Source organism: Eptesicus fuscus, chromosome 22 (genome assembly GCF_027574615.1).
Source record: "Eptesicus fuscus isolate TK198812 chromosome 22, DD_ASM_mEF_20220401, whole genome shotgun sequence".
In the NCBI taxonomy this organism is placed as follows: domain Eukaryota; kingdom Metazoa; phylum Chordata; class Mammalia; order Chiroptera; family Vespertilionidae; genus Eptesicus; species Eptesicus fuscus.
The window spans coordinates 5,975,399-6,110,983 of NC_072494.1; the positions used below are offsets into that span (position 1 = coordinate 5,975,399).

At 54.5% G+C, this 135,585-nt stretch overlaps 9 protein-coding genes and 1 pseudogene across 11 annotated transcripts; 5 read left to right on the top strand and 5 right to left on the bottom strand.

Annotated features, from left to right (window-relative positions):
- The first annotated feature begins 9,660 nt into the window (after positions 1 to 9,660).
- GPR61 (G protein-coupled receptor 61) lies at positions 9,661 to 11,107 on the top strand. The gene has a single exon (XM_008147120.3). The coding sequence runs from the start codon at positions 9,752 to 9,754 to the stop codon at positions 11,105 to 11,107; it is 1,356 nt and encodes a 451-aa protein (XP_008145342.2). The 5' UTR covers positions 9,661 to 9,751.
- Positions 11,108 to 15,412: 4,305 nt separating this feature from the next.
- GNAI3 (G protein subunit alpha i3) lies at positions 15,413 to 48,827 on the top strand. Its single transcript, XM_008147121.3, has 9 exons — positions 15,413 to 15,663; positions 35,181 to 35,223; positions 35,338 to 35,479; positions 36,663 to 36,820; positions 39,178 to 39,306; positions 42,815 to 42,944; positions 43,344 to 43,497; positions 47,791 to 48,002; positions 48,092 to 48,827. The coding sequence occupies exons 1-8, from the start codon at positions 15,546 to 15,548 to the stop codon at positions 47,979 to 47,981; spliced, it is 1,065 nt and encodes a 354-aa protein (XP_008145343.2). The 5' UTR covers positions 15,413 to 15,545; the 3' UTR covers positions 47,982 to 48,002; positions 48,092 to 48,827.
- A 6,776-nt stretch (positions 48,828 to 55,603) lies between these two features.
- Positions 55,604 to 63,213, bottom strand: GNAT2 (G protein subunit alpha transducin 2). Of its 2 annotated transcripts, none has more exons than XM_054712235.1 (8): positions 63,096 to 63,213; positions 61,661 to 61,703; positions 60,796 to 60,919; positions 59,462 to 59,634; positions 58,050 to 58,178; positions 57,732 to 57,861; positions 56,703 to 56,856; positions 55,604 to 55,794 (listed from the first exon to the last, which is right to left on the bottom strand). In XM_054712235.1, the coding sequence occupies exons 1-8, from the start codon at positions 63,211 to 63,213 to the stop codon at positions 55,604 to 55,606; spliced, it is 1,062 nt and encodes a 353-aa protein (XP_054568210.1). The 2 variants fall into 2 exon arrangements, with proteins under 2 accessions (XP_054568210.1, XP_054568209.1); XM_054712234.1 differs by having other exon boundaries at positions 59,462 to 59,619; positions 60,778 to 60,919.
- A 12,406-nt stretch (positions 63,214 to 75,619) lies between these two features.
- Positions 75,620 to 90,099, top strand: AMPD2 (adenosine monophosphate deaminase 2). Of its 2 annotated transcripts, none has more exons than XM_028154018.2 (18): positions 75,620 to 76,038; positions 80,931 to 81,061; positions 81,237 to 81,367; positions 82,439 to 82,507; positions 82,598 to 82,709; positions 82,926 to 83,112; positions 83,348 to 83,489; positions 83,594 to 83,683; positions 83,889 to 84,018; positions 84,171 to 84,365; positions 84,441 to 84,572; positions 84,776 to 84,939; positions 85,213 to 85,339; positions 85,426 to 85,589; positions 85,836 to 85,956; positions 86,163 to 86,336; positions 86,493 to 86,603; positions 86,700 to 90,097. In XM_028154018.2, exons 1-18 carry the CDS (start codon positions 76,029 to 76,031, stop codon positions 86,907 to 86,909), a joined length of 2,400 nt encoding a protein of 799 aa, XP_028009819.2. In that variant the 5' UTR covers positions 75,620 to 76,028; the 3' UTR covers positions 86,910 to 90,097. The 2 variants fall into 2 exon arrangements, with proteins under 2 accessions (XP_028009819.2, XP_008145346.2); XM_008147124.3 differs by lacking the exon at positions 75,620 to 76,038 and adding an exon at positions 76,907 to 77,042 and having other exon boundaries at positions 86,700 to 90,099.
- Positions 90,100 to 91,917: 1,818 nt separating this feature from the next.
- LOC103291331 (glutathione S-transferase Mu 4) lies at positions 91,918 to 98,300 on the top strand. The gene is made up of 8 exons (XM_054712064.1): positions 91,918 to 92,019; positions 92,327 to 92,402; positions 92,874 to 92,938; positions 93,259 to 93,340; positions 93,438 to 93,538; positions 94,307 to 94,402; positions 94,486 to 94,596; positions 97,182 to 98,300. Exons 1-8 carry the CDS (start codon positions 91,984 to 91,986, stop codon positions 97,269 to 97,271), a joined length of 657 nt encoding a protein of 218 aa, XP_054568039.1. The 5' UTR covers positions 91,918 to 91,983; the 3' UTR covers positions 97,272 to 98,300.
- Positions 98,301 to 99,060: 760 nt separating this feature from the next.
- On the top strand, positions 99,061 to 105,013 carry LOC114233596 (glutathione S-transferase Mu 1-like). Its single transcript, XM_054712049.1, has 8 exons — positions 99,061 to 99,172; positions 99,422 to 99,500; positions 99,982 to 100,046; positions 100,370 to 100,451; positions 100,549 to 100,649; positions 101,714 to 101,809; positions 101,894 to 102,004; positions 104,304 to 105,013. The coding sequence occupies exons 1-8, from the start codon at positions 99,137 to 99,139 to the stop codon at positions 104,391 to 104,393; spliced, it is 660 nt and encodes a 219-aa protein (XP_054568024.1). The 5' UTR covers positions 99,061 to 99,136; the 3' UTR covers positions 104,394 to 105,013.
- Positions 105,014 to 112,039: 7,026 nt separating this feature from the next.
- On the bottom strand, positions 112,040 to 112,764 carry LOC103291332 (cyclin-dependent kinase 11B-like; annotated as a pseudogene).
- Positions 112,765 to 113,017: 253 nt separating this feature from the next.
- Positions 113,018 to 114,781, bottom strand: LOC103291334 (U4/U6 small nuclear ribonucleoprotein Prp3-like). The gene has a single exon (XM_054712000.1). The coding sequence runs from the start codon at positions 114,685 to 114,687 to the stop codon at positions 113,032 to 113,034; it is 1,656 nt and encodes a 551-aa protein (XP_054567975.1). The 5' UTR covers positions 114,688 to 114,781; the 3' UTR covers positions 113,018 to 113,031.
- Positions 114,782 to 119,271: 4,490 nt separating this feature from the next.
- Positions 119,272 to 122,156, bottom strand: LOC103291336 (glutathione S-transferase Mu 5). The gene is made up of 8 exons (XM_054711524.1): positions 122,023 to 122,156; positions 121,575 to 121,650; positions 121,228 to 121,292; positions 120,512 to 120,593; positions 120,320 to 120,420; positions 119,941 to 120,036; positions 119,745 to 119,855; positions 119,272 to 119,475 (listed from the first exon to the last, which is right to left on the bottom strand). Exons 1-8 carry the CDS (start codon positions 122,068 to 122,070, stop codon positions 119,377 to 119,379), a joined length of 678 nt encoding a protein of 225 aa, XP_054567499.1. The 5' UTR covers positions 122,071 to 122,156; the 3' UTR covers positions 119,272 to 119,376.
- A 2,029-nt stretch (positions 122,157 to 124,185) lies between these two features.
- EPS8L3 (EPS8 like 3) lies at positions 124,186 to 134,082 on the bottom strand. The gene is made up of 17 exons (XM_054711715.1): positions 134,041 to 134,082; positions 132,353 to 132,511; positions 131,937 to 132,086; positions 131,727 to 131,782; positions 131,234 to 131,373; positions 131,028 to 131,143; positions 130,690 to 130,813; positions 130,542 to 130,603; positions 130,237 to 130,311; positions 129,782 to 129,930; positions 126,925 to 127,006; positions 126,658 to 126,692; positions 125,986 to 126,079; positions 125,708 to 125,833; positions 125,354 to 125,427; positions 124,742 to 124,874; positions 124,186 to 124,490 (listed from the first exon to the last, which is right to left on the bottom strand). Exons 2-17 carry the CDS (start codon positions 132,503 to 132,505, stop codon positions 124,479 to 124,481), a joined length of 1,581 nt encoding a protein of 526 aa, XP_054567690.1. The 5' UTR covers positions 132,506 to 132,511; positions 134,041 to 134,082; the 3' UTR covers positions 124,186 to 124,478.
- Positions 134,083 to 135,585: the final 1,503 nt, after the last annotated feature.

Sequence of the window (135,585 nt, forward strand, 5' to 3'; positions counted from 1 at the left end):
CCCCCGGAGGGCGCCGCCCGGGGAGCGTGAGCATCCTTTGGTCTCTGTGTTCTTCATCGCTGGCCTCCCCTCGCCTCCGAGGCCCTCCGACGGGCGCGTGTTCAGAGGCACCGTCTCCGGGGTGGCTCGTGTTTGCTCCCCTCGCTCTGGGCCTGGGGGACAGGAGCATCCCCAGCCTCGCGTTCACCCCCGCACTCTGCAGCCTGTGGGCTCAGAAAATGCTTACTGACGGACTCGCTAAAAGACAGGAGGCGGACACATCTGTGGCCTGCATGTCCCTGCTCAGAACACGGCACCGTGCGCCCTTGCAGCCTGGCTTACCAGCCAGTCTACCTCTCCGTTCTCGTGTCGGCCCTACACACAGAGAATTTCCCAGTCACCCTGGACAGCGCACGGTGCCCTGATGTTCCGTGAACCTGCCTGTCTGTCTGTCTCCACGTTTTTGCCAGGCCTGCTCCTTCCACCTGGGCCACTCTCCTTCAAAGTCCCGCTTACAACCCTGCCCTTCCTTTAAGACCTAGGACGCCTCCTTCATGAAGCCTCCCCAGATTTCCCGAGGGGGTGGGTCCGCTTTTTCCTTTGAATCTCCCGAGCACTTGGACTCTCCTTGGAAGATCATAACCCACCTCGTCTCTCTTCTAGGTTATACGCACCAGAAGGGCAAGATTTGCCTTTGTTTCATCTACGTATCCCGCCCCCTTACCCCCGGTGCAGAGCTTTGCATATGGTAGGTGCTCCATACACATATCTGGGATGGAGTGGCGTGGGGCCTGCCGTTGGGGCTGCTGGGAGCTGAGGAAGGTGGGAAGGGGGTGCCCCGAGGAGTGTGCTCGGAACGGGGAGGGAAGTCACGTTCAGGGAGGTGAGCAGGGAGTCTGGGCAGGAGGAGGAGCCCTTTGCTGAAGAGAAGAGGCAGCTGGGAGGGCCTTGGGGATGTGGGGGTTAAGGAAGGGCACCAGGTGTTGGGGGACTACAGGTCGGCTTCAGTGTCAGGTAGGATGGACCCCAACTGCCTGCACCCTTCGTGACAGGCAAAAAAATGGGTCGGGATCCGGAAGCGTGGATCCTGGTCACATCTGCCCCCCCCCTCCAGCTGTGTAGCCTTGGGCCAGTTACCCCCCCCCCCCTTCTGGGCCTCTGACCTCCTATGACCCTTGCAGCTCTGCTCTTCTGACTCCGTTTTGAGGTTCAGACGTAGAGGGGTAAAGCTCACTGGGGAGTTGACCCCCCCGCCCCAGGCCTGAGCACCCGGAATGACCCCACCTAGGTCCTGGAGGCGACAGAGTTCAAGGCCACGATGAGGCACGTGGCTGAGTCCGCTGCGTCTTGGCTCAGAGGATGTGGAGGGGGCTGGCAGCGGGAGACAGCACCTCTAACTCAGAGCAAGTTAAGCGCCCAGTTCTCAGGCTCCAGGGAAGGGTTTCTGGGGACCCCCTTTCTTTTGCCGTCTCTTGTCCTCTTCCTTTGTCCCACTCCCAGACTCAGTAACTATAGACCCGGGACTTGATCCCCGCTGGTCAACTGTGTGTCTCTGAGAAAGTCACTTAACCTCTCTGAGCCTCAGCTGTGAATGGAGTTACTGAAATGAACTCCGAAGGCCCTTATAAAACTACTCATGTGAACGTGCCCAGTCCCAGGCCTGCGGCTAGATCTCCCTGCTGCGTGGGGAGGGAGACGGTTGGGACAGACCGCCTGGCAGGCCGCAGGACACGTGGCTCCTGGTGCCCTGGAGGTGGGGTGGGCATCAGAAGGGCAGGCCGATGGGGGGGAGGTTGGATGGGCAGATGGGCAGAGGGCATTGTCCCAGCAGCCCCTGCCCGCCAGGGAGGAGGGTCCACTCCGCTGCAGGCCTCTCTCCTCTGTAGTTCTCCAGGACCCAGGAGCTCTCTGGGAATTTTTCTTTGGGGTCCAGCCTTGAGCCCCCGCGGATGGATGGGGGCGGGCGGGCAGGCTGGGGCAGGCTCCCTGGTCTCACAGCGGCCTGGCCTGCACACGCACTGTGGGTGTTCCTGCCACTCTGTGGAGCCCGGTTCATCTGAGGCCCCCAGTTTCTAATCTGGTTGGGAAGCGTTTATTTTTGGGTCCCTGTAACCTAGCAATGGGCTCACATGACCAGTGGCAGCTGCAGGCTGAATATACCGTTGGATCTTGGCTCCTGGCAGGGGGTGTCGGCCAGACTGTGGGGGAATAACGGGAAAGAAAAGGCTCTCACCTCTGCTTTCCTCATCTCCCCCTCATCCTCAGCCCGGCCCCCAGATGGCGGGCGGCGGGGTGGGGCCGGGGCAGCTGGGAGCTGAGCTGCAGGGGGCGGTCCCAGCTGGGAGCCTGCTCTCAGCGGGCCGGGGAGGGCTGGGTGTCCGTGGGGATGGAGTGGGTGCAGGGAGGAGCCGACGTGGGCATCCTGGGGGGAGGCCGGGCTGGCGAGGAGGCGTTTGAACAGACAGTCTGGGCCGTGGAATCTCAGGGACACCCTGGTCGGGGCCGGGATCCCAGCATTCGCTCCTCCCCTCTGCCCCCTGAGAAATGGTTGATATTAAATTGTTAATGTTCCTGGGAGAGAGGACACCTCAGGCGGCTCCATGTGAACGGATGTGTCAGCCTCCTTCCTGGAAGCAGGCTCGGACCGAGGCCGAGAGAGCGGAGGCGGGCGTGGGGGCCACCAACTCGTGAGGGCTGGAGGGTGGGGCTCTGGGCACATGAAGGGCACTCGATGGATATTTCCTGAGCAAATGGACGCTGAAGGATGAACTTGGTCCACTTCAGGGTCTCATCTGAGGGGACCGGGAAGGGTGGGGTGCGGGGGGCGGGGTGGACGTAGCCCTGCCAGGAGGTGCTGGTGGGCAGGGGCGGGCAGGGCTGGCCAGGAGGAAGTCTGGGTGGAGAGAGCAGACCTCAGCCGAGGGCTGCCACCGCCCTGGCCTGTGACGGGCGCCCACTCCCGGGCCAGCATGCGGCCCGGGCCATGGGTCTCTGGGTGGTTCTCCGTCTTAGTCCTTCCCCCTCCTCCCTGTTCAGGGCTCGGAAAGGACCGGCGGGATGTAATGTCAATAGCTCCCCAGGCTGAGGTCATTGAATGAGATACAGTAGGAGGGCCTCCCCAGATTGGGCCTTCAATAACACGTGTCGCCATCATTATTGTTAGCGTCATCGTGATCATCCTCATCCTCATCCTCATCCTGATCGTCATCAGCTGCCTCCTGGCCAGGATGGGCAGTGTTTCCTCCCCCCACCCCCACTCTTGAGCCCCCGAGAGGACCCTCTAGGTGGCCTCCTGGAGCCGCCTTCCCGAAGGCTCGCTGGGCGGGGCCTCAGGACCTGGCTTTGGCTGGCCAGATTGCCTGTCCCCGCCCCCCAAGGCCACCTTTGTATCGCAGGCTCCGCATCCCTATTAGAGGAGCTGGAGAGCGAAGACCTCTGCCCATTTTACAGACAGAAAAACTAAGGCACAGAGGGCCACCCACCGATAGAGGAGAGCGCAATCAGAACCCAGGTGTTTTTGTTTGTTGGTTTACTTTTTAAAAACATTTTTATTGATTTCAGAGAAGAAGGGAGAGTGATGAGAGAGAATCATTGATCAGCTGCCCCCTACTGGGGATCAAGCCCACAACCCGGGCATGTGCCCTGTCCAGAATTGAACCATGACCTCCAGGTTCACAGGTCAACACTCAACCACTGAGCCACGCCGGCCGGGTCAGAAGCAAGACGTTCTGACCGGCCCAGTGCTCTTCCTCTAACCCTGTTCCGACGAGCCTGAGCCCACGCTGGTTCTGTTGGACCCTTGGGAGGGGCCCTGCCAGTCCGGCTGGGCCCTGGGGCGGGCGGTGCTGACCGGTGACAGGCTTCCCGTGACCCAGAGGGTTTGATTGGCCCCGAGATGATCTAGCCAACACGACAGCCCGGGTTTGACCAGAGTCTCTCTGCAGTCTGCCGGGTGCAACCGGACATTTCGATGGGGTTTCCCCGCACCCAGGCGTCTCCGGTTCTGGTGGAGGCTGTGCCCTGGACGGCAGCGGCCACCTCAGGGCTTCAGCCGGAGCCTCACGCCAGGCCCCCCGAGAGGTCTGGGGCGCGGGGGAAGGAGCAAATGCTTTGGCTTCAAACAGACCTGGGTTCAAATCCTGGCTCTGGCATCTACCCGCTGTGTGATGCTGGGAGGGGGGGGGCGGTGAGTCTCGTAACCTCAGGCACCTGAGTCGTCATCTGGAAAACAAGGCGAGAAACGGCCGCCTCATGGAACCGCGTGATCATGGAACCGCGTGATCATGGAACCGCGTGATCATGGAACCGCGTGATCACTGGGCGGACCGCAGGGCAAGGGCCTGGCGCTCTAAGGGGTCCAGGAAGGGCGGCCGGGCGGCTGGGCAAGAAGAGATCCCGGGTCCAGTTGGGCCGGTCAGCAGCTGCTTTGCTGTTGGCCGGGAGCCTGGGCCACCGCCTGCCCCCGCCACCCCCCGCAGTGAGCGCCCTGAGGGTCCGTTGTTCTCTGGCTCCTCGGGTTGGTCCGAGAAGTGATGCCGACTCCCCGCCTTTTCTGTTGGAGACAGAGGCGGCTCCGGATGGCGCTCTGAGGGCAGGGGGCTCCGGAGTGGGCATCGGGCCCGAACGCCCGTCTCCGCTCACGGCTCGGCCCTGTGTGGCTCTGGGCCGTCCCCTCACCGCTCTGGGCCCCAGAGACACGGCCGCCGTGGCCGGAGGGTGTCGGGCCTGTACTAGGGGCGCTGACCCTTCTCTTCACAGCTGGGGGAGCCACACCCCTTCCTCTCGCCTCCAGAGGCTCCTCCCTGGGCCTGGGACCCTCCAGGCCTACAGACCTGGACCCATGGGAGCCTCCTGCGAGCCTGACTCCGCCCTCAGGGAGCGGCCCCCCGGAATGGCAGATCCCCCCTCCATCCGCTCTCACAGCCCCGCACGAAGTAAGCGTACATCCCTAGAAGGCGATGGTAACACGCTGGTGAGGGGCAAGCGCCGAGCGAGGACCAGGCCTTGACGCCCCCCCCCCCCCCAAGCTGCCCGCCACGCAGACCCCTGCCCGCTCCACCTGTTCCGCAGCTTCCGAAGGAGCCAGCCCGGGCCGCCCCTGGAGCCTGGGCCCTGCCAGGCCCGAGCCGGGCCCTGCGCCCTGCGCCCTGCGCCCGCACTGACCGGCTGGCTCACTCAGAACCACGCCAGCCCCGGGCTGCCAGGCGCCTGGGGAGCACCCTCCTGCGTCCCCTTGAGCAGGCAGGAACCGCGGCCAGCAGTGGGAAATGACTTGCCCAAGGTCACCGCGCCGGTCAGTGCCGGCGCCGGGCCTTCCGCGTGGCTTTTCGGAGGCCAAGTCCTCTCTCCACCTCGCCTGGCTGGCCAGGGCGGTCTCCCCTGCCTCCCACCACGCGCCCCCCTGGGCTTTGGAGGGGCCACCCCAGCAGCCCGAGAGAGGCGGGCAGGGCAGGGCCTGCTCCTGGGTGCCCTGCCCGGGGGCACTGGCGCCTGAGTGGCTCTGAGGGGCTGGGCGGGAAGTGGGAGGCCATTAGGACCCAGAAGCTCTGGGAGCATCCTCCCTGCCGCTGCCTCTCACGCTCACTGCAGTGGCTCGGGCAGCAGCAGCCTTGGAGCAGCAGCCGGAGGAGCTATCACATGGGACCTGGGGCTGCTGGGCAGAGGTAGGAGTTGCCGACTAGGCCAGGAGCAGGGGCCGCCGGGCCTGGGGCTGGGTGCCGAGGGGTCCTACGGGAGGGTGGCTCTGTGTCCCGGGGACCAGCCCACCCTACCTTATGCCGGGGATGGCTCCCAGGTATCCCGAAGGCAGTATTGGGGTGTGGGCATCTCCGAAGCCTGGCGATGGGGCTGACCTCCTGCCAACAGGGGTGCCCACATTCCGCAGGCAGAGAGGGCTCCCCATCTATCTCCTCCCGTGTCAGAGAGACGGGTCCCCACGTCCCAGGGATGGGTCCCTCGGCATCCAGGCCGATGGGCAACTCTGCATCCTGGGTGTGGGCAGCTCTGCCAGGGAGAGGGGCTGCAGGTCCCCAGGAACCCCCGTGGCCCAGGCGGGCGTGCTCCGTCTGAAGGCCGGCCGGGCTCGGTGCCGGGGAGGGCAGCTCCGGGTCTGGAGCCAGGTGCATGGGGAGCCCACGGTGCCCTGTGGCCTCGGGCTGGCACTGCTGGGCATCCTGCACCCTGAGATGAGGATGTTTGTGACTTGGCCATGTCCTTGCTCGAGGCCCAGACCTCGGGCCCTGGGGTGGCAAAGCCTTCAGGTCCCAAGGTGAGGGCGGGGGCGGGCAGGGAGCGGTGGATGAGGGCGTCTGAGAGGCAGAAGGATGGGAGCTGGGAGGGGATGGAGGCCGGCTTGCCTCCCACACCGGTGCCCCAAGCCCTCTGCTCCCGTCCGCAAGGGAGTGCCGGGCAGGTCCATGGCTCCATCTGTCAGGAGGGGGGCTCCTGGGGCTTCGGAGTCAGTGTGGAGACCCTGGCGAGGCCGAGGGCGCTGTGGCAGAGAGAGATGCCCACAGCTTTCTTGTCTAGGGCTCCATTATGTCTGCACAGCGCCCACCCCCTGCCCCCGTCTCCACGTGGCAACCCTGTCTGCTTCCCTCCGTCCGGGACCCAGGGGGGCCCTGCTGGCAGACCCGACGCCCCTCGGCCCCGGGGGGGCCTCTGCCCTCCGGCTCCCAGGGCCTCGGAGCCACGGCTCCTGGGCCCTCTCCCGGGTGGAAGGGCTGGGGAGCCATGGCCTGGGGAGGAAGGGCGAGGATGCCCCCTATCTTTCCTTCTGCATTTTCCCTGGGAGACTGTCTCGTGAGAGAAGCTGATGCCTCCACGTCGGGGCTCTCTCTCCCCCTTCTCTGCAGCCTCGGAATCTCTGTGGCCATTTTAGCTGTGAGATGGGCTTTGGAGGCCCCGGGGCCGGGCGCATCTCCAGGCAGTTGTCCAAAGCCGGGGCTGCCTTGCGTCCAGGAGCCCAGGGCAGCCTTTCCAGGAGAGGCTCCTGGCTTCCACACAGCGGCTGAGCCTCCTTGGAGGAGGTGCTGGCGGCAGGGATTCAAATGCTCGACTTGAGTTTGATCCCATTCACAAGATTGTCCGGAGCCCCCGGTGCCTGCACGGTGTGCTAGACGTGGAAGGGGGGCAAGGTTGGTGGTGCTGCCCCGAACCAAGGGTGGAGTTGGCTGTCACCATGCAGGGGGATTGGGGCCCATCTGGTCCTCTTTCCTGCAGTCAGAGAAATGGTGGTGGTAGGGGGTGTTTTTAAAAAATTTTTTAATCCTCACCTGAGGTTATGTTTTTATTGATGTTAGAGAGAGAAAGGGAGAGGGAGGGAGATGGAGACACATGGATGTGAGAGAGAAACATTGATCAGTTGCCTCCCGTACATGCCCCGAACCAGAGACCTGGGTACATGCCCTGACCTGGAATCGAACCTGCAGCCCTCCAATGTACGGGACATACTCCCACCAACCGAGCCACCGGCCAGGGCCCAAATGGTGGTGTTTTAACACTGAGCAACCACCAGGCCCTCGGTGGCCCAGGAGCTCACAGAGTCATTGAAAGTTATCACATAGAGCAGTGGTCGGCAAACTGCGGCTCGCGAGCCACACTCGGCTCTTTGGCCCCTTGAGTGAGGCTCTTCCACAAAATACCACGTGCGGGCGCGCACGTACAGTGCGATGGAAACTTCGTGGCCCATGCGCAGAAGTCGGTTTCCGGCTCTCAAAAGAAATTTCAATCGATGTGCTGTTGATATTTGGCTCTGCTGACTAATGAGTTTGCCGACCACTGACACAGGGAAACCTTGGAGATGGGCTAGTCCAGTCCTCGCTTTTCACAGACGAGGAAACCGGGACCCGGGCCACTTGTGACGTGTCCACAGAAAGCCCCTCCGCCTGGCATGCGCGCCGTCCGCCTCTCAGTTGCATACCTCAGCACACTAGACGGGGCGATCTGGGCTGCAGGAATGGTATCTGGGGGTGAAAACAATGAAACTTACGTCGGGCACCTATTCCAATTGTCTGCAAACTCAGCGTGGCTCAGGAGCACAGGGAGCAGAGCTGAGCTGCCATTTGATCAGGAGGCAGGAGAGACGCGGGGACCCCAGACGCCCTCTCCCAGTTTCTTCTCTGCTTCATGCTCACCGACCTTCACGATCTAGGTCATCTCCCCACTCTCGCACCTACCCCCTTACCCAGATGCCTGTCCCCCCCGCTCCCCCCCCCCCCGTTCTGTGATGTGGTAACAGTCCCGGAACAAGAGGGCTTTGGGCCTGGGGTCCTCTGGTGGTCACCTCCAGTGACCAGAGATCTGGGGCCCCGGGGGTTGGGAGGTTCGGGACAGCTCCCCTCCCACCTGCAGGGACACTGTGGCCTCGGGAAGTGATGGAGTGGGTGCGGGGGGACAGCTTCCTAGTGACTTCTGCCCTTCCAGCTTTGGGGGTAGTGGAAGCTCAAAGAGCTAAACTCCAAGCTTCCTTTTTTTTTTTAATGTATTGATTTTAGACAGAGAATAAGAGAGGGAGGGGAGAGAGAGAGAGAGAGAGAGAGAGAGAGAGAGGGAGAGGTTTGTTGCTCCACGATTTCTGCATTCTCTGGTTGACTCTTGCATGTGCCCTGAGTGGAGATCAAACCTGCAGCCTTGGCGTAGTGGGACGATGCTCCAACCAGCTGAGCTCCCCGGCCAGGGCCTGCCCGTTCCCTCTTACCCCTCCCCCCGAAAGGATCAGCCCTTGGTCTCGGGGACGGTGTGTTAGAGCCGCCCGTCCGCTTTCAGGGATCTCCTTCCAGCGTAGCCCCAGCGCAGGGAGAGACGTTTTTAGAGCCGGTTCACACTCGACAGCTCCTCCCTGCACGCCGAGACGCTCCGGCCGCTGTGGAGGCACCACTGAACGCGGCGTGGCAGCCGACCTTGCCACGTACTCGCCGTGTGACCTTCGGTAAGTCGCCCTCTCCAGGCCTCAATGTCATTGGCTGCAAAACGGAAGTCAGGGTGCTACCTCCCGGACGGGGCTGCCTGCGGGTCACTCTGCAGAGTGCTCAGCACAGGGCCTGGCCGGCGGAAGGCCTCTTAGCAGGTCCCTGCTCGTCACTGGTCTTCCTATTACGGAACCTCAGGGTGCTCCGACACGGCTGTGAGGTCGGCATTGTTCCCTTCGTTTACAGATGCCTTGATGAGGAAGCTGAAGTTCGGCAGCGTCACTGCGTTGGTAATTCCCAGGCCTCGTGTTCTCTCTGCCCCCACCTGCACCTGCCGCCGTGAGGAGACGAGAAACCGGGAAACGTACATGAACAGCCTTACGCCCGGGGCGCTGTCCCGGAGCTCAGCGGGACCCTGGGCCAGGGGAGCGGAGTTAGCCTCTCTGGATAAGGCGTCCCTGCCAGGGGAGAAGGGCGTGGACCACGGAGGAAAGGAAGTGGTGAAGAAGGAGCCGGAGACCAGTCGGCAGGAGGAGTGTTGAGTGGGCGAGGCTCCCCCATCCCTCACGTCTGTCTCCTCCAAGGTCATGGTCACCACGGCAGACCCTGAGCTACCTCCTGGCGGAGAGATGATGAGCTCCTGAGCCCGTTACTGGCCGGGGGCTCCGTCCAGCCGCCCCGCCTCCCTCCAAGGCTGGCCCCCAGAGCGTGTCTGAGAGACTCCCGCAGGAGGTGCCCGCTCCCGCCACCCCCACACCCCGCGCTGGGAAGCCTGGGCCTGGGCTCGCCATCCCAGGGTCACTGGACTAGGATGGGGGATGGGCCTGTGACAGGAGGTGCCCTGGGCGTCCTCTTCCGGCCCCATGGAGTCCTCACCCATCCCCCAGTCCTCAGGGAACTCTTCCGCTCTGGGGAGGGCTCCCCAAACCCCGGGTCCCTCGACGGCCAGCGGGGCCCCGGAGGTGGGGCTGCGGGACGTGGCCTCGGAGTCCGTGGCCCTCTTCTTCATGCTCCTGCTGGACTTGACCGCCGTGGCCGGCAATGCCGCGGTGATGGCCGTCATCGCCAAGACCCCCGCCCTCCGGAAATTCGTCTTCGTCTTCCACCTCTGCCTGGTGGACCTGCTGGCCGCCCTGACCCTCATGCCCCTGGCCATGCTCTCCAGCTCCGCCCTCTTTGACCACGACCTCTTCGGGGAGGTCGCCTGCCGCCTCTACGTGTTCCTGAGCGTGTGCTTCGTCAGCCTGGCCATCCTGTCCGTGTCGGCCATCAACGTGGAGCGCTACTACTACGTGGTCCACCCCATGCGCTACGAGGTGCGCATGACGCTGGGGCTGGTGGCCTCCGTGCTGGTGGGGGTGTGGGTGAAGGCCTTGGCCATGGCCGCCGTGCCGGTGCTGGGGCGGGTCTCCCGGGAGGAGGGCGTGCCCAGCATCCCCCCAGGCTGCTCCCTCCAGTGGAGCCGCAGTGCCTACTGCCAGCTGTTCGTGGTGGTCTTCGCCGTCCTCTACTTCCTGCTGCCCCTGCTGCTCATCCTGGTGGTCTACTGCAGCATGTTCCGGGTGGCCCGCGTGGCCGCCATGCAGCGCGGGCCGCTGCCCACGTGGATGGAGACGCCCCGGCAGCGCTCGGAGTCGCTCAGCAGCCGCTCCACCATGGTCACCAGCTCGGGGGCCCACCAGACCACCCCGCACCGGACGTTCGGCGGCGGGAAGGCGGCCGTGGTCCTCCTGGCCGTCGGGGGGCAGTTCCTGCTCTGCTGGCTGCCCTACTTCTCTTTCCACCTCTACGCGGCCCTGGGCGCCCAGCCCACGTCCACGCGGCAGGTGGAGAACGTGGTGACGTGGATCGGCTACTTCTGCTTCACGTCCAACCCCTTCTTCTACGGGTGCCTCAACCGGCAGATCCGGGGGGAGCTCAGCAAGCAGTTCGTCTGCTTCTTCAAGCAGGCCCCCGAGCAGGAGCTGCGGCTGCCCAGCCGGGAGGGCTCCATCGAGGAGAACTTCCTGCAGTTCCTGCAGGGGACCGGCTGCTCCACGGAGTCCTGGGCGGCCCGGCCCCTCCCCAGCCCCAAGCAGGAGCCCGCCGCCGTGGACTTCCGGATCCCAGGCCAGATCGCCGAGGAGACCTCCGAGTTCCTGGAGCAGCAACTCACCAGCGACATCATCATGTCAGACAGCTACCTCCGTCCGGCCCCCTCGCCTCGGCCTGAATCGTGATGGGCGGCTGGACTCGCGGAGGGAGGGGGGCCGGGCCGGTCAGGACCGCGAGGAGCGCCGCGTGGCTCACCTTTCCCAGCCAGCGGGGCGGCGGGGCCTCTGCACGCGGCCCCTGCTTAGTGTTTTCTGGGCCGGGAACAGAGCCGACAGGATGGACACGTGGCGATCGCCGTGGACATGGCTGTGATCCTTGACTACTGGGGGAGGGGACCTGGTGAGATGGTGACGGGAGTCAAGGGTCTCGAAGGTGAGAAGATGGATGTCTTTCCACTAGTGAACGTTCCCCGCCGGGAAGCGGGGACGCTCGTGAGGGTAGGAGCTGGAGGAGGCAGGGCGGCAGGCCGGGATTGGAGTCGTCCTGGGGACCCTTCAGGATATTTCGATTTTTCAGGGTAATTTGTCCAGGGCAGTAACTGCCTCCAAGCAAGGTAAGAAAATGACCCACGTGGTCTCCTCTCCTGGCCAGGTTTAAAAAGAACTATTCCAGCCACGTGTTTCGATGTGAGTACATAGACCAGGGGTCCTCAAACTTTTTAAACAGGGGGCCAGTTCACTGTCCCTCAGACCGTTGGAGGGCCGGACTATAGTTTAAAAAAAAACTATGAACAAATTCCTATGCACACTGCACATACCTTATTTTGAAGTAAAAAAACAAAACGGCAAAAACACCCGCATGTGGCCCGCGGGCCGTAGTTTGAGGACGCCTGACATAGACCTTTCCTAGGCTTAGGCCTGCGGTTTCCTTAAAGGGAGAGGGCCAGCGGGGCATGATCCTCTCCCGAGTTCGGCCAGAAGCAAAGGGAAACAGCAGTCAGGGAGCGGCTCCCTCCTGCCCTCTGTTCTGGGAACAGCCCTTCTGTTCCATGGCTCTGTCTCTCTCCCGCACATGGGGCATCAAGCTGGGGGTCCCTCTCCGCAGAGGCAAGAATAGGACAGGAAGGCTCTTCCTCCTTGTCTTTTAGGACAAAGAAGTGGAAAGGTTGGGGGTTGGATGGCTGTAGGAGTTGAATTGTTAAGGTGGTGGGGTACAGAGAAGCTAGGTGATCGCCGTTACCAATAACACCATGAATCTTTTCTTTCCCCCCCCTAGGACTGGCCTCCCTGACCTCTCTCCTCACGGCCGTGACCCACCTCCAGCCCCTGGACCATCGGGTACAGAGACTAAGGTTGGGAATGGGTTGGTCGGGTGGGGTTCCCATGGTCCATTTAAATGCCTCCCTGCTCCCATTCATCGCTCTCAAAATTAGCTTCAGTGACAAAGACTTACATCTCTCTCCTATCGGCAGCCCTGGGTTGGAGAGAGGGCACAGGAGCGGGGCTCAGCTGCGCACTGGTTGATACTGTAGGAACTGTGTTGGCTGGCATCGGTGGTGGTCTTCTCACGGGAGGGGGGATCATTGCAGATTGGACAGGACATCCACCTGGGACTACTTGTCCACCCACTCCCCTCAGCTGAATCAGGTGACAGTACAGGGTTGAGGCAGGGCCAAGGCGGTGGTGTGGTCTGTATTTGAACCAATTCCTGGCTCACTGAGCACCCAAGGGGAAGACGGCCCGGTGGGAGTGGGATAGTTTCCCCTTTGAACAGCCAATAAATACTTTTTGTTACAAAAGTTATACTGATATCAACATTGACGCCTCCAGTTCAATGCAGTGCATCATAGTTGAATACCCACACACAGGATGTGACGTCACTGTCTTCAAGGAGTTCAGAGTCTAATCTGACCAAGTCCCTTGTATTTTTCACAGACCGTTTACATCTGGTAAAGCCTTAGAGAGTTCTGTGAAAAAAATAACCTGGAGAATATAGGAACATGGTTCTAACTTCTGAGAGTTCAGTCCGTGGCCGCAAGATACTTACCACGGAGGTTTCCTGCCGATTATGGAAAGTGTGTGGGTTGTAAACGAAAACTTAGTTGAGGGAAAAAAAATAATTTATTAAATGAAAATGGGCCAACAGCTTTCCCCCTTTAGATCTAGGGAAATGTCCAGGTTTTTGTATTCCTCATCCAGCGCTTATTACATTGAAGGAGTCCCTTAGCTACTACATACACCCAGGAGTCTTTTGTGACTGCAAAACATATTCTCCTCTCTCTTCCCTTTTAAGATAAACTCCTAACGGTGGACTCGCCTTCCTAGGTGAGGGAAAACCTCTTTCAACATCACTGATCTGCGAGTAGGCCCTAACTCTGCCAGCAGGTGGCAGTGTGAGCCAGTGGAAATAGGAAAGGTGCCTCTGTGTGTGGGTGGGGGGCGGGGTGCAGGGCGGAGGAGGGGGGCATTAAACATTGTCTGGGAGCCATTTTGTTAATTTCTTTTGCCTTTTTTCTTTGACTTTGCCCAGCAACCCTTCCTCCCCATACATCAAAGGAGAAAATTTTAAGTGCAAGGATAACTCTAATTCAGGCTGAAATTTCCTGACACCTGTGATCTCAACTGGCGTTTATTACAGACTTTGACATACGCTGGTTCGTTTGCCTTTTATTCCCCCCCTTCACCCCCCTCCCCCAAGTGAATCATGAAGGAAATAAACATTCCTCTTCTCTTATGCTAAGAACTTTCCCAACAGTTTCTGCCATGACCACCTTCCAGGAGTTTTCTAGTCGGCTGGTCAAGTTCGATAGGTAATCCTTAGCTGTGAAAGTTGTTCCTGGAAACATTTGGGCCCCTAATCCCCTGAGGAACCAGCAGGCTGAGACAAGCGTCCTGTCTGGCTTTTTCCTGCACCCTGATGGTGTTGGGGTAACTCTCAATCCTAGAGGAAGACCTTCTGGTGTCAGGTCTCCCCAGGGAACACCTTACAGCGGCGTGATAGAAAAAGGGGCGAATTTGGGAGTCACACAGACCTACTTACTCACGGTGTGAACTTGGGAAAGATGCTTCACTGCTCTGAGCCTATTTCCTCATCTGCGAAAGTGGGGATAACATTACCTACCTCGCAGGGTTGTTGTGAGGATTAAAGGAGATGACGTGTGGAAGCACCTAGCCATACCTGGCAAGTAGGTGCTCAATAAATACTGGGTTTTCTTCCCTTTCCTCTTGCCCTTTCCCTCCCCATTAGTATTGATTATGGGAAAACATGTCCCTTTTATTCTAACAGTCATTAGGGAATGAATAGGAGTCTTGTCAAACTTCGAAAAAAGCTGGTATGAAGTTACGGGGGTGGAGGCTGTTGAAGGTGGCTCTCATGGAACCTTTCTTAGGGTATATTAGGGAAATAATTTTTAATCACAGGGAAAAGTTTTTGGGGCTACAAGAGTTCCCCTCCCTAGACTGTTTGGTGGAGAGTTCGTGTGGGGCTATTGGGAGAAAAGGTAATGTAGGGTCACCTTCACGGTAGCACCCAGGATTATGAGTGGAGAGGCTATCAGTCTGGGACTTTCATAGGGGACTTATTACTTTCCAAGTGCTGCTAGCACTGAAAGGCCAGTTTCACCAGAACTTCCCTTTTTGTGTGGCACCGCAACAGGAAACTTTAGGAGATTCACAGGGTGCACTGGTTTGTTTCGGGGTGTGGGGCTGAGGCTGGCGAGTCCTGGTAGAAGTCCTGAGGCCCTTGGGCAGAATGAGCTGCTGAGCGCGAACGGGCTTGTCCTGGGAAAGGCAGCGTGGGAATTCTATGGAGGAACTTACACGCTTACCTTTCAGGGAGAGTCTGCTAGCGATTCCAAGTAGCCCTGTGCCAACAGCGCAGGAGCTGGACAATTCTCAGACCCACACAAATTTGCACGTAACGGCACGAGGACCAGCGAGCAGGAGGCAGAGGGACAGAGGTGGGAGGAAGGGATCGCCCCAGTCCCGGGCACGGTCGGTCTCACGGATCTCAGCGGTGGAGCGGGGCCAGGACCCGGCTCTGAGGTCTGCTCCCATCCCATAGATCTGGATGGGTAGGCCCGGGCGGAGAACGTGTCCTGCACTTGGCCAGGGACCCCGGGTTTGGCCGGAGAGAAATTCCCGGCAGCAATTCCCAGGCGGGTTGTGGGTTCTTAACAGGAATCCTCCCCCTCCCCTCAACCCTCATCCAAAGCGGGGCTGTGCCCTGGGGAAGGCGCCATGATCTGAAGCCAGTCCCTGTTTTTTTTTGCATTTATTTAAATATGACAGCCGAAAACACGCAAAGGGATTAAGGCGAGTTCCACGGGTCCTGGAACCGCCCGCAGAACCACCGCCGGGATTCGCCAACTCCCCCTCCCTCACCTCCCGTACTTCCGCTTCCGGTTGCATCTCCAGTTCCCCCAGCTGAAACAGCTCTAGCCGTACCGGCCGCGGGGCGTTTCCGGAAGTGGCGTAAACACCGGATATCCGGTTTCTCCGGGCGCTCCGGGAGCTGACCGAGAGGGCCTCCGCCCAGCAGCAGACGCCGTCTCGGCCGGCCGACCCGCACAGTCTCCGCGGTGCGTGAGTGAGCCCGGGCCTGGTCCCCTCTCCCGCCGCCGCCATGGGCTGCACGCTGAGCGCCGAGGACAAGGCGGCGGTGGAGCGGAGCAAGATGATCGACCGCAACTTGCGCGAGGACGGGGAGAAAGCGGCGAAAGAAGTGAAGCTGCTGCTCCTCGGTGAGGGCCTGTGGGCGGGGCCGGCGGGGCTTTCGGGGCGGCCTGGGCGCTTGCGGGGGGCCGTGAGGGGCGTCCGGCCGGGCTGGCGGGGAGGATCCCGAAGCGGGTGGAGGGCGTGACGGGCAAGGGGTTCGGGTGTGGGGTCGGCGGCCGAGTCTCCGCAGGGCGGGATGCGGGAGAGGGGTTCTCAGGTGGGGGGAGTTAGGGAGAGGGTGTGCCTCCGAGTGGACTTGCCTTTAGCGAGGGGAGTTGGGAGTGCGGGGAGACGGGACTGTGGGGTGTATAGGAAAGGCTCCCGAAGGAAGGGAAGGGGATTAAAAACCTAGGGAAGGTTTTTCGAGGGGAGTTGGAGTGGTGGGTAGCCAGGAGGACGGGGTAGAGTGTGTGGGGCTTGTATGATGGCCTGAGAGTTCGGAGCGAGGTGATGCTTGATGGCAGGGCCGAGCCGGGTGGCTCAGCGGTTAATACACACAGAGGGGCTGGGCCAGAGGGGTCCCGGAAGGCCCCGGCATGTGTTCGAGGGGGGGCATTTTGCACAGGAGGGAAGGTGGAAGAACCCTGGCTTGCCCAGGCACACGAAGGTGTGTGGTCGAGCTAAAAAAGTGACAAGTTCCCGGGTATAAAGGAAAAGAGTTCGGTTGCAGAGGCTGTGTCTGTTTTTCCACCTTTTTCTATCCTTTTTATCCCCTTAAGGTTTTATCACCCCTGCCCTTGGTTTTGAAAAGGGGAGATGGTGTGAGCCGAGGAAAGTTAAGGACGGCCTTGCTTGAGGTTTGTGTCCGAAGACGTAGTGGACAGTCCAGTCCGCATTGGCAGTTGGTAGGGATGATGGGCAGTGGGAGTGGAGTTACCTTAGGATGAGTTAAGGAGTCAGACATTTACTGTAAAGACTGGGACAGACTTCTGGTGAGCCGTTTTCTTTTCTTTTTTTTTTTTTTTTGGTCCCTTCGAACTAAGAGCATTGACTTCAGGAATTGCTGCTTATTTTACCCCACATTCGTTTTAAGTGGCTTTTAGGTAAAGTCAGATGCATTTTACTCAGCGTGATTAGTTTTAAAAGTGTTTGAGAGGCTGGCTTCTAGAGGCTCAGTAAGCCCTATGAAGAACTCTAGCATCAGCTTGTCACTAAATCAAGCCAATTGTTTCATTGTAAGTAATTTCTAGGGATCTGTTGGAGAAGAAGTAGGAGTCATGGTTTCTGTAAGCAGTAGAACTTTATTTTTTAAAACAATTGATTTTTGAGGAAAAGAAGTTGCTTTGAGAGAGGTGCCACCCTCACCTGCTTTTGTGCTCCAGGATGTGCTGGGCGCCTGTCACTCCTCCTGTTAACCTGCTTGGTGGTTTGTAGATTGCAGACGCCCTGGTAACAGCTTTCTGGATGGAGGGGGCAAGTTACACGTTCGAGCTTGAGCTTCCAGATTGAACACCTGATCTTTCAGAAAGCATGAACTCACACTGTAGCTCTAGACAGCCGCTCTCTGTGAAACAAGTACCGTTTGTGAATGAGCATGCCCTTTGGCACATGCTCTTTAAATACTATTAATATTGGACAGACATTGCTCCGTGGGGCTTTTCAGGTGTTTGATATAAATCACAATGCTCAGGGCATTAGCATCGTCTGTATTGATCAGCTGGTTGTAAAATTAAAGGTGTCTCTCACCTTCTGTGCGTGTTTTGATTTATATTGCCCGTCAGAGGTCCCCTCAGGGCATTAGCCGATGGTAATACAGTTGCAAACTGGGAGGCTTTCTTCCAAGTGGCAGGATTTGGCAGGCGGAACTTGTCCAAATGTCTACAGAAATCTTTATTCAGGACTTTTAAATAGTGCATTTAATTAAAAACAAATGAAACATATGATGACTTAGGAAACCTCAAAAGCTGTAAGTAAAAATCGAAGCACTAAAGCATTTGCTTTTAATTTTTTTCAATTTCATTGTTTAAAGTAAGATTTTTTAATATGCTTGAGCAAGTTTAATCAGCCACTTCAAGTAGGTTATGGATACAGATGCTCTTGCTGGAACCATATCATAACGCACATATGAAATGCAAGTTTTCTCCCTTGCTGTTTCTTTAAGCAAAACGCACCCATCACCGTATACAAAGAATTTTCTTTTTGCTGTGGAATACCTCCTGGATGTACATGTAAGTCGTTTTTACTTCATCACTGTGAAGCTGACAAGTGTAGACTAAGTTGAGCTCTATTTACTTGCCCTTGTCTCTCCTGGCACATAATAGGTGTTCATTAAATATTACTGTATTTTCTTCCTCGCAGGGATGTAGGTTAGCACAGTGATTAACAACATGGGCTCTGCAGTCAGACTGTTTCACATTCTAATTCTCATTCACCAGCTCTAACCTTGGGAAAGTTATTTACACAATTCTCTCTCAGCTTCCTCATCTTTTAAAATGGAGAAAATAGAGGTATTTCATAGTATTGCTGTGAGGATTAAATATGGTAATAATGTGAAGTAGAACACAGCGTGGTACACTGTATTAGCTCGGTGAATATTAGTTATTTTTGTTATTAAATCAAAATGAATGTTACAGATTACAGGTACTATGAAATTCAGATTAAGAAACTAGTGTGGGCTGAATTAGTTAAGGAACACTTCCATGTTATAATTGTTTTATTACCTTTTATTTGAATTTTCTTTAGGTCTATTATTGGAAGGATCTTGATATGCCAGATTAGTGTTTTAATCATAATTTTCTATAGAAAGACAAAATTATATTTTGCAAAGCTTTCCAATCAGAGTGCAGTGCATAGGATGGCATACAGGTGTGCTGCTTGCAGACTTTTAAAATAGTTTTGAAATTTTAAATCATTTTTATAATTTTTCATTACAACAGTTGAAATGATAATTTTGGTATGATTTCCTCTGTAAAATTTCTGAATTTGGTATTGAAAATATTTCATTTGGAAGATTTATACTAATTAGTATTTAATATCATCTGTAATACTTTGTGTTTGATTTTTCATGTCATAATTTTATGATATGTGAAAGACATATCCAGCTTACCTCAATAAGCTGCACAAATATTATCCTTTTCAGTGTGTGCCATGATGTAGCAAAGTTGGGACGCGCTGGTATAACGGACAATAGCACTGCTTTTGAGAAAAAGAAGTGTCACATAAAACCAAATTCAGTTCCACCTCCATTGATTAACTGTGAGACCCAGAGCATGTAACAACCATATGAGTTTTAATTTTCACACATACAAAGTGGGAATGATGATGCCTGTTTGATCATATGAAATGAGATGGTGCATGTAAAATGCTCAGCAAACAAATATTCAGTAAATGGTGACCTCTGTTATTACAATGTTTGTGAAGCTTATCATTTTAGCTACTTTTTTCAAAGGTGTTTCAGGCAGATATCTAATTATTTTTCAAATATTAATATACTCTTTTTAAAGATCTTCAAGGAAGTTTAGTAAATATCAATCCTTTATGGTGAAGAAATTAAATATTATCACTTAGTTTTGTAAGTTCTTTCGTGATCTACTCCTGTGCTATCTCCAGATTTTCATTTCTTGTAGTTCCTCTTAGCAGATCTTGCGCAAACATTATACAAAATGAGGGTGATGCTTTGTTCTTTAGGATTCTGCCAGTGGCGGCATGGCAGAAACTAAGTTACGTGCAGATAGTTGGAATCATCTAATTCACTTAAACCCTGTGTGAATTAGATGCAGATAGTTGGAATCATCTAATTCACTTAAACCCTGTGAATTTCTCTGCTCACTTATGACTTCTTTGGCCCTGCCCCCACCCCCACCCCCATGATTCACATTTAAATATTTGTGTATCACTGGCTGAATCTGCTCATTGAAAATTAGGCAGTCCCTTGATAAGTACCATATACATTATGTCCTCATAGGATGATATCCTTTGCAATGTTTGCCATTTTTTGGCATAAGATTCATAGACAGTTGTTAAATTTCTTGTGAGGATGCATCTTGTTTCTGAGGGGGAAAAAACTGGCATAAAAAGTAGAAATTCTCATTATAAAAATAGGTTTGTTTTTTATAAGCACTTACTGTTCTTTGTGTCTTTTATTTAAATGCACTCATCATTCTGCAGTCTGACAATGTGGTCCTTTTTAGGAATTATAAGATTGTAATCTTCCCCGAATAGGCTAATTCTGTAGGGATGACAGAGAGTAGGGTGCTTAGTGCTTATTAGAATTTATAGGGTATGGAACCTTTTAACCAGGGCTGCATCTGTGTTGTTTTAAAAATAATTTTTAGCCTATTAAACTTATTTGCAATATTACCAAAAAGTCCTTTAGTTCTGTGCCAGTTGTCTCTATGAAAGTGGTTCCTCTTTTGGCGAAACCCGAAGACCTGTGTTCCTTACTCAGTTCCTCCCCTGGTGCTGAGCCTCATCCCCAGTTGCTGGGAAAGGAAAAGGGAGTGGGTGGGTCTTGGCAGGTACTTCCTCTTTCCCCCCAACCCTCTCTCTTCCTTTCTGGTTTCTTCCATGGCATGCTTTAACAAACAAACCTGGGGTGTGTGTGTGGGGGGTGTACCCCTTAGGGCTTCAGAAGATCCATGGCTTTTTATAAATTGCTAGCAAAATTTGTGGTTATAGCATTTTCCTGGGGAGAGGAGCCATAGATTCGCTCACGTTCTTTTCCCACAATACTGTCTGCCCTCCATTCTTTTAAAGTCCCTCATTGGGACCAGGAGAGTCAGTAGCTGCGCAAAAATGGAAAGTTCCAAATGCAAAAGAAAAAACCTAGACACTGGGAAGAGTGGTTAGTTCCTCTTTTAGAGGACAGTTTTTACTTGGAATTTTGAGAAACCTATTTCCAGTGCTTCAGATGGCTTGTCTTTCTCCTGTTTCCCCAATGAATTCATTACCTGCCGGCCACCTCTTACCTCAGGCTGATAAACCTAACATAGAACTTCCCTCCCCACGTCCCTTCTCTCCCCCATGTCCACCTGTCGGGAACTGGCCTGTTCTGGCATCATCATTCTCAAGTCTTCTTGACTGAAAACAAAGCTAGATTTTTAATTCTTCTCTTGCTCTCATCCTTACAACTAGTCAATCACCAAGTCCTATGAATCATTTGTTACCAGATATTGGCGTTATTGGACCTGTAAAATTTTGTTGTTATTGACTGACTTAGGGTCCCATCATTTTCTTTCTCTTAGTAAATGCATTTTAAAAATATCCCGAAGTTCCATCTGTTATGATTACTGTGCAGTTCCCTTTCCTCCGTGAAACCTTTTTGATGTTCTGTCCCTTTCTTTGAAATCTCATAGTACTTTTGATGTCTCCTATAGTCTGTCTACCTTATATTATGATTATTTTTATACTTACCTGCTCCTAGCTACATGGTTCTTGAGGACCGAGAGGACTCGCTATTTCTCATCTTTATATTATAAATAATGCTAAGGTGTTTGGCCTGTAGGGAACAGGAACTCTCTCCCACTTGTCCCAATCAAGGAGGAGTTTACTGAAAGGATACAGTGGGCAGCTTCATAAGCATCAGACATCCAGAGATAGACAAGAGAGGAACAGAGCCGGGCCCCGTGTGTAAGGATTGTGATGCGTGCTATCTCCACCATTCCTCCCAGGACAGAATAGTCACTTGTTCTGTTTTGTTGGTAAGCCACCTCTTCAGATCAGCTTTCTCTGCTCACTGATGACTTCTTTGGCCCTGCCCCCACCCCCACCCCCAATTTTCAGCTTTGGCTTACTCTGACAACTCTGGCTCCCACACTGTTTGACCAGGTAGTTCAAGTGCTTCATGTCCTCGGAGTCAGGTTCCCAGGATCCGCATTTCAGGTTCCTGGGAAAGAATGTCAGATTGGCTCAGCCATGTCAGGTGCCCACCACTATCTAGCAGCGGCGGTGGGAATATGGCAGGGTTGATGAAGTATTATGAGTTCCGTTAGTCTGACCCTTTCAAAGATGGGGGGTCAAGTTCTCTATTAAGGCTAATGGAGCCCAGCGCGCAAAATCGTGTGAGACCCAGGACCCAGAGTCCCGTGGCTTGGAGGACCCAGAAAGAGTCCCGCAGCTGCCGCCACTGCTGTTGCTACGGCAGGCAGGACCCACAAACCCACCCGCGCCTCCGGTCAAGTCCCCCAGAGTCAAGTCCCTGCCCACCGCATGCACCTCACTGCACACGCAGCCCCGCCCACCTCGCATGCGCATCCTCCTGCTGAGCGGTGGTTCGGTGTGATGGCCACAGGCTTTATATAACAGGTGGATAGAGTTAGTGATTAATAGATGACAATCCTGCAATGTGGTCGACACTCATTAAATACAAGTTGGAATGAGGTGAAATATTGAAGAACTAACTATCCCTGCTTTAGCCCTAGCTGGGTTGCTCAGTGGTTAGAGCATCGGCCCACAGACTAAAGGGTCGTGAGTTTGATTCTGGTCAAGGGCACATACCTCAATTGCAGGCTTGATCCCTAGCCTTGGTCGGGGTGTGTCCAGGAGGCAACCAATTGATGTTTCTATCTCTACTCCTCCCTTCCACTCTCTCCCAAATATTCTCAGCTGAGGATTAACAAAAAACAACAACGCTTTAGTTTTTCATTAATTCACAAGAACATGCCTGCTAATTCTCAATATTAAGTTGTCATTTTGTATGGTTGGCAGATGTAATTAAATTCAACTTGAGGTAGGGTGCAGGATTTTAAACTCCCATTATCAACACATCCAACTCAGAAGAGTTATTTAATTACTATTAAATAACCGAATTCACCTGAATTTAATTACTTTCTATTTTAATTCAGGAGCTAATTTTTTAATGCGTATAATCAGTACATGATCTGTGCTTCACCATCCCAGCTTTTTCCTGACTTTTTTCCCCTACTATTTTTATGAGCACCAGAAAATTGTCCAAAACTAAGGGAAGAGGTAAAACAGACTATTTTGCTCCTTGTTGATAATCTTGCTTATTTGTTTGTTTGTTTAGTGAGTAGGTAAAAACATGGCAAAGCAGATAGCTCATAGATTTGAGCCATCATGCTCTGTCTTATGTTTTGTTGGCTTAGTGTAGTTTTGTTTTATTAGGGATTGGGACTTGTCAGGGAGGGTGGGGAAGGGAAGAAGAGATGCTCTGAGTACCCAGGAGCGAGAATGTTAGCCACAAAGACAAAGGTCTAGAGCAATGGACTCCAAATTTGTTCAGATTACTGGAGCTTGTTTTAAAATTTAAACAGAATACAGAAATAAAGAGACTGAAAATTGGGAGATCAGTCCTAATCGCTGAGCTTCATTTTCCTTGTTCTGCATGAGGCCTGATCTCAGGGTCCTTTGTGGAGTTAATATTATCAACCAGATGGAGTATTTTAGCAAATTATAAAGAGGGCTGTTTTTTTGTTGCTAGTTCTCTTATTCTTGAGTTTGATTGAACTTAGTTTAACATAAAGATGTTTAGGAAGATAGTTAAAAACTGAGGTTAAAAACCTGAAAGACATAAATTACATAAAGTGCCCATAGTGTAAATGTTCAAGAGAATGTAAAGAAAATAAATTGTTCTAGTATTTGATTTTAACCTCCAGTTTTTAAACTGTCTTACTTTTTGGTATATTTCTTTTTCAGTGTTTAGCAAGTTAGAGTTATCTTTAAGCCTTTATCTATCCAGGCTATCCTGTTACCTGCTTAGCAATCATCTGTATCATTTCTGTAATTCAAGCTACTTGAACTGAGTAACATTGTGTTAGGATCCCTGTTTAATCATTCTAGTTTTGATACAGTCCTCTGTGTAAATGAAATATCCTATTTTCCATGATTTGCTATTAAGTTGTAACAGAAATGAATATAGCTAATATGAACTAAGCAAAGAAGGATTCCCAAAAGACCAAATTTGTTTGACATGTATCTGAAAAATGGCCTAATGATCTTAGACAAGTTTCAGGAGGATGTAGACTTCAGACATGAATTCCCTTTGATTTCCAAGTTAGACTCAGGAGGTACTTAAAAGTTTAAGGAAGATTGTTGAAGGTTAGCTGAGATATTAGTGTTCATTGTTTGCTTCTTTTTGTCACCAAGTCTACTCAAATGGTTAATGTTTTTAATATTCATAACAAAAGTCTTAGTTTGTTTTTTTTTTAAGTGATAGTATTTTACATCTCAGAATTGCTTAACATAAAAGTAGACAGTGCTCTAAATTTTTTCTAGCTGCTCAGGGAAATCTCCAGCTGTAGAGTCAGGCATGTCTCACCATGATCAAAACATACACTCTATTTATGTATTTAAATTGTGCTTGTATCTTCTGCTTTGTTTAGGTGGCCTGAGGTTAACACTTACTATACTGGTGATATAGGGACCTTTAAATCAGACTTCTTTACAATTAGCGGGGTAGCTTGATTCTTGTCATCTTACAATTAACCTTTCTGTAAAGGTTGGGTTTTAAAATTAAAACAGTATTCCATTGAATTCCAAAAACTTATTATGGAAATGTTGCACTGTCCATGGCTTTCTGTTTTAGTCATGTATTGATATCCCTAGTTTTTAAAACTTTTTCTTATTAAATGGATAGTGTTGTATGGAAATGGATTTTGCCTGGGACCTTGGGAATTACCTTTTACAAATTACTGTAAGTTATAGAAAGATTGTTTCAGAGTAACATACTTTTAGTAGAGCATGGCCCCTCTGTTCCCTGAAGTTAGGACATGGGAATCATTAACTTCAAAACAGGGCTCTGTTTGAGGCAATGCTGTAATTACTACCGTGATTTACATAGTTAATGTAGTTCTGATGTCTGTGATGTGATAGTGCAGCCTTAAACGCTCTATGGAAGTGATTTCAATGTTGAGTTATGCATTTCGGGAAATAACAAATTGAACTCCTTCCTTATGATGGAAATCTCTTTTACCATTTTGCAGCATTAATACATCCTCACATATTTTAGTTCATTTCGGGTTGTTAAAAAATAATTTCGTTCCTTCTTCTACTTCTAAGAAGAGAAGTATATTTCTTTTATTTGTGTTATTATGGTTGTAATGAAAATTCACATTCATGTCCTCATCAGTATTTGTAGTTCTTTCAACTTTTTCTAGACTACTTAAAAGTTTTTTTAATACACTTTTTATTTTGGAATAATTTTAGATTTACAGAAAAGCCACAAGATAGTGCATAGAGTTCCCATGTACTGTTCACCTGGTTTCTCTTAATGTAGACATCTTACACAGCAACGGTACATTTGTCAACACTAAACTTCACACTTCATTGGGACTTGAGCAGTTTTCCACTCGTGTTCTTTTTCTGCGCCAGGATCCAGTCTAGGGCACCGCATGGCGCTTGTCAGGCTGCTCTCAGTTGAGCTTTTTGGCTTTCGGTGTGGCAGTCCAAAGGAGCCTCGTTTATTAAGCTGCTTATGATCAGCTATCTCTGATCGTCTTATATGTGCTCAGGTGCTTTCCTGGCCTGGAGATTACAAATAGCTGAGAATAGAGCTCTGAAGCAATTCGAGCTGTGCAGATACACAAGTAAACAGTGATAATGTATGTGGAATGTGGTTACAGAAGGAGTAGCCAAGTTCTGGAAGGAGGTGGGGAAGGGACATATCAGGGAAGTCCTCCCAGGGGAGGCGATGTTGGAGATGGACCTTGAAGGATAAATAGGAGCTCTTAAGGCAGAGACTGGAGAGAAGTGCACCCAGACAGAGGGGGTACTGGTGCGTACAAAAGCTCAGTGATATCTGTGAGCCAATGACCAGGTTTGCCTGCAATGAAGGGTTGGTGTAGGAATGGAGGAGGTGAGGCTGGGGAGGTATACAGGGATTAGAAGAGTGCTCATATGAGTATTTTACTTTTCTATCTCACAAGAAAATTTTGAGGTGGGGCTAGTAAGAAATGTACCTTCGTAAAATTAGTCTTCAGTGATGGATGTGTACAAACCCTATAATTTAGGGTTAACATCAAATGGCTTTTTGTTGACCTGCTTTCAAAGAAGTGAAAGGAAACTTACTCACCAGAAGCCAAAATTAGAATACTGAGGCAGCCAGAGGCGAATCCCCCTCCTTGCTCACAAGTGCCCGCTCCCTCAGGCATTCTCTCTATTCCGCAGAAGTGAGGAGGAACCCACTCTTGTCCCACGTACATGGCCAGTTGCCCAAAGAGAACACCGGCTCTTGAGCAGCACTCAAGTTACTTGTTCATATTCTCAAGTGATAGCGTTTTGAGGAGAGCTATCGGCTAAGCGAGCTGTCTCTTTTTCTCTCTTAATCAAACCAACATCTTCCTTAGGTGATTTATGAACGTTAAAGTGGCTGTTAGCTTCCTGCTTTATAGTTTACTAGTGACCCGGTGCACAGATTCGTGCACATTGAAAGGAAATTAATTAGAAGGTGGCCGGCAGGGCAGGACTGGGCAAGACGGGGCCAGACACGCCCTGGAGCCAACCCCCCACAGTCCCTCCCCCACCAGATTCGGGGCGACAGTGCCCAGCAACATAATCCATGGCCGAAGGTGGAATCGCGTGGCCCCGTGAGGAATCGGGGTCCCTCCTCTCTGGTTCCGGGGTGCGTCACCACCACCGCTGCCAAGTCACCGCAGCTCGGCAGCTCCTGCGTTGAGCGTCTGCCCCCTGGTGGTCAGTGTGCGTCATACCTACCCGCCGGTCGGACAGTTGGACAGTCGCTTAGCCTTTTATATATAGAGAGAAGGCTTGTAAAATGATAGGATTGCCCATGTAATTGGAGAAAGATGTGAAACTACAAACCGTATACTGTTGTGTAAGGCAGACATATTTTGGTAGTTAGGATTTGGGGTTTTTTTAATGCCTTCCCCTGCCCTATTGCATATTCACCTTCTAGAAATATTTCATGGAAAAGTAATTGATGTTAGGAAGAGACACAGGTGACTTCAGAGATGACTGGGCATCTTTAATGTTTTATGCTGGGTGATAGGCACACAGATGTTTGTTTTGTTACACATGTCACAATTATTCCCTCTTATGTATTCAATATTTAATCAAACCAACTTAAGATTTTTTAAAGGCCAAAAAGAAAGGTAATTGATTCTAATGAACTTAAAGTTACTTCCATTCAGTTTTTATTTATTTTTATGTTTTGATTTGCTCACAAGGAATGGAAAACTGATTCAAGCCAGCTCAGGAGTTGGGCGGGAACTGTTGTTAGCCTGGAGAGAGGTTTTCCGGGAAAGCAGGAGGAACGGAAGAGTCGGGCCATGGGAACTGAGGCAGCGCTGCATTGGCCAGGCTCCTGTTGTCTTCCCTCTTCCGGCTTCTTTTTGCTTTCTTGTCTTCCTCTCCCTCTGTCTCCTTGGCCCATCCATTCTCTTTCCCCGCCTTCTGTCTCTTCTCTTGTGTGCTCTCTCCTCTCTCGTGGCGTCTGGCCGGCTCTCTGCACGGCTGTCTTCGCTTTTCCCTAGGCCAGCTTCCCCGGGGCCCTTCCCTCTCTGACATGGATGTGCATGAAGGCCCCATAATGGCAGCCTGGGCTCTCACACATCGCAGCCTGGTAGTTCAGGATTCCTGTTTCTCCACTTCCTGTGCAGCTTCCTCAGTGAGTCTGATGGGTCCTGCTCATCTTTGGGAGCGAGGTCGAGCAGGGTGCAGGTCCTTTGTCAGCCGGGCCTGGGTGACTCCTGCTTCAGGTATTCACTTCCTGATCAGTCACGGGGAGGGAGTGGCCCAGATCATGTAGGCCATGGCAGGTTTTATCAGAAATGTTTTATATGCCCTTTAAGCCTTTTTGGCAATGGCTTCCTAGAAGAACCTTTTCGGAGAAGAGACCGGTTCCTCTGTCCCAGTCGCACTCACTGCCATCTTTCACCCTTAGGTATTCATTCATTTACTCCCGGGATGGGCAACCTTGTGAGCTTGGTGTGTCAGACTTCGCAAAAAAACTGAGCATAACTCGGGTAGTGTGTCGCTTTGAGGAAAAAAAATTATTTCGCAAATGTTTCATCCTCAGGAGCAGCAGATGTTTCATCCTCGCCGCGTGTCATCAGAAATGGCTACGCGTGTCAGTGCTGACACGTGTGTCATAGGTTCGCCATCACTGATTTACTCCCTGAACAGGTATCTAACGAGGACTCCCTGTGGTTCACGCCCTCTCTCAGGTGTTGGGATACGGGGTGGACGGGACAGATTCGTAGCAGCGTCACTGAAGTGGACGGTGGGTGCCGGGAGCTGGGACAGGCGTAGAGTGAGGTGCCGAGGGAAATGGGGGATGGAGAGGTTTGAGAGCGAGTCCACATTTATTGTCAGGTGTAATTGTGGGTGAGAGGTGAGGGCATAGCCAGGAATGGGTGTGGGACTGAGTAAAAATAGCAGAGGAATGGAAATCTGTTTCTGTTAACTGCCCACATTGAAAATTCCATCCACTGCAACTGGCATTTGCAAAATGTGATTAGGTAACCACTGAATCTCATGGAAACTCAAGCCGTCCATCATGTCCGCAGTTAAGTGCCTACCTGTCCTAGATTGTGGCTAGATACGGGGTGTGGGACACACAGAAAGAAGGCACTACTTTGCGCTTTGTAAGAGCGCTTTTGAGCATAGGACTACTGGAGACCTAAACAAGCACAAACCCAATTCATTACATTAATTTGACCAAATAGTGAGTGTGACAGTGTTTGACACAAGCCTGTAGGATCGGGCTGGGCCTGGTCAGAGTGCCTTGCGGGAGAAGGACAGTGCGGGAGTGTTCAGGAGGTCCCAAACAGTTTCATTGCCATTTCATCAAGGCCAAGAAAACCAGTCCGCAGCTCAGGAAGAGTGAGGAGAGCAGGAGCGGGGAGAGGGTCGGTTTTTAGAAGAGCCAGAGCTGGCCAGAGATCGCAGTAAGGTGAGGTGGCTGGGAAGGCGAGTTTGGAACTTAATTTTGGAAACTAACCTCTGGGGCGGATACTGAAAGGCAGTGAACAGTCCACGCCAGCCACCAGAGTGGGAGTAATAATAATGTGCAGAGAGGATGGCGCGGGCTTCAGCAGAGAGGGGAAGTTTGAACTAAAGAGGGTTTTCAAGGATATTTATGTGCAGAGACTGGGCAGGTTTAGAGGGACAGTGGGCCAGGTGGAACAAGGCATTCTGATATTTTAGGCTAAGGAAACTTGCTAATTTCACACGAAAAGCAGTTTCTAACTTCTCCCACGAGACCATGCGTTCCTAAGCTTATCTGTATTTGAAGTCCCTGCCCAGCAGTTTTTGACACATACAAGAAATGCTTGTGAGTGGGGAAAAAAGACTGAGAAACAATTTTTATTTGCTCCATGACGTAATTCTGCTAATCTTTTCTTTCACTGAATTAAGAAGTGACCGGTTTTTGTATTAGGAATGGTACCTTGAAAAGCATTCTGAATGAAATGTCATTTTCACCTTAATCTGAATTTTCACTGCTAGCTGCTCTATGCCTGACAATGGAAAGGAATCAGTGGGAGCCATCAATCATCTTGTGATTGGAATGAGCATGGCCTGCGGTCCTGTGATCCTTAGTGAAGGATATTCGTTCTTTAAAGAACAGCAGCTAACTTGAATATTCCGCCGGTTTGAGGTTATGTAGTTACAGGGCCCCTTGAGCATGAAGAGAGGTTTGCTGTCAGACACCCTTTTCTCCATGTGCTGCACTGTCTGGTGCTTTCTGTTCTCTGTCCCTTCTTGGTCCTGATTGCCTGATAGGAGACATGCTGATCACGGGATTATGGTCACTCTTGTGAATGGTTGGGTTAATAGGATGATGTGACCCATGGTCTGATTTCAGGGCTGCGTGTGTCAGAACTAGACATTGAGTCTGCTGTCAGCTTTATCGAGTCATTAGAACCATAGTGTTAGGGTGCAGCCACAGAGCACCTGGGCCACAGCCCTTCTCAGCTGATGTATAAGGAGACAGGCAGGCGAGGCCAGGTGGCTTGCCGAAGGTCCTGCAGTTAGTCATGCAGAGCTAGGACCGAAGTCTACTCTTCCCGAGTTTATTATGCCGTGGCACCGTTTACTAAGAAAATACTTCTAAGTGCTGAGTTGTAAATGAAAGTGAGGATACGTTAGAAAGAAAAAACAAATTTATTTGCTGGTCAGGTTTTCAACCCGCTGTGGTACCGAAGTCTGTTCTAGTCCGGTGGTCCCGTTTGCTGCTAATGGGCCTGCAGAGGGACCAGGAGCGGGCCTTGGTCTAGCACGGCTGGCCATCCACACACTGCCCTGTGGGGACCTCACTGCAGACCTCCAGGAGAGGGGCGGTGCTCTAGCTACAATCCCGGCCTTTTAGACACTTCGAGATTTCTCCCTGGAAACAGATACTTAAAAGGAAGGAGACGGAGATGTTTCAGGTGCCACAAGAATCGCCACTAGCACACGAGGTAGTGGTACAAGGACAAAACGCAGGGAAAAGCTGGAGAGGCACCGATGGGTGAGAGGTGTGGGAGAGGAGGTGGTAGGCGTTTAGAGCCGAAAGTCTATTTAAGGAAGAGAGGTTTTTTTGGTTGTTGTTGTTGTTCCTCTGGGTGGGGTGGAGAAAATGACTCATGCTTTGACATGGTGGCTGTAGTTTTTAGGTTCTAAGTTGCTGTTTAAGAGTGTGAATCCACATTCCATCTAGGATTTGATTGTTGGGAAACAGCTGCTGTTGGGATTTTGAGCCAACATCAGTGTCCAAGGAGTTTTTATTCAATTACATTCTTTGGGCCCTGACGTTACCTGGTGGTATTCTGACAGTGAAAACAGCATTCACAGTGATGGCTGGTTAATATTCACTGAATGCTGTCGTGTGTCAGGCACTGTTCGAAGGTAAGTAAATCCTATCCCTGAGGGCACAGCAGTGTGAAGGAGCAGAACACACGCATGCACCCTCTATGGACCGGCTTGACGTTTTCTTCTAGTCAAAATGAAAGAGGAAGAAAGAGAAGGCGTCAGGTGACACTGTTTTTCGAGGATCAGCCCTCTTTCGGGGTTTAAAATCAGTGTGTATGTAAGCTGAACATGTTTATTCATGTGATGATGATTTATTTATGTTAGCAATTCCCTGGACTTAAAAAAAATCGTGCAAAGAAATCATCACATGGAGAGGAGATGGAAGGGGGAGGAGGGGAGTCATTGGTGGGGAAAGGGGACATCTGTAATACTTTAAGCAATAAAGATAAATTTAAAAAAAAGAAATCATCAGCATCTCTTAACTTTCAGCTCTGTAATGTAGTGTGTGTGATGGGAAGAAATGAGCGGGGCATGTGATATGGAGTCTCCTCTCAAGGAGCTCCTAAAGACAAAACTTAGAGTGCATTTAGGTAAATATAATGATTCTAGAAGAGTACGTGCTGTAAATGGTTTTTCATCTAACTGTCGGTGGTTATGCTAACCTGTACACACAGTTCTTGTCCTGTTTGATTGTTTCTAAGCTGATTTTCTACATCAATTCTACCCCTTTATTTGCTGCAGATTGCCTTGCTTCTTGTATTGAGAGCGGGACCTTCTAACTTAGCTTCTTCTGCCCTATTTCTTTCAGAAATCCCTTAGCTTTAGCCCTCATCCTTTCTGCCTCTTGATATAAGATGATCTTTTTAAGGATAAATCTTCTAAGTCAAACTGATCCCATTCTCTCCTGTCTCTGGGACCTTTCAGACTTTGCTCTCCTATATACCCTACCCCCTGCCCAGTTCCATCCCTTCTGCTACAGAGTCATCTTCAGTTCTTCTCTCCAAAGCCATGGGTTCTGGCATTGCACTCCCTTTGTATGGGTCCCGTTCTTTACATCCTTATGATTGCTGCCCTGGGAGATGGAAGATGGGCGATGAATCTCCCCTTAAATCTGTGGTGAATTTTGAAGGAAGGTAGGTAAAAGGATGTAGATAAAATAGGAAGGTCCAAACACCGTATCTGTATTGGGAGGGGAAGGTGAGACCTGGGAAGCATGTGGGGAAAACCTAAGAGTGGGATGTTACTAGAGGGGGACTCACTACTGCAGCAACGGAACGCAGAGGATTGAGGTGAAAATGAAGAGTCCAGCCCTAATAAAGGGTTACAGAAGATGTTAGAATTTGGATAGTTAGGAGACAAACTGGTGCATTTGGAAAGAAGGAGAAGGAAGGGGGGCTTTGAGCTAGAAGTTGGAGAAAATTACAGCAATACAATAGGTGCAGCGTCAGGCTGAGATGTGAGGAGTAGGAAGGATTAACTTGAGAAATGCATAAGGAGAAAGAAGATTTGGTTTCAGCCTGATGTAAGAAGAGAAGACTGAGTGAGTTCCAGGTGACTCTTAGATTTCGTACTTGGAAGAAAGGTAAGCTGGTGGCACTTTTCATGGTGACCTAGAAGCCGAATGGGTCCAAGCCTTTTGGTAGAAAGCAAATCAGTCTTTATTTGTATAAAATGCCCTGGAACGCCCACTGAAACAAATCCTTCTCAGTTCTGTGGTCAGTAAGGGGTGCCTTCTTTTAAGAGACGGAAATGGGTACCTAATAAAAGCTTGGGTGAAAAAAATACATACACAAATACATACATACATATTTATATATAGTGTCATAATGAAGAGAAGGACAAACTGACATTTTATCAGGTAGCCTTGGAAAAGCATAGAGGTAGGGCAACATATAACTGGTATGTTTTATATTTTCCTCCCCAGAATTGAAATCGAATCATTAGGTTGTGTGTGTTTTTTAAGATATGCAAGGGAGAAATCACTTCTTTCTAACAGTGTCCTTACAAAGCTCTCTGTGTGCTACTTGAATATTAACTATTTTAGTGCTACCCCTGGTAATTGATTAGGTGATAAGAACAGAGATAATGTCACAGGTAAAAATCCTGTTTGATTCTGTAAAAATGTAGATGTCTGAAATTTTTAAGTTATTTGGATTTTATTTTCACTAATGTTTTTGGTTGGTGGAGTTGAGAAATATTTAGTAAAAGATCATACATATTAAACATTAGTCATTTATCTGTTCAGCAGTATTTATTTGCATGACCAACTTATGTCAGGCCCAGTTTTAGGCCCTGGGAATACAGGGATGCATAAACCATCATGGAGCTTATATTTTAGTGGAGAAGAGAGGAAATGAACACGTCTGTAATGTGAAGAAGTGACAGTGCTTCCAGAAAAGACAAGACAGCGTGAGGGGAGAGGGCGAATGGGATGGAGCTTTTTAGGAAGATTAGTCAGGGAAGGCTGTTCGGAAGGAAGAAGCAGATTTTGTAAACACTTACTCCAGGCAGAGGGAAGAGTGAAGGCAGAGACCATGAGTCAGGATCAAGCTCCCTGAGAACCTGTTTGGTACGTTGGAGGAAAAGCAAGAAAGCTTGTCTGACCAGAGCAGAGAGAACAAAATGGAGAATGACGGGAGTCGACGATGAAGAGGTGGACGGGCCAGAGCGCAGTGGGCCTTCCTGGCCCGGGATTTTACTTGGAATGTCATCGGAGGCAGGGGAGAATTTGAGGTGGAGTTGTGACATGATCTGATTTACGTTTTACAGATTTCATGCCTGCCACTGAGTGGAACACTGACCATAGGAAAGGCAAGGTCTGAAGCATTTAGGAAGTCTTTGCAGTAATCACCTGTGGTTTCCAGTGTGCTCGTCATGATCCATTGTGGGGCGAGAAGAACCTGTTAGAACTGTATATTTATTTATTTAAAAATTAGACGTCCCTAATATTTAATATGCATATTGGTACTGACACCCACATTTCATCTGTATGTTAATTATATGTCACTTACCATTTTTAGCTTGAGCGACTGAGTCAGTGCTGGTGTCATTTACTGAGATGAGGAAACAGGATGGGGCGGGCTTTGGTGGGAAGGTGGGGAAGCAGTAACTCAGTTTGGGGCATTGTGAGTTTGTGATGTCTAATAGAAAGCCAATGAGATAGATATGCCGGTAGGTAGTTTCCATATATGAGTCGAGCCAAGGTTGGAAGCCAAGATTAAAGATCTAAATTTGGAAATCATTAGCATAGAGGCAGTATACAACTCTGGAGCCAAACTGTGTGAGTGCACATTTTTAGCTCTGCTGCTTACTGACTGTCATTGTGGACAAATTAACATCTCTCTGCTGTATGTACCTCATCTGGGGATGATAATATCTACCACACAGGGCATTGTACTCATTGGGTTAATACAAGCAAAGTGCGTGGAACTGCGTCTGGCACTCGGTACTCACTAGATGTTAACTATTATTATCACTTTATGACCGGTGTTTAAAACCAAGAGGCTAGATGAGATGCTCTAGAGAATGAATGCAGATAGAGAAGAGGGCTGAGGAAATAATAACCTTTAGAATTCAGACAGGAGGATGTGGGCTCCAGAAAAGATTTCAAGGGGAGAAGTTATCACTGTGGACAAGTTGTGTTTAAGAGGTTGAATAAGATGAGGAACAGAATTGGCCGTTGGATTTGTTAACATGGAAGTTGTGAGACCTGGGGAAGTGGTTTCAGTAGAGGGGTGGGCATGAACGTCTGCCTGGAGTGGGTCAGGTAGAGAATGGGAGGCACAGGATTGGAGAACATGAGTGTAGACAACTCAAGTGTTTTGGTATAAAGGGAAGAAAACATGGAGAGGTAGCTAGAGGAAGGCCCGTGGAGTCGGAAGGGAGGAGGTGGGGTATGAGTTGATTTTAAGATGGAAGATGATCGAGTAACTTTGTATACTGAAGAGAGTGACTCAGTAGGAAGAGAAACCTCGGTATTTGAGTGACATGGGATAATTGCAGCAGCCAAGACCTTGAGTAGGTACAGCGAGGTGGAGAAGTGCACAGTTGAGGAGATTGGTCTTAGACATTGGCAGAGACAGTTCATCCATTGATGAAGGTAGAGAGTATTCATGGAGGTACACGTACATTGGTGGGTTTGGGTATGGGAAAATGTGTGCGTGTTTCTTTTAGTTCTTTAATTTTTCCAGTTAAAAGAGAGGCAGGATCGCCAGCTGAGAGTCAGAAGTGGGAAGGGGTTTGTAAGGTTTGAGAGGGGTCAGTGTTAAACAGGCATCTTGGAAGGTGGGAAAATGAATTGGCTAGAGAAATGCAGGTGTAATGAATCTCAAGGAGTTCAGTGCCCCCCCCCGACACTTGTGGTCATTAAAATGGTTCTCGCTGGATGAGGAGGGAACCGGGGGGGGGGGGGGGGTATAGAGTGAAAAAGTGCTGGGGACAGTGCCTCCTCTGCTTCTATTTTGAACTCTAGTCCCATGGCTGAGAGGATTGCTCTTGGAACATTCCTCAGGTCCCTGGGGTTGGCAGAGGAATTAATCAACATGGTTAGGCCAACATGAATCATTTCATTTTTGCCTGTGTTCAGTGTCTGATCCTGTTTCATGTAGAGGGTGAGTTCCTAGAGATGTTGGCTTGTCTCCTGGAGAATGCCTGCTTTTCACAAGTGGTATGCAGTAGGCCCTGGGACACTGTCAATGAATTTTATTTGGTTGCTGAGTTATGTAAAGTATAAAAAAAACTAATGGAGAAGCTCACTGGTTTTTCCTGATAGAAAGCCTCACCAAAGTTTTCCCCGGGACCTGTGGTTTCCACTAATCTGGAATTACTACTCTTGTTGATTTCATGCTTTTGTGTTTGATTCCAGATGAATTCAGCATTTGGTTTTCCTTTCTTTCAGGTGCTGGAGAATCTGGTAAAAGCACCATTGTGAAGCAGATGAAGTAAGTTGAGACACGGCCTTTTGTAAGACTGCACTTCCTCATCATGCATGAAGTTCATAGGGTCTTTTCATGTTAGCTCCATCGTGATGATTTGTGGTTTTCTTCTTTTCCAAGAATCATTCACGAGGACGGCTATTCGGAGGAAGAATGTAAACAGTATAAAGTGGTTGTCTACAGCAACACGATACAGTCCATTATTGCCATCATACGCGCCATGGGGCGGCTCAAGATTGACTTTGGGGAAGCGGCCAGAGCAGTAAGTGCCTCTCGTTTCCGCTCCACTTGCTCTTTTTCAGTAGATGCAGTTAAGCAAAATTTGCTTCACGTTTTAGGGAAATGAATTTAAGCAACAAGGTCAGATGTAGCAAAGGACTCTGTGCTCATTTGAGAAGTGTCAGCAATCTGTTTGGGAGGTATTCGCTTGTCAGGTCTTTAGGCAGTGGGATAGAGGAGAGGTTCTGGGATAACTCTTACCCACTTCCTTTACAGCACTGTTTATGATCTTACAGTAGCGAATGATAGCAAGTTGATATGATGTAAAAGAGCCATGACATGTAGCTCTGCTTTCTGAGGTGTAGAGACTTAAGGCAGATATCGCTCTCCCAGAATATACTTGGGAAGGACTGAACACCATGTCTAAATTTTAGAGGCAATTTTTGGTATTCAAGAATACTGTGGCCCTGTACTACACTGAGCTATAGAATTCAAGTTTCTCTTTCTCTTTTATGTGTAAGAATTTATATTTATAGTTCCTCTATTATCCTTCTAGTTATTTATGGTTGGTTAGAGAGTGAATGGGAAAGAACAGAGCTGGGTGTGGGGCAGGTTGTTTTCATGTCTGCTTAGGGTGAAGGTATGAAGTTCATTGCAGAGAGGGGCCTCTGAACAGACCTTTATTAAGAAGGTCTATTGTGGGGAAGCAAGATTGGTCAGTTGTTTCTCCGACGAGGCTTCCAGACTTCCAGAATGCCTCCTGCTCCTGTCTGACCTGAAGGGGAAGGAAGAGAACACTTTCTCCTTAAACTGGTTTTACTTCCTTGGACGTGTGCAGACTTTACCTCTTACGTGCTAGTCTTCATTTCTATTTTTATTGGAGGCTTCCTTGAACAGAATGCAAATGAGTTACACGTGTCTGTCTCACAGGCCAGTTTTTCCCCTGCCAAAATGTATGAGTAACCAGGATGGAGATTAGTAGGCCAGTCAGAAGAGATCTTTGCAGGGGATGGTGGTCTGTGGAGGAGGGGTGGGTAGGGGTAGGGGCGTGAAACCATTCCTCAGCTCAGCTCTGCACTTCTGACTGTAGTGGAGATGGGGTGAGACTCAACGCCTCTTTAGAAATAATATAACATATAATGCTCGTGTGTGTGTGTGTGTGTGTGTGTAAAAGAGACTCTTGTCACGTCTTTAAGAACTGGAGAACCATCTGTCTCTCTCTGCAGGATGATGCCCGACAGTTATTTGTCTTAGCTGGCAGTGCTGAGGAAGGAGTCATGACCCCAGAACTGGCAGGAGTGATTAGACGGCTATGGCGAGATGGTGGCGTGCAGGCTTGCTTCTGCAGATCCAGGGAGTACCAGCTCAACGATTCTGCCTCATAGTAAGTCATTTCCCTCTATCACAGAAGATAGCTCAGTTCATTGCCCATCCTTAAGGAAATGGTGACGTAGCAGACACTCCTGAAGTCTATGGAGTCCTCATAGAGATGGTTTCCGTTTAGTTGGAGAGCCCTTGGTCATTTTGTATGACTTGGAGAAAACCGTTTCCTCTTGCAATGTGAATGGAGACTTGGCACCATGAAAGGAGCTCTGTGGTAGTTGGTAATCAGCAGGTGAAGGTGGTGAGACATCTGCAGCTGGCTCCTGGCTCTCTCCCTGATGCGCAGCTCAGGAATCCCTCTGCGCACCAGGGCTTTGCATCGATTGCCAGCGAGCGAGGGAGTTTAGGATTGTGATTCCCTTTCTATGCATCCGCCTCCTTGGCTGGGTTGCACTATGGATTTCCCGGGGACTAGTCACCACTGATAAAGCTTTTGCCAGATAATGCAATAGCAGACTTTATATAGAAGGAGATGTTGAGTTTTGGAACGGAATTGAAGCATCTGTTTGTCAAGGAAATTCTCTTGGTTTACGTGCTTTTAGGAAATTTGTAATGAATACTTCTTTTAAGCTATAATGTGCTATCCTGTTTTGCTTCTTTTACATTTTTACTTATAATACCTATATTCAGAATGTTCTTTTTTTAACATGCATTTTGGGGGCTTGGTGAGTTCTTGTTACTTGTATTTATTTCTTTACTAAATGAAGACACTTTTAAACATTAAGATATTTTCTCCAGTATTATATTTTCTTACTTTCCCCATTCTCACTCCAACTTAAGTTGTTATAGAAGAAATTAAATATTTGAAAAACTTATTCTTTAAGAGAAAATTTGACCTGTGAACCATTTCAAGATTCTTGCCCATCTTTTTTTTAATATTTTTAAATTGCAGCTATTGGTAGTTTAAATAATTCTTTCTACAGTCATCAAAGCTAGATTGTAGTTGTTTCTTTCATCATACATTCAGTAATCTCTAAATCCTCCAGCTACACCTGAAGATGTGATTTATAGAGGTGCTGTTTTGTGTGTGTTTTCATAATTGATCTAAGCTTGACTGGCTCCTTATTAATGACTAGGGACCCATCGCACAAATTCGTGCCCCTTGAAAGGAACTGTGTGCTGCGAGGCTGCAGTGGGCACAGGGGCAGGTCTCAGCCCATCCTGTGGTCCCCCAGCCGGCCCCTCCCACCATGGCCTGGGTCCCCTCTTTGCCGGCAGCCCCGCCGCTGCTGCTCCCTTGTGCTCGGCGCCGGCCCTGGCCCCACTCGCACCCGCTGATGGCGTGGGCGCCAGCATCAGGGCAAGCAGGGCAAGCGGCTGCTGCTGCTCCAATCACCCCTCAGGAAAAGGGGGAGGTGGGGAAGCCCTGAGGGGTGATCGGGGCCAGCAGCTGCCTCTCGCACCCACTGCCAGTGATGGCCCCGCTCGCACCTGCTGACAGGGCTGAGCGGTGGGGGCTGACGCCGGGCAGGTGCGAGGGGGGCCGGCGCCAGCAGCAGGTGAGAGCGCCGGGCAGGACCGCAGTGCACGGGAGCAAAGAATTTTCAGTAACCACCAGAGGCTCACCCCGATGACAGCGACCGGCGCCCCGCTTGGTCTGGCACCCCCACTCACCTGCTCCACCATCCCGCCATGGCCGACACCCGCCATGTTCTTCATATCAGGCCATAAACCTTTTTTTTTTTTTTTAACATTTTAATCTTTTTTATATATATTTTATTGATTTTTTTTTTTACAGAGAGGAAGGGAGAGGGGTAGAGAGTTAGAAACATCGATGAGAGAGAAACGTCAATCAGCTGCCTCCTGCACACCCTCTACTGGGGATGTGCCCGCAACCGAGGTACATGCCCTTGACCGGAATCGAACCTGGGACCCTTCAGTCCACAGGCCGACGCTCTGTCCACTGAGCCAAACCAGTTAGGGCGGCCATAAATCTTTAGAAACCCTGAAATCATGAAAAATTTAATTTAGTTGTGAATCAGTCTTTTAATTATTTTATGACAAATTAAATTTCTTTGAAGGTATTTATAGTTTGTTTTTGGCTTAGATTTTTAAAAAAACCACAACTTTCAGTTTCATAAATAAAAATAGGAAATACTCATTCTTATTGGGCATAGTTCACTTTTTAGTGATTCACACACTATTCTTTAAAGTCCTATCAGTTTTGTGTGGTGTTTATAGAACTTACTCTGTCTGTCCTCTGCTAGGCTCACATTTTCTGATTTCTGTGATGGGAAGCTGTGATTCTCTCTGCCACTTTAGCTCAGGATCTACTTTTGGCAGGAACTAGTTTAGTCTGTTGACTTGCTGTGCACATGGTTGGCTTCCCCAGGTAAAATAAACGTGTATTTTATTCAGTTACCTAAATGATTTGGAAAGAATATCCCAAACCAACTACATTCCAACTCAGCAAGATGTCCTGCGGACACGAGTGAAGACCACGGGCATTGTGGAAACGCATTTCACCTTCAAAGACCTGTACTTCAAGTAAGTCACCAGCACAGACATCTTTCTCCAGTTAGTCTCGCAATCAGGGTGAAAGTGCTCTAGGCAGTGGCTCTTGTTTTAGAAACTTACCGTATTCATCAGCCTGTATTTGAATGTTTCAACTATGGGAGTCCAAGCATTTCCTTTTTCTCCAAGTAGCATAAATACTTTTGTCCATTTGGAGGAACTAAAATAAAAATTATAACGTGGGTGTCAATAGAAGTAATCATATAGCTACTGGTGTTTTATTTTATTTTATTTTTTTTATTTTATTTTATTTTTATTGATTTCAGAGAGAAAGGGAGAGAAAGAGAGAGAGAGAAACATCAATGAGGAGAGAGAATCATTGATCAGGCTGCCTCCTGCATGCCCCCTACTGGGGATCAAGCCCACAACCCGGGCATGTGCCCTGACCAGGAATCGAACCAGTGACCTCCAGGTTCATAGGTCAATGTTCAACCACTGAGCCACGCCAACTGGGCGCAGTGTGTTTTGTTTTTAATTTTATTATATTCAGCTGCTTTTTTGTTGGAACCACCAAAACAGGTATTGGGTGTTTATTGTTTAGAAGGATAACAATTCTAAAAGGGCAGGAGACCAGTTATGTGGCTTTGTTCAGCCATTTTGGCATTAAAATGGAAATGCTTTTCTCACCAGTGTCAGTCCTTTCTTCCTGGTTGCATATCCCTTTAAGTTTAGTGGAATGGAGCTAATGTAGTCAGGACTCTTGGACTGATCTGTGCACAGTATACGCACAGCTGAGTTTAATACAGTGCAGAGTGGGAAATATTTCTGGGGATAAAGATATTTGGAGAGGTATGATGATATATAAACAGTGGTTGTTTTAGAGAAAATTCTAGTATTTCAATACAAAGAATTTTCTCATCAGCATTAGTAATTTTAAAATAGGCTTCAGCTCATCTCTGTGTTACTGGTCTTTTGTAAATATTAGTACTGTCTTTGGTTTCTGTTTTCTGCTTTTGTGACCTTTGAGATTAGAAGTAGACTTTCCCCCTTCAATGTCTGATATTCTTTTTAGCTACCTCTTTATGCTTGTATGCAGGACGTAGTAGTGAGCATTGTTGCATACAAATGTAACTTTTAGCTCAGAACTTCTATTTTCTTCTCTCTGAAAAAACATTAATTTAGAGGATTTGTGAAATCCACACAGTTAGGTATTGGATACCAGTTGAGGCCTTGAAATTTTAGTATACCTAAACAGATTTGAAACCTGGAAATAACAGTCCAGCTGAATATTTATAGAAGAGTATTTATCTTTAGAACTGGTGAACTTATTTAACAAGAGCGGCAGAGGCCCTGGCCAGTGTTGCTCAATGGGTTGGATCATAGTGTCATGCACTGAAGGGTCACATGTCTGATTCCCAATCAGGGTACTTGCCCAGGTTGCAGGTTCGATCCCTGGTTAGGGCACATATGGGAGGCAACAGATCGATGTTTCTCTCTCTCTCTTTCTCTCCCTTCCTCTCTCTGTCTCTCCCTCTCCCTGTCTCTCTCCCTCTTCCTCTCTTTTTAAAAAATAAATAAAAACATATCCTCAGGTGAGAGTAAAAAAGAGTTGGGATTACCACCCTTGAAACCATGTCTCTGTGTTCTATAAGATTAGTAATCCATTTATAATTAAATGTCATGACCTTTATTTAGTGTGGGAAACTTTCTTGTTGATGTTGGCATAGACTGATCTCTAGTTAGGTAAACCCTGCTGGTCTTCGCATGTCAGGATCAGTAGCCAGATCTCATTAAGGTGCTGCACCCACTTTATTGTTGGCATGTAGCTATCTTATTGTGAGGTACTATCACTTCTTCCTTTTCCTCTTCTCTCTAGGCAAAGCCACTACCCATTTATTCACACATTTATTGAACATCTACTATAGGCAAGGCATTGTGTAATTGCTTACTTGCCTCTCAGTTACGAGGTAATGTTTATAAAATGTCCATCTGTTAGTGAATGATATTGTAAATGTTCATATGTGCTAAAAGTCCATGTTGGGAGCGTCATAGTGTTCCACTAGTTTTATGAACTTTTTAGAAGAAAATGGAGGAGTGAACTGAAATTATTGGGGTACCATTGTATGTCTCCCCTTGAGAATCATCCTTGGTGAAATATATGATATCAGCGTTCCTAAAACCTATAGTATGACCCTGTATCAAAGCCAACTTGTGATTGCATCATTATAGGTACCATGACCAAAGATCGAAAAAAAACCACTGTAAGATCAATCAGAAGAAAAAGTTGGTCATGAAGAGATAAAATGACCATTTTCTTCAAACACACATTGAGAAATTACTCAACTGCCACAATCTCTGCAGGGGAAAAAATCTCTGGAACTAGGTCCCTAGCCACTGTAGATCTGATAACTAAACCAGCTTGGCAGAGTTTTAACCTTTAAACATTTTGTCACCATCTTCAGGATGTCTGACCATTGGTATGCCTGCCTCCTCTGACCCTAGTACCAGCTGAGACACAGCTGTGCGGGCCTGCTTGTGTTGTAGGAGGTGGCTGAGGACCTTGGTGCCAGAAGTTCAGCAGGGGACTCAGGATATCAGTGAGCCCCAGAAGGGAGCAGTGGACTAAAACTCATCGGGATGGAGCGTGAAGTGTGCAGCATTGAGGCTTTGTTAGTATCATTAGGTTCACATAAGATGGGGGGCTGAGAAACATTGGTTTTGTTTTTAGGTACTGACTGGTTAAGAGTCCTACCAAAAAACATAATTTCCTTTTTTCCATAATTAATCTCTAAAATATTTTTCTTTAAGAAAAACATATCTCAATTATACCTAAATTTTTTTCAAAAAGAAAGAAAGGGAGAGGTTATGGAAGAGAATGCAGGTTGGGGATTTATATTTTGTTACGTTCTCAAAAGAGGTAAACCATTTGAGAGGTGCAGTGGTTTGTGGATAAGAGCCTGGGTGCTGGGGTCAGAGTGCCTGGGTTCAGATCCTCAGTCCCCATTTGTTAGTTGTATGTCCTTGGGCAAATTAGTTAACACATCTGTGCCTCAATTTCTTCATCTGTAAAATGGGGATACTTACAGGAGTCAGGAGTGCTGTGAGGGTTAAATCAGTTAATGCACTTAAGATGTTTAGGATGGTGTCCGGCATCATGGTAAACACTCAGTAAATATTAGGTATCGTTATTATCTTAAGTTGTATTATTCAGCTCTTTATTTTCCCTGTCCTTTTTCCTCTCCTTCCTTTCATTCATTTCAGTGCTTACTCTGCTGGCTTGGCACATCTGATACAAGCTGATAGAGAGGAGGCTCAGCTGTCTCTGAAATGAGAATTTTGATTATTCCAGAGATTTATTTTCTCATGTTTTGTTTTAATTTCAACCAGAGATAATTATTTTGACTACACTTTATCTGCTCCTTTGTCTGTTTTTCCCCTTACAAGTGGGCTTTGGAATATGCAGTGGTGGGAAATCCCTCACCATGTCAGTTTCGGGCGGGGTGTGTGATCTGGCTGAATCTGTGCTTTCCCCCTTCCTCAGGATGTTCGATGTGGGTGGCCAAAGATCAGAACGAAAAAAGTGGATTCACTGTTTTGAAGGAGTGACAGCAATCATCTTCTGTGTGGCCCTCAGCGATTATGACCTTGTTCTGGCTGAGGATGAGGAGATGGTATGTTGGAGCCTCTGGAAAAAGCCTGTCTTGTGCATCCGGAAGTGGAAACTAACTTTTAGGAAGACTTGGCGCATCCCTGTGCTCATTGAATCAAAACTGACGTCCCCAACTTTTTTCCTTGTCGGTGAAATTAGATTTTCAAAATACTCATCCATGCCCTATTGACTCCTAAGAGATACGACCGTGGCAGCACCTTGAGTATGTGGGCAGGATTAAGTCCTCTTATCAGCCAGTCCTCTTCCCACCTCCTAATCTTCCAAGAATTACAAAAATGAGGACTGGCCCAGACTTCGTTATCAGTGTCTGACTTAATTCCCCGGTGCCATTCAGTGCTTCTAAAACTTGGTCTGTTTTTGCTTTTTGTGACTGACCTATCATCCTTTATTTCTTTTTCAGAACCGAATGCATGAAAGCATGAAACTCTTCGACAGCATTTGTAACAACAAATGGTTTACAGACACGTCAATCATTCTCTTCCTCAACAAGAAAGATCTTTTTGAGGAAAAAATAAAGAGGAGTCCATTAACTATCTGCTATCCAGAATACACGGGTAAGCGTCACGAAAGCTTTTGTTGGAAGCACCCACCTGAGATCAACACTCAGTGACATTCCTGCCTTCTGTTTGGTACAAGCCTGCTGTCCTCATGGCGGGTGTTGGCCGGTAGTGGAGTCAACATAAGTGTGTGATTAGACCCCTGAGTCTAAAGTGCTGTTCCAGACAGACGAGTTTACCAGTTTGTTTTATATTTCTGTTCTCATTTTTTGAGGGATATAGAGAAAGATCAAAATTTGGCATAAATATGTTCAAGAAAGTGCAGGGATACGGTGCAATCTTTGCACTCAAGAAACTGACAGTAGTTGTAGCGAGAGATACACATGGCCACACGAAGAATTTCATTGTAGTATAAAATGTTCATGAAAAGAAGAACTGAAGCAGTGGTTACCTCGATGGGGTCAGTGCAATCTTTGTCTCGAGGAAATGACACTTAGAGTGAGACAGGAAGAGGATGAATTAGAAACCACCAGGCGGACGGGGGAGTAAAAACATTTTAGGAAGAGGGAGTAGCATATATAGAGGTAAAAGGGGACATGATTTGTTCCGGAACCTAGGAGGAATTTGGTATGGCTGAGCGTTAAGTGGTGGGAAGGACTGGTTGGAGGGATGGAATGCTCATGCAGGGCCTAGTTCAGGCGTCCTCAAACTACGGCCCGCGGGCCACATGCGGGTGTTTTTGCCGTTTTGTTTTTTTTTACTTCAAAATAAGTTATGTGCAGTATGCATAGGAATTTGTTCATAGTTTTTTTTAAACTATAGTCTGGTCCTCCAACGGTCTGAGGGACAGTGAACTGGCCCCCTGTTTAAAAGTTTGAGGACCCCTGGCCTAGTTTCTCATGCCGAGACCGTGAGGAAGGAACTATTGAAGGATCTTAATTGGGTACATGAAATCGTAGGACCTGTGCTTCAAAAAGATTATGCAATAAATGGCAATAAAGACAGATAGTAGGGTAGTTGAATTAGTAAGGACTATCTGGGTGCAAATAAAAACTTTTGGTGACGATACAGGGATATATCATAGACGTCAAGGGCAAGAATGCAGACGTGTCTTAACAGTGCAGTTAGAACTAGGAAATAGAAAGCTGTCAAGAATCCCTATTTCTTTTCTCTCCTCTGTGTTTTGTCCCCTCTGTGTGTTTTCTGTATTCTTCGCTCCTTACCAACTTTCTCTGCCGCGCAGTTTATGTGAGAAAAGGTGGTCCTGCCACTGTTTCTGTGTCTCCTCCCTTTAAAGGACCGGGCTAGCCTGGGTCACAGTCCCCAGGCTCACGTTCCTAGCAGAGACGTGGCTGCCAGGCTGCCCCACTGTGACTTTTAGATCAGAGTTGGGCATGTCCAGGGGAAGGGGCCTCTTCGCTGAGCAGACACTGTAATGCCGTCTAGAATAGGTGAGGGCGGGGACGTGGGAAGGAGCAGAGCTACTCCCCGACTTCTGTCTTGATTGGGTGCTGGTGCTGTGCTCTGAAGCGTCTGGAACATCCAGATGGAGATATCTAATAGGCTGTTATTGTGTACGTGGCCTTGGAGCCTGGAGAGAGGTTGAGGGTTACGGTATATTGGTTTGGGATACCGTGTGGAAATGAAAATGATGACTCGGTGGTTGTTATAGAATGAGGAGAGAGAAGGACCATGATGGAATGGGAGAATATCAGCCTCTCTTGGCAGGAGAGAAAGAAAGGTTTGTAGAGGATCCAAAGAGAAGAAGAGCCAAAATATTAAAAACTATGAGGAGAGTTTAAGAAGTGAGGAGTGGGCAACAGTGTTTATGCAGAAAAATAAGATACACATTGGAAAGTGACCTCTGAAGTTGACCGTAACCGAGAGCAGTAAGAAGAGTGATAAGAGTGGAGAATGTTTGTAGGCTTAGAGGTAAGAGCCTATAGCAAAAGGAAAGTTATAAAAAGTGGATGTGATGGATGGAGCGAGATTTGCCAAACAGGCAGGAAAAAAGGAATCAAGAGTCTAGGTAGGGCTCTGGCCGATGTGGCTCAGTTGGTGGAGCGCTCCCATGCACCAAAGAATCGCTGGTTCAGTACCCAGTCAGGGCACATGCCCAGGTTGCGGGTTTGATCCCTAGTCGGGATGTATGCAGGGAGGCAACCGATTGATGTTTCTCTCTCACATCAATGTCTCTCTCCCTCTCTCTCCCTCTTCCCCCTCCTCTTCTTCCCCACTCCCTTCTTCTCTCCCACCCTCCCTCTCTCTCTCACTCTCTCCCTCCCTCTGTCTAAAATCAATAAAAAACATACCCTTCCTCTGTCTCTCTAAAATCAATAAAAAACATAAAAGAGTCTAGATAGGGTGAGTGGATGAACAGAGAACGGCATGTCCATGGAGCATTATTCAGCCATAAAAAGGAACGAAGTACTGATGGCTGCTACAGCTTGGATGAGCTCCACAAACATTACGCTAAATGAAAGAAGCCAAATACAAAAGATCACATTTGTGTGATTCCTTTTATCTGATACATCCAAAATGGGCACATCCATGGAGACGGAAAGCAGATGGTTTGGTTATCAGGAGATGGGTGGGGGGATGGGATGTTTTTCTGGGGCTCATGAGTTTTGAAACTAGAGAGAGGTGGTGATTGCATAACATTGTGAATACAGGAAATGCCACTGTATTGTACACTTTGAAATGGTTTGTTATATGTTATGTGAATTTTACCTCAGCTTTATAAAAGGAGTTTAGGTAGAGCAATTGAGTGGAACCAGAGAATACATTTCTAAGACCTAAGGTACAAAAATAAGTGCAGATAGCAGTAACTTTTTAAGCAAGGTGTTGAGCTAAAAGGTTAAGATTATCGTTTAAGCCCCATGGCCTGTTTCTCAGGGAAGTTGGAAATGTGGTCCTCTGTGAGGCGGGAGGCGGGAGGTGGGAGCTGGGTGAGTCTATGTAGAAAGTAGGAGGGTTCGGGGGGAATCTTAAAGTTTTTTTAATATATTTTTATTGATTTCAGAGAGTAAGGGAGAGGGGAAGAGACAGAAACATCAATGATGAGAGAGAATCATTGATGGCTGCCTCCCGCATGCCCCCTACTGGGGATCGAGCCCTCAACCCAGGCATGTGCCCTGACTGGGCGGGAATTGAACCGTGACCTCCTCGTTCATAGGTTGGCGCTCAACCACTGAGCCACGCTGGCTGGAAATCTTTCTTAAGACAAATAAAAGGATTGACATTAATGTTCAGTCAGGAGTCTTCTTCACACATAGCGAAGAGCCCTGGATGTCACCACTCTGTGTGTGTGTGTGTGTGTGTGTGTGTGTGTGTGTGTGTGTGAACTTCCAAGCCTGTTCTCTGTTTACTGGATCCTTCTGAGGGATTCCCAGTCCTGATTCCCAAGTATCAATATCTGTTCCTACCAGACAGACATGGTTTTCAGTCCTCTGTTGCCTTTAAATTACACAAGTCCTGCAGATCTGTGGGAAACCACTTCAAGCCCCTACCAAGCTATGTTCCTTCAGTTCTTCAGACGTTCTGTTGACATCACACCCTTTTGTTATTTCGTGTTGATGTGCTCACTGCTGGTGTTTCTTTGCTTGATGTCACTGACAGCAGCCTCTGGTTCGCAGGAATCCCGGTTTCTGTTGCCTTTCCCTGGCTCTGCAGCCAGTTTCGAGGCTACTCTAAAGGCTCACAGGTAGACAAGATGGTGTGGGAAGCAGGTGATTAAGGGTGTTAATTACAAATGTTGACAATGGGGTTTGGTCCTCCCTCCCCACCACCACCCCCCACCTTAAAAAAATTACAGCATTATTGAGGTATAATTCACGTACCATAAAATTGACTACTTAAAGGTGTATAATTCAGGGCCCTTTCCCTTTGCATCTGTTAGTGTACCTTTGGTTCTTTAAATTATTGCATCGAGGCTCTGAGGCTAAGCCCCCTTAACACTGGAATGATTTTGAAAAGAAGCGAGACTTACCTTTTGAATTATTTCACATCTCTTCAAGGAGTACAGGCTTTGTGACCTTCTAAACAATTGTGTTCTTCTAGAAATGTATGCTCCTACTCTCCTAGTTTCCTTTTATACTTTGTAGGGGTTTTTAGCCAAGAAGTCTAAATGAAAGGGGAAAGAGAAACTTAAAGTTTGTTTTCCTGCATCTTGGTGTGTGGTGATTTTGTTCAGTTTATAATGATATGAGTCCGCTCTGAAGAAAAACCTAATAATGATGAGAGAGATACAGAAATGTGTCTGTATTCCATTGGCCCGCGGGCCCTCTCTTCGTCGGTAAAGGAAGAGGCAGCTATTTAATGTGAACTGAGGGTGTGGGGTGTCTGCCTCAGGTTCCAACACATACGAAGAGGCAGCTGCTTACATCCAGTGCCAGTTTGAAGACCTGAACAGAAGGAAGGACACCAAGGAGATCTACACCCACTTCACCTGCGCCACCGACACCAAGAACGTGCAGTTTGTGTTCGACGCCGTCACCGATGTCATCATCAAGCACAACTTGAAGGAGTGTGGGCTTTACTGAGCGTGGGGACGTGAACAAAAGGTAACACTTGGGGCCGTGGTTACCAGCGCGGCAGCCATGTCTCTCGACTCAGTATAAATTCTCTAATGAAGAATGTTCTTCCTTTCTAGTTATCACATGTGGGGTGTTGAGACCAGACCTCTCCTGCTGTCTCACTACGCAGCAGCGAGCATGACCGGGACCAGGGATGGCGGCAGCATGCAGAACTCTAGCGCTCTTTAGCACAACCTTCTGTATTCGGGACTCTTAATTGACACGAGATGCTCAAGTCAAACATGGAATTGGACAGCCGTAAAGTACGAATCAAGACATCACTTGGATTTCAAAATCTCAAATGTTAGGGCAGATGTGAAGTTGAGGTGCTGCATTCCAGAACTTCAATATGTAGCTTCTTTTTTTCCTTGTTAACAGACCATCAGTAGTTTATTTTTTAAGGTGTTTTTTTTTTCCCATCAAGAATACAAAATTTTATTTCTTTGTTTGCAAAAGAATCTTTATTAAAACACACACAGTCTTAACTATGCACAAGATATGAGCAGATCATCTTGAAAATATTCCTCTTAGTAGGAACTCTTTGTTTTTTAACTCTTGGTATGGTCAGAATATAATATTTCTGTACTTGTGTAATTCTTCAGTTATTGGGACTATAATTACGGCTTTTTTGGATGAAATGTGTGTTACTATTTTGTTGAAAGTACCATAATGATTTCTAAATGGTAATTACAGTGGAGAGTTCTGTCTAACTCTCTCTCTCTCTTCTTTTTTTTTTTTTTTTTTAAGCTTAGGGTTGAGGGTTAACCGGGTTTATGCTGATTACCAAATTACTAAATAAATGCTTCTGTAGTATGATAAAGTCAACTTCTTGGATACAGACATACCCAGGGCAGCTGCCAATCAAATGCAAATTGCTAAATTTTATCTTTTTTTTTTTTTTTAATTGCTAAATTTTAAACAGAACCAGTGACTTTGCTGCTACGTCCCTACTAAATTGACCGCTCTGATCCTTGCTTGTCTGTCTCAGAGTCCTGTGGCCTTTTTTCCGGTTGGGAAACATCTAAAGTGTATTACAGTGCATGCTTTTACTTTGTAATCGTGGTGCCAAAGCCGTTTGCCATTGTTTTTATGTAGCAATGTTCATTGTAATAACCCTTAGTCAGGACTTGGGGGCCTTTTTCCACGTTGTGTACAGGTTTTAATCTGTTATAGTGGCAGCAGTATTAAAATGATGAGTAAAGAGTCCAGGTTTGTTCCTGTTTGTAACTAGTCCTTTCTGGAAGTAGTTTCTTGTTTCTTTTTGCCCCTGCTGAGTGTGCTTTGGCCTTTGTCTGAGAGTGGGTTTAGGTAAGGTTCCCTGGAGGCTAGTCTTCTGGTGGAATTGTATTGTTGAATCTTGGCCAGCCTGAGGGTCTTATGTCCCATCTGTGTCAGTGACTGGCCGTCACAGTCCATTTCCCAGATTTACATTTTGGTTGTGTGGGGAGCGGTATTCGCCTCTGCCTGCAGGTCCTTTTGTACAATGTACAGCAAATGTCATTAAATAGTGAACGGTCCATTGCGGGAGGCAGATGAAGAGAATGCATTTTGAGCAGTCCACATCACTGGTTTAAGCAGTGCCTTTTGGGGTCCAATCTTTTAGGATTGGATTCTGTTTCATCTTTTGATGTGACCTTTCACTAGTTTAAAAAGAAAAAAAAAATGCTTGGTGGTCATCGAAGCTGGTTCCAGAAGTAAGCCACAGTAGTTCAGTGCCTTTATTGGTAGTTTTTTTTTTTTCTTTCTTATTCTTTTTTGGAAAAGTATTACTATGCAGATGGTGTACTGTCTTATCTAACGATTTTATTTTAGGGTTGTGAAAACTGGACCTAAAAGAAAGAAAATACCAGCTTTAATTGGTGATTGACTTATGCCCACAATGTAAATAGGGATGATAGTTCTTGTTTGTTTTGAATATATCTTTCCCTTATTGTATTTTGTAAATAGAATCATCTGGAAATGAGAATTGCTCCAGTGTTGTTTTAACTGTAGTGTTTCTATAGTCGGGGCTGATGGGATGGTGGTGTTGATAGCCCATAATAACAGATAACCCCAAAAAGTTAATTTTACTTTGAAATGCATTTTGTATTTTCATTTGAATATGTCTGTGTTCATTTTTAGCCCTTCTGTTAGTGAAAAATAGTAGTTCTCCACTTTTCTGCCTCTCACACCATTTACACTGGTTCTGTGTTTACACGAAGATCAACCCCCACCCCCTCCCCCATCCCAAATAACTTACCTGAATGTACATTCCTTGGTGGACACAGGGACACAGTTGAATCAGTGGTTTTCAAATACGCCTTAAGTCCAACACACCTGGACCCATCTCAGAGATTGACTCGTGGCCAGCAGGCTAGCAATCCATAACTTTAAAAGGGTTGTTCTGATCATCAGGCTTGCAGATCACTATCGTATCTTGAAATACAAGATTCTTTCTTATAGCTAGAATGTGGGGATGAAACATCCTATCTACTAGCCTGGAGAAAAGATTTGATATTTGTAATTAAAGAAACAAAAAGTTGCCTGTGAAGAATGCTAGAGATTTATGATGGATCATGTTTCAGAATTCAGGTGGCCAGGCTCTGGACCATCCAAGAAATCAGCACATCTAAGAAAATTAAATTGTAATAAATAAAGAACAGTATTTAATAGACCTGAGCAGGAAGGACTTCGGTAGTAGCTTTTTGTTGACAGTCATAATATCTTCCTCGCCTGATTAAACCTTGGGCTGTGGAATTGCCGCCCACTGGACTCTATGAAGAGGAAGCATTCTGCTTCCTGGCCAGTCTTCTCTACCTTATTCACTCAGCCTTGCAACAGATTTCACCTCCTGGCCTGAAAATTCCAAAAACATTTACCGTTTTTTGTGAATGGATTTTGAGATGCCATTTTTATTTTGGACAGGTTTCTAAGTCTAGGTCAGTGTATCATTTTATTATTTCCACTGATGGATTGTTCTTTTTCGTAAAGTGCTGCCTTCTAAGAATAGATGGACCACATTTTTAAAAACTGTTCTCTTGCCTTGTTTATTTTTTCTTCTATCGGTTTTATTATATGCGTATTTTAGAGTATTTAAAAATAATTGCTGGTTCTTCCAGTTCTTTTGCTCACCTTAATTGTGTACATCCTGGTCATTGTTCTCCTTTTGGTGGTTGTGACTTTCTGTGGACATTGTTTGCCTGACCTGGCTAAGTACTCCATCTGTTTATCTATTTGCTTAGCATAGTTCTGGAGTTTCCTATTGCAGAGCTCCTTGCTGTCTGGCAGTCACATAGAAGCTAAAGTTAGTCTCATTCCAGTTAAACCCTGCCTTTGATTGATTTTTCCCTTCCAAATGTTCAAAAAACACACAGTCCTCTACTCATTTATAAAACCTGAAACAGCACTTACCCCCTTCCCTCTTATCACTTGTGAAACCTTTTAAATGTGATACTGATATGACTTAGTGCGGGTTTTTTTAATGTTTTTATTGACTTTTAGAGAGAGAAGAAGGGAGAGGAATGGAGAGATAGAAACATCTATAAGAGAGAAACATCATTGGTCAGCTGCCTCTTGCGCGTCTCCTAATAGGGATCAAGCTAACCCGGGCATGTGCCCTGACCGGAATCACACTATGACCTCATGGTTCCTGGGTGGACGTCAGCCACTGAACCACACCCTGCTGGTTGTGATACTGACTTTAACAACAAAGTTGTCTCAGTTTCCCCGTATTCTCAAGGCTTCCCAGTAAAAGGAGAGACGTGACCTCGGACTAGCCCCAGCTCTGCGTGGCTTCATGGCCATCCAAGCACAAGAGGAAACCAGCTGCTTCGAGGCCTCCCGTTGGAGTTGATCTTGCGTCTGTCAGCCCCTGGGAAGTGAAAGAAAGACGCAAGGCCCTGAAGAATGCCTTCCGGATGGTCAGGATCCTTGTCCGGGCACCTTTGTTTAGGTTTTAAAACCTCCCTCCTCCCTCCCCCCCCCCCCCCCCCAGCCCGACACACACACACCTGCAATTTCCTCATAACCTTTTATGAGTTACTTCTGCTGAGGAGCACGTGCTTCTGAACAGGTCGGGGCAGTGTGTTCCCGGTACTGGGTCTGGCCTGGGTCTGGCCTGTCTTCTCAGGAAGACGGTGACCAGGAATGTACGCGGGAGTAGACAGATGAGATCCACGATGAAGGTGTGGACGTTCCTTGGCCAGGCTACTTTGTATTTGCCAGTAAGAAGCCCTTTTTGTACATGACTTACAGGATCCAGCTTTTATACAAAATTAAGACAAAACAAGAAACCGGGACTTCTAAACATTTCTTTCACTGCATTTATTTATGCGTTGGAAATGGAAAGATTCACGTACCACACTAAAAATAAAATCCTGTGACAGAGCTAACTGTAAATGTAATGCCATGAATCTTTACCATTCATGGATGAAGAGCGCAGCTAGCCTAAACTGAAGTGAAAGTGTTTGTTGAGGGGCCTGGGCCAGGGCGGGTGAGGGGAATGATGGAGGAGTCCGGTAGTAAAGGCTTTGTGTGCCCGGGGCTGATGTTTGCCTGACGTCCAGTGGGAATCAACAAGGTAGCAGCGATCATAAAACAATTAGCTGGGACACACCATCTCAGTGTCGGAGCATTCACTAAGCTGTGAGGTTTGAGAGCTGCAATATTAAATTCTGTACAATTGGATTTTTCTATCTCCTAACCTCTATTATCCTCCATCGTGTGCCCATATTCCATGTATGAGAGATTCCCCCGGTAGACATAACAAATCACAAGAAATTGCCTGTTCTAATTGTTCATTCTTGCTCATGTAGGATGAAGGTCCTGAGGCCCCAGAATCTTAGGTTCGAGAGTTGTTCGGTGTGCTGGGTTCTGTTTTTCCCCCGTTTTCAACCAGCTATGAAATCTTTCGGTCTTACATTCCTATGCTGTTAACTAAAAGTGGGCTTAGTTATATCTTCCAACTGTGATGCTCCATGGTTCTCATCAAATAGAAGTAACGTTTAAAGGCGCTTTGTAAATATTCGTGACGCCCAGGATTACTCTGCAGAGCCTTTGTAGCGGCTTGTCTTTCTCAGCATCTGTGTCCCATATTTTTTTTTCTTTTTTTTTTTTTTCCATATTCATTTTAAAGACCCGACGGGAAGTTCAACTGTATGTGGAGCAGGTGAAAGGTCTTTGTTTTCTTGTGTTATTTTAAATTATATTTTTATTGATTTCAGAGAGGAAGGGAAAGGGAGAGATAGAAACATCAATGATGACAGAGAAGCATCGATCGGCTGCCTCCTGCACCCAGGCATGTGCCCTGTCTGGGAATTGAACCGTGACCTCCTTGTTTGTAGGTTGATGCTCAGTGAAAGGCCTTTGCTTTATTTTTTGTTCACACCATTGCTTGCTTTTTCATGACCAAAAGGCACCAAAAGGTTGTCAGTTCTGTTCTTGGTCAGGATACGTGCCAGGGTTGCTGGCTCAGTCCCCAGTCGGGGGAGCGTGCAGGAGGCGGCTGATTGATGTTTTGCTCTCACGTTGATGTTTCTCTCTCACTCACACTCCCAAAAAATCAGTAAAAAAATCTTAAACAACAACAAAAAAAAGCCAGCAATGTGGTATGATTGGGAGGAAGTGGGTTCTCCCTTTATGAAGATGGATTAAATGGGATAAATTTACATTGAAGGCCTGTGTAGACAGGTCATAGCTGTAGCGAGGATTCTAACCTGGTGCTTGAGAGCTGCAAAGATAGAACTGTACTCTGTGTGTGGGTTTCCTTTGTAAATCTCTGAACTTACTTAATGCCTTTTAAATATTCTGAGAAGGGCCCATAGGATTCTGGCTGCCAGAGGGATCCAGATCCCATATAATAAAGAGCTAATATGCTAATTAGGCTGGACGGTGGGCGGGCCCTTAGGCAGCCGGGCTGTGAGGGCCGAGCCCCTTGCACAAATTTCATGCATCGGGCCTCTAGTACAAAAACTAAAAAAATAAAAACACAAAAAACAAGAACCTCAGAACCCCTGTATGTGGAATTAAAGCAAACAGGTAAGTCATGGTTGGAGCAAGCCATTTAGAACAGCTCTTGGATACGAGAGGTCTTACCCAGATTTTTTCTTTGGCTTGAGTTTTGGTTTGTTTTTTAAAAAATATTTTTTTATTGATTTGGGGGAGAGAGAGAAACATCAGTGATGAGAGAGAATCATTGATCGGCTGCCTCCTGCACGCCCCACATTGGGGATCAAGCCTGCCTGCAACTTGGGCATGTGCCCTGACAGGGAATCAAACCGTGACCTCCTGGTTCATAGATGGACGCTCAGCCACTGAGCCACACCGGCCAGGCTTTGGCTTAAGTGTTTTAAGTGGCAGTAGGCAGAGTATTTTTCCTTAATTCTCCCAAGTTGGTTTCTTTTCAAGGATTCAGACTATTGAATGAATCCAATTTTAACAGCTGCAAGTGTCTTCTTCAGTGTGTTCCAAGCTCATATGGCTCTCTCGTATCAACATTGCTAGTAGCAGCCTGAGTGCGAATGTGTGCTGCTGGCAGAGAGTGTATTTTCATTTTAATTGTCACGTTCTTTTAGAGACTAAATCTTGCTGCCAAGAGCCTTCCTCACTGGTAGTTGTGAAAATGCTAAATCCATGCTGCACCGCCTCCCGCCAAGATAAATGCAAGCTTGTTTCCCCTCCGAGGAGCTCAGAGGAATAATTTGCTTGTTGGTCTGTTTGGGAAGATGTTTTCAGCCAGACGTTACATGGACCCACCCAGCTGCAAAGACGTTTATTGCCTAAAGCAAGATCCGCTGCCTTTTTTATTCTGAAGCAAATAGCAGTTGAAATGAGAATTTTAGGATTACTCACTTGATCTAGGTTCTATGGCGGAGGAGTAGCAGCAGTAAGATCATTAATACTCCAAGTGGGACTGCGCTGATAACCCTCCACGCTTACTTAGAAAGTGTCCTGTAGAGCTGAGAAAGTTACCTACAGATAAAGGAGACTCGGTGTTTTGGGGGCAGAGGGGTCGTCTGCTTAATAAAATGATGGTTCTTCTCTATGTGCCTTCAGAACTAACCTCTAGTCAGTGACCTCTAGTCTGAGCTAAGGCATCTGTTAGTAAAATGGGTGGTAGGTTTATCAAGGTTTTGTTTGTATTTTATTTTTGCTGTTTTGCTTGGGATAGTTCATCGCAAAACCTGCTCTTGATTTTCATAAATGGCAGCGTTTACATAGGATTTCTTTCTGTGACTCTACCCACAGCCTTTCTGTGCCTTCCCTGCAGTTAGGTTTGTGATCATCAGAACAGCCCCGTGAAGTAGTAGAGAAGTTACCGTCACTTTACCGGTGAGGGGCTCGTGAGACATGAAATGTGTACATTTTGTAGGAAGTTGCAGAACCAATACTGGAGCCTGGGTCTTCTGGCTCCTGGCCTCGGGCTCTTTAAACTCGCCGGCTACCCTGCTTTGAAAAGAACGTGAGAGAGACCGTCCGGTCACGTACACCTCCCCTCCAAGGGAGCACGCACTCATTCCCCATCTCACGGTGTCGTGACCGGACATTTTCTGCTTAAAACTGCCCAGATTCTAAGCCTGTTCATGGCAGATACACGTGGGAAGTGATGGAGATTAGAAGAGCCCGCAGTCCTTGAGGTTTTCTTTGATGATAATATCTGTAACTGCGTCAAATACAAATTTGACGTTTTGCGTGTCCGTAGCGCAGGTCATGTGACTGTAGATTTCTTTGACATCTTTTCGCATGTTGAGGTCAAGGAACTGGCTCTTGATATAATTCCCTGCATCCTCATAAGAGTTGTTTCCTGGTTTTCCAGAAAAATAGTGAAGAAATGGGATAAATTAGCCCTTAGCTGCTCACTTACTTTTCAGGTGACTGACTTGACCCTCAAAGTGTTAGGAGTCAAAGCAAATGCAGGTGGGGGCCTGTTTTTCTTTTTTTTGGGGGGGGGACCCTGCTTTTGAAGGGAAGGCCCTCTCCTGTATTGCACTCTAGAGTTTCTCACTTGAGTTGAGCAAAGAAGTCGAGGTGAGAGGTGTCTGTCTCCACCCTTGGTTTCTGGTCGATCCCATTGGAATAGGCAGTCGGTGGCTCGTGCATCTGACATCTGAATGTAAACCTAGCTCTATCCACTGAGCCAAGCCAGCTAGGGCGATGCTTCTTTCTCATCGTTGATGTTTCTTTTTTTTAATATATTTTATTGATTTTTTACAGAGAGGAAGAGAGAGGGATAGAGAGTTAGAAACATCGATGATAGAGAAACATCGATCAGCTGCCTCTTGCACACCCCCCACTGGGGATGTGCCCGCAACCAAGGTACATGCCCTTGACCGGAATCGAACCTGGGACCTTTCAGTCCGAAGGCCGACGCTCTATCCACCGAGCCAAACCGGTTTCGGCTCATCGTTGATGTTTCTAACTCTCTCTCTCTCCCTCTCTCTCTCCCTCTCTGAAATCAATAAAGAATAAATTGGGAAAACCTAGAACTGGATGCCCACGTTTCTCTGCTGAGACAGCCAAGTGTCACTTGGACATCACAGAGCTCTCAGGGGAAGGAGTGCTAAGGGATAGGGGTCATCAACTTGGCACAAGCAGGGGGCGTTCCTTAGTACTCCTCAGAGACAAGTTCCTTCCTGCCTCCGTGGTGTGGGAAATGGCATCCCCAGGCATCACTAAGAAAGCATGACCTTGTCCCCAGCCCTTGACACTTACCAGCATACTCGGGGAAGCAAATGCTGAGATGCACCTTCTTGATTTTTTCCTCAAAGAGGTCCTTCTTGTTGAGAAAGAGGACAATGGACGTGGCCGCGAAGAACTTGTGGTTGCAGATGCTGTTGAACAGGTGCAAGGACTCATGCATGCGATTCTAGGGGGAGGAAATACATCAGAGGCACCAGGCTGGGCTTATGGGATGGGCGTGTGCCTCCTGTTCTGGGAGAGGCTAGTGCCAAATGCCAAAAGCAAGATAGGGAACAGCTTATCTCTCTAGTTCAGCCAACAGCATCTGGCTTCCTCCTGATCTTCCGATCCTGTCCGTGTGACACGGGGGGGCGGGGGAGAATCATCGCGCTTTTCTGGGTCTGTTTCCCTATCTCGGGTTATTACGCAGGTTAAGTGAGGTCATGTGTGGAGCAGGCCGTGATCATGAAGGCCAAGAATGTCATGCAGGTGTTTGGGAGCCGGGACACACTAAGGATTGTGACATCCGCACGGGCTGCTGATCCAGGGTTGAGACCGGGCCCTTGTTAGCGGGCGCCCGTTTGCGTCTCCAGGATGATGTTGATGGGCTTCTGTGGGCGGGTCCGGATCTCAGTTGGGGCAGGACTGTAAATGGTGCCGGACGGTGAGGGCGGGAGAGCCCGGTGCCACACCACAAGCACTTCTGCCCATGTCCTTCTCTGAGCGCCACTTTGAGCGAGGGGAACAGGGGCTGTGTGTCTGCAGAGCCCAGAGGGGGCCCAGGCCAGCCCGGTCTCGGGGAGCAGCCCATTAGGGTCTTGAAGGATGCTCTTAGCTAACTTGCTCAATCTTTTCATCTGATGAGAAAACAAACCCAACGCGGAGGCTTTTGTCATTGCTGACACTCCTGCAGAACCCTGTCAGACCTCGCAGACTTGAAGAGGTCTTGGAAAAGGAACGGCCCTGTGAGACGTTTCGCTAGAAGGTATTTCGGGTGCCCTGATGGGACGTGGTCTAAGGAGAAGGGAGAACCCCTGGAGCGGGGGGCAGGCGGCCACTCACCACTTCGTCATCCTCCACCAGCACCAGGTCGTAGGCGCTGAGGGCCGCACAGAAGATGATGCACGTGACCCCCTCGAAGCAGTGGATCCACTTCTTCCTCTCTGACCTCTGCCCTCCCACGTCAAACATCCTGAGGGTGGGAAGCGTCCTCGTGTGTGCGGGGATGGCCCCCATGTGCGGGGATGGCCCCCAGGGAGGCGGCCGGGTGGCAGTGAGAGGGAGGTGGGGGGCACTGGTTCAGGTGGGCTTTAGTGAAGGTCAGGACGCACGCCCGTGCCCTCTGATGTCTGAGGTGCTTTCAGGGTCCCACGTTCTCACCTGAAGTTCAGGTCTTTGACGGAAAACTTGGTCTCAATGATGCCTGTGGTTTTGACTCTGGACCGTAGCACATCTTGCTCATTGGGGAGGTAGTTAGTGGCCGTGATCCGGTCTAATTGGTTCAGGTAGCTAGAGAACAGTGGGTGGCATCGGTGACATGAAATTCTCCACCGCCAAGGCCAAGAACGCCAAGGCCCAGAATCTTACCCAAAGGCACACAACTAACTTGGCGATGGAACCAGGACTAGAGTCCATGTGGTCAAAGCTAGGGCTCTTCCCTTCAGGGCCTCGTGAGCCCTCACAAAAGGCAGTGTGGGGTGGGCTGAGGCCACGTCCATCCGAGGCAGCGGTTCCGCCCCATTGGAGTCAAGTCAGGTGACTGCCATGCATTTCCCCTGACGAAGGGGTTTCCTAGACTCTCGAATGGGACTTGGTCGTTTAAAAGGTGCCAGAAGTTCCATCCAAAAAATAGGATGGACTGAGAAACTGGAGGACACACGAGACGCAGATCACTGCAACGTTTACATCCCGTTTATGTCCTGAATCGAGGGGGGGACAGTTGACATATTGGGGAAACTTGAATGAACACTGACTTGGCTACTTGGTGACATTAAGGAATTTTAAACATTTAGTTGTAGTGATTATGTTGTGATTTGTTTTTAAAAAGAGCCCTTATTGTTAGAGATACATAATGAAATTTTTAGGACGAAATGATAGGATATCTGGGATTTACTTCAATATAATCCAGTGGGGGATGAAGGAAGATAAAATGAAATAAGAAATGGCCACGAGTTGATAACCCTGAAAGCCTGGTGATTCGTGGTATTAGTCTACTTTTGTATATGTTTGCCAGTTACCATTATTTTTAACGTTCGAAAAAGAAGGTGGGGGGGGCGGCGGGGGAGAAGCAGGAGGAAGGCAGATGTGAAGTGAAGGGACTGAAAGAGGGAAGGAAAATTAACACAGGTTCCTACTGTATGCCAGGAATCTCACGTTTACATCCTCATTTGAACCTGGCTGGCGTGGCTCAAGTAGTTGAGTGTTGACCTATGAACCAAGAGGTCACGGTTTGATTCCTGGTCGGGACACATGCCCGGGTCTCAGATTTGATCCCCAGTGTGGGGTGAGCAAGAGGCAGCGGATCAGTGATTCTCTCTCATCATTGATGTTTCTACCTTTCCCTCTCCCTTCCTCTCTGAGATCAATAATGAATTAACTAATTAAATAACGCAGTACGGAGCGTGGGAGCTGTGGCCCATGTCCCGACCTAAAGGCATTCCGTTCTGAGCACAGTGAGACACCACTGGGCCCAACAGGCAACAGGCCGCCTTCAGGCCCTGGGTCTCCAGCTTTCAGAGCCTGGAACCTCAGGCCGGTGCGCCGTCTCCCCGCCAGTCCCCAGTGAGCCTTACTAGGCCGCCGAGTCGTTGAGCTGGTACTCCGCCGCTCTGTCGAAGCAGGCCTGCACCCCGCCGTCCTGCCACAGCCTCGTGATCACCTCCACCAGCTCGGGGGGCATGGTGCCCTCCTCCAGGGAGTCCGCCAGGTTGTTGAGCTGCCGCCCGTCGTCCTGTAAGGCAGAACCCTGGCTGAGCACCACAGGGAGTCCTGGCTTCCCAGGAGGCTTCTGGGAATTCTGCTGGACGGGCAGCACTTTGCATCGCTCCCGAAGCCTGGGCCGGGGGCGGAGGCGGTGTCCAGGGGAGAGTCCACCTAAGAAAACACTGACTAAATTTCCAGTGGGCTTCCGAGATGCAGAGGGTGGCCACGCATCCAGTCCTGGGGTGCCCAGCGGATGGCCGAGGGCCCAGGGGCCTCCTCGGTGTCTCCATCCTCCACCCTTAGGCCAAGAGCGTGCGCCCCAGCGCGTGCCCTCTGCTTCGCGGAGACCGCGCGTTCGCAGAGCAGACTGGCCGAGGGGGGCACACGCCGGGTGGCAGCAGCCTGTCACCTTGGTGAGGTGTAGGAAGATGCCAGCCCTGGAACCAGGGATTGAGCTCAGAACAGGCCCACGGCAGGACGAGGAGCCCAAGGAGCGACTTAAACGGTAAAATAAGACAAAGAGGCAGAGAAAACGTTTACTGTAAAGGTAGGAATTGCAGCCCAGCTGGCCTGGCTCAGGGGTTGAGCGTTGACCTAGGAACCAGGAGGTCACGGTTCGATTCCCGGTCCGGGCACATGCCCGGGTGGTGGGCTCGATCCCCAGTGTGAGGCCTGCAGGAGGCAGCCAATCAGTCCTTCTCATCATTGATGTCTCTCTCTCCCTTCCCCTCTGAAATCAATAAAAATACATTTTTTTAAAAAAGGAATTGCAAAGCCGAAACCGGTTTGGCTCAGTGGATAGAGCGTCGGTCTGCGGACTGGAAGGTCCCAGGTTCGATTCCGGTCAGGGGCATGTGCATTGGTTGCGGGCACATCCCCCAGTGGGGGGTGTGCAGGAGGCAGCTGATCGATGTCTCTCTCTCATCGATGTTTCTAGCTCTCTATCCCTCTCCCTTCCTCTCTGTGAAAAATCAATAAAATATATTTTTTTTAAAAAAAGGAATTGCATGCTTGCTCCAGATGTGCACCTGCCTCCCGGACTAAAAAGACTGGAAGCTCAGCAGGTGGGATTCTAGTTACACCCAACTTTTCGCACCCATGGTTCCCCCCAGCCTGTTGGCTGCTGCTCTGCTCCTTGCTAGCCTTCCTCTCCCTCCAGGCTTACCCCATCCCGTCGGGCACGTACCGCGCAGCTCGGTTGGGCATAGTCGATGCCCAGGGTGGACATGGCGCGGACGATGGCCAGGATGGACTGCAGCACGTTGCCGTAGATGACGGACTTGTACTCCAGGCATTCCTCCGGCGAGTAGCCGTCCTGGTGAATGATCCTGCAGGGAGCGCGCCCGCCCTCAGCGGGGCCTGAGCAGCCAGGCCTAGCGGCTGGGGGTCTGGGAGGCTCCACAGCAGTGGCTCCCAGCGTGGGGCCCACGCCCCCCAGGGGGCAGTTCCAGGGGGTTACCAACAGTGAATATTTTTCCATTTCTTACGGCTCCAGGGGCCTCATATACAGCATATAAATACATATGGTGATGTATTTATGCATCTCAGTTCTCTATTATGTTTTGAAACGTTATTTGCTATTTTTTCATATCACTTCACATTATTATTTTTTTAAACAATTTCTTAGGGATTTCTTCCTCAGGACTTCAAGTCCTTTCATTCTTTTATTTTTGTCTTTCATGGGTGTCATGTTCTTTGGAAGCTTGTTTAGACCAAGTGAATGGCCTTTTAGGCTTCCTCCACGTGAGTAGGAGCTCACTTTTTGAATAAGAATTCTATGTCACGGGGGTGGGGTGGGGGTGGGGGTGGCGGGCATCAGGGTCTTCGAGATGCTCCGGTGGGGCGTGGCCAAAAAAGGTTGGGAACCGCTGCTCTAAAGGGTCCTGAGAACCTGACCTCTGTTCCAAAGGGGAGCGTTAGAGGCAAGGGGGTGCGGATGAGGGGCGTCGGTCCCTTCTGTCCTTTTCATCAGGGTTCCTTAAGGCCAGGGCGCCCCCCCCCCGCCCCTCTGCTGGCTCTGCCACTCCCCCGCCACCTCCCTCCCCACCCCCGGGGCTTCGCTCACTCACTTCATCTGCTTGACGATGGTGCTCTTTCCCGACTCCCCGGCCCCTGCGGGAGAAGGGCTCTTGCTCCAGATGTGCACCCGCCTCCCCACCCCCCGACCCCCCGTGGGCACAGCGCGGGGAGGCCCTGGCCTGCCAGCCTGAGCCCAGGCCACGCAGAGCGGAGGTCCTGGGGCTTCTTGGCTGGGGAGGGGTCTCCTGCGCCTTGAGCGTCCAGCGCGTTCCTGGCCGCCACCCCCTGGCCGTCAGTGGCACTCCCTGTGACAGTGGTGACAACCGCACGTGCCACCAGACGTTCCCAGATGTCCCCATGGGTGGGGGCGGGGCAGCCTCGTTGGAACCCGGAAAGTCGGGGGAATTCCATGGACACTCTCTCCTCTCCCCGCCTTTCACTCAGGAGCGAGAACCCGGGCCGGGTTGGAGGGAGCTGGGTCCCTTCACTGAAATGCTGCGTTTCTCCATCGTGGTGGTGTTTCCTTTATTGACAAAAATGCCCTAACACCCTCCTTCACGCTCCGCTCTCCCTCCATCGACACCGACACCCACACCCCCTCCGGCCTCCCCCAGCCTGGGCTGCTGGCTCTGAGCGGCTTATCCTGAAGGTAGAACAGAGCTGATTAGGCTTAAAAGATCCCAGCTGGCCACCTCTTCCCCGCCTCTCCCCTCGGGCCCTGTGGCCTCGGGGCCCAGACACCGAGGTGAGCTCCTCCAGGGCGTCCCCAGGGCCAGGCCGCACACCACAGGGTGGGGCAGGCCTGGGCCTCCACACCCCGCCCAGCTGCCCTCCGCCCAGCTGCCCTCCGCACACCCCGCCCCCCCCTCCCCGCGGCCCCTGCGGTTTTCCCCGAGGGTGGCCGAGCTCTGTTGTCTTGGTTCTATTTACAGCCGAGACCTGTGTCTCCGACTGACGACCGAGGTGTGGTCTCTCTTCAGCCCTGACCCCCAATCTGCTCAGGAGCTCCCCAGGGTCGAGGCTCCCGCTGAAGGCCGGGCCTCCCCTCGGGGCGCCTCCTCCTGCTGTGTTTACCGAGAGGGAGAAGGAGCCGTGAGGGGCCGTCCCTGCGCCTACATGACAGCGATTGTACACAGGCAGGCCTGCGAGTCCCTGTGCTCCCCGAGTTCTCGGGCTGCGTGTGGGGCCCCGTCCACAAGCCCCGAGGTGTTGGGTTCGGTTAGGTTCAGAGGGGGCGGGGCCATCCTGGCCCTGGTTCTGGTCCTGGTCCAGGGACTGGCAGAACCGTCCCAGCGGAGCTTTGGCATCTGCATCTCAGCCCTCGAGCTCTGACCCCCCAGTCTGAGACGGAATGGGAGAGGACAGTGACCGGGCTGTCCCCCCGCCCTGTGGGCTGGGCTGGGCTGGAACCCGTCTCCGCCCAGGCCCAGGCCGAGCTGCATGGAGCGCGCCTTCCCCTTCCCCGCTCTCCTCCCCCCGCCTCACCCAGCAGCAGCAGCTTGACGGTCTTGGCCTCCTTGTCTGCGTCCTCCTGCAGCTTCCTTTCCAGCTCCTTGGACCGCTTGGCCAGCTCTCTGTCCTCAGCACTGGCCCCGCTCCCCATCGCCCGCGTCTCCTCCGGCGGCTTCTCCTCTAGGGTCTCCGGGTCTGGGAGAAGGAAGATAAGGGAGCAGCAAACTGGGGTGGTGTGCAGGGGGCTGGGGGGAGCCTGTCCTGGAGAGATTCCTGCCCCAGCTGGAGACCTGCTTAGTCTGGGGATTGCAGCCTTTACATCCAGCGCCGCGATGGCCAAGCCAATTAAGAGCTCAGGATGCCAAAGGGCAAAGACGCCGTGTTTCTGTGACCAGGGAGGTGGCCTGCTGGGTTCGGACACAGGAGAACGGGGCCAGGGTGCTGGGATCTGGAGTGAGATCACGCTGCCCCTCCTTTTCAGGGGCTGACCTGAAAAGTCTCTCTCTCACATTCACTGAGAGGCACAGACGTAGGGAGCTCCACTCAGAGGTAGATTCTGGGGTCTTGTTTCAAGGCACCGAAGCACACCCCTCGTCTTCCATCACCGCAGGCGGCCCTGGCGAGGGCTTTTTGTCTGGGGTGCTGCCCGTCCTTGGGAAGATTGGAAATGTTTTTCCAGCCCGGCTGGCGTGGCTCAGTGGTTGAGCCTTGACCTATGAACCAGGAGGTCACGGTTTGGTTCGATTCCCGGTCAGGGCACAGGCCCGGCTTACGAGCTCGATCCCCGGTGGGAGGCATGCCGGAGGCAGCCGATCAATGATTCTCTCTCATCATTGATGTTTCTCTCTCACTCCCTCTCCCTTCCTCTCTGTAATCAATAAAAATATATTAACAATAAAAAGAATGCAGAAACTCAGGCCTTACCCCAGACCTTCTCAGAAGCTCCCTTTTTGGCAGGATCGCAAGTGATTTCAAGGACAGCGAGGGCCGGGCAGCACTGCCCCGGAGCCAGGCACTGGAGTTCCCTCGCACCTGCCCAGGGATCAGACCCACCTGGAGGGCTCGTGTTTCATCAGAACTCCGGTGCCACCGATGGAGGAAGATCGTCTGATTTCAAAGACGTTCCAATGTTACAGGTTTTTAAAAGGGTGTGCTTTAGGATCAATAAGTTCCAGTAATAATGCTAATTCCAGAGCCTGAGCAGCTGTGTTTCACACTAATATAAGGAGTTATGGTCCTGTGGCAAGTTTGAAAAGCCCTGATCCAGAACAGTGGTTCTCAACTTTTGGTGTACATTGGAGTTTACGTAAAGAGCTTTTTAAAAAAATAAAATTAAAAATACTGATTTAATTGGTCTAGAATGCAGTCCAGACATGAAGATTTTTCTTTCCTTTTTTTAAAAAATATTTTTTTTTTAATTTCAGAGAGGAAGAGAGAGAGAGATAGAAACATCAATGATGAAAGAGAATCATTGATCGGCTGCCTCCTGCACGCCCCCCCACTGGGGACCGAGCCTGCAACCCGGGCATGTGCCCTGACTGGGAATTGAGCCTTGACCTCCTGGTTCATAGGTCAATGCTCAACCACTGAGCCACGCCAGCTGGGCCAGGCATGAAGATTTTTAAAAAATAAAAAAAATATATTTTATTGAATTTTTACAGAGAGGAAGGGAGAGAGAGATAGAGAGCCAGAAACACCGATCAGCCGCCTCCTGCACACCCCCTTCCTGGGGATGTGCCCGCAACCAACGTACATGCCCTTGACCGGAATCGAACCCAGGACCTTTCAGTCCGTAGGCTGACGCTCTATCCATTGAGCCAAACCGGTTTCGGCAGGCATGAAGATTTTAAAATTTTCCCTAGCGATTCTAATGTGCAGCCAAAGTAGGGAACCATTGAGCTCAAAGGATTTCCCTTTCCCTTTCCTTTTAGAGCTGGGATAGAGCAGCGGTGGCCTGTGGGACGGAGGGAGGGGAGGTAGGACCTGGGTCTCCCACCTGCCGGGAGCCCTGAGCACCTGCCGACCATCTCGCTCCTCCTGCCGCCCTGCAGCTGCGTATCTGGGGATCTGACTGAGAAGCACTGGGCCTGGGGCCCAGACTGGCGGGGCTGACGGAGAAATCGGCAGCCACCAAGGTGCCGTCCGTGGTGATCTGTTTCCCAATCAACAATGGGCACGTGCCTCTGAAATGGTGACTCTCCTGGAATCTTGGCTCTAAGGTTTCAGTAAGACCTGCCCTTGCCTACCTGCAATCCTGGTAACACACCCCTGGCCAGAGCTGTGCTGTGCCCCGCACCAGTCACAGCCAGGAACAGCCAGGGACGGTACTGAACAGTTTGTGGGGCTCATAGCCATTCATTCTCACAGTCACTTCAAGCTGAGGGCTCTTGGCCCCATTTTGCAGACCGGATGACTGAGACTGGGGGGTTAAGTCACTTGTTCAGGGTCATAAAGCTTAGTCAACAGACATGCCACGTGATCTTTCTGTCACCCTCGCATAAGCAGCCCAAGGAAGAACGCTTGGGCAAAAAAGGCAAATGCAGGATCTTGATCACAGCAGCAGCCCTGCCCTGTTCAAGGAACCTGACTGGTTTCACACCCGGGGGAACGCTCGCGCTTGTTCCTTTTTCAGCTGCCACCTCTGCAAACTTCCGCGCTGCTTCTGTGTGCTTCCTGGCCGGCTGGCTCCGCTTGCCCACGACTAAGCTGAGCCAGGGAACTCCTGATCCTCTCCTGCTTGCACAGACCCGCTACTATGCATGCACCACGCTGATGCCAGCGACCTGCCTCCCCCGCGCCCCCCCCCCCCCCCTGCTCCCGGCTCCAGCTCCTGTGCCTTCCCTGTGGCAGCTCTGCTTCATCATCGCGTTGGGGTTCGGGCCCTGGGGGAGTCGGTGGAGCATGTAGGTGCCATCCCCCTTTCAGAGGGGAGTGGACAGAAGCAGAGAAAGGTGGTCCTCATGGTGTCGATGGCATTGGGGTTTGGGGTTCCCCAAGATAGAAATCGAGAGGAAACCCCAGGGAAGTTTCCAGACAGAGTTTATTAAGCTCGCACTTGAGCACAAGGGACGCAGCCCCGAGCTGGCTGCACGGCTGGCTCTGTTTGGCCGCTTTTATCAGCTGGGGACAAGGCGGGCTTGTGCAAAAGGAAAGATGGGCTTGCTGGAAAAGGCGGCTTGTGCAGGGTCCAGGGGGTGGAAGTTCACATGTCAGGGTGGGGTTACTTCCTCCTTCTTTTGGGTTGCTTGGCAACTATCTCCGGCCTGTGCTGTGGGGGCCAGATGGTGGTGTTGCTCATTGCCGCCACCGCGGGAAGGTTGCGTAGCGGACAAACCTTGGTCAGCTGGGCATGTTCCAGATGTGGTTTCGACATCTTCTGGCTGCCTGGTCTTAACGTGCCTTCCTGGCCGTCCGGTATTTTTTCATTCCTGGGCCCAATCCTTGTCCTGCCTTCTTTCCCCCTGGGAGGCTTTATCCTCCTTATTCTTAAGGGATTAGGGTCAGAGGTCTCCTGTGACTGCTTCCTGCTGAGCGAGGGAGGAATAAAATTCTCTCGCTGTCCGGTGTGAAGAGCAGCAACGGCTCCGGTCTTCCTTGTCTGGGGTGGGCGGGAAGCCTGGCATGACCATCGGCTTCATTAACATGGAACTGTTGCCAAGAGACCAACTACGAGAAGGTTAAAGAGACAAGGCCCCAATACTAGTAGGAGTAGAAGGTCCATCGGGGCTCCAGAGGGGAAGCCAGGTAAGTGAAGGCAGGTGACCATGAATGGATTCCAAGGTTTGATTTGGGTTGTACTTTTTTTTTTTTTTAGCAAGATTTTGCATTTATTTTCAGTTTTGAGTGGTTGCTTGCTTAAGGTTCAACCAAATGAACGAACGTTTTCTTTTTTTTTCCAATATATTTTATTGATTTTTTTACAGAGAGGAAGGGAGAGGGATAGAGAGCTAGAAACATCGATGAGAGAGAAACATCGACCAGCTGCCTCCTGCACACCCCCCTACCGGGGATGTGCCCGCAGCCAACGTACATGCCCTTGACCGGAATCGAACCTGGGACCCTTCAGTCCGCAGGCCGACGCTCTATCCACTGAGCCAAACCGGTTTCGGCTGAACGAACATTTTCAAAATACCTAGAACTTTATATGGGATAGGTCCTCGTTGTTAACACCATTTATTTCAGCTTTGGAGAACTCTTACCAGCAGTTACAGCAGCATTGTGTTCTGACTGAGTGCTGGTGTTCAGAGCATACTCCTTTTTAAAAAAAAACAACACACACACACAAACATTTTCATTGACTTCAGAGGGGAAGGGAGGGGACAGAGAGATAGAAACAGTAATGATGAGAGAGAATCATTGATCGGCTGCCTCCTGCACGCCCCCCACAAGGGATCAAGACCACAACCCAGGCATGTGGTCCCGACCTGGAATCGAACCGTGACTTCCTGGTTCATAGGTTGATGTTCAACCACTGAGCCACGCTGGCCAGGCCAGGGTATACATCCTTTTAACGAGGTAGCCTGTTGTGGTGATTTCTCTGAAGTTTACAGGGGTCTAGCTGCAGTCTGTAATAGCAAGGCTCAGAAAAAAATAGTCTTAGTTCTCAGTGATCCCAAGGCAAAGGATGGGAGGACAATGGGAACATGTTTGGAGAGTCCTGGGCAGATCCTGGAGGAAACTGGAAGAATGCAGGATCTCGCCCAGTTTGTAAGTGGCACACAAACCAAACCAAACGACAATGGACAGCACTAGAGCCTGATATCTACAGAGATCTATTATGGTTTCTATTAAAACGCATTTTTCTCTCTCGACAACCACCTCCATTTTATCAAAGACAGCCAAGTGAAGGCCAATTCACTGTCTAAGCCGAGTGTTAATAAAGTTGGCCGGGTATTTTCATAAGTGCGACAAGAATAGCTTTTGAGCCCGGCCGGCGTGGCTCAGTGGTTGAGCGTTGACTTAGGAACCAGGAGGTCACGGTTCGATTCCCGGTCAGGGCACATGCCCGGGTTGCAGGCTCAATACTGTGTGGGGCGTGCAGGAGGCAGCTGACCCATGATTCTCTCTCATCACAGATGTTTCTATCGCTCTCTCCCTCTCTCTTCCTCTCTGAAATCAATAAAAATGTATTAAAAAAAAAAAAAGAATAGCATTTGCCGAAACCGGTTTGGCTCAGTGGATAGAGCGTCGGCCTGTGGACTGGAGGGTCCCAGGTTCGATTCCGGTCAGGGGCATGTACCTTGGTTGCGGGCACGTCCCCAGTAGGGGGTGTGCAGGAGGCAGCTGATCGATGTTTCTCTCTCATCGATGTTTCTGACTCTCTATCCCTCTCTCTTTCTCTCTGTAAAAAATCAATAAAATATATTAAAAAAAAAAAAAAGAATAGCATTTGATCACAGAGGCTCTGTTGCAGTCTGCTTTGCTGGACTTTCATAAGGAACCTCCAGACCGAGTGATGATGAGAGAGAAGAGAGAGAAGAAGCCGAGCCACAGCTGCCATCAGCACCTCCCTGCAATGCCCGGCAATGTGGGTGAATTGCTCAGGTTCTCGCCATGTCCTCAGGTCCTTTGCCGTTTCCCAGGAACCAACCGTGCTTTCTCACCTGGAAAGACTGTGGTGACCCATGTCAGCCAGGACCAGGCTGCTGTCCGCGAGGCTTTTATCAGCCTCCAAAGTCAATCTTAATTCCTTCGAGCTTTTTGGTGAGATCCAGAGTCTATGTGTGTCTCTTTCGTTTTATTTTATTTTTTATTTTTAAAGTGGGTTTCTTTTCCTTCTTTTTTAAAAATATATTTTATTGATTTTTTTTTTTTTTTTACAGAGAGAAAGGGAGAGGGATGAGAGTTAGAAACATCGATAAGAGAGAGAAACATCGATCAGCTGCCTCCTGCACACTCCCTACTGGGGATGTGCCCGCAACCAAGGTACATGCCCTTGACCCGGAATCGAACCTGGGACCTTTCAGTCCGCAGGCTGACGCTCTATCCACTGAGCCAAACCGGTTAGGGCTATGTGTGTCTCTTTTAAACATGATATTCCAGTCGAAGCCTCATCAAAAGCTTCCGATTGTGTCCCATTTTAAAGAGAAGAGATTGCTATAGGATTTATGCCAACAACCATATCCCCATGAGAATGATGATACTCATTCAGAATTTCCAAACTTCTGCGGGATTAGGTAGAAAAATATAAATGTTTCACTATTGTCTACAGAGATATAATTTACCAAACTCTTGTAAGTCATAGGTAGTTTAAGAGAAAACAAGCTTTCTTAACCCAGAAAACAAAAAGGTTAAAAATCAATATTTCCAACAAAAAGTTATAAAAATTACAATCATTCTCAGTTCATTCAGTCCCATATAATTAATTCTTTTTTTAAATTTTTAATTTTCAATTTTTTTTGGCTTAAATTTATTAAGGTATCACATATTTGTCCTCATCCCCCCATTCCCATCTCACACCCCTCCCCACGCATGCCCCCACCCCCCTGTTGTCCTTAACCACTGGTTAGGCTCATATGCATGCACACAAGTCCTTTGGTTGATCTCTCCCCTTTATCCCCACCCTCCCCTACCCTCCCTCTGAGGCCCCATATAATTAATTCTTGTTTATTTGGTCACCTGCCAGTGTTCCTTAGCATTCTATAAATCCTCACCCAGTTTAAAGATCTGATCCAAAAATTCTTAGAAACCTGTATTTTAAAATAAGCCAGAGGCCTCTCCATGTATCTTTCTGGAGACGAAATATATTTGCAAAAGCATCAGACTCAACAGTGACGGTCTTTAAAGGACAAACATGTTAATGAGGTGGTAACAGAACCCAGGGAGGTGTGGGTTGAACTCTGACCGTTTGCCGTATGGATTCCGCTCGGGCACTGACAGAGGCAGCCCCCACCGGCTCCCACGGCCTGCTGTCTGCCATGTCCCATGAAAACCCCGGTGGAGGAGTGTGTGAAGGTCCCCAGGCCCCAGGGAGCTGCTCCAGGGACCCCAGGGAGGGAGCTCCGGGGTCAGAAAGCTCTCACAAGGCGTTTGCTGTGATCACCAAGAAATGGAGCTCCTAAAAGTCACACCGTTCAAAACAAATAACAGAAACAACATATTTCGCTTACACACCTTCATACCTGCATTCACACCCCCACCCCAGACACTCGGTACTTTCAGGTTTCATTTGCCAGCTCTAGATCAAATCTAAAACCAGTTTCAAGTTGAAAACAAAAGCCTACAGCCTGGCTGAGACACAGACTTAACAAATAACAGATACAGTTCCGGGATCGATTTCCTCGTTTTCTCACCGTAAAAGGAAAGCGCTGTTGGTCCGCGCTGCCGGGTCAGCGGGGAGCCCGGCAGGTCCGGCTCTGGAACAGCCAGCTCAGAAGAACCTGGACGCTCGCCACTGGCCGGGGTCACTGAACCGCGGGCAGAGCGCTCACTCAGGACTACGTCTCTTCATAGTTACCACTTAAAAATTTTTTCTTTAAAATATATTTTTATTGATTTCAGAGAAGAAGGGAGAGGGAGAGAGAGATAGAAACATCACTGATGAGAGAGAGTCATTGATCAGCTGCCTCCCGCATGCCCCCCACTGGGGATCAAGCCCGCAACCTGGGCATGTGCCCTTGACGGGAATCAAACCTGGGACCCTTTAGTCTGCGGGCTGACGCTCTGTCCACGGAGCCAAACCAGCTAGGGCCATAGTTACCTTTTTTTTTTTTGATCCCCAAGACAATATTGGGGCCAGACCACATTGCAAAAGAAAACCAATATTGATTTTTTTTCCAATATTGAATTTTTTTAGTGTTGAAGAGAGTAGCCCAGCAAGTAGCTAGGGTGTCAGCAAGTCCGTCTCACTGAGTGGAAACAAACACGCAAACAGAACACAAAACAGGGTCTGGGACTCTGACCTGAGCCCCTCGGGTGGGGCCGAGGGAAGCAACCTGCTTGCCCACCAGGATAGCCACAGGGGGACGTGAACCCACTTTCAGGAGCACAAGGACAAGACAAAACCATCCCCAGGGGAGGGAGAAAGACACACTGGCCAGGACCCACAGCTGTCTGGGCCGAGGAGAGGGCTGGGAGCGTCGGGGGCAGACCCGCCCATCACACTGACGCTGAGTCAAAGGCCCAGGTCTGACCCCTCGTCCAGCCAGCTGAGGCCAACTCTGACTTGTGTTCTGGCTCCGTCCTGCTGCCGTAGGGACACAAGGGGTCCCATCTGAGTTGCCACGACATGGTTCCGGCGTGGAGGTTCTCGGGGTCCCCAAGACAGAAATGGAGAGGAGACCCCAGGGAAAGGTTCAGACAGATTTTATTAGGATCACGCTGGAGCACAGGGGAGGCAGCGCAGAGGAAAGGGAGGCCCTCGCACCTGGCTGCGGGGCTGGCTCTTCGTGCAGGGGGAACAGCGGCTTTCACGTCCCTCGTCCGACCACCGTCTTCGCTTGGCTTCCGGGCCACTCGGTGTTTCTCCATTCCCAGGCCCAAGTCCCTGCACTGCCTCAGGATTAAGAACGACTTCGCATCAGAATCAGCTGGCGCTCAGGTGTCCTAGTTCACAGCCCTTACAGCCAAATCCTTTTCCGTGAAAAAAAGCATCACCATTTCCGAATGAATTTTTTTCTCTTTTAATATATATATATTTCAGAGAGGAAGAGAAAGGGAAAGAGGGATAGAAACATCAATGATGAGAGAGAATCACTGACCGGCTGCCTCCTGCACGCCCCCCCCCCCCCCCTCCACTGGGGATCAAGCCCACAACCCAGGCATGTACCGTTGGCCGGAATCCAACCTGGAACCCCTCAGTCCACAGGCTGATGCTCTATCCACTGCGCCAACCAGCCAGGGCTTCCCGAATGAATGTGACCCTGTTTCCTGAGCTGAGGGGCGATCGTGGGATCTGTCTTACACCCCCTGGTGTGGTGGGGACTTGCGTACCGCCTTGTCCCAGTTGGAGTGGGAAAGGGGGAGAGACGAAGAATGGGGAACTGCCTTCAGGACCTTCGGGTCCACAGGCAGAGGTGGGGCAAACTCACAGAGAAACAACTCGATCGAAGGAACACTGTGCAAGTGCTGGAGGATGCAGAGCGGTTGCAGGCTGGCCTCCACCCCGGGAGGAGGAAAGACAGCAGTTCGCACGCTGACGGTCAGACTGGCCCATTCTACAGCAGGAGAGAGGAGGGAGTGATTGTAAAGCGAACAGACGTTCACCGGAGAAGCAGAACACAGTGGGAACGGGGGACAGGCATTTCCGGGAGAGGAGAGAGCGCGGGAAGAGGAAGGCGTGAGGCGCAGGGCACACAGTGTGCTCGGAGAAGCCTGGGGAAGCCCTCGCCGGTCCGGCTCAGTGGACAGTGTCGGCCTGCAGACTGAAGGGTCCCGGGTTCGGTTGATCCCTAGTTGGGGGCGTGCAGGAGGCAGCTGATCATCATTGATGTTTCTATCTCCCTCTCCCTTCCTCTCTGAAATCAATAAAAAAGAAAAAAATATATATATATTAAAGAGAGAAGCCTAGGAGGTTTGATGTGACTGGTTGGAGGAAGAGAGTGAGGTGCCAGAGGGGAGGCTGGGAGCTTTGGACAGGAAAGGGAAATTGGGGTTAGCCAGCGAGGGCCTGGAAGGACAGAGTGTTTGGCTACAACTCGTGGGAGACTTATGAACAAGTACAAAGGGACACAGCTGCGTGGTGCCCTAAACAACGCTGGGCGCCTGGGATGGGGGTGGGCGGCTGCTGGGACAAGCCGGGAAACGGGAGCTGAATAGCTTGGTTCCAGAAGGATCTAGGCACGGAGTACGGTTTGAGAGGTGGTCCTGGCCCAGGATCCCGTGAGGCCCAAGGTGTTCTCTTCCGAGTCTCCTCTCTGCAGAGGGTGGTCTCGCCCGGATGGAAGGCTGACATCGCACACGAGCTCAGGCCGGACGGAGCTCAGAGAAGCAGATCTTGGGAGAAGGAAGGGGCACACCGTCGGGGGGGCCTGGGGTCCGGGAGGGCCATGTCAGGAGCCATCTGGTAAACGGGCTAGGCGGGGAGGAAGCTGTGTTTAGAGCTGCGGGGAGGTCCCAGAGGCGCCAAGACGACATTGCTGCCCTAACATGAAAAAAGCCCAGGCCGTAGGGGAAGGCCCACTCCTTCGTTTCCCAAACTCTGTCCCACGCAGACACGGGACCCCCACGCAGATTCTTGCTGGCGCGTGTAGGTGGGGAGGCTGACGCTGAGCTGTAATCAGGGCAGACTTCCTGGCAGAGACAGTGCACCAGATGGCCTGGAAACGGGGAGGGCGGCAGGGTGAAGGGCGTGTTGCTCGTGGGAATAGGGAGGAGCGTGCAGGGACTAGTGGACTGGTTCGCCTGGTAGGGTGGAGGCAGGGATTGCAAACTCTGGGCTGGTTAGGTAGGTAAATAGGTCGGTAGGTCTGGATTAAGGGGGAATCCTAAAGAGACCTGGCCCAGTGCAAGGTACCACCCCTTAAAACTATGTCAAAATTTGCATTTTATCAGAATAGAGTGGGCATTCTACGGGGTTACCCGGTGCTGGGTTTGTAATTTTAAAACGTATTCTACTATTTATTGTTGGGAGCCCAACAGCCTTGAAATGCCTTAAGGGCTCCAAGACCAATTTAGTCTGGGGCTGAGGCTCAGGAGAGTCAGTGAGGGGGTGGGTGATGGAGGCTGTTCAAGATTGTTACAGACTTGGGTTTTCCCCCTTTCCCTTGATTATAAAAGTAAGGAATATGCATTGTCGATCGTTTTTTAAATGCAGGTAAGTATAAAGAAGAGAATAAATATAAGCCCTAATTCTGCCACTCACAGGTCATCATTTGTGGACGTCTTGGTGCGTTTATTTCCTACGTCACCCAATTAGGGCCATACCGCGTGCACCGGTTTTAACATCCATTTTCCATCTCACCTTACATTGTACACATTTCCACCCGGGGAAGAAATTCTCCGAGAATAATTTGTAATGGCTGCGTTTCATGGTATGTAGGTGACCTATGTGGACATCCCCTTCCTGGCCAGCCCTTGGTCTGATAGCCACTGGAGTGACCGACAACTTCATGCAGGCTTTTCCGGCAGCTCTTTTTATTTTTATTATTTTAAAAAATATATTTTTATTAATTTCAGAGAGGGAGAGGGAGAGAAACATCAATGATGCCTTCTACGTTAAGTTAACTTTCCCATGTGCCCTGACGGGAATCCCCGACCTGCGGAGTTCATAGGTCGATGCTCAACCCTCAACCACTGAGCCACACTGGCCAGGCACGGGCAGCTCTTTTCAGAAGCACAGTTCCCTGGAAAAGGAGATTACTGGGTCAAACACATGAATTTTTAAACGGTTCTTGCTCTTGCATTACGAAGTGGCTCTCAGAAGATGACGTCCATGCTTATGCCCCCAGCAGTGTATGCGTGTCTCCCAGCTCCCTAACGCCTCTTGTCCTGCGTTAGGGCCTTTCCCCGTTAATCTCTGCTGAGTCAGTGGGTGACCGTGCTCTCTCCTGGTCCTCTTTTAGTTGTATGGATTCTTTGTGAGGTGAGCTTCCGCCCCCATGTCTACGGAGGCCTTTTTTGTTTGTTTGTCTGTCTGTCCAGCGTGGGGAGCAGTAGGCAGGGGTCAGCGGCGGTGACAGCAGATGCAGGTAGATGAGGGTTCAGGGTCCAGCCTGCAGCCTGCAGAGAGATGGGGGAGGCAGAGTTTGGGAAGGAATTTGGCGGTGGGGGTGGTGCGAACTGGGAGGAGCTGGACAAACAGCATTAGTACGACTGGGTGTGGGGGGCAAAGGGCTCCCACAAGGTGGAGAAATGGGGAAAAGACTAATGGCCTCGAATACACTTAATTACGCTCCGTGACGTCCTGGGGACATTCCCCAGCAAGTCTCAGCCACTTGGGAGTGAGGGTGCTGGTTGGGGGGCGCGGGGGGGGTGTTGTCTGTAGTCCCCCAAACAGCCCAAGTCTATTTCTTTGTGGGCTGCAAGGTGAATCAGCCCGTGGGAGCGTTCATAGGGAACCAAGGCCATAAAACACAGATATTAACAGGGCAGTAACTACAGGCCCGGCCCTGAGCTAAGCGCTTAGATGAGCTCATGTATCCTCACCCCCAGCACGGAAAGCGGGGTCCCTTACACGCATTTTACAGACGAAAATAGCTCAGCTGAGTTAAGTTAACTCTCCCGAAGGCGGTCAGGAAGCAGGCGGAGGAGTCCGGAATGGAACCCCGGCATTCTGGCCACAGAGCCCAAGCTCGTAACCCACAAATATAGAACCCAATGTGGGAAGGGGAGCCAGCATGCCGGGCACACCCTGCCTGCCTCCGCCTGCCAGGAGGAAACAGACACCCCGGGTGAGAACGCCGGGGGCAGGGCTCCTGCTAAAAGTGGGTCCCGGGACAGCAATCACAGCCATCTTTCACCGGGTGTTGACGTGGGGCGAGAGCGCCTTCGGTGAGGTGGTGCGATTGCCCCATCCCGGGTCCCGGCGAGGAGGCTGACGGCCCACGTGGTGCCAGGAAGAGCGGCGATGGCGGGGGCGGGGCCGGCCGCGCGGGGGCGGGGCCTGGGCGGCGGGGACGCGGGACGGCGCGGGCCGGGTTTCGGTGGGGTCGCACCTGTTGCGTAACTCCCCCCCAGTCCCGCTGCGGGGGGCCGGTCCCCGGACACCCCGAGGGAGTGCAGAGAAGCCCAGGCGAGGCCCGCCCGGCTCAGCCGGGAGCACGTGGCCTGCCCGCCTGCGGTGCGGGGCCGGGGGTCTCCCGGGCCGGTGCAGCGGCCCAGGTCCGCAGGGGCCCGCCCCCTGCCAGCTGGCAATTCGGAAAGAGCAGCCTTCCTCCCCCCATCGCAGTGCCGGGGCGGGGCGCGGGCTCCTGGAGCGGCTTGGCCGGGGTCTGGGCTCCAGCTGCCGCCCCCTCCCTCGCGACCCGGGCTTCCGGGCTGTGCAGACCCCGGCTGGCGGCCTCCCGGGTGCGCCCCGGGCTCGGCAGCATGGCCTCAGGTGAGTGTGTGTGTCTGTGTTGTGTGTGTGTGTTTTTTTTTTTTGGGGGGGTCTCTGGGATGGAGACGGGCAATGGCCAGGGCGACGCGGGGATGGGGGGGGGTGTCTCAGCGCAGCCTGCGGACCCGGGGAAGGCGGGCAGCGCCTCGGGGGGCGGGGGCGGCCGGGAGAGCTGAGCCTGGTGTGCAAAGACGGAGGGAAAACGAGGGAAGACACCGCGCCTCTTCCTCCCAGACCCCAGGGAAGCAGCCCCCGCCCCAGGCCTCCCCTCCGTCCGAGGAGGCAGCGTGGCCGGGCAGTGGAATTTCCCCAGGACGGGCCCCTCCCCACCGGACGGGGCTTCTGGGTTCTACCCCTTCCTCCCCGGGCTGGGCGGCCCTGCGGCTGGGGCTCAGGGAGAGAAGGGAAGCCCGGGGACTCTGCCCTCGCGGGCTGGGGGCTCCCGGGCTGCGCCTGCCCGGAGCCACATGGGCGCTGGGCTCGGACTGGGCTCTTGTGTATTTTTATGTTTTTCTCTCCCGGGCGGGCTGGACCCGCTCCGCTCGCCTGGACTTTGAGTCCTCGCCCCGGAGCCGCGGCCGGGGACGAGGGCTCCAGAGCGGGTGGGTGGCGTGCTGGGGGCCGGCCCTTCCCGGCCGCGTCCGCACCTCCGCCCCCCAGGCCCCCGTCACTCCCGGGATGAGGGCGGGAGGGGAGCGGAGGGGAGGGATCGCGGGCAGGATGGCGGCCCCCCTGCGGGAGGTTGCCTAGACAACCTCAGAAATCGTGGCCAGGGCCTCTTCCGCCGGCGGGGCCTCGGCTTCCTGCCTCAGTCACTCCCGCTGGGGGCGGGGCGGAGGAAGGGGTTGGATGTGGCAGCGGCTGGCCCAGCTGGTGCGGCTCCGACTCCCCCGCCATCCCCGCGGCCGGAGCCATGGCATCCTATCCATCCGGCCCAGGCAAGCCCAAGGCCAGATATCCCTTTAAGAAGCGTGCCAACCCGCAGGCCGCCTCTGCGGTGCCGGGTGAGTGTGTGCATCCTGGCCCAGGCCCTGGCTCCGCTCCAGCACCTCGCGCCTGGCCGCTGGCCCCCTCTGCGGGAGGAAGCCCCCTCTGCGGGAGGAGGCCCCCCTCTGCACCCTCTCTGCGGGGTGCTCCTTGTCCTCAGTGACAGCTGGCGGCGGAGGTGGTGTGGGGGGAGAGGTGGTGTGGGGGGAGAGGTGGTGTGGGGGGAGAGGTGGTGTGGGGGGAGAGGTGGGGTGGAGGGCCCCCTCTGTAACAGGGAGTGGGTGTGGGTGTGGGTGCAACAAGAGGTGCATTTGCACACGTGTCAGCATGCGGATGTGCTAGGACTGTTTGCATGTGGAGTGTGTGAGCCGAGTGGGGGGTGTGGACTGGCCACCCTGCTGGTGGCTGGGCCTTGGCCGGGCAGGCTCAGGCTGTCTTCCTGAGGCTCGGCCCTCTTTTCAGGACCCCAGAGCTCAGCCCCCGTCCCCGGGGAGCAGGGGTTGGGGGGTTGGCGTTAGGACACACACATTGCTGCCAGGAGTCCCAGGGCCGGGGCTCGACTGTATGGGTCGTTTGTCGTGGGCTCATGCTTGGTCCGTCTTGTGAGCTTCCTCGGAAGTGTGGGGTGTCCTTGGGCTGGGCCGTGGGGGGCTCAGGCTGGGCGGTTGCCCATCCGCTGCGCTCCCGCACCCCTTGGTTCGGCTCCCACTCTGGGAGGCATCTCTGCACCATTTGGAGCCGGCAGTGGTGCGGCTGTGCCAGCTCCCTGGGGCTCGGCCGCCTGGGTTGTGCTTGCTGAGGGACACCGGCCTGCGCTTGGCTGTCCCCAGGCCTTGTGGCTAAGGAAAGACCACCCCCACTTTGTGACCAGGTCAAGCCAGCCCCCCCCACCCCACCCCCGACACACACACCTCCTGCTGGCTGTCTGTACCTGTAGCCTGGCCATCCACCTTCCGTGTTTTCTTAGACACGGAGGATGCTGGCGCAGTCTGTGTTCTCTGTGCTCAGGTCTCTGCAATCCGGAGGGTGACCCTGGGGCTAGGTCTCTGTACCTTGGGGTGGTCACACGCACGGGGGAGCATCTGCTGCTTGTGGGTCAAAGCCTCGGGCACCTTTCTGCCTACGGAGGCAGTCCTAGCCGTGAGGGAGGGCCTCCTGGTGAAGGGGGTGGGCCGGATGTCAAGGATCTTGGAGTTGGTGGAGTGGCTGGCTTTTGGTTGACCCCCGGCCCCATGAGAGGGTATGTGACGAATGGTGCTGTGGCTCAGACGCCGGGAGAAGGGACCGGCACGCGGCTGGGTCTCCCAGGCCTGGCCTCGGGGAGTGCGGAGGTCACTGTCTGTCACCTCCGGTGGACCCCGGCCGCCCTGTGCGGGGGCCTGGCAGCAACCCGTCCTGGTTACCCACCCGCCGCATTTCTGTGGAGGCCTGGGCCACCCCGCTAGGAGAGGAGGGGAGATTGGGGCCTGTGACTCAGCTCCTGCTGACCCCTCACAGACCACCCCGGGCCTGTGGTTGGCCTCCCTGGAGGGGTTAGAAGTGGGGAGCTGTGTGGGGTCAGAGTTCGTGGGCAAGCAAGGACCGTAGGCTCTGTCTTACGTCCTGGGGGCGGGACAGGTGCCTGTCTTCCCTCCTCTTCCTCTCTGCCCTCTTCCAAGTTAGAGACAGTGTCTCTCCCCCTCACCCCCCCCCCCACATCTCCACCCCTGGCCAGTGTGTCCCCTGGCTGTCATTCACTGCTCAGGTGCCTTGGCCTGTGCTGGGCCCAAGAACCCCCACCCTCCCCAGTGGGTGGGACTGCGTGTGGGACGTGTTTGGAGGGTCCCAGGGTTCCTAATCGCAGATCAGGGGGCAGCGTATCTCTGGAGCCTTCTGGCAGCTGTGGCCAGACAGACACGACCCGACCCGCTTATCACCCCGTTAGAGACAGGACTCCAGGCCTGCGGGGGGTGGAGACTTGTGAATAGGCGGGAGCGTCAGCCTCAGGTCCTCTATCCCCCTTCTTCCAGACCTCTCTCCCCGTCCTGGGCGGCTTGTCCCCAACGGCAGGCTTGGCGCAGGGGGGTGGAGGTCTCGGAGGCCCCGGGGCACCGGGGAGGCGCAGCGGCTTTCCTGCCTGGACTGAGCTGCTTCCCCGGCAGCTGCTCCTTTCCCAGGCGAGGCCTGTCTCTCCCGAGGGACCCCGTGGCTGGGCCCCAGAGCACCGTGGTTAGGAAAACGGCCACTGGGCGGCGGAGGGTGGCCTATGTGGAGATAAAAGCTGCTTGCCCCCTTTCTTTGCCCCCCCCCCTTCCTTGGGGCAGCCAGGTCCTGCCCACTCTGTACCCCAGGGCTGTGCGTTTTAAGGAGGCTTGGCCCCTCCCTGCCAGCCTCTCCTGCCCATATCAGCCCACCCTGCTCCTCCCCCTTGGGGGCCCCACTTTGGGCTGGGCCCTGTGGAGGCCCTGTTTAGTTCTAGGGTTCCTCTTCTCCCCAAACTTTGATGATGCTCCTTCCCTTGATTTCCGGGCTCCCCTGAGCTCCCCCAGCCCCTGCTCACCGGCATCCCAGGGTCTCCCCTGCCTGCAGCTGCACTTGGTACAGCCCGTGCCGGCCCCTGAGCCGTCCTGGGGGACTGGCTGCAGCTCCACTCGGCAAACAGGCCGGCACGGGGCACAGGGCTGCTGGCCACTCTGCAGACAGGCCGGCACGGGGTGCAGGGCTGCTGCCTGCACTGCCTGGACTCGGCAGGTAGGACCCAGGCAGGCCTGAGGGGGAGGGGGGCTGGGTCCTGGGTCTGGGGCAGGCACCTCCTCTTCCCTTTGTCCAGTCTTGGGACTCTGGGGTATCGGGGAGGGGCTGGAGACTTGGAGGCGCTCTACCTGGGCAGAGCCTCCCGTCTGTCTCTCAGCCACCGTGCGGGGGGGGGAGGGGAGGGCTGGAGAGGAGGACCCCGAGCTGGGAGAGCCCAGTGGGTGTGGAGAGCTTCCTGCTGGGAGGGTGGGGCTGGGAGCCTGGGAGGGTCGTCTGGGGTGGGCTGGGAGCTCGGGCAGCCCCTCTGGACCAGCGGCTCCAGGCCTGCCTTGTCAGCCTCCTGGTGGTGCAGCTGAGTTCTGCCTCGGGGAGAGACCCTGCTCTCTGGCCCTTCCCGGGGCCTCCAGGCCAGATCCCGGCCCAGATCCCGGGCCTCTGAGTGGCGCAGACTGTTTGTGGCAGCTCCCTTTAGAGGGGCGGCCAGCAGTGGGAGGGGCAGGCCGGGGCCAGGCCTTGTCTTGGCAGCCCGGGGGTCCTGGGGGAGAGGGCAGGCCTCCGGGGAGGCCAGAGGGTTCCTGCTGCAGCCAGGTCCTCCCGCCTGCACCTCCTCTTCCCTGAGGGCTGGTCCCAGGTCGGAGCTGAGTGGCGGCCGTGGCTTCCGGGCTCTTAGGTCGGGGACAGGGGGTGTGGGCCCTGCCCTCCGAGCTGACGTGCCGTCCAGAGGCCGGTCTGATCCCGACCGCGGCCCTGGGAGCTGCGGGCTGGGGACCACTGGTGTTGGCCCCCAGGTCCTTCTGTGCTGCTGGGGCGTGTGTGTGCACGTGTGCACGCGTGTGTGGATGTGTGTGTGTGCAGACACACTTGTGCCTGTCTGTAGGAGGTACTGTCGTGGCCTGAGGCAGCGGCCCCTAGTCTAGGACTAGATGCTGATTCTGGGAGTGAATGAATCACGTGGTCCAGGGGCAGACTTGGGACTCCCACCCCCACGCCTGGAGTGGGTGAGGGGTCCCCGTGCTCGACTGAAGGGGAGGGCCTTTGGGTGCCTCACGCAGGCTCCCTCGCTCCTCGGCCTCTGGCACTGGCCTCTCTCTGGGGCTGGCCCGGGACAGGCAGAGGCCCAGGGCTTCCAGTGCTGCCCTGCACCCTTTGACCCCGGTGTCCTGTCTCCACAGAGGCTCGGGGTGGGCTGGGGGCCCCCCCACTGCAGTCCACCCGGTCCCTGCCCGGCCCCGCCCCCTGCCTCAAGCACTTCCCGCTGGACCTGCGCACGTCTATGGATGGCAAGTGCAAGGAGATCGCCGAGGTACCGCCCGTCACCTCCCCCTGCGTCCCCCACGCTGTCCCCACGCTTGGCTGTGCCCTGGCCCCCCGCCTCTTCCTGGTACCCCAGCTCCTGCCCCCTCCCCTCCTCCCAGACTCTGCCAGGGAGGGCCCGAGGCTGAGGGCCAGGCCCGCTGACCCGTCCTTCCTGCCGCCAGGAGCTGTTCAGTCGCTCCCTGGCTGAGAGCGAGCTCCGCAGCGCCCCGTACGAGTTCCCGGAGGAGAGCCCCATCGAGCAGCTGGAGGAGCGGAGGCAGCGCCTGGAGCGGCAGATCAGCCAGGATGTCAAGTGAGCCCGGGCCCAGCCCTGCAGGCAGGCAGCCTGGGGTGGCGGGCACAGCCAGACAGCTGTGTGTGTGTGTGTGTGTGTGTGTGTGGGGGCACAGCCAGGCAGCTGTGTGTGTGTGTGTGTGTGTGTGTGTGTGGGTGGGTCAGGGGGCACAGCCAGGCAGCTGTGTGTGTGTGTGTGTGTCGGGGGCACAGCCAGACAGTTGTGTGTTTGTGTATGTGTGTGTGTGTGTGTGTCGGGGGGCACAGCCAGGCAGCTGTGTGTGTGTGTGTGTGTGTGTGTGTGTGTGTGTGTGTATGTGTGGTTGGGGGGCACAGCCAGACAGCTGTGTGTGTGTGTGTGTGTGTGTCGGGGGGCACAGCCAGGCAGCTGTGTGTGTGTGTGTGTGTGTGTGTGTGTGTGGGTGGGTCAGGGGGCACAGCCAGGCAGCTGTGTGTGTGTGTGTGTGTGTCAGGGGGCACAGCCAGGCAGCTGTGTGTGTATGTGTGTGTGGGGTCAGGGGGCACAGCCAGGAAGCTCTGTGTGTGTGTGTGTGTGTGTGTGTGTGTCAGGGGGCACAGCCAGGCAGCTGTGTGTGTGTGTGTGTGTGTGTGTGTGTGTGTCAGGGGGCACAGCCAGGCAGCTGTGTGTGTGTGTGTGTGTGTGTGTGTGGTTGGGGGGCACAGCCAGGCAGCTGTGTGTGTGTGTGGTTGGGGGGCACAGCCAGGCAGCTGTGTGTGTGTGTGTGTGTGTGTGTGTGTGTGTGTGTTTGGGGGGGCATGCTTTCTGAGCTCCATCTCTGTCCCTCTCCCACTCCGTCCCCGTTTGGGGCCCACGGGGAGGCAGCACAGGGCAGGGGGGTGAAGCACGGGCCGTGGGGTCAGGCCGCCGGTGCTGGTCTGCCTCCCGCCGTCAGTGTGGCCGGAACTCGGTGCTTCCGTCCGGGTGGGTGTCCGGGTGGGTGTCCGGGTGGGTGTGCTTTCTCATCCCCACGTGGGGCCGTGACAGCACACGCACAGCACCCAGCCGGGGGCAGGGACCTGGCAGCCAGAGCCGTCCCTCGTCATCTGACCTCTCACCCCTCACCTCCAGGCTGGAGCCAGACATCCTGCTTCGGGCCAAGCAAGATTTCCTGAAGACGGACAGCGAATCGGACCTCCAGTGAGGAGGGCAGCGGGCGGGCACCCGGGCACGGGCTGGGGCCTGTCCCACTGCTGGCTCCAACCCCGTCCCTGTACCCCCTCCCCGCAGGCTCTACAAGGAGCAGGCTGAGGGGCAGGGGGACTGGGGCCTGCGGGAGCGCGACGCGGTGCTGGAGCGGGAATTCCAGCGCGTCTCCATCTCCGGGGAGGAGAAGTGCGGGGTGAGTGGGCAGGGCTGGGGGCCAGGGGGCTCCCTCGGTTTGAGGAGCGGGGGGTGAGGCTGAGAGGGTGCTTCTCTCCGGAAGCTGCAGGGGCGGAGGTGTGGGAGGAGCAGAAAGGGCTGAGCGTTTCTGAGGTCACGGCCTCCGGGCACAGGTGGGAGTGAGGCTGGCCTGGGTCCGAGCCGGAGGGCAGTGATCGCCCGTCCCTGTCGGCAGGTGCCCTTCACGGACCTGCTGGACGCGGCCAAGAGCGTGGTGCGGGCGCTCTTCATCCGGGAGAAGTACATGGCGCTGGCGCTGCAGAGCTTCTGCCCCACCACCCGCCGGCACCTGCAGCAGCTGGCGGAGAAGCCTCTGGAGACGCGGACCTACGAGCCGGGCCCCGACACCCCTGTGTCCGCCGGTGGGACCCCCGACCCTGCCCAGGGCCCTGGTGCCCCCAGCTCCCTGAGCTCAGAGCCCAGGAACCCCTGCCCCCCCTGCTCCTTCCCACACCCAGCCTCATGCCAGCCTCCGGGCGCGGGGGTGGAGGCGGGGCGGGATCCATCCTGCTGGGGCCTTGCCATGTCTCCCCTCTGCGGGCCCCTGGGCTGGGCGGTGCGTGGTGGCCCTGACTCCATCCCCTCCCGCCCCCCCAGATGCCCCTGTGCACCCCCCGGCGCTGGAGCAGCACCCGTATGAGCACTGTGAGCCGAGCACCATGCCCGGGGACCTGGGCCTGGGCCTGCGCATGGTGCGGGGTGTGGTGCATGTCTACACCCGCAGGGAGCCTGATGAACAGTAAGAGGGGGTGGGGGGCTGGGGAAAGGGGGGGCGCTGCATTGGCTGGGGGTTGGCAGGGCCCGTTTGGCTTGCTCTCCTCACCCAAGCCCCCCACGTGCCAGTTGCTCAGAGGTGGAGCTGCCGTACCCTGACCTGCAGGAGTTTGTGGCTGACGTCAATGTGCTGATGGCCCTGATTATCAACGGCCCCATGTGAGTCCCCGTGGGTCCCCCCAGCCCGGAATCTGCTGCCCAGCCCTGCCCAGACCCCTGTCGCTGGTCTCCTTCTACGTCACCGAGCCCTAGTCACCCGCATGTACTGCCCCCTTGGCAGCCTCCGCCCTGCACCCTCCCCGGCGCCTCCCCGCAGTCCCTGAGCCGCCCCCCCTTCCCTCCCCTGTCCCCCCGCATCCTGCAGAAAGTCGTTCTGCTACCGCCGGCTGCAGTACCTCAGCTCCAAGTTCCAGATGCACGTGCTGCTCAACGAGATGAAGGAGCTGGCCGCCCAGAAGAAGGTGCCGCACCGAGATTTCTACAACATCCGGAAGGTGGGTCCTCACCGGGGCCGGGGCCGGGCCGCGCTCTGCCCAGCCTGCCTCCCCCGTCCGGTACCAGGCGGGAGAGGCCGCTCCATCCCGCTGCCCAGGCCCTCGGCCTCCCGGCCGTGCCAGACCCAGCAGCCCCCCCCCCCCCCCCCCAGGTGGACACGCACATCCACGCCTCGTCCTGCATGAACCAGAAGCACCTCCTGCGCTTCATCAAGCGGGCGATGAAGCGGCACCTGGAGGAGATCGTGCACGTGGAGCAGGGCCGCGAGCAGACGCTGCGCGAGGTCTTCCAGAGCATGAACCTCACCGCCTACGACCTGAGCGTGGACACCCTTGACATGCACGCGGTCTGTCCCAGCGGCGGGGGCCGGGGGCCGGGTCAGCATGCAGGGGGCCAGGAGTGACCTGCCCGTCTCCCCCAGGACAGGAACACCTTCCATCGCTTTGACAAGTTCAATGCCAAATACAACCCTATCGGGGAGTCTGTCCTCCGGGAGATCTTCATCAAGACGGACAACAGGGTTTCTGGGAAGTACTTCGCTCACATCATCAAGGTGAGGTGCTCGGCTGCCCGGGCCCAGGTATGGGGGCGGCCCTACCCCTGCCCGAGCGAGAGCCTGGGTGTCTGGGGCTCCCGCGGTGGGTGAGGCGGGTGGGTCAGGGGCTCGAGGGGGCCTGAGTGAGCACGCGTGGTGGTGGGTGCAGACGGGGGCAGCTGGAAGCCCGAGCGTGACAGCTGCCCCACGCGTGTCTCTAGGAGGTGATGTCGGACCTGGAGGAGAGCAAATACCAGAACGCGGAGCTGCGGCTCTCCATCTACGGGCGCTCGAGGGACGAGTGGGACAAGCTGGCACGCTGGGCCGTCACGCACCGCGTGCACTCCCCCAACGTGCGCTGGCTCGTGCAGGTGCCCCGCCTCTTGTGAGTGTCCTGGGGAGCGGGCGGGAAGACGGGGCCGAGATCAGGGGCCAGGGCCTGCCTCCTGGGCTGGCAGACGGTCCCTGTCCCCGCTGAGCCCCCTCGGTAGGAGGCCCCTCCTGCGTCCGCGCATGGTCTGCCCGGCCCGGCCCACCCCACCCCGTACGGTCCCCACGCGCCTCTGTGGTCTCGGGCCGGGCTCCGACCCGTCCTGGCTGCTGGCCCTTCCCCCTGACCTGCCCTGCCCGCGCCCGTGTGCCCCCGTCCCGCCTGCAGCGACGTGTACCGCACCAAGGGCCAGCTGGCCAACTTCCAGGAGATGCTGGAGAACATCTTCCTGCCGCTGTTCGAGGCCACGGTGCACCCCGCCAGCCACCCGGAGCTGCACCTCTTCCTGGAGCACGTGAGGGGGCGCACGGCGGGGGGCTGGGGGCGATGGCCTGCCCCGGGCCCGGGGAGCTCGGGCCTGACCCCAGGGTCCCGCGCCAGGTGGACGGCTTTGACAGCGTGGACGACGAGTCCAAGCCCGAGAACCACGTGTTCAACCTGGAGAGCCCCCTCCCCGAGGCCTGGGTGGAGGAGGACAACCCGCCCTACGCCTACTACCTGTACTACACCTTCGCCAACATGGCCACGCTGAACCACCTGCGCAGGTGCGGCTCCGCGGGGCGCCCCGCCCCCCAGCGGGCCTGCCCTGGGCTGGGCCCCCCGAACTCTGACCACCTCTGGCCCCGCACACGGACCTGCGGGCTGCTTCCCTGCCCTCGGGGCTCCACGGCTCTCGCCTGGCAGCGGGAATCTAGCCCCTTGTCCCAGGCCCACAGGCTCGGGCGGGGGCTGGGAGCCCAGCGAGCGCGGGGCGCAGGGAGCCCGGAGCTGACTCTGTCTCACGCCCCCAGGCAGAGGGGCTTCCACACGTTCGTGCTGCGGCCGCACTGCGGGGAGGCCGGGCCCATCCACCACCTGGTGTCGGCCTTCATGCTGGCCGAGAACATCTCGCACGGGCTGCTTCTGCGCAAGGTCAGGGCTGCCCCCAGCCTCCCTCCCGGGGGGCCCCCTCCGCAGTGATCTTCCTCCGCAGCCTCCGCACTGAGGCCCCAGCCGGGGTCCTGGGCAGTAACCGACCCTCCACAGATCAGGCCCCGTCGGGACGCCCCAACACGCCCGCGGGCCCGGTGCCCCCCAGCCCCGAGCACCTGACCGGCCTCCCTCCCTGTCGCCGCCAGGCCCCGGTCCTGCAGTACCTGTACTACCTGGCCCAGATCGGCATCGCCATGTCCCCGCTCAGCAACAACAGCCTCTTCCTCAGCTACCACCGCAACCCGCTGCCCGAGTACCTGTCCCGCGGCCTCATGGTCTCCCTGTCCACCGACGACCCCCTGCAGTTCCACTTCACCAAGGTCAGACCCGGGGCGCAGGCAGGGACACCCCAGCACGGGGCTCTCAGGGCCGGTGCTGCCCCCTGCTGGGCGGGTGCAGCATGCCAGGGCGAGTCCCAGGGGAGGGTGGCGCCGCCGGGCCTGGGGCCGCCCGTCTGAGGGAGCCTGCCTGTGCAGGAGCCGCTGATGGAGGAATACAGCATCGCCACCCAGGTGTGGAAGCTCAGCTCCTGCGACATGTGTGAGCTGGCCCGCAACAGCGTGCTCATGAGCGGCTTCTCCCACAAGGTACCACCCCTCGCCCTCCCCGCCTCTGCCGGCAAGTCCCGGGGTCCCGGGCCCCCCAGCCCGGCTGCAGCCTGCCGCTGCCCCCGCCCCCTGCAGGTGAAGAGCCACTGGCTGGGACCCAACTACACCAAAGAGGGTCCCGAGGGCAACGACATCCGCCGCACCAACGTGCCGGACATCCGCGTGGGCTACCGGCACGAGACCCTGTGCCAGGAGCTGGCCCTCATCACGCAGGCCGTGCAGAGCGAGACGCTGGAGACCATCCCGGAGGAGCCGGGCCTCACCATGAGCCCGGGGCCTCAGTGAGCCTGGCCCCGCCGTGCCCGCGTCCCGGCTCCTTGACCACGTTTTGTCCTCGGACCCCCCCCCCCCCACCTGTCGTGGCCTCTGCATGTGTTCGTGCTCCTCTGTTGTCCTGCACGTCTCCGCCCTCTGTCTGTCTCCGTGCGTCCCCCGGAAGCAGGGCCCAGGATGCGCTCCGCCCTTTCTCCGCTCAGGTGGCACCCCGGGGCCCAAGTTTGAGGGCTGCCCTGCTGGTGGCCCTGTCCCAAGATCCCCCGAAGCCCGGCTAAGGCTGGTTGTGGGGGGCTGGCCCCTCCGGCCTTTGGAGTCCTGCCTGGGCACATCTGAGCTTTGGCCAGGGATTGAGTTGAGCCCCCGTCTTGTTTACGTGGCTGAAGTCCAGAGTGGGGCCCGTGCACATCTGCTGTGGGCACGGGGCTGCTGGCGGTCTGGGGGGCTCCGGCGGGGGTCAGAGCTGGGCTGAGAGCAGGCGGAGCCCGGCATCCTGGACTTGGGCCTTGGAGGCGTGGGACCACCACCTCTGCCCAGTCGGTGCCCGGCAGCCTTCTCCGTCCTTCCTCCGGGCCATGTGCTCTGCTGTCCGCTTCCTGTGCCATGTCGGGGGCCACTGCCACTGGAGGCTCCTGGACCTGCCACCAGCCCTGGGGTGGCATCTCCAATGTGGTCCCTAGAGTTCTGACCAGACCTGAATCCTGGCTGGTCCCCTGTGCTGTTGTGTGGACCGAGGCCTTCGCTGTGAAATGCAGTGTTTCGTACAGTCCCGTCCCTCCTAGTGCATGAGAAATAAAGAGTATTTAAGTAAAGAGGCAGGTGGGGTCTCTGTGGGGAGAGGGGCAGCCGGGCAGGCGGCTGAGGTCAAGCCAGGAGCACTGTGGAGGGAAGGACGGGGTTCTTAGGGGCGCGACGGGGCCTGGCCGAGGTGTGTGCTCGTGCACAGGAAGCTGTGGGAGGAGAGGAGGCCCGTGGGGGGACCCGTGTGCCATCACAGGCCTCATCCAGCCGTCCCCTCTGCAGGGGACACATCGACTGTGGCCCCATGGCACCGCCCGGAGAGGTGGGACTGCGCTTACAAGCAGACCTGGGCCGTGGGCCTCCCACTCTGACGCCCGCACGTTCGGGGCGCTTGTTTAAAATGCCATTTCCAGGCCCCCCTCCCCCTCCGATCCCCATTCAGTGAGTGGAAGGTGCAGCGTGGAAATGGAACCAGCTCGGCTTCTGTCCCGTGTGTAACACAACTTCTGGAGCACCCGCAGGGAGGGACGTGAGAGTGCCCTGTGCCGGGCAGGGTCCTGGGTCGGCACCGAGAAGCCTGTCGCTGCTGCTGAGTGGGGCGAAGGACAGGCCGGCTCTTTCGGAAGCAATTAGCCCTAGAACAGCGTGATCCGAGTAATTGAAGGCCTGGTGAAAGCTGGCTTCCGCCTCCCCTCTCGTCAGCTCGCTTGGCCCAGCTGCTGCGTCTGTGCCAGCCGCCTCCTGGCATGACACTCGCCCAGTGTCCCCGGGCAGAGGCTCTCCTCGTGCCCTCGCCTCCGGAGGGCCCCTGGAGGGCCGGGCCTGCTCCTGGCCAAGACCCAGGGTCCTCCCGTCTGCAGAAGGCTTCTCTTGTCGGTTTCTTGTAGCCGACATTTCAGAGCCGCGTCAGGGCTGGCTGAGGAGCTAGAGGCTGTACAACTCTGGCTGGTTTCTGTTGGGGAAACAGCAGGTGCAAGTGGCCTGTGGCAGAACCAGGACCGGAAGCCAGGGGAGCTCAGCATCCAGGCTCCTCCACCCCACCTGGGCCCCCTCTGCCTGAAGGACGCTGCTGTTCCAGGGCGAAGGGAACTCCTTTCCAGGGAGTTCCACACATTTAATAATAAAAACGCGCTCTGTCTTCTCTTCGTTTGCAAAACAAGGGAGCAGCAGGATTAGAGGATCTTTCTAGAAGGTCCCTTGGAAGGAAGAATTGCCTGCTTCCTGTGCCAGCATCAGGACAGCAAGGACTCCATAGTCACTCACTGAGTTTGTCGTGTGATAGAACCCTTCATGCCATTTTCTCGTCCTTTGTACCGTCTCCTCGGTGTGTGCTGAGACCCAGACCCGAGAATACTACCGATTCCAAGAGTTTCTTAGCAAGCTCCCCACTATTTTTTTTAAAACAATTTGCTTCTGGATTTTTTATTTTTTTTATTTTTGGTTCTCTGAAATCTCTTTCAAACATTTATTAGGAATATTTTTAAAACAGTAAGGCCTTAATATTTTTTCCTGCCTTGTAAGAAGATAATTTTCACCCCAGAAATTGGAAAATATACAAAAATTGGAACAACAACAACAGCAAAAAGCCCACTGGTTGACTAATAGCAACAAACATTTGCTGATCATCTGCATGCCTGCGATCTGTGTTTTAAAATATATTTATACATATCTTTCAGTTATTTTTAGAGAAGGTATTTCTGAGTTGAGATATATGTATAATTTTGTGGTTGTCAAATACTTTAACAGATCTTTCCGTATTTCATTAAAGTATTTATAAACATAAATCCAAATTCCTGTTCACTGGCCTATGGTGAGCCTCACCATCACTTGCCATCATAGCTCTTTTTGGTTGAGAACTATGGCCCAATGTTGTGAGTGACTTCACTCTGGAGCCACACCCTGCTTTCTGGCTGTGTGACCTTGGGCAAGTTACTCTCCCTCTCTGTGCCTCCAGGGCGCTGGGGAGGATCCAAGTGCCCTGGCTTCTCTCCAGGGGGCAGGGCCTACGTCTGTCCGTCGGAGGCCTGGGAAATGGTGAAGACCTGAAAGAAAAGCTTTGGGGGCTGCAGAATAGGAAACGGACAATGTCGCAATTGACAAGTGTTTCAGTGCCTTCTGAGCGCTGAGCTGCATGTCAACTTTAATCTTTGTTAAGTTCGGTATCCACAGAAATGTCATATTTGAAAACAATTTGTAAATTGGGTTTTTGGCAAGAGTTCCAGACTGCAGGATGATGGAAGAGCAATCCTAAGACCAAAAAAGAAAAATAAATCCTAGCCAATAGTAAACTAAACGAGTTACTCATCGTCAAGTAATTTCAAAAGCAAATTCATAAAAGCCCTTGTACGTTGAAAGCCAAGAAGAGTTCTATTTAATGAGGGAATGTGGGTACATTTTAACTCTGTTCCCAGGAGGGTGGGGCCGAGGGGAAACTGGGGCAGGGTCTGTGGAGGGCTGACAATGGCCCAGCCATCAGCTCCCCCTTTGGTCTAGGCGAGCCCCTTTCTCCCACCTGCCCCCCCCTAACCCCGCTGGGCAGGTTCAGAGCACCTAGTCAGAGGTCTGCAACCCCCTTGTGGCTGGGGGTTCTGGCTCCAGTTAGAAGAAGCTGACCTGGATTTGAAACCTGAGTGTTTCCCGTGGCAACCCCCGACTTCCCAGGTTTGGGGTGCTGTGCAAAGGAGAGAGAGTACAGCCCATTTGCATTCAGAGCTAGGGTTCAAATCTAAGTCCACTGGACCCCAGATTCCAAGCCGAAGCACAGGCGTGCGTCTCTGGAGGACCGGCAAACCCCAGAATCTTGAAAGACCGAGCTGTCTGGGAGATCCGAATCCCACATCATCCGAGACAGTGAGCGCCACCCGCTGAGGTGACAGGCCTTTTGGTCTCGGCAAAGGGAAGAGGCCGATATCTGCAGCAGGCTGGCTCCCCGTGTCCGCCCTGGGGGGCCCGCAGGATCAGCAGCCTGCATTTTCTTTTCTGCTGGGAGAGCAGGGCCGCCCTGTGTATAGCACCACCCACTGGTGAGGGGTGAACCTGAGGAACTTTCTAATAAAGTGATGTGCACTCCCCTAGCCTCTCCGTCCTTAACAGACTGCTCCCTGCCCCCCCTCCCCCCTCCTCCCGGCTCTGCCACATCCTGTCTTTGTGCACAGGTACCTGGCCGGGCTGCGTGGGCACCGGGGTCAGGTACAAACCAGGACTGACGCTCACCGGCATGCCGCCTTGGTGTGAGTCAGGGAAAGGCGGGCCCTCAGCGCGGACACAGCCCTGTTAACTCACAGAACCGACGGCATCGCTGGGGAGAGGAAAGTGTGTCCTCCCTCCTGGGTGTAGGCTGGATTTCAGCTTCCACTTGCCCCTGGACTGGTAGCCTTTTGCAGTTCCCAACTTGTCCATCGGGTGGCGGTACTGAGACCTTAGACGGCTGCCTCAGCTCCTGGCTGGGCTGATGGGGTCCCCTCGCCAGGCACCCATGCTCACCTTCTTTCATCCAGTCCCCGCCTCCTCTCTCCCCTCTGACCTCTGTCAGTCTGTTCCATGTTTCAACAACTTGAATTGTCTTATTTCACCAGGCCTATACCATAAGTATAGTTTGACGTTAGCTTTAAAAAATACGTTTTCTCAGTGGACTCCAGGAATGTTTCTGTTCCAAGCTCAAGATGTGCCAATCCTAATGCACTGTGACAAATATTAGAGGGCTATTTAGAAGGCCAGCACTTGTGTGTGTGTGCATGGCCAACACGGAGTCAGGATTCTAAAGTCTTGGAGGAGCTTTCAGACTGGCTGGTCTACCAGGGACAGGTGCCCATGGAAACCCGATTTGAGGGGCGCCACTCTGGGTGTAACTGGCAGTCTGAGCCTCCCTGAGCCCTGGGGACTCTGCAGCCCAGAGGGGAGGCTGAGCGATGCCTGGAGGGGAAGGAGGGAAATGGAAGGGAGAGGAGCCTCTTTTTTATTTTTATTTTTTGCGATTCCGATTTGTTTCCCGAGCGCACTGTCCACTCCCTCGGACCGGCCGGGGTCTGAACGCGGACGGGGAGCCAGGCGAGCCCAGCCCGGCGTTCGGCGTCCTGGCGCCCAGACCTCGGCACTGCAGCCCCCGCGGCTCGGGGCGGAAATGCCCTGCGCCACTCGCTCGCCAGCCGCCCGAACGCCGCGCTTCAGAGCCTCCCGGGGCCGCGTCATCAGGAGAGCGCGGGGATTGGGTAATTGGTGGGGCGGGGGCGGGGCGCAGAGGGCGAAGGGGCGGAGCCTCCACCAGGCCCCACCCCCGACCCGGGCCCTGGACTAACTTTCAGCCCCGCTCTGCTTGAGTGCCCGCCCTGCAGGCGGAACGCTGACCATGGCCATGACTTTGGGTTACTGGGACATCCGAGGGGTGAGCGAGGGGTCCCCCGGCGGGTGGGGTGGAGCCGGCGGCCGGCGGGCGGGCGGGGAGGTGCTGAGCAGCGGCAGTCGGTTCCACCTGAAGGTTGCCCAGGGCTGCCTGGAGCCCAGCCCCCTGCCCCCCATCACCACCTGTCCTCAGGCGGGCCAGGGCCAGGGCCAGGGCCAGGGCCAGGGCGCCGGCGCGGGCCCGGGGTGTCTGTGTGTTGGGGAGAGAGGATGGGGTTGCAGTTGGAGCAGAGCGAGCCCCGAGTCGGGCCCTGGGACTCTGACCTCTGTGCCGCCCGCCGTCCCTCCAGCTGGCTCACGCCATCCGCCTGCTCCTGGAGTACACAGACTCCACCTACGAGGAGAAGAAGTACACGATGGGGGACGGTAATGGCATCCCTGTCGCGTTCCAACTTCGGCCCAACTCCTGCTGATTTGGTCCCGAGAACTCGCCCGGCCACCTGTGGCTCCCCTCTGCACCCTCCACTGGCCGCAGCAGGCCCTGCCCCTTCCTTCACCCTCTGAGGGTGGACCTTGGCCTCAGGCAGCACAGGGAGGCGGGAAGAGGGGGGCTCGGCTGGGCCCCAGTGTCAGTAACTGCGATGGCTCCCTGGCTTTGCCCACACTCATACAAGCCTGGTCCATGTGGGTGCGTGGGACTTCTCAGCGTTCTTTCCCCCAAACCCGGGGGAGAGACTCAGTGCTCAGATTCCACCCATAACTGCCCTCCCCTGCAGGCCTGGTCCCCGGCAACTGCACTTCCCTGCTCAGGGGCCGGGCCATGGACTCCCTGGTGGGTCCCCGGGAGAGAGGGCTGGGATGGGGGATGGTCCCTTCACTCCATCTTCTCCACCGCAGCTCCCGACTATGACAGAAGCCAGTGGCTGAGTGAAAAATTCAAGCTGGGCCTGGACTTCCCCAATGTAGGTGCAGGGCGTGGGGGGCCGTGGGCGGAGGGAGCCTGCCTCTCCTCTGAGGCTCCTTTCCCGGCTTAGACGGAGGCTTTGGGACCCAGGGCCTCTGCTCAGCCCCCAGCTCCCTGGTTCTTGTCGCTGCTTCCCCACCATGCTCTGTGTGCAGCTCATTCCTTCCTGGACAGTACATCTGCCCAGTGGGCCAACACCCAGCCCAGGTTTCATCTCTGCCCCGATGCAGGGAGGTGCAGGGAGGGGCTTCGGGGCGGCCTGTGGCCTCCTGACCTGCCTCTGTCCCCCCCCTACCCCCACTCCCCTCCTCTCTGCAGCTGCCCTACTTGATTGACGGGGCTCACAGGCTCACCCAGAGCAACGCCATCCTTCGCTACCTTGCGCGCAAGCACAACCTCTGTGAGTGGGGCTGGGGCGGGTGCAGGGGGTCGGGTGGGCCTGGCCCTGGGCTGGTGGGGTGGGAGGCTGAGGGGGAGCCTCTCTGTTGTGTCAATAGGTGGGGAGACGGAAGAGGAGAAGATCCGCGTGGACATGTTGGAGAACGAGGCAATGGACACGGCCAATCAGCTGGCAAGGGTCTGCTACAGCCCTGACTTTGTGAGTCCCCTCCTGCTGATCTGGATGGGCGGCTCTGATAGGAGCCTAGACACTTGGTCACGTCTGCACTGGTTCTACTGGCCATTGAACTCCTCGGAGCTTCTGATCCTCCAGGCTGGTCCCTGTCCTGTCAGCAGAGTGACCCTCAGAACCCCTAGTGCCTCACATGGAATCTCCCACTCAGCTCCCCTCAATCTTCGCATCGAGCGCAGACTCCCTCGGCCTGAGCTTAGCTCCTAACGGTGTGTGCAGCTGGTTAGCCCCGCCCCGCCTCCTGGACACCTTTGGGGATCAGCACACGTTCCCAGGAGGCGGCGTGGGCACCCACAGGGCCTCCGTGCCCCCCACTCCTTCCCTTCAGCCTCTCGGGTTCTCCCCGTCTGTCCAGAAAGTGCTCCCACCAGCTGGATGCCCTTCCCTGGGCCATGTTAGCTCTTGGCACCGTTCATTCTGCCCAGCCTCTGGGTCCAGGCTCTGCAGGTACTCCCGCCCCTGGGTCCGGCCCGTGCAGGGTGTGAGATGCGTGGACACAGGGTCAGGCGCAGGCTGGTGTCTCTCTGTGCTTCCCAACTGCCTGCCCCAGCTGGGAGGTGGTCCCCAGGAGGAGTCCAGTGACCACAGGTCGGATTAAGTGATGACCTGGGCACTGACCCAGGAGCAGCTGGGGACAAGGCCGCCCACCGTGGCAGCTGGGGCACCGCCCTGGGCGGCCTGCCCCCTGCCCAGGGAGTCCCTGGCGCGGGTGGTGACAGCCGTGTTGTGCCTCAGGAGAAACAGAAGCCCGAGTTCCTGAAGGTGCTCCCTGAAAAGTTGAAGCTCTTCTCACAGTTCCTGGGGAAGAAGTCTTGGTTTGCAGGGGACAAGGTACGGGGAAGGCTTTGGGGTGGGGGAGTGGATTGTTCCCCGTGTCAGAGTTTGGCGCCCATTCACCCTGTGCCTGCCCGCAGCTCACCTACGTGGACTTCCTGGCCTACGACGTTCTAGACCTGCACCGCATCTTTGAGCCCACGTGCCTGGATGCGTTCCCGAACCTGAGAGACTTCATCGCCCGCATAGAGGTGATCCCACTGATCCTCTTACTATGCTATCTCTTTGGTCTCTCCTCTTACTCTTTTTTAAAAATACATTTTTTATTGATTTCAGAGAGGAAGGGAGTGGGGGAGAGAGAGAAGAGAGAGAGAGAGAGAGAGAAACATCAATGATGAGCGAGAATCATTGATCAGCTGCCTCCTGCACACCCCACACTGGGGATCGAGTCTGCAATCCAGGCATGTGCGCTGAGGGGGGAATTGAACCGTGACCTCCTGGTTCAACCACTGAGCCACGCCGGCCCAGCTCCTCCTTATTCTTGATGCTTCTCTAGTCCTGGGGCTAAAATGAAGCATAACTAGCATTCACTGAGGACTTGGCTGTATGCCAGGATCTGTGCTCAGCGTGTCACATATATTGAGTTTCAGTTAACCTTTAGAACAGCCTCTGTGGTGGAAGATTTATTACCTCCCTTTAGCAGATAATGAAATGAGGCTGAAAGGGGGGGTCATTTGCTCAAGGTCACAGAGCCAGTCCACTGGGTCACAGCCCCGGCCCTGGTGCGGGGCCCCCAGTTGCCGTTGGCTTCCGTGGGCGGCAGGCAGAGGGCCCCCTTTCCTGTGCCCCGAAGGCGAGCTCTGGCCCTCCTCAGCCTGCACATCACCGCTCCGGACTTTGTGGAGGAAGCAGAGCGTTCCAGAGTTTGTATGAGGGACATCAGTAGCGTTGGGATGCGGCAGGAATGATGTTAAGTCCCAGAGACACAGACAGTGTTTCCTCCCTGTCTGCAGACGGCCCTGCAGCGTGGGGTGCCCTCTGGGCAGTGCTGAGGTCCCCGGGCTGGGGTGCTGGGATCTGCAGGGTGGATGCCGCTGCAGAAGGATGTTACCCTGACATCGCCTGTGGGGGGCACTTTCCGTCCCTGCCCCTCCCCCCTTCTCCTCCGCAGTCACACAAGGCACAGTCTCAGAGATGAGGTGGCACATTTATTCTCGGTTGTATTCACCGGCGTGCCCCCCTCTTCTGTATGAGGCACTGTGACAGGCACAGCGAGGATGCAGAGGTGACCCAGCCCTGCACCCCCCTCCTGGGGTCTCAGTGAGGAAGTGCAGGAGTCCCCGCTGGGTGGTCCTGCGGTCCCATGCGGGTGGTGGAGGTGCATGGCCTAAACCTCATCTCACAGCTCATCATCGGTTACCTTAGTCAACTCACAGATGATCAATAGAGTCTGCTTTGCCTGGTGGCGTGGCTCAGTGGTTGAGCACCGACCTATGAACCTGGAGGTCATGGTTTGATTTCCAGTCAGGGCACAGGCCCGGGTTGTGGGCTCAGTCCCGGGTGGGCAGTGTGCGGGAGGCAGCCCATCAGTGATTCTTTCTCATCATTGATGTTTCTATCTCTCCCTCTCCCTTCCTCTCTGAAATCAATACAAATATATTAAAAACAAATAAAGTGGGCTTGATCCCAGATTTGGGAATTTGAGGCATCCCTAGGCCCAGACTTTGCAGCTTACAGTCTGTTTCCCTTTCCCCTCCCCATCGAGAGGCCTGCTCTGCCAGCCAGTTCCCACCGGCTCTGGTCGGGTCCAGGGCCATCCGCCTGGGATATTATGCAAGAGCTGGCGGACTGACGGGCTGGGAGGGATGGGACACAGCTGTGGGCTGCAGCCTGCGGCCTGTGGGGGCCAGGCCTTGGTTCCAGGCCGCCCCAGGCCCTTCGAATCCTGTAGAAGTTACTGGACACTGTCTGTCTTGGACATGGTGCTCACACACTCCGTGTGTCCAGGGCCTGGTTGGCTGCAGCTGCACAGGATGAGGCAGGTCGGGGCCCAGTGAGATTGGGCTCAGGAACCAGGCCACGCAGCTGGACTTTCTCCTTTAAGGGGCCTCTTAGGGCCCGGCTCTGCTGCTCCACATCCTCCTATCAGCTTTCACCCCCGTTTTGCTGAGTCATGGGTGGGACCTGGCCTGCTCTGCAAGCTGCACAGGCACAGTCTGAGCCCTTCGTTCTGCCTGGGTCCCTCCTGGGCAGCCCCTGGGCAGCAGAGCCTCCCTGTGAGAAAGGGGACTGTGTGTGCAGACGGGGAGGGTCAAGGCCTCCTGTGTGGGCGGGAGGAAGGGAGTGCAGCAGAGCACAGGGTGTGGGGAGAGCCAGGCTGCCTTCCAGCCCTGCCCACCTACAGCTGTGTGAGCGTTTGGAAGGGCTCCAGCTCTGTGTGCCTCAGTTTCTCTTCTGATAAACGGTAATAGCAGTACCTATCCTGTAGGCCACGCATGTCAAACTCGCAGCCCGCGGGCTGCATGCCATGTTTATTTGGCCCGAGTTAGCCTTGGAGTTGGACATGCTTGCTGTAGGCGGTTGTGTGGAATGTTGTAAACCTGTTTCACAATCTCTTAATGGCTATAAGGCCCCTAGCACAGTGTGGGAGCTGTGACTAAGATAAAACACCAGGTTCAGGAAATGGCCAGCGTTAACTCAGCAGAACTGGGGACCCCAGGAAGACTCTATGCCAGGATCCTGAACTTGGAGTGTCTGGAGTGGGGCTGTGTGAGCCCCGGGGGGGCAGCAGACCCTGAGCTCTGGCCTCTCCCTCTTCTCTCCCCGCCCCCCGCAGGGCCTGGAGAAGATCGCTGCCTACATGAAGTCCAGCCGCTTCCTCCCAGCACCTATTTACACAAAGATCGCCGTGTGGGGCAACAAATAGTGCCCAGAAGTGCAGGGCAGGGCATGGGCGCGAGCTGCACCCCGGGCCTGGAGAGCAGCTGGTCCTCCCCGAACCCCGGGAACCAGCTGTCTTGTTCTTTTCTCCCTTTCTTCCCTTCACCCCCACTCAGGACCCCCAATCCCAGTTCACCAGGACTGTAGAGCTCTTCAGCACCCCTTGTTCCGTGAAGGCTCCCCCTGTCATTGTCCTTCCTGCACAAAGCCAATCGGACTGACCGTCCTTTCGGTGATTGCTCTGTTTTGAGGAGCCCGACTGGACCCCTGGCCTGTGGAGCTCAGCCCTGAGCCCCCACCTCTGCTCTGCAGACCAGGAGTGCCCGGTGAGCAGCCCTGCTCCCCGCGTGGCCCCTGCCCAGCTGCCTGAGCCCCAGTGAAGCCTGATCACACCCGCTGTGTCCTGTCTTCTTCCCTCCTGGCCACCGAGCTCACTCTCCAGCAGGCCCTGCTGCACCCCGGGTCTGCATGGGAAGCTGGCAGTGGCGGGTCCTCGGGGATCCTGGGTGAGACGCCTTGTTCCCATTTCTGACGCCTTTGGAGCAGGACACGCCATGGGGCTCTAGGACCTATTCCTGTGGAGGTGGTACTACAGGCCACAGATCACAGAGGGACTTCACAAGCCGCCTGGGCCACTCATACCCCAAAGCACACGTGTGTCAGGATCCAGGGTTGGGGCTGGAACCCCTGGGCCTGGACAGCTGAGGGTCCTGCGGGGAGTCCCCAGGCTCCTGACGGAGCTCCCCACCCCCGCTTCTGATGGCCTCTGCGGCAGCACAGGCGGCTGGTCCCTCAGAGGCCACCCCTCCCCGCTGCACTCCCGCCCCGGCACTCCCTCACACGCCCCATGTGACCACCGTGCTCCGGGTTCTGCTCCGGTCAGCATCCAGCATCGGGGACACCTAGCCGGCCGGCAGGACATTTCTGGGGCTGCGCTCAAAACCCTGCCTCTGTAGGGGCTGGTTCTGGATTTTAATCAACAATTGCAACCATAAAGCCAATTGATTAATTTTCATTTGATTCTTGTTCAGTTTTTTTAAATTTCAGGGGGAGGAAGGGAGCGGGAGAGAGAGAGAGAGAAACATCAGTGATGGGAGGGAATCATTGATCGGCTGCCTCCTGCATGACCCCCACTGGGGAATGAGCCTGAAACTCAGGCATGTGCCCTGATGGGGAATGGAACCGTGACCTCCTGGTTCATAGGTCGCCGCTCAACCACTGAGCCACACCAGCTGGTCTTCATCGGATTATCGCTCTTAGACACATGACTTAAGAGCTGGGTCCTCCAAAGTCCAAGACAGGGGACACGGAGACCCCATCTCCTTCCCTGTGTCCTTGTCCTGGGTGTCCCCCCCCCCCCCAATTAATGAAGTCTGCAAGACACAGGGCGTCCGGGATTCCAAGGTGTGGGAGGCGCTTTCAGACTGGCTGGTCTGCCAGGTGCTGTTGGAACTGATTTGGGGGGCCACGCTGGGTGTAGCTGGCGGCCTAGGGGACTCTGCAGCCCAGGGGGGAGGCGCGCGGTGCCTGGAGGGGAAGCGGGGTTGGGGGGGGGAGCCTTGTGTTTTTGTGGTTCAGATTCGTCTCCGGAGCGCACGGCCCGCTCCCTCAGGCCCGGCCGGCGAGGTCTGGACACGGGCGGGGAGCCCTTGGGCGTCCTGGGGCCCGTTCCGTTTCACTGCGTCTCTGGGATGCGGTGCTGTGGGGTGTGGGCGGGACTTGGGGGGCGGGGACCTGGGACGGAAACTAGGGGGCTGTGCGCACGGCGGGCCCCGCCCCTCCTCGGACTGAGCTTAATACCGGAGTCCCGCTCCCCAAAGCGCCTCCGCTCAGAGCGCGAAAACCTGCACCATGGCCATGACTCTGGGTTACTGGGATGTCCGAGGGGTGAGCGAGGGGTCCCCCGCGGGGGGAGGGGGTGGGGTGGAGCGGCGGGCGGGCGGGCGGGGAGGTGCTGAGCAGCCGGGGCGCCAGGGCCGCTTGGTGCCCAGGCCCCTCCCGCCTCCTGTCCCCAGGGGGGCGCGGGCCCGGGGTGTCTGTGTGTTGGGGGGAGAGGATGGGGTTGCAGTTGGAGCAGAGCGAGCCCCAAGTCGGGCCCTGGGACTCTGACCTCTGTGCCGCCCGCCGTCCCTCCAGCTGGCTCACGCCATCCGCCTGCTCCTGGAGTACACAGACTCCACCTACGAGGAGAAGAAGTACACGTTGTTGGGGGACGGTAATGGCATCCCTGTGGCGTTCCGACTTCGACTTCGGCCCAACTCCTGCTGATTTGGTCCCCAGAACCCGGGCCCGGCCACCTGTGGCTCCCCTCTGCGCCCTCCACTGGCCGGAGCAGGCCCTGCCCCTTCCTTCACCCTCTGAGGGTGGACCTTGGCCTCAGGCAGGGCAGGGAGGCGGGGAGGGGGGGGAGGCGCTGCTGGGCCCCAGTGTCAGTAACTGCCATGGCTCCCTGGCTTTGCCCACACTCATGGAAGCCTGGTCCATGTGGGTGCCTGGGACTTCTCAGCGTTCTTTCCCCCAAACCCGGGGGAGAGACTCAGTGCTCAGATTCCACCCATAACTGCCCTCCCCTGCAGGCCTGGTCCCCCGCAACTGCACTCCCTGCTCAGGGGCCGGGCCATGGACTTCCTGGTGGGTCCCCGGGAGAGAGGGCTGGCCTGGGGGATGGTCCCTTCACTCCATCTTCTCCACCACAGCTCCCGACTATGACAGAAGCCAGTGGCTGAGTGAAAAATTCAAGCTGGGCCTGGACTTCCCCAATGTAGGTGCAGGGCGTGGGGGGCCGTGGGCGGAGGGAACCTGCCTCTCCTCTGAGGCTCCTTTCCCGGCTTAGACGGAGGCTTTGGGACCCAGGGCCTCTGCTCAGCCCCCAGCTCCCTGGTTCTTGTCGCTGCTTCCCCACCATGCTCTGTGTGCAGCTCATTCCTTCCTGGACAGTACATCTGCCCAGTGGGCCAACACCCAGCCCAGGTTTCATCTCTGCCCCGCTGCAGGGAGGTGCAGGGAGGGGCTTCGGGGTGGCCTGTGGCCTCCTGATCTGCCTCTGCCCCCCCCCCCCCCACCCCACTCCTCTCCTCTCTGCAGCTGCCCTACTTGATTGACGGGGCTCACAGGGTCACCCAGAGCAACGCCATCCTTCGCTACCTTGCGCGCAAGCACAACCTCTGTGAGTGGGGCTGGGGCGGGTGCAGGGGGTCGGGTGGGCCTGGCCCTGGGCTGGTGGGGTGGGAGGCTGAGGGGGAGCCTCTCTGTTGTGTCAATAGGTGGGGAGACGGAAGAGGAGAAGATCCGCGTGGACATGTTGGAGAACGAGGTGATGGACCTCCGCATGTACCACATCAGGACCTGCTACAGCCCTGACTATGTGAGTCCCCTCCGGGAGGGCTGGGCTGCGTAGGTGTTGGTCAGAGATGCACCTTTGTGTACCATCCGTGCTCGTCCTGTTTGCCATTGAACTCCTCGGAGCTTCTGATCCTCCAGGCTGGTCCCTGTCCTGTCAGCAGAGTGACCCTCAGAACCCCTAGTGCCTCACATGGAATCTCCCACTCAGCTCCCCTCAATCTTCGCATCGAGCGCAGACTCCCTCGGCCTGAGCTTAGCTCCTAACGGTGTGTGCAGCTGGTTAGCCCCGCCCCGCCTCCTGGACACCTTTGGGGATCAGCACACGTTCCCAGGAGGCGGCGTGGGGCACCCTCGGGGCCTCCGTGCCCCCCACTCCTTCCTTTTAGCCTCTCGGGTTCTCCCCGTCTGTCCAGAAAGTGCTCACGTGTCCTTCTGTCACCCACCAGCTGGCACTTACTTTTATTTATTTCTTCATTTCTTTATCTTCACCCAAGGATATTTTTCCATTGATTTTTAGAGAGAGTGGAAGGGAGAGGGAGAGAGAGAGAAACACAGATGGGAGAGAGGCCCATCCATTGGTTGCCTCCCGCATGCCCTGGCCCTGGGCCGGCAGCCTGCAACCGAGGTATGTGCTTTTGACCGGAATTGAACCCAGGACCCTTCAGGCCCCAGGCTGGTGCTCTATCCACTGAGCCAAACCGGTTAGGGTAGCAGTTGGAACTTATCGTTTCTGCCCCTGGGCCATGTTAGCTCTTGGCACCGTTCATTCTGCCCCGCCTCTGGGTCCAGGCTCTGCAGGTTCTCCCGCTCCTGGGTCCGGCCCGTGCAGGGTGTGAGATGCGTGGAGACAGGGTCAGGCGCAGGCTGGTGTCTCTCTGTGCTTCCCAACTGCCTGCCCCAGCCGGGAGGTGGTCCCCAGGAGGAGTGCAGTGACCACAGGTCGGGTTAAGTGATGACCTGGGCACTGACCCAGGAGCAGCTGGGGACAAGGCCACCCACCGTGGCAGCTGGGGCACCGCCCTGGGCGGCCTGCCCCCTGCCCAGGGAGTCCCTGGCGCGGGTGGTGACAGCCGTGTTGTGCCTCAGGAGAAACAGAAGCCCGAGTTCCTGAAGGTGCTCCCTGAAAAGCTGAAGCTCTTCTCACAGTTCCTGGGGAAGAAGTCTTGGTTTGCAGGGGACAAGGTACGGGGAAGGCTTTGGGGTGGGGGAGTGGACATGTTCCCCGTGTCAGAGTTTGGCGCCCATTCACCCTGTGCCTGCCCGCAGCTCACCTACGTGGACTTCCTGGCCTACGACCTGCTGGGCGTGCTGCGCATGTTTGAGCCCACGTGCCTGGATGCGTTCCCGAACCTGAGAGACTTCCTGGGCCGCTTTGAGGTGAACCCTCTGAGCCTCCTACTGTGTTGTGTCTTTTGTCTCCTTCGTCTCCCTGATGCCTCTCTCGTCCTGGAGCTCACTGAGGCTTAACCAGCATGCACGGAGGCCTTGCTGAATGCCAGCATCTGTGCTCAGCGTGATGCCTGCACCGGGTGAAATGTAATCTTTAAGACATTCCTCCACGGGAACATTTTTCACGTCCGTTTTAGGAAATGGAACTGAAAGGGGGGGGTCGTTTGCTCAAGGTCACAGAGCCAGTCCACTGGGTCACAGCCCCGGCCCTGGTGTGGGGCCCCCAGTTGCCGTTGGCTTCCGTGGGCAGCAGGCAGAGGGCCCCCTTTCCTGTGCCCGGAAGGCGAGCTCCGGCCCTCCTCAGCCGGCACGTCACCGCCCCGGACTTTGTGGAGGAAGCAGAACGTTCCGGAGTTTCTTTGAGGGACATCAGTAGCGTTGGGATGCAATAGGAATGATGTTAAGTCCCAGAGACACAGACAGTGTTTCCTCCCTGTCTGCAGACAGCCCTGCAGCGTGGGGTGCCCTCTGGGCAGTGCTGAGGTCTCCGGGCTGTCGGGGCTGGGATCTGAGTACACATGTGGGGGTCCCCGCAGAAGCAGGTTTTTGTTGTTGTTAACCCTCACCCTAGGATAGTTTTTCCATTGATTTTTAGAGAGGGAGGAAGGGAAAATGGGAAGGGGAGAGAGAGAGAGAGAGAGAGAGAGAGACATTCATGTGAGAGAGACACATTGATTGGTTGCCTCCGGCATGCACCCTGACCGGGCTGGGGATCAAGCCTGCAACCCAGGTACATGCCCTTGACTGGGAATCAAATCTGAGACCCTGCGGGATACGGGCTGACGCTCTAACCACTGAGCACACCAGCCAGGCAGACGGATTTTATCCTCACGTCTTCTGTGGGCCCTTCCCTTTCCGAGCTGTCTCCTTTTCCTGCTTTCCAATTATTCAGGACACTGTCTCGGAGATGAGGTGGCAGGTTTATTTTTAGTAGTATTCACGGACGTGCCCCTCTCCTGTGTGTGAGGCGCAGGGAGGAGGCAGAGGTGGCCCAGCCCTGGAGTCCCCCTCCCCGCACTGGGTCTCTGTGAGGAAGTGCAGGAGTCCCCGCTGTGTGGTCCTGAGGTCCCACGTGGGTTGTAGGGGTGCAGGGCCTGAACTTCACCTCACAGCTCATCATCGGTTACCTTAGCCAGCTCACAGATGAACAGGATCGGCTTGATCCCAGATTTAGGAATTTGAGGCATCCCTAGGCCCAGACTTTGCAGCTTACAGTCTGTTTCCCTTTCCCCTCCCCATTGAGAGGTCTGCCCTGCCAGCCAGTTCCCCCGGCTCTGGGTCGGGTCCAGGGCCATCCGCCTGGGATATTACACAAGAGCTGGCGGACTGACGGGCTGGGAGGGATGGGGCACAGCTGTGGGCTGCAGCCTGCGGCCTGTGGGGGCCAGGCCTTGGTTCCAGGCCGCCCCAGGCCCTTCAAATCCTGTAGAAGTTACTGGACACTGTCTGTCTTGGGAACATCATGCTCACACACCCCGTGTGTCCAGGGCCTGGTTGGCTGCAGCTGCACAGGATGAGGCAGGTCGGGGCCCAGTGAGGTTGGGCTCAGGAACCAGGCCACGCAGCTGGACTTTCTCCTTTAAGGGGCCTCTTAGGGCTTGGCTTTGTTCCACATCCTCCTATCAGCTTTCACCCCCGTTTTGCTGAGTCATGGGTGGGACTTGGCCTGCTCTGCCAGCTGCACAGGCACAGTCTGAGCCCTTCGTTCTGCCTGGGTCCCTCCTGGGCAGCCCCTGGGCAGCAGGAGCCTCCCTGTGAGAAAGGGGACTGTGTGTGCAGACGGGGAGGGTCAAGGCCTCCTGTGTGGGCGGGAGGAAGGGAGTGCAGCAGAGCACAGGGTGCGGGGAGAGCCAGGCTGCCTTCCAGCCCTGCCCACCTACAGCTGTGTGAGCGTTTGGAAGGGCTCCAGCTCTGTGTGCCTCAGTTTCCCTTCTGACAGACGGTGATAGCAGAGCCTATCCTGCAGGCAGTTGTGTGGAGGTGGTAAACCCGATTCACAGTCTCTAATGGCTACAGGGCCCCTAGCACAGTGGTAACAGTGACTACGACAAAACACCGTTACAGGAAATGGCCAGCGTTAACTTAGCAGAACCGGGACCCCCGGGTGTGACTGCCAAGGAAGCCTCGCCAGGATCCTGGACTTGGAGTGTCTGCAGCGGGGCTGGGTGAGCCCCGGAGGGGCAGCAGACCCTGAGCTCTGGCCTTCTCTCCCCCCCCCCCCCCCCAGGGCCTGAAGAAGATCGCTGCCTACATGAAGACCAGCCGCTTCCTCCCCACACCCGTGTACTCCAAGGCTGCCCAGTGGGGTAACAAGTAGTGCCTGTAAGTGCAGGACGTGGGAGCGAGGGGCCCCGGGGCCCGGAGCGCAGCTGGGCGTCCTGCATTCTTTCTGCTCTTCCCCCCCCCCCAGACTGTGCCCCCCCCCACACACACACATGCTCATTGACCCTTGTCTGCTCCCAACCGTGTGGTCCCACCCTGCCTGCCTGAGCCCCAGCAAAGCCTGGTCACACCTGCTTGTCTTGTCATCCCCTCCTGGCCACTGGACTCAGGACTGACTGTGCCGATGTCTGGGGGTGTCCACTTCCCCTCTGTTGTCCGCAGTGGCTGGGTTGTGGGGATGGACGTGTGGGGTGATGGCGGGTGGGGTTGTAAGGTGTCTGGCTCTTTTCTGTCTTCATGGTCCATGTGCCTGAGCCTGGGGTCGCTAAGAGGGGGGCCCTGGGCCCGGGGCCTCCTCCATCTCTGCATTTGTGGAATGCCCCCTGTAGGCCCGCAGGTCTCTGTGTCACGGTTTGGGGCCCTTGGGTGAGGAAGGGGGTTGAGCCGTCCGCTGCTGGTTGGGGTCCGGGTGGCCTGCCTTCTGTCCCCCTTGCCCTGTACCCCTCCTCTGTGCTCCTGCAACACGTCTCAATAAAACGCACCCGCTGCATTGTACCTGTCCTTTCCCTTGCTCTTTAACTCGATCGCAAATTCATCCAGGAGAGAATCCATGTCTTATTGGACTTTTGAAAAAAATACATTTTATTGATTTTTTTACAGAGAAGAGGGGAGAGAGATAGAGAGCTAGAAACATCGATCAGCTGCCTCCTGCACACCCCCTACTGGGGATGTGCCCGCAACCAAGGCACATGCCCTTGACCGGAATCGAACCTGGGACCCTTCAGTCCGCAGGCCGACGCTCTATCCACTGAGCCAAACCGGTTTCGGCCTTATTGGACTTTTTACCTCTGACATCGATCGCACGCAACGAAATTTGGAAATTTGAATGATCTGTAATAAGACCCTGGCGAACCCTACAGCCGTTCGTGGGATGAGAGCTCTGGGTGCAGTTCCTCTCGGCCGCCAGAGGCACAGAGGGAAGAACAGAGGACTTTCCCTGTCCGGGCCTGGGAGCAGGAGCCTGGGCTCTTCCTAACGTCAGCACTTCATAGGCTTCCGCTGCTCTTTGAATACCTTGGCGTCTGACCTGGGCCCCAGGTGCGGGGCCAGCGGCCAGCAGGTCTGCGTGGTCAGGAGGAGGTTGGGGCTCTGACGTTAGGACACCTGCACAGGCGTGGGGCTTAGGGGGTCGCTGTGGGGTCAGCACGGCCCTCCAGCAGCGCCTGGTGAGTGGAGTTGGGCCTTATTAAGGCACAGCCTCGAGACAAGTCGTAACGGGGGGAGCTCTGAAGAAGAGTCTTGTTGGGCATCCGTCCCGGTGATCTTTGCCTGCAGCTGCCTTCTTGCAGTTAGTCAATAAAAACGGAGCCATGGGAGTCACGTGCCAGGTCATGAAGAAATCAATGATTAACTTAAAAAGATAAAACTGGTAAGATAAAAGCTCAGCAAAGCTAACCAAAGTTTATAAAGTGGGTAAGATAAAAGTCAACCCAAAAGCTTGTCAAACTTGAACTTAAGCAGGGAGGGGTGAGGATAAACAAGAGAAAGAAATGGAAATTAGGAGTGACACTATGATAAAAGGTAAGCAGAGAGAATAAAAATGTTAAATCCGAGTAAAACAGATGTAGGTCAGAACAGGGGCTGGCCCATGTTCTCTGGAGAGGCCTAGACAGGAAATGTGTGTGGCTTTCTGGCTCAGGTGGTCTCTGTCAATCACTCATCACTGCAGTGTGAGAGCCGACACAGCCGATTCAGAAGTGAATGGGTGGCCCCGGGTTCCAACGCAGATGGCCTGCTTGCCAACTCCTGATCTAGACGTGCAGCTGAAAAGGAATGCCTATGTTAAAGCCTAAATATTAGCTCTGAAATGCAACAGAACAAAAGAACTCAATCCTTAACAAGGAGGGAAGAGCCCTGGCCGGTGTGGCTTGACCAAGCACCCTCCCATGCACTGAGGTCTCAGGTGGATTCCTGGTCAGGGCACATAGGTCAGGGCACATGCCCAGGTTGCAGGCTCCATCCTTAGTTGGGGGCATGCAAGAGGCAGCAAATCCAAGTTTCACTCTCTCCCTCTCCCGTCCTCTCTAAAAATCAATTTTAAAATCTTAAAAAAAAAAAAAGAGGGAAGATGTGGTAAGGAAGGAAACAGTCACAAGTGAAAACAATTTGCTAAACATTGTGGTCAAAATGACAAATCTAAGTATTTTTTTAAAATATATTTATTGATTTTTTACAGAGAGGAAGGGAGAGGGATAGAGAGTTTGAAACATCGATGAGAGAAACATCATCAGCTGCCTCCTGCACACCCCCTCCTGGGGGTGTGCCCGCAACCAAGGTACGTGCCCTTGACCAGAATCGAATCTGGGACCCTTAAGTCCGAAGGCCGACGCTCTATCCACTGAGCCAAACCGGTTAGGGCAAAAGCTAAGTATTTTAAAGTGTGGGGCAGAAATAGCAGAAGGTATGGACTTCACACTGTTGGGGCGGCGGGCACGGCACCAGGTGTTAGATTGTGGGGAGGGGTTGGGGTAGGGGGAGGGAGGGGTCAGACCAGATCTGGGTGCAGCAACCTTGGCCCTTGAGTTCTGGCTAGGAAGTCACTCAGAACCAAGACTCAAACTACAGGAGAATATCTGTTTATGAAATCACAGAGGTGGAAGCTGTGCTTCATAGAAGCCATGGGCTTAGGACACAAGTTACAGAGGCAACGAGAGGTGGGGAAGGTAAAGGGGACTTGCCTGGAGGAAGGGGAGGGGAGAGGCCCTGGGGTGCTCCTGGGAGTGTGTGCTGGGTCCTGTGCTAAGGTTTTCAGGGTGGAGATGTTAGGAGAGGCCCCAGGGAAGATCTCACTAGAATATTCCGCAGCTTCCCAGGTGGGTCCTTTCAGGGTCTAAGTCTCCACTAAGTCCACGCCCTGGCAGGGGGTCATTATCTAATGCAGCTGGTCCTGAGGTCCGCCCTGGGGTCACTAGTCTGATTTTACTGCTTTTCTGGGGCTGGAGCTGAAATATAACTGAGGCCTAGAGGTTATCACTCGGTTAAGGTCAGGGGGTCCAAACCGCATGACCAGCGATGTGCTAGGGCAGTGGTCGGCAAACTCATTAGCCAGCAGAGCAAATACCAACAGTACAACGATTGACATTTCTTTTGAGAGCCCAATTTTTTAAACCTAAACTTCTTCTAACGCCACTTCTTCAAAATAGACTCGCCCAGGCCGTGGTATTTTGTGGAAGAGCCACACTCAAGGGGCCAAAGAGCCGCATGTGACTCTCGAGCCGCAGTTTGCCGACCACGGTGCTAGGGGAGCAAAGGTCGCCCTGGGGGCGAGGTCCCACCTGCAATGGTCCATTGCTAGGCATCCAGGGCTTTCCCCCTGGTGACCTGTACCTGGTCCATCGTCCTTGCTCTGCTCACGTCTACCCCAAAACGGAGGCAACCGAAAAGGTGATTTGATTGTGGCTGGATCCCGCAGAGGCCTCAAGACTTGGGATTCTTCGGTGCCTCGTGACAGTGCTCAGATGTCGTTCAGGGTGTATGTCCCCTTCTGGAATGGGGACACGAGCCACACTGAGAAGGTGGCACTGGTGCCCCCGCATGGGTCTGTCATCTCCGGTGTCAATGACAAGCTCCCCTGCCTAGGGTCCCGCCGCTGTTATTGTCGTAGCCGAGAAAGGCAAAGCTGACCTCAAGGCAGCAGCTTCTAGAAAATGAGGTTTATTCTTCTTTCATGTTCCATGGCAAGGAGTCCGAGTGTTATAGGCGGTTGGACAGACACAAGCAGAGCCAGGAGAGAAACTCACCAGGTACAGAACTCACCAGGGCCGAAAGCCCGGCTGCCCAGCAGGGGGCAACACTGGAAAAACAAGACTCACACCCCTGGGGTGACCGTTCCTCCCCTAGCACATCCCTTGGACACCCTGACTTTTTCCTCCCTAGAGGTAACATCTGGGCCTCAGTTGTATTTCAGCTCCAGGCCCAGAAAAGCAGCAAAACCAAGGAAATGGCTGCCTCAGGCCCAGCTGCATTGACTGATGACCCCTGCCCTGCACCGACCAATCGGAGACCATGACCCCGAGAGAGCACACCTGCAAAGCTGTGAATCTTCATTTAGACCCTCCCCTGAGGCCTCCCTAAGCTTTCCACCTGCAGGAAAGAGATAAATACGCTCAGGATGAAGGGCCCAGCGCTCGCTTTCCCTCTAAAGAGTAAGCCCCTGCTGTCCCCCCACAGGCGCGTGTCCCCTAACCTCTCAGGGACCCCACAAGAACTGCAACCAGGGGAGCGATGGGCAGTGGCAGCTCGTCCTGGGCAAACCCCCTGAGCCTGTCTCCAAGGCCCCCTTTTCTCTGACTTTCCAGCGAGCCAAAGCGGCCCCGCCTCGGCTCTCCTGTTGCTTCTTCCAGGCGTCCTCAAACTATGGCCCGCGGGCCACATGCGGGTGTTTTTGCTGTTTTGTTTTTTTACTTCAAAATAAGATGTGCAGTGTGCATAGGAATTTGTTCATAGTTTTTTTTTTAAACTATAGTCCGGCCCTCCAACGGTCTGAGGGACAGTGAACTGGCCCCTGTTTAAAAAGTTTGAGGACCCCTAAGCCCTCCTCTGTCACTGTCCTAAGTATAAATTCTTCCTTCCTACCCTTTGTCTCTTGATTGAAATCTTTCCTTCAAAAAGACAAAGCCCTACCTGGTTTGGCTCAGAGAAAGAGCGTCGGCCTGCGGACTGAAGGGTTCTGAGTTTGAGTCCAGTCAAGGGCACATGCCGGGGTTTCGGGCTTGATTCCCAGTAGGGGGCCTGCAGGAGGCAGCCGGTCAATGATTCTCTCTTCTCTCTCATCGTTGATGTTTCTACCTCTCTCTCCCCTCTCCCTTCCTCTCTGAAATCAGTAAAAATATATATTAAAAAAAAAAAAAAAAGACAAGAACCACCCCAGCCAGCGTGGCTCAGAGGCTAGAGTGTCGGCCCGTGGGCTGAAGAGTCCCAGGTTTGAGTCCTGTCAAAGGCTTGTACGTTGGTTGCAGGCTTGACCCCCCTGGCCCTGGTTGGGTCGTGCAGAAGGCAACCAATTGATGTGTCTCTCTCATATCAATATTTCTGTCTCCCTTCTCTCTCTAAAAAACATTAATGGGGAAAATTTCCTCAGGTGAGGATAAAAAGAGAGGGGGGGGGGAGGGCAGGAGAGAGACAAGAACTAAGGTCTCGTAGTCTCCCCGGCAACAAAGGCTGTTGGGCAGCCCCGGTCCCTGAAGTTACACGGGACAAGGCCCCTTCCTTCCTTCCTTCTCGTGGCTCCTGTGTCTCACAGGGTGTTTCCCGTCTCCGGTGGGAGCTGTGTCACAAGCCTGGGAAGAAAACTAGAGAAAACCCCACAGAGACAGTGTCCCCTTTGCAAGTGAGGCCAGAGTTGCATGAGCCACAGTCGTTCACAGTCTGTTTGTGAGGTTCCCACGTGTGGCTCTGCCTGGACACAGGGGCAGACCTACGTTTCCAAAGAATGCATTTAGGTGGCCAACTGCAGTCCCTCCCACACCCAGAGAGGGGGGTGTAAAAGTTAAGCCCCAGGTTAGCGGAGACCTTGGGGTTAAGCCAGCGCTTTAAGCATGTAGGCTAGAGGCTCAGGTATTCAAGATAAGATCTTATTGTCAGATACACCCCAGGGGAGCGGCATATCACTTCCTTGTTGCTGAAACAGGAAAAGCAGAATCCCTGGGAGGCCAGGGGGCTGGGCAGCCAGGAGGCGGGCCTACCCCTGCTTGTTGGGAACAGACACCCCACCAGAGGTCCTCCCCCTGACACGTGGCATGGGGGGCGCGTGCCTCACCACTGCTGCCCCTGAAATCCGGACCCTCACCAGAAAACCACTTCCCAGGGCCTGCTCCTTTAAGACCGAAGTGCAGCTCAGAAATTCAGAGCCGCAGGCCCGTGCCTGAGCCACGGGGAGGGGAGGCAGCGCAGGTGAATTTAGGTGAATTAGCGAGGATTACGTTCTGCTGGGTATAGGTACGGCTGAAGAATAACAGACGCCTAAGCGGGATAGACGCTGACTCCTCTTGTAAGGACAGATCTGAAGGCGGACAGTTAGGCACCGGCAATGCGGGCTTCGTAGGAGCCGTAAGGACCTGGCTTCTGAACTGCCTGCTCCCTCTGGGGAGCACTCGGGTCGGGATTTTGAAAACGACAGGCTAAAAGCATAATGTCGATGACCCCCAATTCGTCCGATAGAAGACGCTAGGGAAGGGGAGTGGAAAAGGGAAAAGGAGGTGAGCTCTGTGATGTAGTAGGAAGCAGCCTGCGCACAGACTTGCAGAGACACTGTCTTGCATTTTTTTGCAAAGCTCATGGGGTGCCCTCCTTTGGTGAGATGATTCAGAAGAGATGTTGGGAAATAAAAGACTCCTATTTTTATTGACATCAGCCAGTCTCTGGATTGGCTCTTGTCTCCATCCCTCTGGTGACCGCACTTTCAGGCTGACTGACACCACGCTTTGTTAGACGCTGTCTTTTCTTTTTAAAAAATATATTTTATTGATTTTTTTACAGCGAGGAAGGGAGAGGGATAGAGAGTTAGAAACATTTATGAGTGAGAAGCATCGATCAGCTGCCTCCTGCACACCCCCTACTGGGGATGTGCCCGAAACCAAGGTACATGCCCTCGACTGAAATCGAACCTGGGACCCTCGAGTCCACAGGCCAATGCTCTATCCACTGAGCCAAACTGGTTAGGGCCGTGGTCGGCAAACTCATTAGTCAACAGAGCCAAATATCAACAGTACAACGATTGAAATTTCTTTTGAGAGCCACATTTTTTAAACTTAAACTTCTTCTAACACCACTTCTTCAAAATAGACTCGCCCAGGCCATGGTATTTTGTGGAAGAGCCACACTCAAGGAGCCAAAGAGCCACATGTGACTCGCGAGCCGCAGTTTGCCGACCACGGGGTTAGGGCCACGCTGTCTTTCTAACTCCTGCAGCCTGATGGAGACCTTTACTGATGACAGACACAGAGACACCTGCTGGCTGCCACCTGCTAACTCAGGACTTGGAAGCAGAGAACAGGAGGGGCGGGTCCTGATGGATCCAATTCCTTCTGTAAATGCCGATGGTCATACTCCTCCTTTAGCAGACCTGGCTGCTCCCACTTTGTGGGGTATCCCCAACAGCCCCCCGATAAAGCAGAGTCCTGTCCGAAAGGCCCAGCTTCCGTGGCTCGTCCCGTTTGAAACAAACTTTGGAAACGTTATCCCGCAGAAGATAAAACACAGACCTATTCTCATGTCCTCAGACGTCCACCACGACACACACGTGGTCCTGTGGCTGCATTTCCACCCCCCTCCGCACCCTGGGGACTCACCCTTCTCATGGCGGCCGCTTGGCCCTCTGTCTCCACGTGGGGCCACACAGCAGTGCCTGTTCACTTGAAATTCAATTACACACACATTCATTTAATCTCTTGTTCTGGATTTATTTATTTTTATTATTTTTTCCCCACAAGGAAATAAGATTTAATTCTACAAATTTACAAGCCAAGACAAAATAGAAACAAAATGTGGAAAACGAGGCCAGCAGCTCGACTCGAGGCCACGTCACCGCAGCCCAGGCCACAGCAGCCCGTCATCCGGGCAGGACCGGGTCTGACCCACAGGCTGCCCCCGCTCCTGGCCCTGGTCCCGCTGTTTCTGGGGTCCACTCTGAACCAAAAACTTGAGGCTGAAGCCAGGGCCTGCGGCCGAAGTCCCCTGGTTGGTGGTGGTGAGGTGGAAGCCGGCCTCCTTCAGGTCATCGTCACCCCGCCGGCTGTAGCCGAGGCCTCCCTCGGGGGGTCTCGGGCTGGTGCCACGCTTCACCCTTTGCTGTTCGCTCCTGGCGGGCCATGTGGGGAACATCGAGGGGTCGATGGGGAGCGGGGTCTTGTGGAAATACTCGTGCTTGAGACCGTCCTTTGCACTGACCCAGGAAAGTAGGTCAGGAACTTGTTCATGAGGTCGAAGCCCTGGTCGGAGAGCAGCGCCCCGAAGCGCTTGCGCAGGTTGTTGTAGGGGTACTCGGTGAAGGTCATCTTCTTCACGGCATGCAGCTCCTTGTAGCTCCATGCGGTGGTCCCTCAGCTCCCCCTCCTCAGGGGAATTCTTTTTGTAAAATAACTCTGTAATCATATACACATGAGGGAGTAAAGGGCAGCACCAGGCTCACAGGGGAAGAGAGCAATGTGTTTTTCCTTTGTCCCAACGTCGGCTGGGCACAGTTCTGAGATCACACACACAAGTGGGCTGGGCTGGGAATAGAATAAGGGAGAGGACTGAGGAGACATAGGCAAGAGCAGGGGTCCTCAAACTTTTTAAACAGGGGGCCAGTTCACTGTCCCTCAGACCGTTGGAGAGCCGGACTATAGTTTAAAAAAAACAACTATGAACAAATTCCTATGCACACTGCTAAGTCAGCTGCTAAGCAGGACAGGCGGCGGCGGCAAAAACACCCGGCGGGCCGGATAAATGTCCTCGGCGGGCCGCCTGTGGCCCGCGGGCCGTAGTTTGAGGAACCCTGGTCAGGAGGGTGGAGGCCAGGGCTTGCAGGAGTCTCAGTCAGTAGACTCCAACACATATTCACTTAGCGCAAGGTCCCAGTAGTGTTCAGCCCCACGCTTTTTGAAATGCTCCCGAGCCATGTTCCCTGGAGGGCACTGTTTGAACTTCAGAGCCCCAAAGCTCCGGTCTTTGGCTGTACCCTCCCAGACTAGTACACATTTGTTGGTTTTCTTCACAGCTTCCTCATCGCACTCCTCCTCCTCCTCATCCCCCTTTGTGTTGGATGTCTGTTCATCCCACTTCATCCGATGCAGCATAAGACGCTTACATTTCTTCTGGGACTTGGGGCCCCCTTCCACTACCACCACGTTGATATCCTTGTGCAGTACCACCACCCCTGTCAGGCACAGCTGCCCAGCATTGGCCTCAACCTTGAACTTCTTGGCTGGGTTGCTCAAATTTCGAACTCTATACACAGATATGCGTACCCCCTGTGAAAGGTCGTCTTTAAGCTTTTTACTTTTCTTGACCTTTCTCTGTTCTGCTCTAAGTTTCCGGGCAGCGTTGGCCTCTTCATGCGCTTTCTGTCTTGTTGCCATCTGAGCTCTGACACGGGCTTCTACCTTCGTGGGGTCTTGAACGGCTTCTGTGCCTAATACTCGCATCAAATTGGAAATTCTCACTCTGGGTTCCGGAGGAGGCCTCAGGCCCAGCCTGACTTTCTCTTGGAGCTCCTTCTGCGCTTCCCTCCTTGTTTGCCTGTGAAGTTCCTTCCGTTCCTTCTTGGTAAGATACACTCCCAGAGTAACTGGTGTGTCCTTGTCGACTGGAGGGTTGAGCTGGGCTGGATGTTCAACAAGATTTGTGATTCCAAAATAATCTTCTCTCTTGGGAGTTTGCTCTGTAAGGTCAAAGCCATTGGGGATGATAGAAGAATCCCACCACTCAATTTCAGGAATATCCCCTTCCTTTAACTCCTTCTGAGGAGCAAGGAGAGCCAGCCTTGGTGAAGTATGGATGCCTGTTTTTCGAGCTGCTTGTGAGATCTCTGCCTGCAGCTTTTCCAGTTGAGCCTTTGTCCGCAACCGCTGGGCAATCTCCTCAAATTTGCCCTTGGCATGGAATTTAAAAGTGCGTCTCTGCCGCTGGGAAGGGGCAATTGAAACTCGGGGGTCAAAAAAGGTGTTGGATTCCATGTCTTCTGATGGCTTTTCTTTAAGCTGCTGCTTGAATTGTTCCCTCTTCACCGCACGAATATTGGCCTTCAGAGTAGGCATTCGGTGTGTCAGCTCAATGTCCTTGCCTGTTGCATCTACAGTGCGACCTTGCTCATAGAGAATCAGTGGTGCAGGTTTCGTTTGATCTTTTAATTCAACCTTCGGGGGAGCACTGCCCATGGCATGAAGATTGGCCAGGCCCCCCATATTGGCATTTCCAATGCCAACGAGCCCTGGCTTCAGTGCCAGCTGGGCTTGGATGCGGGCTTGTAGTTCGGCTGCTTTCCTTGCCTTCTCAATGGCATCATTCATGAAAGTGGCGGCCTGGGAGGGCTGAATAGTGTTGCCAATTGGAAGTCGCTCTGGTTGGGAGGAAGAAGGAGTCTTTGGCTGAGGTGTAGGGGGGCTGATGAAGCTCAGCTGTTTTTTCCTCTCCTCGATTTGTCCTGTTGCTGCCTCCACCATCTGTTTGATCTGGAGCTTAGTCAGCATGCCAGTGCTCTCTGAAGGAGGCCCAGGGATCACTTCTGGCTCCTCTTCTACCTCCTCAAAACGGGGTGTCCGTCGCTTCTTTCCTCCTGATGGTTCCTTGGAGATCTCAGGGTCATCACCAAACACTTCCTTTAGCTCTCGTTTTCCGCTCCTGTCACTGCTAGATGTGGAATGTCTAGAGCTCCGGCCTTCCTCTACAGCTCAAACAGTTGCTCCCTCTCAGTGCCATTGTTGAGAAAAAGGAGGACAGCTCACACGGAGTTCTGTACTGCACCTCACAAACTTCAGCCCCTGAGACGGAGCCCAAAGGTTACCAATCAGAATTTGTTAAGCGCTTTATGTCTGCCTTCTCCTCTTGCTCCTTCCGTCGCTTCTTTTCCTGGAGAATTCCATCTAAGGTCTTCACTTTCCCAGAGTCCTTTTCATCACCCATTGGAGTGAAGCCACCCTGCGCCGACGCCGCAGCCGGTCCGGAGCCTGAAGAGAAACTGAGCCCGGCGCATGCCTGGAGCATCTTTATATCCTGAGCGTCGGCGCAGGGTGATGACGTCAGGGAGGACCGAAGCCGCAGATTGGGGTTGGAGAATAGGGCCCTTGTGGGTCAGTTCCGGCTTCAGTGAGGTCTGATGACATGCGCCGTGGAGCCAGTCTGGGTGCCCCGCCCTGTGGTCCCTTGTCCCTTGGGGCCTGGTCGCCATCCGGGCCAGGGCACTGGTCTCTGGCGCCGCCCTGGTGGCTCCTCCCCTGCAGTGCGGGCCAGAGCCCGCTGCCCCCTCCTGGTGCTGGCGCTCCTTACACAGAGCAAGGCCGCCCCTCCAGGTGGTCAGTGGTTAGAGTGAAGAGCTCTGCCTGGGGGTTGGAGGGAGGGGGTGGTGATCTCGGGTTGGATTCCCGGTCCAGTTGGGGGCGTGCAGGAGGCAGCCAGTGGTTCACTCCCACATCAATGTTTCTCTCTCTTCCTCTCTTCAAAAATCAATTTAAAAAATAGGGTGAGCGAGCAGCCCTAGCTGGTTTGACTAAGTGGATAGAGCATCTGCCTGTGGACCAAAGGGTCCCAGGTTCAATTTTGGTCAAGGGCACATATGGGGTTGCTGGCTCAAACCCCAGGTTAGGGTGTGCAGGAGGCAGCCCATCATTGATGTTTCTATCTCTCCTTCTCCCTTCCTCTTTGAAATAAAAAAATAAAATTTAAAAATATATATCCATACTAATAAAAGGGTAATATGCTAATTAGACCAGGTCACTGGCCATCTTCTGGATGTCTGACTTCCTTCCTGACAAAGCCATGGTGGTGGGGGCCGAGGCAGAGGTGGTTAGGGGCGATCAGGCCAGCAGGGGATGTTGTGGAGGGAACGGGAGTGAATGACCACTGGAGCCCAGACCAAATTAAAATTTAGGGAGCCTTTATGAGCTGGCCGGCCACCTAGCCGGCTGGCGACTGCTCTGTCTTTCTCCACGCAGGGAGTCCAGAGAGCAGCAGTGACCCTTTGTGTAGGACCACTTTTAAGCCCATTTACCACATCCTGTGTTTGCAGAACAAGCAACCCAAGACAAAACAGTTTTTCCTAAGCTATGGCAGGATCATGCCATTGATGACCATGTTATTTACAGGGTCATCGTGTTCTTCAGAATGCTGACAGTGTTCTATCTTGCAAGGACTATGTGCTGGGAAGGGGCCATGAGACCATATCTCAAGGCCTGGCCTGGTGTCAGCACTGACAACTCTATCTGGGGCATAGTCCACGGCCTCTCTGGAATGGGAGTAGTAAGCATGCTCAAAAATTCCCACTCTCTAACAGGGAGGGCAGTGGGGGCCATCAGGTTGGCAGGGGAGTGGTTAGGGGCGATCAGGCAGGCAGGCAAGTGGTTAGGAGCCAGCAGTCCTGGATTGTGAGAGGGATGTCAGACTGCCAGTTTAGGCCCAATCCTGCAGGGACAACCGGCAGTCGGACATCCCCTGAGGGGGTCCCAGGTTGGAGAGGGTGCAGGCCGGGCTGAGGGACACCACCCCCATGCATGAATTTTGTGCAGGGGACCTCTAGTGTGGAGAGGGGCAGGATGGCCTGTGTGGCTCAGTGGTTGAGCATCAAGCTATGAACCAGGAGGTCACCGTTCCACTCCCTGTCAGGGGGCGTGCAGGAGGCAGCTCATCATTGATGTTTCTCTCTCTTCTCCCTTCCTCTCCTGAGACATGCCCCGCGCAGGACGAGGTTTGGGACCTGCTCCCAAGGTGTCCCTGAGCTCTTAGGCCGGGGCGCTGTCCAGGGCCGGGGGCGGAGCCATCACCCGGGAAGCGCACCAGCGGGAGCCCCGCCCCCAGTGCGGGAGGAGGAGCCTCTGCTGCGGGATTAGGGGGCCCTGCCCACGACTGGCCTGGCCGGAGGGCGCTATGACACCCTGCCGTGAGCACAGAGAGGCCGCCCTGGCCCTCGGACCCTCGCACCCCGCAGAGGGGCCGGGAGGTGGGTCCTCTTGTTCTGGATTTAAATCTCACGTGAGTCACCTGTAATTATTTTCACTGAAAATCCCCAAAGAGCCCATCCTGTTGGGTTTCAGAATTTTGTTTCAGTTTGGCCTAAGCACGGAGCAAGCCCCACCAGGGACTCACGCGACCCACTCTCCAGCCTCGGACGTCTTGGCTGGTGCTCGGGGCCTCCCTGAACCTGACCTTCGTCCAGATCCCGGCACTTGGACCTGAACGCTCTCTGCTCTCTGCCGGTGTTAAGGTCAGGGCATTCCTTCTTTCCGTGTTCTGTGGCCCAACCAGAACAGAGGGGAACTTTAAAAAGTGCCTTGAGGGTGGTTAGCACTCCTTGAAGCAAACTCTTCCTTCGTCCCCATCCTCACGAGAACAAAGGGGAGCGGTGCCGTGCGTCCTGTGTGGGCCCCACACAAGCACGCACACAGATTCATGGAAGAGGCAGGCCCCGCTCTCACGCAGCTTATGGTTTAGTGGTGGAGACAGGCATTTCAACGAGCAATTAAGACTTCAGTGCGGCCCGGCTGGTGTGGCTCAATGGTTGAGCATGGACCTATGAACCAGGAGGTCACAGTTTGATTCCTGGTCAGGGCACATGCCCAGGTTGCAGGTTTGATCCTCAGTGTGTGTTGTGGTGTGTGTGTGTTGTGTGCAGGAGGCAGCCAATCAATGATTCTCTCTCATCATTGATGTTTTTCTCTCTCCCTCTTCCTCTCTAAATTATACATATGTTGGCCTGGGGGAGCCAGGGGAATGTTGGTGAGGATCAAACAAATCTCAGAGGCTTAATACACGGGTTTTAGGAACTCAAGCTTCAGGTCCCAATTGTTCAACAGGGACCCTGCTGTCAGGTGTGTGGGAGACCTAGACTGACCGAGGCCTCAACCAGGCACCTGCGAGCTGAGTCATCACAACTGTGGGAAGCTGATGCTTGTTTATACGTTTCCATAAGACAGGCCTGCTTTAGGCGCTCTAGGCAGAGTGGCTTACTTCTCATGACAACCGGAGAGGGAGTATCATTGGTCAGAGGCGGCACGAGGTCCGGGGGCCAGCCTATCGTGGCAGAGCCAGGACGTCCAGCACCCTGCAGCCCCCGGGGAATTCAGAAAGGCTGGAACCGGTGCCCTGGGCAGGGGCGGGCGGCACCCCCAAGAGAGGTAGCTGGACAGGAAGTAGAGCGATTTGAAGGACTTTGTAAACTGGAGGAGACGGCGTCCTTCCCCAGAGGATTAAGAATCCCTTGATTGTACTAAGCAGGAGAGTGACATGAGCAAATCTGCAGACTGGAAAAATCACTGGCTAATCCCCAATGCTCTCCTTCTCCCCCACATCCCTCCGAACCCCCAAACCCGTTTATCAGTGTGGCTCATTGCTCAACCTAGTCCTGCTGCTGAAGGATAAGGGATGTGCAGTTTCTCCTCTGAGGCCAGGCTCCGGGATGCTGAGCCCTAAGCTGGCTTGAGAGGCAGACCCATGTCCACACACGTCAGTGGTCCCCACTCCACCCATCCCGTCAATGACATAACGCTACAGCTCGTCTTTCTGAGTCACATGAGCTATTGCCTTCGGAACTGGAAATGCCTTAATCCAGTTGCTCAACCTTCAGCAATGAATACAAATGAGAATCTCTAATGCTTTTTGGGGAATGGCTCCTAATGCAATTTTTTTTTTTAAAGCTCTTCTTTTTTTAAAAATCCTCACTCAAGGATTTTTTTCCATTGATTTTTTTTAGGAAGAGTGGAAGAGAGAGGGACAGACAGAGAGAAACATCAATGTAAGAGAAACACATCGACTGATCGCCTCCTGCATGCGCCCCAACCAGGGCCAGGGCCCGGGAGGAGCCTGCAACCGAGGTACGTGCCCTTGGCCAGAATCGAACCGGGATCCTTTGGTCCGCAGGCCGACACTCTAGCCACTGTAGCAAACTGGCTAGGGCTCACCTTTCTTTCTAGGCTTGGGCACGACCCTCTACAGTAGCCACTGAACGCAACTGGGAGGTGGGGATGTCGGTGTTGCAGGGACTGAGCCACGTCTTGGTAATAATTCTCCCGCATCCTCACTCTCCTCCGGCCCCTCCTCCCTAGAGAAGTCCAGTGGCACAGCAGTAGCCTAAGGTCTATTTATTGAGAAGAGCAGAGAAGAAAGCACACAGGTGCCCGGGGGGCAGGAGGGGACAGAAGAGGCGGTGCGGGTGCGAGGCAGCCTCCCGCTCAGCATATTCTCTTGCAGCCCCACAGGGCCATCTTGTTGTTGACGGGCATCTTGAAGAAGCGGTCGGACTGCATGTAGGCCGCGATCTTCTCCAAAGCCTGCAGGGGAAGCAGGCCAAGCCTCAGAGAGGCCAGCACAGCCGGACAGCCCGTTTCTAACCAGCGGCACTCACAGCTGCCGGGCCCCACCCCCCTTTGGGGTACAGAAGCCGGACCCTTCCCAAGACGGAAAGGTCTGGAGGTGCCCAACCATGGATCCCTTGAGGCAAAAGCTGGTGTTGGGCAAGACCCACCACAGTGGGGTCCCTGGGGCCCCGGGGAGCCTGTGGGTGTTTCTGTGAGAGAAAGGTGTAGGGAGCATCCATCACCTCAAAACGGCACATGAAAGCCTTCAGGTTTGGAAATTCATCCAGGCACTTGGGCTCAAACATACGGTTCTGATCTAAGACATCGTAGGTGAGGAAATCCACAAAGGTGAGCTAGAGACACAGTCAGACGGTGAGGTCAGGAGAGTTCCTGAGCACCTGCAGCGACAGAGCAACCCTCCCCCTCCCCTCCTCCTACCTTCTCCCCTGCAAACCACGAGAATTTCCCCAGGAACAGGGAGAACTGTTTCAGTTGTCCAGGGAGCTGTTCCAAGTACTGGGGCTTCAGCTTTTCCTGGGGGGGGGGGGGGGGGGGGGAGAGAGAGAAGCTGTCATCAACCCCATGTTCACATGGGGGGCCAGGGATGCTGTGGGATGGCAGGCTGCGCAGGAGGGGTTTGGAACGCAGAGGGCCACCACCACCGTTTATGACAAGCAAACTGCCACCAAGTCAGAGTTCTGCTTCCTGTTCTGACAGCTGGGGTTGGTGGGAAGGTGGCAGGAGCATGGAGACCTAACCCTGGGTCCCTGAGGCTCCTGTCCCTCAGGCCTGCCTGCCTGCCTGCCGGGACACTCACATGGTCCGAGTTGTAGCAGATTCGAACCAGCTGCATGCGGAAATCCATGATCTGGTTCTCCATGATGTCCACGCGGATCTTTTCTTCTTCGGTGTCCCCACCTGGAGGCCAGACGACAAGCGATCACCCCTGGCATATCCACCCCCAGAGAGCGGCCAGCCTTGGCCCCCTCCCCAGCCCTGCCCCACTCACACATGTTGTGCTTGCGCGCGATGTAGCGCAAGATGGCGTTGCTCTGGGTGATCTTGTTCTTGCCGTCCATGAGGTAGGGCAGCTGGAAGGAAAAGGTGAAATGAACACCCTGCCTCTCTCCTGGGGCAGGTGAGACTCGCAGGGACGTGAACAGTAGAGAGAGAGAAGTTAGGAGGGAGAAGCACTTAAGTAGAAGGTAGTGATTGGCCCCCTCCCCCCTGAATTTAGGCAGGTGTGTGTGTGTGTGTGTGTCACCATGGACCCTTCTTGCAGAAGTTTTTTAAAGGCATAAAGCAAATTACACATATTTACACAATTTACAAAAACACTAAGAAAACAAAATTGTAACAGTAATGTGCGCCTATTAGTGAATCAAATACCAATCGGGGGTAATAATTACCACAGTGTCCAAGTATGATGGATGTGCACATTTATTTACAACACCTACCACACATCCAACAGAACATGAAAACGCCCATTGCTAGTGACAAAGCCACAGACGTGGCTCCTAACCAGCGTCCCTTATTGCTCACATGCGCAACAGAAGGGGCTGGTAACTTCAGTTAGTGCTTCGTGGGAGTGAAAACAACTCTTTTCTCCCAGTTCTTGAGCCCCTGGAGTCTGTCGGTTCCTGACGCCCCCCAGGCCAGGGAGGGAAGAAGTGAGGGTCCCGGGGGCCGCCCTCCCTCTGGCTCCCCTTCTCCTAAACCACCTACGTTTGGAAAGTCCAGGTCCAGCTTGAATTTCACATCCAGCCATTGGCTTTTATCAAAGTCAGGAGCTGCAGGAGAGAGAATGGAGTGGGACCCAACCTCCTTAGTGCCCCCTCCCCGCCAGGGCAGTGGGGAGACCTAGGGAAACAGCCCAGTCCCAGGAGCGCACCTCCCAGGCCCCCCGCGTAACCATTTCATCGCCGGGGCCGTCGGTTAAGCGTTAGGACGGGGCTGGGCAGAGGGAGAACCCAGCTCCAGGTGAGCGCTTCCAGGTGGGGGCACGCGTCGCCCTGCACTTGGGGTGCTGCCACCTTCGGGGCACGGGCAGGCAGGGGCGGAGCGCGCCTTACCTCCCCCGCAGATGTACCGTTTCTCCTCGTAGCAGGTACCGGTGAACTCCAGGAGCAGGCGGATGGCGTGCGCCAGCTGTGGGGGGGCGGGGGGGGACAGCCCGGGTCGGCGCCTGCGCAGCCCCCTCCCCCCACCCCCACCCCAGCCGCCAACGTCCCCCTCCCGGGCTGCCGAGCCCCGCTCCCGCCCAGTGGTCGTTAAGCCGCCCCCCGCCCCCCATCGGCCCCGCGGCTGGCCGTCCGGCCTCTCTCCGCGGCCCGGGTCCCAGGGGCGGGGCCGGGGTCGCCTCCGCGGCGGGGACTCGACAGGGACGCGGCGGGGCTGGGGTCGCGGGAGGGCGGCTGGGCTCCGAGGACAGCCCTTCCGTGGGGGGCCGTTGGCCGGAGCCCCGCCGCCTCGGCGTCCGTCTCCCTGACCCGGGGGCTCGGCCGTCGAGAGCGCACTCACCCCGCGGATATCCCAGTACCCCAGAACCATGGACTTGGACGACGACATGGTGGTGTCCTTTCCGTGCCTTCGGGAGGGAGGCGAGCGCGGACCGGGCGGCACTTTATACCCGACGTGGTGGGCGGGGCCAACGCGAGAGCCTGACTCCGCCCCCCGCCGGGTTCCCTCCTAACGTGTCCCCTGGGCCGCGCGCGGCTCGGCTTCTGCAGCCCCCGAGGCTCAGGGGGCGGTGCAGCGCGCGTGCTGGAGTCCCGGGGGCCCGGGGGCCCGGGGGCCCGGGGGCCTGGGGTTGGGGCTCTGCCCTCCCCAAGGGTGGGAGCCGCACTCCGTTAATGGTGCTCACAGCCCGAGCAGTGAGGGCTCTAGTTACCCCGGGAGAGTGAGACATTTACCTAGTTGAAGGGTAGGGGGGAAGGTGGGCAAGGCTGTGGCTCTGATCCCCCGGGAACCCCACCCTCTGTGCATGTTGGGAGGTGGCAGGAGTCCGGAGCTACCCCAAGGTTCCTGGCCCCAGGGTCTACCCAGCCGGGCCACTTAGGACCCAAAACCCTTTCCCGCCTCGCCCGCCCGGATGTGGGAAATCCTATGTCTCCATTAGTCCGGCTGAAGCAAGGTTGGGACTTTTTAAAAGGACATTTCACTAAAAAGAAGAAAGAAAAAAAAGTGCCACACACAGGGACAGATCCATTCATAATGGCTGAATCTCTCCTCCCAAGATAACAAATGGCCAGTCACCAATTCGCCTGTGAAATTCACTCACTACCTGTGAAATGCCACCAGTCATCTAGGTACTTTGTATATGTTAAGCTTCACAACTTTGCGAAGTAGATTTGATGCCCATTTCACAGAAGGGGATAAAAGAGGCCTGGAGGGGCTGGGTGAGTTACCATTCTAAGCTCTCAAATTCTCCTGGGCGGCGGCCTAGGTCTGTCTAATAGCACAGCTCATGTTAGTTCCGCTGAACTGGACATCCCGGCAGCCCCTCGCCTGATCTCAATCTTTGTTGGGAAATCTGGGGGGCACGGGGCTAAAACAATTTTTCCTGGTCCTGGAGTGTCTCCCTCTTTCTAGGGCGCCTGCACGTCCCCCAAGCCCAGAGGTCAAGGGGTTAATATCCCCTCCCCACCCCAAGACATTAACTTTCTGATGAACTTTTGCCCTTGACAGTCAGACCCTGAGGGTCTCGCCTGTTCTCGTTCTCTCTTTTGTGAGGGAAAAGAGATGAGATGATATTCTGAGGCTGGAAACTCGAGGGAATGACATGGGCGGTCTACACCGCGGGTGGTCCGGGGCCTCGGCAATGTTAAGGTCCTGGACACATCCAGCCAAGCGATACTTACGGAAACGTCTTAAGAACCCCAGGGTGCCTCTAGCCGGGTTGGCTCAGTGGTTGGAGCATCGGCCCGAGAACTGAAGGGTCCCGAGTTCGATTTCGGTCAAGGGCACGTGCCTTGGTTGCAGGCTCAATCCCCGGCCCCTGTTGGGGCGTGTGCAGGAGGCAACCAATTGATGTGTCTCTCTCACATCGATGTTTCTCTCTCTGTCTTTCCCTCTTCCTTCCACTCAATCTCAATAAAAATCAATGGGAAAAATATCCTCGGGTGAGGAGTAAGAAGAAAAGAAAAAAAAAAAAAAGAACTCTAGGGGCCCTTGATCCACAGTACATCAAGCCTTACGTGTAGACTGAATGGTAGAAGTCCCTCTGCTATGGGAGGGGAGTCCATGACAGCCAGTTGGTGGACTCTGAACTCCCAGTCCAACGTTCCCTACGCTCCGTCACCAGAGACAAGCTGGGGAGGAAGCTCACGGCCGGCTCACGCACCAGGAGGGGACAAAAACTGTATCAAAGGAGGAAGCTGCCAAGCAGACCAGCAGCCAGTGCGGCTGATCAAAGCTTCCCGCTGTCCGCAGCCTGGCACGCTCTGCTCCGGTGGAGTGCCGTGCCCTCGGGAAAGAGGCTAAGCAGAGCCTGGGCCATGATCCTCAAAGGCTGGGTCTGAGTTCCAGGTGGCAGGGGGACTCCCCCGCCCACTCAGTCTGGTCCAGTGATGGGTGCAGGGCTGCTGCTGGGTCCTGCCCAGTGTCCCAGCTCCTCCTGCCTCCCTGCCTCTGGCCCCCATCAGGCCCAGAAGAAGCTGAGAGGGAGGCGCATGCCAGGCCCGAAGACGCTTTTATTGGGGAGGAGAGGACTAAGCGGCATCCTGACAAAGCTAGGCACGCGTGCCCCGGGCCTAGGACAGACACAATAAATAGACGGTCGCTGGAGAGGGCTCCCCACGCAGCGAGAGGGCACCATCCGCCCAACCTCTGGGCTTGCTCGTCCTCTTTGCTGTGTGAGCTGGGTGTGGGGTTCGCTGCAAACTGGGGACCTGCAAGAGGACTGCTGGGGGCTCTAGGAGAATCAGATCCGTCTGGCTGTGAGAAGGCCTTGATCTTGGAGGTGTCTGAGTGGGTGCCTACGGGCTTATCTGAGGAAAGAAGGATGGAGATGAGGCTGGTGCCAGGGAAGGGACCGCCCCCCACCCCCGGCCCCAGAGCTCCTGCGGACACTCTGCTTGGACCTCCAGGCCTGCCTGAGCCCATGATGTCAAGTCCCTGGGGGAAAGCCCCGTGCCCAGTACCTGCCACGCTCAGTTCCACCCTAGGGCAGGCCTGCCGGCTCTCACTGTCACCCAGGGAGCACCCCACATTTCCACTGGGGTTCCCAGGGTGTTCTCACCCCCAGCATCCTTCTGGTGGCCTCCAGCCGGGCCACGACCCGGGGGCCATCCTGTGGACACACCACCTGGAGCTCCCCCGGGCTCAGGTAAAGCAGCTGCGACCCCGACAGGGCCCCGAGGCTGTTCACGGTGCTGGGGACAGACAGGCCGTCAGTGCGGGCAGAGGACTTGGGCAGAGGTAGAGGGGGGCCGTTTCGGCTCAGAGGCTGGGGTTGCGGGAGAATTCATGGAACAGGGCGTGTGGAGGTGAAGGAGTAACGTACGCATTTTGGCTTAAACCAATGGCAGACTCCTGGTCTGGAGGGAGGCGTGCAGGGAATAAAATCTTATGGGGGCAGGTGGGGGTAGATGGGTGGGGGGTAGCAGCCGAGGTCCCTCCTGTGTCCCCCCAATCCTACTGCCTTCCCCATGGCAAGGGCTCCCACTTAGGCATGAACACAGCCCCTCTTCTGCTGTGACAGGGCAACACGTGTGGGACCATCATGTACCATGTAAGTACCGTGTAGGTAGCGTGTAGGTCAGGAGGCAGGTCCTGGGGTTCTGGGTCTCCTTGCTTACTGTCTGAACCCTCCACCAAGGCCCCCCACGCACCCCCGGGGCGAGGCGCTCACCCAGGGGCGAAGTTCTCTGCCTGGAGCCAGGCTCTGACCTCCTCGGGCCTGGAGCTAAGTCGCAGCATCGGGGCCTAGAATTGGGGGCACTGGGAGTCAGAGACCGTCTCCTCCCAGAGCCCCCCAGGACCCCCATCGCCTGGGCCCTGCTCTGGGCTGCCGGCAGGTTACCTGCCCCGCGGCGTGCGTGCCCGGCAGGGCCCAGGCTTAGCCTCGGCTCGGGCTCCTGATAAGCTCGGCCACATGAGCACGTGATCACATGAAATCAACCAGGACGGCCTGCTCCACGGTCCTGAGGCCCCCGCCCCCACCCGCTCCGGCCCCAGAGCTGAGGCTGGTTGAGCCCAGGAGTACCCGAAGGGCCGGGCTCTGGCTCCTGGGGGCCCCCGACGGCAGGGGCTCCAGGATGTTGCTGGGAATGTAGCCGCTCTCGCCCCTCTGGTCCTTCACCAGCCACCACCGCTTGCTGTGGTCCAGGACCTGCCGGGAGTCACCCTCAGTCACGCGAGCCTCTTCCTCCCCAACGAGGCTTCCTTCTTCCCAGCCCTCCCCACGTTCCTAGGCCACCCGCCCCCGCAGCCCCACCCGCACCCCCACCCAGGCTGCCTGCAGCGCCCGCCCAGCCCCCTCACCTCCAGCACGTCTCCCGGGGCCACTGTCAGCTCCCTTGGGTTCCTGGCTTTAAACTCGTGCATGACCTGCATTCTCAGAGCTGGCTGGGCTGGCCTTGGGGTGAAGGGTACAAGGTTAGGGTCCCCGCATGGAGGGCCATGGTGTGTGTCTCCTCTGGAGCCAAGTGGGAGGTGCTCCCTGACCTGACACGCCCTCTCCCCCCCCCCCCACACACACCCCGAGGGTGCTGGAGCCGGGCCTGGGGAACGGAGCCCCTGGCCCAGCCCCGGAGCCCCAGCTGCCTCCCACCCGAGCCTGGAGGCGACGGTTGGGTTTCCACAGCGTGAATGACAGGGCAGTGTTCGTGGGGCTTAGGGGGCGCTGTCTGCAGGCAGCAGGGTCTGGGATGTGGCTGATCTCTGAGGACTCAGTGGGGGACTTCTCTCCCTCTGAGCTCTGCCCTCATCCCCGCGCTCTGGGAAGTCAGAGGCAGGCGCTAGAAGAGGGGTTGCAGCCCGGAAGGTAAAAACCTGCGTTCTCACCCCAGGGGGAGGGACGTGCCTGTGCACAGATGCGTCTGGCTGAAAGAGACCCAGGGGGTGTCTGAGAGGTAGCACCCACAGGCCCACAGGGTCAGCCCCTTCTCGCCTCCCCTTCACCGTGCAGCCCTGACTAAGCCCCGGGGCGCTCACCGGAGGGAAGCAGGGTCCTGGTATCCTGAGGGTGCCTGTGGGGGGGGGGGGACAGAGGGAGCGAGGGCAGAGTGAGGGAGGGCAGCCTGGAGGCAGGGCGCTGGCCACAGAGCCCCTCCCACACAGCTGCCTCACGTCCCCTCCCCTGCCTGCCTGGCACCTACATATGGGCTCCCAGTCGCCGTGTGACCAGGGCGTGGACTGAGAAGGCAGAAACGAGCCAGAGGTCAGGGCTTGGAGTAGGGCTCGGTGCTAAGCTCCCCGTACCTGGTTGGAAGGTTCTGGAGCCTGCCAGCCATCAGAGAACGTAGGTTGGTAGGGTGGGGGCTCATGGCCGGTCCAGTTGTCCCTGGGGAGAGAACCAAGCTGAGTCCACTGCGCTCCAGGCCGTGGGACGGAGGAGTGGACGGAACCTCGCCTCGGGGTCTCCGAGGGCAGGGGCGGGGGAACCTGCTTTCTGCCAAGGGCCGTTTGGGTATTTATAGCCTCATTCGCGGCCCATACACAATGATCAACTTAAAAATTAGCCTGCTGTATCTGGCCAGACATTTAATTAACTCGCCCCCAATGCCTGGGCAGGGCCAGACGAAATGATCTCCTGCGCCTTAGAGGGCCCGAGGGCTGCATGTTCCCGCCCCCGATCTAGGTAACGGAGGATATGCCCACGCACAGATGGAAGGCCCCAGAACACCCACGAAGGGGCCAAGCGCTGGGCGGGAGCAGATCCCGCAGGGCAGGCATCTGTGGCCAGCTTCACCCCTGCCCACGGCGTTCAGCTCTGTCAGCTCCATGAGAACAGGCAGGGCACGCAATCACATCGACTGGGGGTTGGGCTTAAGGTGGGGGCTGGGCAGACGTGGATGTTTCCTCGGCACTGAACGTGGCGCCTGGGATGCCGCTTCTCTCACGTGTGCTGCACGTGACTCCCACCTGTCCCCGGGCGCTGCTGTCCCCGGTACAGGGGAGGGTACATAGGCGGCAGCTAAGAACGTGTGTTCCGTGGGAACAAATAAATTGTTTATTTTCTGAATCCTTTTAAAGGGTCCCTTCTGTTTGCCTTAAAAACATGCTCAGCTCTTCCCGTGACTGGGTCACTACTGCTTTTAATCTGTCCTCCTATTACCTTCTCTGGACCAACTTTTAAAAAAAATAAATATTTTTATTGATTTCAGAGAGGAAAGGAGAGGGAGTGAGAGGTAGAAACATCAAAGATGAGAGAGAATTATTACTCGGCTGCCTCCTACACGTCCCCCACTGGGGATTGAGCCCACAACCTGGGCACGTGCCCCCCGACCGGAATCGAACCCAGAACCCTTCAGTCCGCAGGCCGATGCTTTGTCCACTGGGCCAAACCAGCCAGGGCTGTACCAACTTTTTTGAGAATGTGTCTATACGCCCCTCCTACATTTCATTATTCCTTGCAACCCGATTCTTACCTCCGCCATTCCTCTACCGATACCGGTTTTTCTAAAGTCCCCGTAATCTCCGGATTGCCCAGCCCCCTGGCTTCGTACGGCCCATGTCCTTCCAAACCACAGCAGGTGGCATTGCTTACAGCTGTGGGTTGATTTGCCTACCATCAAGCCACCTAAATAGAACTTGCCCGAAATTCAACTCTTTTGAGTGTTTTTACACCCTCTTTAGGCGATTTTCTGTATGTTTGACTTTCAGCTCATGCATCCACTAGCTTCTTGTTATCGTAAGAAGTCAGAAAACATTCCAGGGCATATCTGACCTAATTTTGTATTTAAAACGATACACGGAGCCAGAAAGTAGGAGGAGCTCACGGGGGCAGGGGAGAGGCAGGCATCGGCACAGAGTTTTGTTACTTGCCGAATGGGTACAGAGTTTCTGTCTGGGACCAGGAAAAAGTTCTAGAAATGGATAGTGGTGACGGTCGCCCAACATTGTTCAGTATTTAGTGCCACTGGACGATACTCTTAAAAACAGTAGAAGGGTGAATTGCATCTTATGTGCATCCTATCACAACTATCACAATAGACCGGCTGCATGGAATTGTACTTTATGTCGTTGGGTGGGTTGGACAGCAGCCCCTTTCAAGGGGCTGAGTTGAAAAGAACTCACTAGGCAAGATGCTAGAGCAAGTGGCTTATTTCCGGGGTGTTTCTCTTTCTAAAACCCTCTTCTCTCTTGGTTTTTTATGCCTCTGCTCTTTTGTTTCTTCTTTTAACTCCCGGGAATTTCTCTTTGCCTCCTTAATCCTCTTTCCTTTCCCCACTGACATGGAAGTTTCCCTTCTCTCTCGGGCACAGAGCGAGCTTGCTCACGAAGGTGAGTTCCAGCGCTGCCCGCGGAGGGCTCACCTCTAGGTGGCGCTAACCATCATTTCTGTACTGACGGTTCTCAAACCCTCATAGCCAGGTGGGACCTCTCCCCTGAGGGCCAGGCGCCCCCCTGTCTCTGTGGAATGTTCACTGGCACCCCAGCCCAGCACATCCACGCTGGGTGTACCCCCCGCTCCGCACGGCTCTCATCGGTTTGGCCTTGTCCCTCTGCCCATCTCAGGGTCACACGGATGTGGCATCTCACTTTTGACCTTAACTCCTCGGCCAGTTGGTTGTTACATTTGCAGCAACGCTTATGTCAGTCATTCTCAAGTTCTGGGCCCGACTGAGACAAGTTTTCCCTTTGTTCTTGACAAAAGTGAGGAAATATTTTGGTAGAAGGTTGCCAAGCCTACATTCTTGGGAGAATTGTTCTTTTTTTCTGAGATAAAGCCTTTCCTTCTGAGGCGGGTGGTGGCAAGCGATGGTTTTAAAGAGAAATGTCCCAGCCCTGGCGGTGTGGCTCAGTGGTCACAGTTCAATTCCTGGCCAGGGCACATGCCCGGGTTGTGGGTTCATTCCCTAGTAGGGGGCACGCAGGAGGCAGCCGATCAATGATTCTCTCTCATGGTTGATGTTTCTCTCCCTCTCTCCCTCTCCCTTCCTCTCTGAAATTATATATATATACAAATTGTTCGTACTTGGTGTAACATAGAGTTGGGGTCCATGTGGAGCCCACCGGTTTGTTTGGAGATGTTTCTGGTCTGTGACAGCGTAGAGCTCGCCGCACCCCATGTCCTGCCCGATGCCCCCACGCGCCCAGCCTCGTCCTCCCTCACCGGCTGGTGGTCCAGGCCGGGCCCAGACTCTTCCAGAGTTTACTGTCAGGCGGGCTCAGGTAGAACGTGAGCATGTCGATGGCTTTGCGGGTGAGGAGGGGTGAGATCACTTGGCCTGCGAGGTCGGGCTCAGGGCAGTGCGTCAGGACCTAGAGGGAGGAGGGCGGTGTCCCGCAGGCCCAGCTGGAGCGGGAAGGGCCCGGAGTCTCGGGCAGAAGTGCCCTTGGCCTCAGGCCTCTGCTCCTCCCGCTGTCCTTGGCTCCACCCACAGTCCCTCTAGTTTGCCGAGGGCAAGGTACCCAGCGGAATGGTGTGTTGGGGTCGAGGAGGATGTGTGGGGGTGAGTGAGGGCCAGACCCCACAGCCTCCCTCTGCCCTCTGCCCGCCACCCTGGCCTCTGCTTGGTCTATGCTTCAGCTTGTACCTCTTCGCCACCCTGACCTCCCCCCACTCACGAAGTGCAGAGTCTGGAAGAGCATGCGCAGCAGCTCAGCGGCACTGGGATCCTGCAGGTGGATGGCCAGCCTCCCCTGGGGACACGGGGTACCGTCACCACCCTCCATCCACCCCACTGCACGGGCCCCAGTGCCCCAGGGCCCATCAGTGTCGGGGCCTTGGTTGGGAGCCTGGCACTCTCCAAGGTCCTGAGAGGGGGGAGGGGAGTTCCAGGGGAGAAGTCTGGGATGCCTATGAGGCCACGGAACGGGGGTTCTGGGGGCAGTGGTGTGAGGGAGGCTGGGAACTTGTGGGAGCCACATACCAGGAGGTTGAAGCTGTACTTGAACTTCTGGAAGCAATCGACGTACTGCGCCTGTGTCCTCCCTATGGGGGACGGGGATGGAGAGAAGGCGGTGGGTCACAGATTATCCCCAAGGCACCACCCCTCTCCCCCGGCCCTCGGCACTCACCCCCCGGACCCGTGTTCTTTTTCTTCCCCTGTTTTTTCGTCTTCTTCGCGCTGCCGCTCGCCTGGGCCCTCCTCAGCGGCTGCACGAACACCTCGATGTCCCTCAGGATGCGGTTCAGCACCTCCTGGACGCAAAGAGCTTGGGCCTCAGGCGGGCGATCAGGCCCCCCTGGCACTCCCAACCTGCCCCTGCCTCTGCCCCTGCCCCAGCCCCCCCCAACCCCCTCCTCAGCCCAAGGCCTGCCTTGGCCACCCTGGGGCCTGGTTTCTGGGGGGAAGGGTTGGTGTCCCCCTTCGCCAGGCTCGGGAGCTCGGCAGGCCCAGACAGTCTGTGGTTACCTCGTCCCTCATTGGGTCCTCGGGGGTCGGGGGGTGCCGTGGAGGAGGCAGAGCGAAGGCGCTTGGTTCTCGGACACTGGAGTGTCGTGACGGGGGCCACGGGGACGGTGGCATGCCTACAACGTAAGAGGACATGGCCTCTGATCTTTAACCTAAGCCTTCCCCTCCCCCGTCCCCTCCCCCCTCTCCCCACCCCCCACACTTACTGCGCTCTGGGGCCATCCAGTGGGGCTGTTCTGGAGGGGGCCCCCACTCCAGGGGGGCTGCCTGCTCCCTAGGGAGTGGCCTTTCCAGGGGAGCCCCCCTCCATCTGTCCTGGCCGGGGTGAGGGACTCCAAATCGGGGTCTGCCGAGCACACGGTGGGGACACAGGCTTGACCGTGTTTTGGGGACAGAGGCTCTGCCCACACTTCTCTCCAGGCCTCCACCTGCCTCCCCCTGCCTCCCCCTGCCTCCCCCTGCCTCCCCCCTGCCTCCCCCTGCCTCCCCCCTGCCTCCCCCTGCCTCCCCCTGCCTCAGGTGCCCGCCTCGGAGCTTTCTCAGGTCCCTGGTCAGGCTCTAGGGAGTCTCCAGTGTCCCCTGGGCCAGGCCCCAGCCCAGCTAGCCTTGGCCCCAGCGTGGCCCCTCCCAGCTCCAGGTTCCTCGGGCTGCAAGCTGCTGGGCTCGCTCCTGCAGGGGGGCGGGGCAGAGGCTGCCTACCTGAGCTCCAGCTCCTCCTTCAGGGCCTTCTGCAGGCTGGTCCTCAGCCGCTCTGCCTGGAGGAGGCAGCAGGTAGGCAGGTGTGTGTGTGCGCGTGTGTGCGTGTGCGTGTGTGTGTGTGTGTGTGTGTGTGTGTGTGTGTGTTTGGGGAGAGTGATGGTTGTTGTGCCCCACACCCACTCTCTTCTTGACCCCACCCCGGCCACTCACCCCCACTTCCGGGCACTGGAAGAGCAGAGTGCTGCTGCCCGGCGGGCCCGCCCCCTGCACGGTGATGGACAGGACGGACTTGTAGGAGCAGGAGTTGAGCACCGCGTCCATGGCCTGGATGCTGTCCAGGCGGTAGGAGTCCAGCTCCTCCTGGGCCAGGTGGAGAGGTGGCTGTGAGGTGGCTGGTGGGGGCTCCTGACCGGGGTCACCCCAGCCCGGCAGTGGCCTGGGGCTGGAGTGTCCACTCCCCTGCCCCCTGGCCCCATGTGCCGGGTCTCTTCCTAGGCCTGTGCACTGCCCACGGGAGGGCGGCTGCTGTTAGGGGCAGGGAGGGGTGGAGCCGACGCCCGGGGCCTGCTCTCCCACAGCTGGGTTAGCGAGGACCCGTGCGGGTGCGCGGGGGGGGGGGGGCTGACCTTGGTCTCGATGTCCAGCAGCTGGAGCCAGCCGTCCCTGACCTGCAGCAGCAGGTTCTGGCTCCACACCCGGCCCTGAGCGTCCAGCTCCTGCAGCCGCTGCACGGCGTCCTTGGGCTCCCGGAGCCCCTGCGTGCCCAGCTTACACGTCATCAGGTGCTGAGGGGCGAGGGGCCAGGACGGGAGCAGGTTTGGAGAGGGGGGCAGAGGGGGCGCGGGGGGGGGGGCAGAGGGCCAGCAGAGGAGGAAGCAGGGCCTTCCCATAGAGCAGCCTTCGAGGGCCGGTGAGGCCGGAAGCTGGCTGGGACGGGCCCCCGGGGGCTGAGGGGCTGTGCGAGGGGGTTTAGGACTCTGGAGGGAGGACGTGGCCTTGATCAGTCCAGGGGGCGGAGGGGGCTGGGTGGTGGTCAGTGTGGGCTTCAACCACCCAACAAATAAAGCGCGAACTCCTCTGGGGGGGGCGGGGAGGCGGGGCCCTCAAATTCCGCCCCTGGCTTCCTTTGCTCCTTTGGGAATCCACTGTCCCCGCCTGGGCCTTCTCTCTGACCTGCACTCCTGTCTCCACGCCTTCGCTCATGCTGGTCCCCACCCCTTCCCACTGCTCCTCCGGCTCCTCCCAGCGTCCTGGGCGGAAACCCAGGCCCCGCCTCCTCCCGATTCCTGCCCCTTGGGGTGTGCAGTGATCATATCTCCCTGCCGGCCCTTCCCTCCACTGGTCTGATTATCCCGCAGGTGTCCGCTGTCACTCTCCCTCCTCTCGGAGACCCCTCCTCCTCCCGTCCAAACGCAGCCTTCACAGGTGACAGGCTTGCCTTCCGTCCCCTCCAGGCCCTTGTTGGGGGCGTGTCACCTGCCTCCTCCCTGGTCCCACTGCCCTGCTCTCTGCCCAGGCCCCAGCGCCTCTCCTGGGGGAGCCGCCTGCATGCCCGGGGCCCTGACGCTGTGAGCAAACGCCCTGGCATCCCGGGCGTGCCTCCTCTTGCTCTCACCCGCTGGGCCCAAGGGAAGCCAGTTCCCAGCCCCGGCCCCGCCGTGAAGCCCAGGACCCTGGTCCCAGCCTCTGCGGCCCCGTGGAGCCTCCCGACCATCGCCCACGCCCCTCCCTCCTCCTTCCCGGGACGGCCCCGCTCTGCTGCTGCCCTGGCCTCGCTCTCCCCACCCGGCCCTTCCGGTCTGTGCTGTGTTGGTTGTGCCCACAGCCCTGCAGGCAACCGGATGCCACAGGGCCAGTGCCCTCCTCCCAGGCCAGAGCCTCCAAGCAGCTCTGCCCGCCCGCCCCGGGAGCCCAGGCCCAGACACTGCCCTGTGGGGCCTGCTGACCTCACACGTTCCTCCTTGCCCCTGGGCCAGATGCAGGGCAAAGAGCAGTGCCCCGGGGCCAGGTGTGGCAGGGGTGGGGCTGGAGACAGGTGGGGGTGGGAGTGGCTGCATGTGCCTCCACTGCTGTCCTGGCTCCTCCAACCTCCCGCCCAGCCTCCCTCCCGCCCTCCCTCCCGCCCAGCTGCCTGAGCCTCCCCAGCCCTGAGCCGATGCCCAGCGAGGCTGCCGGGCCTGAGCCCACCTGGCCTGGCTGGGCCAGCTGCTGGCTCCGTGGCAGGACTTGTCTGGGTGTCTGATTTGGGGCCGGGCCTTGGGCACCAGGAAAACGGGGTGGAATCAGGAAACTGTCTGGGCCCTGGGTTACTCACCTCCACCCGGTGCTGCTGGGAGGCGGGCTCTGAGGCCAGGTTGTGCAAGTACTCTTTCCGGTGCACTGCGGGGGACAGCGTGGGGGGGATGGGGAGAAGGCCCAGGTGAGACCGAGGCAGTGCGGGGTGGGCAGCATGCGGAGGGCCAGGGAGAGGGGGTGGAGGGGGAACTTACTGTAGATGGCTTTGCTGCTGGGCCGGGACATGGTGACGCGGCTGAATGAGTCCCTAGAACCTAAACTGAATCACAGGGACAGCCGTCAGCTGTGGAGAGAAACCCCAGGGCGGAGGGGGCAGGTCGTGGATCCTGTGTCTGGTCCCTGACCTGCCTGAGGCCTGGCCCAGGCTCCCACCCGGGGCCTCTGAGACCAGACCCAAAGCCCTGGCCCCAGGGGCCTCTCCCAGCATCTCCATCCATGTCTCCTCCACCTAGGAGCCCTCCATCCGGGCTGGGCCCGGGGGCCCCACGGCAGGCTCCCGGCCTCCCGTTATTTGGCCAATAAAGCCATTTCGATGGGCCCTGGACAGCTGGGTGGCCGGGGACCTGGGCCCAGATCGCGTCCCGGGCTCGAGTGTGAGAGATGCTGAGAGTGGGCTGCACCCAGCGTCCCGCCGCCAAAGCCAGCCTCTGTCCGGCCGGCTCAGTGCTGCGTGTTGGGAGGTCAGTGTTGGCTCTTCAGCTGGGAACCGCTCACAAGGGGGTGGGGCACGTGCACGAGCCCTGCCTCAGTGATCCGCGCTCCCCCGAATGCCTTCCCGAGTCTCCTGTCATTTGTCTTTCTTCCCATCCTGAGCCCTCTGCCAGGTCCCTTGCACTCAGCCTTGCATTTCAACTCGAGGACCACCTCCTCCGTGAAAGCTCTCCGTGAGCACCCCGCCCCCCCCCCCTCCCCCGCCCAGAGCGCCCTCCTCACGCCACCGGAACCTTGTCTGTTCCTTTCATGACAACAGCCACCCGGTTAGAGCCGAGAGCCCGGGCCGAGGCCCCGAGGAACACGGCGCCGGGGAATTCTCACCGCCACCGCACGTCACTCCTTACGCCCGGCCTGCTCTGCGGACGTCACCTTCGTCAGATGTTTAATCCTCAAGTCGTCCTCGCCCAGTGGTGCTGCTATTAGGCCACTCACCAGGCGAGGACACTGAGGGTCACGGGCCCGAGGTCACAAGTGGGTGTTTCGCAGAGAACGGACCAGCCCTGTCGGCTGCCACTCGGTGCCGGAGTGTTTACGTGTGTGCCTGTCCCTGTGGGCACAGGGGGGCCTGAAGACGGGGGTGGTGGCATGGGTGAGAGTGCGTGCGTGTGCATGTGCGTGTGTGTGTGTGTGTCCGTGCGGGGCGGGGCCTAATTGAGGGTGTAGGTCAAGCATGTCAAACTCAAAGGCTCACACGGGCCAAATGAACAAGGTTTAAGTTTATGTGGGCCGAAAAAAAGCAAAAGCTTCCATTTTCATAGAAACGTAGGTTTCTTTCGAAAAGTATAGTAAAAAAAAAAAAAGAACAAGAGCAATGATAAGATTAATGTTTCTTCCCAGCACTTGGCATCTC

Coding starts and splice junctions, on each gene's coding strand:
- GPR61 (XM_008147120.3), top strand. CDS start 9,752: ATGGAGTCCTCACCCATCCCCCAGTCCTCAGGGAACTCTTCCGCTCTG.
- GNAT2 (XM_054712234.1), bottom strand. CDS start 63,213: ATGGGGAGCGGGGCCAGTGCTGAGGACAGAGAGCTGGCCAAGCGGTCC. Junction 56,857..57,731: donor TGGTGGAGGATGACGAAGTG/GTGAGTGGCCGC, acceptor TCCTCCCCCTAG/AATCGCATGCATGAGTCCTT. Junction 55,795..56,702: donor TTGCTTCCCCGAGTATGCTG/GTAAGTGTCAAG, acceptor CTGGAAAACCAG/GAAACAACTCTTATGAGGAT.
- AMPD2 (XM_008147124.3), top strand. CDS start 76,952: ATGGCATCCTATCCATCCGGCCCAGGCAAGCCCAAGGCCAGATATCCC. Junction 84,019..84,170: donor ATTTCTACAACATCCGGAAG/GTGGGTCCTCAC, acceptor CCCCCCCCCCAG/GTGGACACGCACATCCACGC. Junction 86,604..86,699: donor TGAGCGGCTTCTCCCACAAG/GTACCACCCCTC, acceptor CGCCCCCTGCAG/GTGAAGAGCCACTGGCTGGG.
- LOC103291331 (XM_054712064.1), top strand. CDS start 91,984: ATGGCCATGACTTTGGGTTACTGGGACATCCGAGGG. Junction 93,341..93,437: donor TGCGCGCAAGCACAACCTCT/GTGAGTGGGGCT, acceptor TTGTGTCAATAG/GTGGGGAGACGGAAGAGGAG. Junction 94,597..97,181: donor ACTTCATCGCCCGCATAGAG/GTGATCCCACTG, acceptor CGCCCCCCGCAG/GGCCTGGAGAAGATCGCTGC.
- LOC103291334 (XM_054712000.1), bottom strand. CDS start 114,687: ATGCTGACTAAGCTCCAGATCAAACAGATGGTGGAGGCAGCAACAGGA.
- EPS8L3 (XM_054711715.1), bottom strand. CDS start 132,505: ATGACGTGTAAGCTGGGCACGCAGGGGCTCCGGGAGCCCAAGGACGCC. Junction 125,834..125,985: donor CCCCGGGAGACGTGCTGGAG/GTGAGGGGGCTG, acceptor GACTCCCGGCAG/GTCCTGGACCACAGCAAGCG. Junction 124,875..125,353: donor GCAGAGAACTTCGCCCCTGG/GTGAGCGCCTCG, acceptor GTCTGTCCCCAG/CACCGTGAACAGCCTCGGGG.
- GNAI3 (XM_008147121.3), top strand. CDS start 15,546: ATGGGCTGCACGCTGAGCGCCGAGGACAAGGCGGCGGTGGAGCGGAGC. Junction 15,664..35,180: donor AGTGAAGCTGCTGCTCCTCG/GTGAGGGCCTGT, acceptor CCTTTCTTTCAG/GTGCTGGAGAATCTGGTAAA. Junction 36,821..39,177: donor CTCAACGATTCTGCCTCATA/GTAAGTCATTTC, acceptor TATTTTATTCAG/TTACCTAAATGATTTGGAAA.
- LOC103291336 (XM_054711524.1), bottom strand. CDS start 122,070: ATGTCGTCGTCCAAGTCCATGGTTCTGGGGTACTGGGATATCCGCGGG. Junction 120,594..121,227: donor TGGACCTGGACTTTCCAAAC/GTAGGTGGTTTA, acceptor TTTTCCTTCCAG/CTGCCCTACCTCATGGACGG. Junction 120,421..120,511: donor CGCGCGCAAGCACAACATGT/GTGAGTGGGGCA, acceptor TCTGGCCTCCAG/GTGGGGACACCGAAGAAGAA.
- LOC114233596 (XM_054712049.1), top strand. CDS start 99,137: ATGGCCATGACTCTGGGTTACTGGGATGTCCGAGGG. Junction 100,452..100,548: donor TGCGCGCAAGCACAACCTCT/GTGAGTGGGGCT, acceptor TTGTGTCAATAG/GTGGGGAGACGGAAGAGGAG. Junction 101,810..101,893: donor CTTGGTTTGCAGGGGACAAG/GTACGGGGAAGG, acceptor GCCTGCCCGCAG/CTCACCTACGTGGACTTCCT.